At 43.2% G+C, this 114,158-nt stretch overlaps 2 protein-coding genes across 3 annotated transcripts; one reads left to right on the top strand and one right to left on the bottom strand.

The window, feature by feature from the left end:
- Positions 1-12,449: 12,449 nt before the first annotated feature.
- Positions 12,450-62,670, top strand: COL17A1 (collagen type XVII alpha 1 chain). Its single transcript, XM_090278551.1, has 50 exons — positions 12,450-12,646; positions 19,815-19,877; positions 21,769-21,813; positions 22,796-22,900; positions 23,857-23,988; positions 26,363-26,410; positions 27,267-27,302; positions 28,343-28,390; positions 29,829-29,972; positions 31,258-31,416; positions 31,997-32,068; positions 33,278-33,349; positions 34,152-34,220; positions 35,214-35,375; positions 35,763-35,843; positions 37,345-37,389; positions 38,377-38,589; positions 39,120-39,341; positions 39,614-39,643; positions 39,985-40,011; positions 41,462-41,488; positions 41,591-41,644; positions 42,659-42,763; positions 43,496-43,558; positions 44,147-44,182; positions 44,794-44,847; positions 45,076-45,111; positions 45,597-45,632; positions 46,286-46,348; positions 47,455-47,490; positions 47,748-47,819; positions 48,609-48,635; positions 49,544-49,579; positions 51,469-51,504; positions 51,763-51,843; positions 53,215-53,250; positions 53,767-53,841; positions 54,789-54,842; positions 56,629-56,754; positions 57,326-57,463; positions 57,965-58,036; positions 58,401-58,541; positions 59,197-59,286; positions 59,389-59,499; positions 60,039-60,185; positions 60,412-60,753; positions 61,320-61,457; positions 61,716-61,778; positions 61,925-62,005; positions 62,357-62,670. Exons 2-50 carry the CDS (start codon positions 19,826-19,828, stop codon positions 62,407-62,409), a joined length of 4,191 nt encoding a protein of 1,396 aa, XP_090134677.1. The 5' UTR covers positions 12,450-12,646; positions 19,815-19,825; the 3' UTR covers positions 62,410-62,670.
- Positions 62,671-67,465: 4,795 nt separating this feature from the next.
- SLK (STE20 like kinase) lies at positions 67,466-112,498 on the bottom strand. 2 transcript variants are annotated; one of them, XM_090278548.1, is made up of 19 exons: positions 111,749-112,498; positions 98,836-99,000; positions 96,857-96,905; positions 96,378-96,527; positions 93,404-93,476; positions 93,071-93,265; positions 92,451-92,532; positions 90,884-91,012; positions 89,157-90,524; positions 86,610-86,740; positions 86,238-86,361; positions 84,214-84,393; positions 81,485-81,577; positions 74,338-74,467; positions 73,520-73,644; positions 72,821-73,009; positions 72,146-72,271; positions 71,392-71,505; positions 67,466-68,452 (listed from the first exon to the last, which is right to left on the bottom strand). In XM_090278548.1, the coding sequence occupies exons 1-19, from the start codon at positions 111,896-111,898 to the stop codon at positions 68,306-68,308; spliced, it is 3,720 nt and encodes a 1,239-aa protein (XP_090134674.1). In that variant the 5' UTR covers positions 111,899-112,498; the 3' UTR covers positions 67,466-68,305. The 2 variants fall into 2 exon arrangements, with proteins under 2 accessions (XP_090134674.1, XP_090134676.1); XM_090278550.1 differs by lacking the exon at positions 81,485-81,577.
- Positions 112,499-114,158: the final 1,660 nt, after the last annotated feature.

Here is a 114,158-nt window from a genome sequence, read left to right as displayed (position 1 = left end):
TCCCCACACTATTGTGAGATTTACCTCCAAGAGGTTAACCACATTCTTACAGAAAATATTGGGAAAAAATCCTCTCTTGCTCCTGGCAGGAGGAAGAGAAAAAGGAGTCATGCTGAAATACAATAGAGCACTTTGTTCTTTACAAGGCCTGTCCTTAGGGACCATGTGTTGACTGGAGTCTAGTGGCTGGAGCATTATTATGAGCCTAACTGACTTGTGGGAAGGGAAGACCCAATTCTGGCTATCCTTTCCCACCCGAGGAGGGGAGAGGAAAACTGAGAGCATTTGTGGCGTTCACAGTGCAGAGGCACGGGCCCTCTAAAAGACTGAGATGTAAGCACAAGTCTGTAGAAGGCTTCCCTCTGCCCACATCTTACCACCCACTGGCAGCAGTTCCTTTTAGCCAGTAAGTCATGTCCGACTATCAAGAAAAATTACAAGGCATACTAAAAGGTCAGAAAACACAATGTGAATAATCAGACAAGCATCAGAACCAGAGATACTGGTATTCTCAACTAGAAATTTAAAACAACTACATAAGTATAGTAGATAAGAACAGAATTTAAAACAACTCTTAATAGATAAAGTAGACAGTATATAAAAAGAGATGGGCCATATGGGCTGAGAGATGAAAATCCTAAGAAAGAACTAAAAAGAAATTCTAAAGATTTTTTTTTTAATGGAACATAAATGAAGAATGCCTTTGACGGGTTTTTTAGGAAAGTGGACCCAGATAAAGAAAAAGTCTCTGAGCTAGAGGATATGTCAATATATTCCTCAAAAATTGTAAAGCAGACCAATATCTCTCATGAACATAGATGCAAAAATTCTTAACAAATACTAGCAAATCAAATTCAGTAATGTTCAACAAAAAGAATTGTACATCATCACCAGGTGGGATTTATCATAGGTATGCAAGGCTGGCACAACATTGAAAATAATTAATGTAATCCATCACATCAATAAGCCAAAAAAGGAAAACCAGGTGATCATATCAATAAATGCAGACTCATAGACCAATAGAACATATTAGAGAGCTCAGAAATGGACCCATACTTTTGTGAGTAGTTGATTTTTGACAAATTTGCAAAGGTAATTCAATGAAGAAAGGATAGTCTTTTTAACAAATGATGTTGGAACAACTGAACATCCTTATGTTAAAAAGTGAACCTTAATCCACACCTTTTACCTTACAAAAAAATTAACTCAAAATGTTTCATAGGTATAAATATAAAGATGAAAAATAATAAAACATCTAGAAAAAATACATGAGAAAATCTTTGTGAGCTTGAATTAGGCAAATATTTTAAAAATTTTATTGATTTTTAGAGAGATGCAGTAAAGGGAGAAAGATCAATCTATTTTTCCACTTACTTATGAATTTATTGGTTGATTCTTGTATGTGATTCACAGCCTTGGTGTATCAAGATGATTCTCTAACTAACTGAGCAATCCAGCCAGGGCTAGGCAATGATTTCTTAGACAGGGCTCAATTATATGTTTCATAATGGGGAAAAAATGATAAATTGGGCTTCCTCTCAAAAAGACTGTGTTAAGAAAATAGCAAGTCTAGCCTCACATTGATAATGAAATATTTGAAATACCATCTATCTGATAAAGGAGTTGTGCCCAGAATATATAAAGAATTATGAAAATTCAATAATAGGAAACAACCCAACTTGAAAATGAGCAAATATGACACTTCACCAAAGAAGATAAGTGAATGGCAAACAAACACATGAAAAGATGATCTTTTCATTAGTCACCAGAGAAATGAAAATTAAAACCATAATGTAACACCACTCCACACTCAATAGAATGGCTAAAATCAAACAAATGGACAATGCCAATAGCTGATGAGGATGCAGAATAATACAAACTCTCACATATTGCTGGTGGGAATGCAAAATGGTATAAATATTTTTTAAAATAATTTTCCAGGTTTTTTATCAAGTTAAATGTATGTTTATTAGGCCAGCATTCCACTCCTAGGTATTTACCCAAGAGAAATAAAAACTTACATTCATACAAAATTTGTACATGATGTTCATAGCAACTTTATTTATAATTGACCAAAAAATGGACACAATCCAAATGTTCATCAATATATGAATGCACAAAATTGTATATCCAAACAATGGAATATTACTTAGTAATGAAAAGAGACAAACTAATGATGCACATTATGAAATGGCTGAATCTCAAATGCTAAGTCAGAGAAGCCAAATTCAAAAGACTATCCACTGTATAATTCCATTATATGAAATTCAGGAAAAGGAAAACTACAGGGATAGAATACAGATTAGGAGCTGCCTGGGCTGGAGATGGGGGTGGATGAAAATTGAGCACAAGGGAATTTGGGGATATGATGGAACTGTTATAGATCTTGAAAGTGGTGGTGACTTGACTATATGCATTTGTCAAAACTCAGAGGATACTAAAAATGGCAAATTTTATGGAATTTAAGCTGGTTTACATGTGATTCTGGCAAATGGCTAAAACTCCAGGGTCTCCAAAACACAAATTGGAAATCATGGGCACAGCAACCGTTCAGAAATTCTTAGATGAGTTATCTCAATGGAATGTTGAGTCAGTGAGGATGTCAGGCAAGAAGACCTGATTTTCAGCATGAGTCTAGGTCCCAGAGATACACTTGCGAGGAAAACAGTGCTAACCACAAACCATATAATAGGGTGCGGTCTTCATCTTAATGAAGACAGTCCTTGTGTGGACATGTTTTGTGAGAACTAAGCCTGTCTTCTGAATCATGGCCTACAGTGCAAGAGAATGCTCATCACCTGACATAGACTTTTCAGATCTTTGGGTTAAATACCATTAAAGTCCAGTAACAAAACTATCTGTCATGTGGCTTCCTATTGTTGTATTGAATTGTTTTTCCTTGCTCACTGGTAGGGATCAAGCTTCACATACATTTTAAACAATGGGTCTATTTATATTAAATAATACACTTTTGAGAGCATATCTTTTTTCTATGAGCAATATTTAACTTTTCATCTCTTTGATGCTTCTGACATCCTTCCCATGTCATTTCTAAGCAAATGCAATAAAGGGCAAATAACTTGGCTTGCCCCAATTCTTAGAGAGGCTTACCACTGCCAGGGTGGGCAAGTAAACATTGCCAAACATAAGGCTAGAAATGACTTCTCACCCAGACAAGAGGTTTTTCATTTCACCCATGAATGGGGAATCTTTTGGAATCCAAGGGATATTTTTTCTCTGATTATGAAAGAGTAGAAACTGGTAAGATGAGCACTTCACATATTTTTCTTTGGCTTATTGCTGTCTTTTGATAAAACTAATCTATAAATGTTAAGTTGTTAGAAACACGTTACAGATGATTTAGTAGGGCATGTGTTAGAAAAACGGTGGTTTTAAGCTAATAAATGTATCAACTACAGATGATATATTGTCCTATTGTCTTCACATCTAAATTCTTCAAGAAATAAAATAAACCATTTTTTTTAACCTCAGATTTGTAGTATGTTAGGTAATAAACACAAGACAATGTGAAGGTGGGGAATATTGGTGGCGAGATGGCACCAGGTGTTAGACCAGTGGCGTCAGACCAGACCTAAGCTCAACAACCTTGGTACCTGAGTTCTGGCTAAGGAAGAACTCAGAAGCAAGACTGAAACTATAAGAGAAAGTTTATTCATCAAGCAAAGTGAAAGTACACGCAAAAGAAGATTTTGAGTGGGCAGTCCAGAGAGCTGCTTGGAGGGTTGGCAAGGCCTACTTTGAACCCCTGGAGTGTGTTAACTAGTTCCTTCTCTAAGCTGACCTATTGTGGCCTGTTCTGCCATCTCTTGTCCTTATATGGAAATCCTGTGGGGCTTTTCTCCAGCCCTTTGTTTCTTCTCTAAGGGGGTTCACCACATGACTAGCTACATACCAGAAGAGAAAAAATCAGGAGGACTTCCAGCCAAGATGGAGGCCTAGATAGACATGCTGTGTTTCTCTCCACAACTAAGAAGGAATACAACTACCTCAAAACTGGAGACAACTAGAAGTTCCAGAACATCGAGCTGCATGTAAGTCCAACAAAGACATAAGGAAGAAATACTCATCCAGAGGTAAGAAGGGCAGAACCAGGGTGGAGAGGACGCGGTGTGGAGGTGGTGGCAGTGACAGCAGAAGAGGCAGTGACAGTGGCTGTGGCTGGCCAATGGAAAGCACAGCCGCAGATTTTTTAAAAGTAGAGAGGGACACCTGGGGAGCGCTCCCAGCACCAGGCAAGACTGATTAGCTCATGGTTCCAACGCTGGGGAAAATAAAGCCTTATTGCTTCTAGCTGTGAAAACCAGTGGAGGTTGAGGCAGAGGAAAAAACTGCTGGTCTCTCAGCAGAGTCCGTTTGTTTAGAGGGCCCCCATGGTCCTATGACATCTGCAAACCTACCCACTCTGGAAACCTCATCCAAACCGACAGCTGGAGAGGCGCCAGTCCCATACGAGAAGTGGGAGAAGTGCCTGGAAAAGCGACAAGTGCTGAGCAAGCGGCATTGTTCCTTCTCAGGCCTCTCCCCCACATACAGCACCACAATGTGGTGAAATGGGTTGCCTGTACTGATGAATACCTAAGGCTCCGCCCCTTAGAACATAACAGGAGCGACAGCTCTACCTAAGACACAGAGGCTAACACAGGAGCCTGTCAAGTTGAGGAGACAGAGAAGTATGGCCCAAAAGAGGGAATAGATCGAGGTTCCAGTGGGAGAACTAAGCAATGAGCATATAGCCAACCTAACAGATGAATAATTCAAAACACTGGTGATAAAGATGCTCATAGATTTGACAGATATGCTTAAGTATGGCAAACACAGAAGGGAAGAAGGGAAGGCTATGCTAAGTGAAACGAGGGAAAATCCACACAAAGCCAATGGTAAAGAGAAGGAAACTGGGGTTCAAATTAATGATTTGAAACCTAAGGAAGAAATAAACAGACAATCAGTACAGAATAAAGAAACAAGAATTGAAAAAAAAATGAAGAGAGGCTTAGCTGCCTCTGAGACACTTTAAACATGCCAACATACAAATCATAGGGGTGCCAGGAGGAGAAGAAAAAGAACAAGAAATTGAAAACTTATGTGAAAAAATAATGACGGAAAAATTCCCAAATTTGGCAAAAAAAAATAGACATACAAGTCCAGGAAGCACAGAAAGTTCCAAACAAGCTAGACCCAAAGAGGACCACATCAAGGCACATTATAATTAGTGCCATTAAAAATAAAGAGAGTGTTGGCCTGCAAGCCAAATGTCGCTGGTTCGATTCCCAGTCAGGGCACATTACTAGGTTGCACGTCAGATCCCCAGTTGGGGCCGCAAGTGAGAGGCAACCACACAGGGATGTTTCTCTCCCTCTCTTTCTCCTTTCCCCTCTCTCTAAAAATAAAATAAATAGATAAACAAACAACAACAAAAAAAAGACAAAGAAAGAATCTTAAAAGCAGCAAGAGAAAAGAAGAGAGTTACCTACAAGAGTTCCTATAAGACTATCAGCTGATTTCTCAAAAGAAACTGCAGGCGAGAAGGGGCTGGCAAGAAGTATTCAAAGTGATGAACAGCAAGAACCTACAACCAAGATTACTCTATCCAGCAAGGCTATCATTTAGAATGGAAGGGCAGGTAAAGTTCTTCCCAGACAGGGTAAAACTAAAGGAGTTCATCATCACCAAGCCCTTATTATATAAAATGTTAAAGGGACTCACTTAATAAAAAGAGGTTAAAACTATGAAAATTAAAATGACAAACTCACAACTACCAACAGAACCTAAAAATAAAAATAAAATAAAATAAAAAATTAAGAAAACAACCAGGATAGGAATAGAATCGTAGGTGTGGGGATCATTTGGAAGGTTATCAGCTGGGAGGGGAAAGGGAAGAAATGGGGAAATGATGCAGGGACTAAGAAGCATAACTGGTAGGTACAAAATAGACAGGGGGAGTTAAGAACAGCACAGGAAAGGGTGAAGCCAAAGAACGTATATGCACGACCCATGGACATGAACTAAGGGGGGTGGGATTGCTGGAGGGAAAGGGGTACATTGGGCAGAGGAGAGCAAAAGGGAAAGAAATTGGGATAACTGTAACACCATAATCAGTAAAATAAACTTTAAAAAAGAAAAGAAAAGGTCAGGAGAGGGTCTGACCCATATGACCAGTGACTCAGGGGCAAGGTCCTAACTTACAATACTTATTTCCAATTCTTGCTCTCCCAGTTCTTCCCATTACTAGGGTACCTTGGACTTTCTTCCCTGGTGATACCCCATACCTGACTTTGGTCCTGCTCTGCTCATACCTGTCTCACTGCCTACCACAGGAAAGAGTTCAAACTAAGGGTTTTTTTTTTTTAATCCTCCACTGAAATGTAAGCTGTAACAGGTGGACCTTTGAGGAAGCTAACTTGGCAGAAAAGAGGAGGGAAGTTGTAGTCAGTGGTTGGCTCAGAAGATCTCAGCATCATCCGAGGGCCCTGCCCTCTCTCTCACCCTAACAGCAATCACTGAAGGCCTGTCTCTGCCCAGCCTCATGGGTATTGCCCCCCTTGGTTCCTTCCCTTTTTCATTCTTGCCTTGCTGAACTGCGGACCTGTATTACCTTGTCCCCAAACTATCATCATTGTGTCCTGATCAGTCTCACTATCTTATTTCTTCTTTTCTGGTCCACTATCTACATTGTCACCAAATTAATCTTTGTCCAACCCAGCTCTCATCATTTCATTGCATTTTTGTCTTCCCGTAATTCCCTCTCACCCACAGAACGACACAGACACTCCTCAGGCCGGCATTTCATATTCCCACAATCCCGCTGGCACATTCTACACTTCCAACCTCTCCCCATCTACTCTTGTTGACTATGTTTCGCCCTCTCCACCTGAGCCTTACTTTCTCCTGTGTCTCTGCCTCTCGTGCTAGACTCCCTGCTTGAAATTCCAGCTCCACTCTTGGCTTCTTACTACCACCCACGTTTTAAAGTACAGTGCAAATGACACCTCTTCCATGAAACATTGGCTGGAAGTGGATTTCCATGGTTCCTAAATCTCTAATGGCTCACATTTTTCTTTGTGTTGTAATTATTTGTATATGTGGTGAATACACCCAGATATCATTGTTTACATTGTTAATCCCTTGAAGGCAGGTTTTACATCCCATCCTCACTTGTATCTATACAACCAGTGCCTTGTTCATGGTAGACCCTCAATGGGTATTTGTTTACTCATTCAACAAATATGTATGAGTTTTGAATGGATAAATGAATAGATCTGAAACTGGAAATGGAAGAAAGGAAACCAGAGTGCTTTGTTATTATAATAAAGGCAGCAAAAACAATTCGAGAACCATTATAGACAAGAAAAGCTAGTGAGGACCTTAGGCCCGTCTATGAAGTGTAGGATTCAGTACTGTTTCTCAGCTTCAGCCTTCCAAAAGCCAAATGCTTCATAAACTGTGACATTTCCTGTTGTCAGAGTTACTTACAGGGAAATCTTATTATCCAGGAGTACATGCTAACCAAAGAGAAAGCTACTCAGAAATATGGTCTTCAAGTCTTTCAAAGGTAGCAGCAGTCTGCAACAAATAATCATATTATCTTTATTTTAACATATAGAAATTTAATTTTTAAAAAAATCAGTGGATTTACTGTTCAACAAAGAAGCTGAATCAATGATTACAAATAGTGGAATTATCTCACTAAATATAAAACTATTTTCTCCTTTAGTGAACTTCATTCTTATCATCTCTAAAGAATGCAAAGCAAATGTGTCTCAAAGCTTTAGTACCCCTTGATGAAAATAAGATAAAACATATCATTATCATGTGATCGTCTTACGGTAGGAGGGTCACAAAACAGGTAGAAATCCATCTATAGGGTACATTCCTTTAAACCAAATAAACCCAAAACTCTGGGTTCACAACAGTTAATGTGTTCATCACATCCACCCTTGTCACCAAAAACTGGATTTACACATCACTTTCCAGAAACTCATCAGCCACAGAAAATGGGGTACACCTGTACTCGTGTTGCTCAGCAAGTAATGAGTCTGATCACCAGGTGCCAGTCTGGGCTACACATAAACAGACATCTTTTCTCTCCAAAGTAGTTAAAAGTCAGTAGAAAATTTCAAGAGGATGAATATTTTTCTGGTTGCCTCTTAAGGAAATTTTCTTTCTGGTTCATCAAAAATTGATTAAATGTGACTCATTAAACATAACTCTAAATGGACCAGGGAACAAGAAACACCTTTCCGGTGTCTTAGTCACTGCTATCTCCTAAATCTGACTTCATTCCTTAATTTTAGCAAGAATTTTGTTGCTTTCTGGCTAATTTGAAACATTTAAAAGACAATTCTATTAGTACCAGGATATGGTAGGAAGTTAGCATATGAATGTTGAATGAACACAAGGTTTCTTTCACTCTGTGTACCAAGACAAATTACATTATTATAATTTTGCCAAGCGCAATAAACTATGCACCTTGAGTAACTAGAATATAAATTCTTAGATTCTTTTCTTTTCATTTTCTTCTTCCCCAAAGGGCCTACCTAATACAGGACATGGTAAACAGCACTCACATGCAATATAAACATATAAGAGTATGTGCACACACACAGACTTATTAGCTATTGAATTAACTTAGGGGATCCTGGATAAATTACTTTGGGGTTTATTTATTTTGAGTCTGAGTTTTCTGTTGTCCCTGGAGAATGTCAGCTATTACAGGACCCTAACAGGAGGAAAAAAACAGCCACGAAGATCCCAATGGTTGGTTACCATGCTTGGTTTTATGTAGTAGATCTATATAAAATAAATAATTGATTGATCTATGGTTGCCAACTCCTAACACAGATTTTTATCTAAAATCACCAATAAATTATACCAACACCGTAATGCTGTTGACTGAAAATATTCCCACTGTTCAGATGGTTTTTGTTCTTATTTAAGTTGTCTTTTGCCTTCAGCCTGTTCTGTTTTGATATTGCCTATTTCCCTTCAGTTCAAAGCTATGGACATACTGAAATCTTAATAATACACAGGCAGTGGCAAACGAGGGTTCAAGCGTCACGTGAAATATAGACTCTGCACTGTATAGAAAAACATCTTCGGTCCTCCTTCTGTGTCTTCCTTTACTCTCACATTACTACCACACTCACAACATTTCTGACACCAGATATGGGGGAGGGGGTTCCACAATGTGACAATGTGACACCAAGCAATTCTCTGTGACACTAGCTAGGCATCCTTTAATTTAATTCTGACACTCTCTACCTGGAGATAGCGCCAGAACTCACAGGTTCAGGGCTCAGTCCCATGAGACTGCCCCCTCCCCCTACTTCAGGGACCAATCACAGTGGTAGGTCCCCAGGTTACCCACAGCTTATGTCTAATGTGACTATAAAGTGGGGTTCCCATGACCTTATATCCCTTGAATTCAATTATTTGCTAGAACAGCTCATAGAACTTAGGGAAACACTTCTTACATTTAGCAATTTATTAAAGGGTATGATGAAACATACAGACGAACAGCCAGAAGAAAAGATACAGAGGCTGAGGTCTGGAAGGGTCCTGAGTGCAGAGTTTCAGTCCTCATGGAGTGGGGGGCAGAGGGAGAGTGTCACCACCCTAGTATGTGGATGTGTTCAACAACCTGGGAGCTCCCAGAATCCCATACTACTGGGATTTTTATAGAGGCTTCGTCATGTAGGAATGATCAATCATGTCACTCCTTCCCAGTCTCTCTCCCTTCTCTGGAGCCATTTATTAGATGTCAGATCTTCAGTTTCTCTGAATTCCACTTTTCTCAGCGATAAAATAAAGATAATACACACCTCTTAGAGTTGCTGTAGGGATTAAATAAGATAATGTATTATGTAAAATATCTGACACATGATAGACTTTAGAAAACATTAGTTTCAGTTTCTCTTCTTTTTTAATAATCCAAACATTTATACAATGCCTATATAGAGTTGTTCCCAAATGTCAGTTTAAGAACATTTGTCAGGTACCCCAAAGCACCTCCTTACCATGGCCTATGAGACCTTGTGTGAGCCAGCCCCTGCCTACCTCCAGCTTCTCTTCCAATGCCATCCCACTTCACTTGGTGCACTTCAGTGAATGGGCATCACCATTCTTAAAAGTCACCATGCTTCTCTGCCACTTCAGAACCTTCTCAAATATTCTTTTCTCTGTCTAGATTCTGGAACGCTCTCACCCCCTCTTTTCACCTGTGTAATCTTTGTTCAACTTTCCTCTATCTCTTTAAATGTCACTTTCTTAACACGACTTTTCCTTGCTTGCTTTCTTAAGATTATGTCTCCTCTTCTGCTCTCTCACAGTATCCAGAATGTATTCTTCATAATAGTTATCACATCTTTCATGTATATTGGTAACATAATTATTCATGGCGTACATAATTTGTTATAAATTGTGTCCACCCCCCCTCAAATTCAAATGTTGAAGCCCAATCCCAAGTACCTTAGAATGTGACAGTATTTGGAGATACGGTCCTTAAAGAAGTAATTAAGTTACTCAGAGGCTGTTAAAATGGGACCTAATCCAATCTTACTGGTGTCTTTATAAGAAGAGGAGATTAGGATACATACAGAGCAAGACATTAGGGGTGCACACACACACAGAAAAGGCCATGTGAGGCCCCGCCAGCATGGCTCAGTTGGTTGGGCATCATTCTGCAAAGTGAAGATCACTGGTTCGATTCCCAATCAGAGCACATGCTTGGGTTGCAGACCAGATCCCCGGATGGGGGCGTGCGAGAGGCAACCAATTGATGTTCCTCTACAACATTGATGTTTCTCTCTCTTTCTCCTTCTCCTTCCCTTCTCCTTGCTCTAAAAATAAATAAATAAAATCTTTTTTCAAAAAAGAAAGAAAGAAGAGGCCATGTGAGGATTCAGTAAGAAGATAGCCATCTGCAAGCTGAGGAGAGAGCCCTCGAAAGAAACCAACCCTGCTGACACCTTGCCCATGCCTTCCAGCCTCCAGAACTATGAGAAAAGTAATTTCTGTTGTATAAGCCACCAGAATTTTGTTAAGGCAGTCCTGGCAGAGTATTACACTGTTTAAGGCCTATCTTACTCCACTAGACTGTGAACTCCCTACGGATGGGGGTGGGGGGTATGTCTGTATTTCACCACTGAACTCTCAGCATATAGTTTAATGTTTGCCTCCAAGCAGGAGCTAATATATTTTCATTTAATTTGTGAATGAATGATGCACAGTTGGGTCAATTTCATGCTGTCCATCTTCCAGATTTTTCAATGCTCTTCTAAGAGATTGACAGCAGACATGTTGATAAGTATTTATTTGGGGAAAGCAGGAGCATCCCAGAAAGCAAGAATCCAACAATGTCACATTCTGGGACAGTGGCGGGGTTCTGAAATGTGTGACTCCAATCAGGGAAGCTTTGGCGTTAGAACCCCACAGGTGGTGCTCAGACCCTTCTATGCAGTTTGAGTGCCCACAATAGCAGCATGAAGACATTGGTAGTCTGATGAAGGAGTTCCAGGGCTCCTTCCAGGGTCTTGGAATGATGCCTCAGAACTGGGAACCCAAAGCTGGCAATGGCTCCAGAAAACCACCTGAGTGAGTTCTAAGTTCAGACTGCCCATATCACCTACACCAAGAGTCTCAGAGTAGTCTTTAGGGATCCTGGAAAGCCCATTGCTCCCCAGGTATCCCTAAGAATTATCTAGATGGGTGCAAATTCAACCTCTAGGGAAGTCCAATGGTCCTATGGATGCACCTGGAGTCACAGGGCCTCTGGGAGTCTACATGTATGTGGAGACTATGTGGTTGCTGATTTGAGGGGCAAGAAGATTCTTAATCCTCCCCAACAATATCTCTCTCCATGTTTTAGGTGGGCTGCATGCCTAAAATCCTGCCACCAACATGTCACTTTTGGAAATCAGCACTAATATATCTGGTTACCTCATTTAAAAAATGAATCCCTATCCCACCAGTCATTAGCATCTTATTCTGAATCTAGTTCATCCACTGTTTCTTCCAGGTGAATTTGAGCTGGCTTGGGTCAGAAGGGGAGAAAGAGGGCACCATCACAGTTTTTCCAGGGCTCAGACTACTTGACCACAGGCGCCCACATGCCGAGCTGCACCGCAAATCATGCCCATTGGGACTGGAGCTGTTCCATGGCAGCAAGGAAGGGGAATACCAAGCTGTGGCCGTTCTCTGGCTATAGAAGGTAGAAAGTAATAAAAGAGAACTTCTTTCACACCGACCTTTGTTCCATTTTCCCCATGGACCCAGAAATGGTTAATCCTCCTCAACAGGTAGGAGAAAAATCTCTGCCTCCTGTAAAGTTTGATTCCTAGAGGCAGATTTTTTTTTTAAATCCAGCAAGTGTCAGATAATTGGAAGGGTGGAGTAGCGCCGTAAACCACAACACACCTTTGTCAGGACTTGTTGGGAAGCAAAGAACTGAAAGAAACAAGGGGGAGAGAAGAAGTGAACATTTTTGAAAGATCACTCAGCTTTAACACACCTTGGCTGGGTCTGGATAAAAAAAAGTAGCAACTGCAAACGTCTAGAAGAAAACATCAGAGGAAGAGAGAGGGGAGATTTATCCAAAGGTATTTCCCATTCCTTCGAAATCTCAAACAAGGTAAGTAAGAGGAAGAACTTGACCTTTCTCCCTTCTCCTGAGACTTTGATTTGAGACTTGCCATTTAGAACTGAAGTGTTTGTTGGAGAAAATAAGATAAACGTATTGAATTTCAAGTGTTCTGGTGAAGTGGTTAATTGATCATAAATGATTACTCTGGCTTATGCATTCTGCTTAGGATAGGTCTTTTAAAGGGATAACAGGAAAGATGCATCAATTGGAAAGAGAAGAAAAAGGTTAGTTAAGATAAACTAAGCTCTAGTGGCCAGAATTTTTGTATTATTTTCAGTGTTATAAAATGGCTTGTGTGAAGTTGTTTCATTTAGAATATGATAAGAGTTTATGATGCCTTCTCTCTCCCTCCCTTTCTCTCTCCCATTCCCCTCATTCCCTCTACTTCCCTCTCTCCTCGTGATGGCAGAGGTGAAGAGTAGGTAAGGGGAGGCCTTCTAGAAGCAGCCCCTGAGCACTAAGAGTTGATATGCCAGCCAGACCTCAGTCCTGGCAGGTTCTGATTCAGCTCAAGAGGCTGGGTGAACATTGTTGTTTATCACACTCTAAAATTACTACTTCCCTAATCTAAAGTAATGTGAAATATCTGGAATGATATAATTAATTCAGGAATTTCCTGGAGTCAAATGTAGAACAGAAAGAAAAAAAGAAGAAATTTTGCATGCGTCCACGCTTTAACTTGCCAAATTTGGCCCCCCAAAATCATTTGGGGGTGAGAATTGGCAGCTTAGGCGTCTTACTGGACCATATTAACAACTGAGTGACAAATTACCACTTCACTTTTGAAGTAGAGGCAAAGCCTATAAGCACAGTACTTCTTTTAAGAAGCAGTTCATTGGTAGCCTAAAAGCTGGATTCGTTATGCCCATAAAATGTAGTGAGAGTTTATAAAGACTTTCGTCTGAGAAGCACAATTGTTCCTTCCACCTGTGTGTGCTCTCCTAGTGCTAAGGTGCCGAGGGCTGACTCAGAACTTAACCAAAGCAGTGTCAGCCCCTTCTGAGCGTCAGAGGAGCCTGCTGTACGTGCAGCCCCTTCATAGTACTTGGGAAACTCTGAGCATAGAAAAAGCTAAAGTGAACGGTTCTGACTTAAGCTGACATAGAAGCTCCTTATTTTAGTGAAACTGATCAGACCCTAAGAACTGATCATCTTAGATGATGCCTGACCAAAAGAAAGCTGTGCCTGTGTGATTTGGCTCATGTGCTGTTACTAACAGCAGTAGGATTTAACCAAACAAACATGGCTGCAAACAAGAAGCATAATCCCAAAGGTGGCGCCCAAGCTCCCCCACTCCCAAGTTATGAAAATTGAGGATGCCAAATATTGCAGGTGGGCAAGGCCGTTCCTGCAGTGAAGACAAAAGCTTCTGAGAAGATCAACCCCAGGGCTTTGGTCTTCTTTGCTGTCAAACTGTTTGTCCCTCCTGTGCTTACGGATCAATACTAGTGGACGGTTTTCTTACAGTTGGGCCATTTTTTTGTTATTTTGTTTTAAAGTTTAAAGTATGCAAAGATTGTAGTAATAGGAGCTGTAAAAATAGTTGAGATACCTTAGAAAACATTTATTTTTAAATAGGGATATTTCTTTTTAAAATAGAAAATAGAGAGAAAAAACACTTAGCTTCTCCACTCCCTTCTTTGTATCAAAGACCAAGTGTTTAATAAGTCATTAGAATATGATCAGGTCTATGCCATGGTTTACTCCCAGTGTCCTTGCTGGGGTGTCTGTTACACCCCATCACCACTGGATCAGTTTTAGGTGGACGTGACATCATTTAAATGAAGTGGAAAGAAAAGAACTCATAAAAGTAGAAAAATGATTTTGAACTGCATTTTCTTACATCAGAAAATGACACATGGGATCATTTTTAACATTTTCAACAGAGCATTAACTATGATGGAAATTAGCATACTTTTGGAATTGAGAACTTGAGTGATCTGCTCATCCTTAGCTCTAGTAAACTGGCCCAAACATCCAAGAAGCTAAAAATTATTCTACGTGGCTGTGCTTCCATTAAGTACTGTTTGTGGGGGAGAACACACTGGTGATCACCGCTGGGAAAGACAGGATCAGGCTTGTGCCTGGGCATGTAATTTCTTTTCACTAATGTTAGTTACACTTTTTAAAACTATCGGCACTTAAAATGTTTAAAAAGGAAGTCTTGTAGGAATACTGTAGATCCCACGGGATGATCCCAGTCTAGGTTTGTGCCTCAACCCCACATTTTCCATTTGATAACCCAATTACAGAAAGTTTCCTTTCACATTTGGTATAAAGGAATCCATCTCCCAACACATTCCTGCCTCTTCAGACTATCAATCTGGGAGAGAACTCGGGCAAAGTCAACAGAGCTCCATCCTGTACATGTCAGGCCCAAGAAATCATCCTGTTTGGTCATGGGACACAGATTGGAGGGGCTCCAGGCTGAGAGAGTGAGGCCACCGGCTGTCTCCTTGCACCACCTATGGCATGTTCTATCCTAGGGTACCTGCCCGTAAGGAGCCCCCAGTCCCTGGACAAGGACATCGGATTTCTTAGCAAGTTGTCCTCTCTCTGTGCCCTCTGGAAGTTGGGAAACCCTTGGCTTTTTGCTGCAGATCTCAAGGCTCCATAATTAGGACTTAAGAAAAAGACAGAGGGGCCAAGAAATGTCTGTTATTTTTCTGGGTATAGAAAGAACAAGAAAACACTTGCCAGTTTTGCTGCTTGGACACTTCAACTCTTACCAAAAGGAGACATCATCGGCCTGCCTTGATGGCCACAAGTGGAATAAACTCATCCAATCCCAAATATATAGCTGCCAGCAGCAACTTTTATTAAAGGGTCACAATAAGCAATGATTTTGGGGAAGTAAAAGTTTCCATTTATTGTTATAAACAGTTCCTTCCAGAATACTATTTCATAACAATTCAGGTGCCATCCTAGGTGCACCTACTGGCAACCAAGTGCATTTGAATGTTTAATCTCCAAGATGCCTCCTGGTTCACAGTTAATGACCAATTAAAAAAAAAAAAAGTGGAGAGGGGCTTCAGAGGTACCAAGGCAATTAATGCTTAAACAAAGAATTTCAAAGAGGGTGTCGTATGTAGGTTGGCATGACATTCATCATACAGGTTGTTGCTAGAATGCAGACAGTCCCAGGCCAGGTGTAGCCTTCCAATGAGGCTGGACTCCCTTGTTAAACTGTTTACAGAAGCCCTCCTCTTGGCTCTGAGACACACACCTGCAAAAAGACCTTCTGTGGCTTTTCAGATCCACCTGGGAGTTTTTCCATGATGCCTCATTCCTTGCCTAGAGCTGGGTTTTAAAAACTTCATTGAGCAAGAAGTTTATATATTCAACCAGGCTCTGAAGCTAACTGTGCCAATCTTGCCTAATTCTACTGGGTAGTTGACCAGCTGGTCTTATGTAGTCTCACTTTTCAAGTGGGGAAGTTACTCAGGACTATATTATGACTTTCAAGGGCCCTAGATACTTTTGCCTTTGGGACCCCTTTCTCTATTAGAGAGAGAGAGAGAGAAAAACTTTAAAAAATCGTATTTATTTTATAACTGCATTGGAAGAAGGAAAGCTAGGTTGGATTGTGCTCATTTTTCCTTCTGATTTTAAAGAAAAATTAAATACTTTTGGGGGCACCTAAAGGTATGATGGGATTAGGCACTAAAGTCACCAGGCAAGCAACAAATCTTGAAAGAAAAGATCTAAAATTAAGGGGTGTCCTGAGCAGAAGTAGCCTGCCCCAGAATTCTGGAACCCAAGTCGAACTTCATCTAAAAAAATAACCTTGGAGAAAGGGAAGGCTGGCGAGGGGGTGCATGGTGGGAGGAAGAGGAGCAAAGGGAAATCAGATTTCAAGTCCTTCCAGAACCTGAAAACTTGGGCCTATCTACAAAAGAGCCCAGTTGGGCTCTATAATTCTGTGTGTTTAGGCCTGAACCCCAGCCCAGGTCACCCCTTGATGTCAATCCTACCTCATCCCATCCACACTCCAGGACACAATGGACAAGATCTCAGTGGTTTTCCTTCCCAGAAGCACAGTAAGCATGAGGGGAGAACATAGCTAACATCTACAAATATGTATTTTCCTACATATTTCAATAGATTTCACACACATTTTCTTCATATATTTTTTCTAGTTATGTCTGCAAAAAAGCACACTAGGTCTGGTTTGTTATGAAGAGAAAGTTTTGTATTGCTAGAAATGTAAAGTTCCGTACACGTGTGACCATTTTAATGATTTTTATCTTGATTTCAATCCACTAAACACCATTCTCACACCCGAACTCTAAATAATAAAATATAAATGTCTTACATTCAGAGTTCCATATAGAACACTGAACATTATGAGATAATCAAAATGAGTTAGCTATAAGAACTAAGTCTTTGGCAGGTAGATATCCTTTGTTACTTAGGCAAAGAATGGAGGTTTTATAGCTAAAGCAAAGGTCAGGGCACCACATCTTCTATGTAATCCCATTAACACCCAGCAGGGGGCAGGCAGCCTGATCAATTACTGTATTTTTTGCACTATGAGACTCACCTGACCATAAGACACACCTAGGTTTAGAAGAGGAAAAGAAGAAAAAAATATTCTGAACCAAATGATGTACTAAAATATTTAATAAAATATAACAGAATAATATTTCAACCATGTAAAGTGAACAGCAGTCAACAGCGGTATGAAGAACCACCATCACTGTCATTAACACATGAGGAGAGACTTTAAGGTTCAAGTACTCTTCTAGTTTTCTGGGAAACCCAAGAACTCATCATCGCTAGTGTCAGAATTTATGAAGCTCAGTTGCTCACAATCATTGATGTCACTTTCTTCACTATCTTCATACTGACCAGACACCCTGAGGTTCAGCAATAAAGTGGGACATTTAAGTGTCCCCAGGGGTTTCACGTGGGCCCACTGCTTCCTCTTCTAACAGCTGTCACCACCGCTGACAGGTCAGGTAATACACATCAGGGTCTGTGACGCAATATTCGCTCCATAAGACGCACAGACATCCCACACACACACTTTTGGGGGGAAAAAAGTGCATCTTATGAAGTGAAAAATACAGTAGGTCCTGAAGAAAGATCTCAGTACAAGGAATAGAATCTAAATTGAAACTATTAAATTACTCTCTATTTTTTTTTTGATTTAATGTGTTTTATTGATTAAATTATTACATTTGTGCCAATTTCCCTTCCCTCTGCTCCCCCCCACCCGGTGGCCCCCCTCCCTCCAGTTGTCCCCCCCTTTTAGATTATGTCCATTAGTTGTGCATACAGTTCCTCCCAACCTCTCTCCGTCTATTCCATTCCCTCCTACCTTGATCCCCAATTCCTATATCATCTCCCTCCCTTTCCCCATTCCCCCTCCCTGTTGACCTCCCCCCAATATGCTTCCCGTACCCACAGTTCCTCTTTCCCTCTCGTTGCCTATTTAGTTTGCCTTTGTTTCATCTCCCTAGCTTCTGTTGTTTTTTTTTTTAAACCAGTCCCTTTAACATCTCATATAACAGTGGTTTGGATCTAATGAACTCTTTCAGTTTTATTTTGTCCTGGAAACACTTTCTCTGTCCTTCTATTCTGAATGACAATTTCGCTGGATAGAGTATTCGTGGTTGTAGGTTTTGGATTTTCATTACTTTGAATATTTCTTGCCAGTCTCTTCTTGCTTGTAGGGTTTCCCTTGAGAAGTCAGCTGATAGTCTAATTGGGACCCCTTTGTACATAATTCTTTTCTTCTCTCTTGCTGCTTTTAAGATTCTCTCTTTATCTTTAATTTTTGACATTTTGATTATAATGTGTCTTGGAGTGGTTCTCCCTGGGTCCAGTCTCTTGGGAACTCTCCTTGCTTCCTGGACCTGCAGGTCTATTCCCTTTCCCAAGTCTGGGAAGTTCTCCTTTATTATATTTTCACTCAATTTTTCAAGTTCTAGTTCATCTTCCTCGCTCTCTGGCAAACCAATGATTCTTATGTTGGGCCTTTTATAGCTGTCCCAGAGGTTTCTGATCCTCTCATTGTTGCTTGCCATTTCCTCTCTCTGCATTGGTTGACTGCTTGTTCCTTCTCCAAATTCTAGTTTGTTGAAATGAACTCTGGATTTTATTTCCTTTCCTTCTATCTCGTATGCGGTTTTGTTCCTTTCGTTATGAAAGTTTTTCGCTTCTTTCATATCTTTTTCCTGCTCTTTTGTGAATTCTGTAAGCCACCTGATAACAATGGCCCAGAACTGAGCCTCTGACAGGTTTCTTATCTGTTCATCTGTCAGGTTCTCTATCTGCTGCCTGGTGAGTTGTGTTACCGGTATTTCTAAAGTTGCCTGCCTCATTTTGACAGATGCTTTTTGTTTTCTTGGGCTGGCTGTGGGGGCAGTGCTTGCGTACGCGTCACAAATTAGCGACCGGCCGGCGCCTGCCTGTCCGCGACCTATTTTGCAGCCCTGTGGTGCTTTCTTTGGGGGCGGGGGTCCAAGATGGATTCACACAGTTATTCAGCTAGGAGACCGGGATCCGTCCTCCCGCCCCCCTGGGCCTCACTGTTCAAGGCGATGCGGCGGCCGCTCTCCCCAGCTCCGGAGTCGCGCACCGCCAGGGACTTGGCCACCGGGACTCCTCGCCGGGGTCGCGCACCGCCAGGGACTTGGCCACCGGGACTCCTCGCCGGGGTCGCGCACCGCCAGGGACTTGGCCACCGGGACTCCTCGCCGGGGTCGCGCACCGCCAGGGGCTTGGCCACCGGGACTCCTCGCCGCCCGCCGCTCCGGGTGCGACCGCAAACAGCACTGCCCACTTTAACTCTTACCTGCCCAAATGGCACCGTTGGTTTATAACTTCATATGTTGGACTTCCGTGTAGTTTTATTTTCTGGAATTTCTAGTTATCCTTTGTTTTGAAGTAGTTGTATTCCTGTATAGTTGTAGAGGGAGACCTAGCGTGTCCGTCTAAGCCTCCATCTTGGCCGGAAGTCCAAATTACTCTCTATTTTAACTGATACAAGAAGTGGGATGACTCTTATAAAAAATATGCACAGGAAAGAATTATGCTTTGAATTCCAGGAATCAAGTTTTAGGTTCTCAGCTTGAATAGTAGGAATCTATGCATTTGAAAAGTGATGGTAAGAGGCGTGGTTGTTTATGGTTTCTGGATTTTTCCACAGGTGGCTATGGGATGGATGTGACCAGCAAAAACAAGCGAGAAGGCACTGAAGTCACTGAAAGAAGTAAGAGTATGGTTTACAAAGTAATAAAAATTTGGAAAGAATAAATAATTCATCCCTAATTCCACCATAACTACTATATCATTTTTTTCTGTTTTTAATTTTTTGTTTTTGTTTTTAGGGCTTTTCTGGCTTTAAGAAAAACTGTATAGTTTTAAAGACTTTATTCCTTCCCATGAGATGCCTTTTGTTGGCTTTTATTTTAACATACTTGTCATCAAAATGTGTTCTGCTTTTTCTTCAAAGATGAACACTGCCACTTTGATACATAGTTTTTACAACCAGCATTTTTAATGGTTGCACAAACATTATGTTGCATGAATTTGCTATTTTGTATTTAACCATTTCCTTATTTAGGGATACAGGGCAACAGAAAACAAAAAATAATAATAATGTCCCCATTATTGAAGGGACAAAGTTGGAACAACACTAGTGTCATGGTTACAATCTACACTGCAAATTGAAAACAGACCCATTTCTTTCATGAAACTGCCTAAATGATAACTTCAAAGACATTTAAACTGTCTCCTTAGCAGTTCTGGCTCCTTCACTCATCCTGTGACTTGCATATACTTCCAAGAAAAGATTCTGGCTCCACAGACTTGGAACTTTAGGTTAAGAAATAATTTCTTTTTATGTGTCTAAGAATCCCAGAGGTCTATGCGCTGAGGGTTTTAGTGAAAGCTCAAAGCTATTTTTCAAATCAAGCTGCCACATTAGTCGGAAAAGCCATTTCCTTTTATGCATGGAGTGCTGTTTCTGCTGTGTGCCTTACCCATGGTCCTGCTGGGACAACCAAACTGGTCCGGGAAATGCAGCGTGGAGAAGGAAGGGGTGAGGGGCTGGCAGTGGGACCGGCATGGGGTCCAGCAGTGGTGAGCGGCACAGCTCCAAGGGGCACAGACAGATCCCTCACCACCTTCTTCCATCCTTGTCTCCTCCCTCCCCCCACCCCATAGCCACATGCATGTGTGCATATGCATACCACGCATACACATGTACCTGGGCATGCACACGCTGTGCAGTATGCACACATGAAAAGCTGGATAGGTGGTCTTTTATGTCCCAAACAGAAGCAGGGAGTGGTGTGAGGATTCTATCCCCTTTCACATGCTGCTGCAGGCGAGAAGATGACTGGGAAGGCATAAGGTTTTTCTTCTAACTATTGTTAAAAAAAAAAAAAAAAAAAAGCTTCTATGACCTCTGTAGACTCACCATCACCTGGAGTCTTGAGCAGCTCAGTTTCAGGAGGCAAAGCGCTGGTTTCTCCAAGTCTGTCTTTGGTATTCATCTATCCCTGATTTCACCAAACATCAAATGTGACTTCGCAACCTCCTTCCTTCCTACACCTCCTCGCACCCAGGGATGGCCCTGCAGACTTTAAAATGAATTATGACGTCCTTGAGACACCCCCAAATTCATTTTAACAAGTCAAGGTCATTATCCACTTCACAGTGAAATCAGCCAGAATGATGCACTGGCCCCAGCTGGACCGGGTGACCATTTGGAAGGGGCAGTGCAGAGAAAGAGTGTGACATGAGACACTTGAGAGTGACTTGAGGTCCTGGCCTGTCAAAGGCAAGTCCAGGCCTGGACTGGATCTAAAGGTTAAACAGGGGACATTAACGCCAAGACAACTTACTTTTCAAATCAATGAGTAACTCCCTCCTCTGTGTTCCAAAGGGACATAAACTTATTTTCCAGGTACTTTAAACTCCATTGTTAACGGCACATATTTTCGTGTATAGTGAGGCAGATGACGTACCTTACCGCACAGTCTACAGAAATCTCTGTTGAAGCTAATTTAGCGCCTAGGACAGATATGAGACTTTGCCAAAATACAGAGCTTTCAGTGCATGCCGTGAGATCTCATCTTTTCCTTGTCTTCTTTTAGTTATCACCGAGACAGTAACTAAAAGACTTACATCCTTACCACCAAGTAAGTGAAATCTCAACTGCTTTCTTCTCAGGGAGTCACGTGTGAAGGACTCCACATGTCACCTTCCCCAGGGGCCCTCACGCACCAGGAGAGCAAATCCAAGATAACCTGAAATCTCCTTTTTCTTGCCAGTTATAGTGACATCAATTTATATACCATAAAACCCACCAGTTTGACATGTATAATTCAATGGTGGCTAGTATAGTTACAGAGTTTGGCAGTCTTTGCAACAAATCTAATTTTAAAACATTTTCATCATGCCAAAAAGAAACCTCGTAGCCATTAGTAGTCACTCCCCATTCTCCCCTCCTCCCCAGCTCCTGAAAGCCTCAAATCTACTTTCAGCCTATAGATTTGCCCAGTCTGGACACTAAAATATTGAAAATCTTATCCAACCTGAGCATGGGGTGGGAGCAGGGAACTGCCAGTGAGGGAGGCTTCTGTTTGAGTTCACTTGTTCCTCAGAGGTCCTTATGTCTAGTGGGTTCTAAACAGAGATCTGAGCCCTAAAGTAAGCTCCCAGGAAGCCTGGCCCACGGAGGAGGGGTATATGTGGAAATTGCACCCATCAGCACTCCAGGTTGGGGCATGATGAGCTGCTGGACAGAACACCAGCAGCACAGAGCTGTTCCTCGTCCCGCTAGCACACCAGGGGCGCTGACCAGGCCTTCGAAAAAAGCAAGCCTTTAACCCAGGCTCTGGCCTCCAGCAGCTTTTCATCACTCTCTACCTTTTCTATTATTTAAATTTGCCTAACAAACACCCTACTATATATACTTCCCCCAGAAGACATTCCTTTTAAATTGGGTGGAATATTTGCTCTAGACATTTGCATCAGAAGCAAATGAAACGAGAGCCTGGCTGCCCAAACAGAGAGGGTCATGGTTGAGGAGCCAGGGAAGGCTTCCATGGGGACAAGGGATGAGGGGACCCTCCGAGCTGACTCCACCCATAAATTGTCACCTGCTTTTCATTTCTGCAGAAGGAGGGACCAGCAATGGCTATGCGAAGACAGGCTCTCTCAGTGGAGGGAGCCGGCTGGAGAAACAGAGCCTGACCCATGGCAGCAGCGGCTACTTAAACTCAGGTAAGTGCCTGCTGGTGGGGGGGGGGGGGGCTGGGGAAGAGCAGACACGGAGAGGGAGTCCAGTAAGGAGAGGGGCGAAGCTGTCATCCACCCGGATGGCCCGAAGAGCTGCGTAAATGACACAGAGCCCAGGAAAGGCGAAACTTCCAAATCATCTGCATTTGATGATTAAATGGGATCAATTTAAAATGGGATCAATTATTCATTATTTCCCCAATATAAATAACAAGAATTAATTAAGGAGGCTTCATGCGGAGGTGCCTCCTTTCCCACCAAACCGCTCGCTTTAAGCCATCTCTCTTAGAGAAGGGCGTGCCCGTCTGAGGGTTTACAGTCTGAATTAACCTCAACTGAAGAACCTGAACGATTGGGTCACGGTGCGAAGGGAATCTGATCCCACGCTGCGTGCGTTTCCGCCGGGCAAGCATCGAGCACAGGGCCACTGTTCCCGGTGAAACGCCCTTCCATGTGAGCTTTCCCACTGAAATAACGCAAAACGAGGCAAGGGGAAAAACAAGCACCCACATAACCCATGAAACCATTTAAAAAGGAAAAAAAGAAGACCCAAGACGGGCCAATGCCCAGTTTGACCAAGAGAAGCAACTGCCCTCATCTTTGAGGAACCTCCCACACCGCATTATGTTCTAGCCTCCCCAGCAGCGCTCTCTGGTTAAACGCCAGGTCCTCGAGAACAGACCTACCGGAGCACCTCCCTTCCCGTACACTGCAGCCATGGGCTCTAAGGACCCCTGCCTCCCAGGGGACAGGTTAGGGAGGAAGGGCAGGAACGGCCCAGGGAATGCCCCGGGGGCAGGCAGGTAGGTGTCTCAGTGCTGGTGTCCCCTGGCCCCTCCATGGGCCCCCTTTCATCATGAGCAGCCTGGAGTACTTAGTTAATATAAGAGATGTCAATCTGCTCAGGTTCTGTGAGGACCACTGCTTTTCTCCCCTTGCAGGTGGAAGCACCCGGGGCACTGCCTCCACCTCCAGTTACAGGAGGGCTCATTCACCTGCCTCCACTCTGCCCAACTCACCAGGCTCAACCTTTGAACGGAAAACTCACATCACCCGCCATGGAACATACGAAGGTATCAGTCCCACGGACTTTGTCTGATCCCTCACTTTCTCTCCACTCTTCCTTCATTTCTTTCAAGGACTCGCGTTACTGGGAGATTTAGATGACTTACCCACCCCTTCGTTCATTCATTCACTCATTTAGTCACTTTCTCTTGTGGTATTTTATAAAAAACCTACCATGTGTTTGACACCACGCAGAATGCCTTGAAGGACGCTTAAATGAATCAGACTTGGAGTTTGTCTTCAAGGAGCTTACAGTGTAAAAAGACAAGTTAAAACAACAGATAAAAACTCTAATGCGCAGTATAAGGGGACTGTCATCTCTGGCTGAATCTCCACGCAAAAGCCTAGCAGGGAGGCGACCTCTGAGCTTGGCCTTCATGGAGGGTATGATTCTGACACCCAGAGGTGGAGAGATGGGGCGCTCCAGGCTGCAGAAGCAGCAGCGCAGTATTGACAGGCCTGAGAGGCAGTGCCTGAGCAGTGAGCCACAGCAGCGGTGCTTAGCTACGAGGGCTTGAGAGACTCAATGTCAGGGCTAGGCTAAGATGTTTGGACTTGACCCAGCACATAGTGAGAAGCCGCAGAGATTTTTGATCAAAAGAGTCGATCATATTTGAGGTCCAGGCCTAGCACTCTGGAAAGCCATGTGCAGGGAGAATAGGGAGGAAAGAGGCTGAACTTAATGACGAGTTACACCGTGCTCAACCGTCCAGCGAAGGGAAAACTTGGCTGGACCCGGGGCGGTGGCAGAGGGACAGGACTGGAGGAGCTGGAGGAGAGAGGTGTTGCAGAGGGGGAAGTGGGCAGGTTTGGCAATTGATTGCATGTTGGGTAAAAGGGCAGTGTCAAAAGTTCACAAATAACAGAAGTAAAACCAATGAATCACTAACAGTACTTAGTAAGTTTGTTGTGTGCATGCCAAAAAGACAGTTTGCAGACTGGGAGCACCCAAACGAAGCACAGAATGAGGCTCCAGGGTATATTGTTACAAAGCAGCTCCTGTAGTTGATTCTTCATACTGACTGGTTATACTATTAGAATTTCCTTCAGTGATAGGGAACTGGCCAGTGGTTACCTCATATTAACCTTAGGAAACAGTTTAAGTTGTGCTTATGATTTTCAGAGGCATAAGCAAGAAGCAACTCAGGTTAAGTTAGTCTTACAAAATCAGCTAAATTAAGCTTTGCTTGAATGATTAAACTGATTTTGTCTGCTCAGGGACTTTTTAAGGCTGGTCTCCATTTGTTTTTTATTTTAACAGGAGCAAAAGGAGTTAGTGATTTTGCTGAGATTTGAAATGCAGGTGATTGGGTGTATGTTGGTGCCAACAACTGCAGCAGGGAGCCCTCGTGGATGAGCTCAGTTATTTGGTCCTTAAATACACCTGCTGACATGGTTCTCAGGTGGGAGAACCAAGGGGGTAGTGGGACTCAGGACCTGAGCTCAGGGAAGAAGTCAAGGCCAGGTCCTCCATTTGGAGTCATTCGTAGGAGGTGGGAAACGGGAGGAGCTGGCTGAAGAAGAGAGTATAAAGAGCAGGAGAGAACAAAGGGAGATGAATTGAGGGAAGAAGGAGAAATTGAGCTGGAGGACACAGAGGAAAAAGAGTCTCTGAGGGGAATGAGAGACCAGGAACGGGCTGTGTCATTGAAATCAGAGCAAGAAAGTGTTCAGGGTCAAGAAGGATAAGGCAGGGGGTAGGACACTGGAGCTCCTGGTGATCTGAAAAGGAGGCATTTTTAGTGGAAAACAGACTAGCCAGGCAGCAAATGGGTCCAAAAGTGACCGGAGAAGCAGGATGAGGACTGGGTACCCCCAGTCAATGATTTAAGATACAGAACTGCCAGGGGGTCTTGAGGAACCCCAAATCCAGGTGAGGAGGATGGTATCACCACAGTGCTTTCTGATATTAGGCTTGTGCAGGGACTGCTACCTTTATTTTAACAGGACCCACACTTGGGACGACCTTTACAAGGTCAGTTGAGGAAGTTAAAAAAGAAAGAAAGAAAGAAAGAAAGAAAACCCCCTGCCTTCCTTTGTTCAAACCTTGCCCCACTGAAGTTAGATCAGGAACCAGATTCAAGTGCCACAACCATGTCCAATAGGCAAAGTCGGTTTAAATCAGGAGCCTGCTGAAGAGCACCCTCATCCTCAAAAAGGAGGGACCCAGCACACCCTCTTGGAAGCAGTTTTGGCACAAGTGCTCATCGGTACAGGCAGACCTCAAAGATACTGCAGATTCAGTCCTCGGCCACTGCAATAAAGCAAGTCGTAATCTTTTCATTGGGGGAGGGTCTTGACTTCTATTTGTAGAAAACGTAACACCTGTGGAGCACAATAAAGACACATGTGTCTATACTGAGTGTTTTATCCTCTTTCCAGGGAGCTCCAGCGGCAACTCTTCTCCGGAGTACCCTCGAAAGGAATTCGGTATGTCCTGTCCTTATTTTCTGAAGAAATGGTCAAAGGAGGCACCAGGAAAGGGCCTGGGGTGCAGCGGGGAGGGAATGTTGTGAGTTAAATGGATTTTTCTAAAAGAGTCTGACCTCTGCTGACCTGTTTTTCTTTTGCTTTTTATCCTGAAACCTTCAAGGGGACTGTCAACCACATTAATTTGCTGTCCTAGCCTTTGCTCATGAGGCTACTAAAATAGCAAGCTATTTGTACAAGGCTCACAGGTGGACAGATAAGCCCCCAAGACTAAGCAACTTCCGCCACAATGGCTTCAAAGGGGCATATGTTATGCCAAGTGAAACCCAAGTCTCTTCCGTTGGCCTTAAGACTTTCGTCCATGTTCTCAGATTCTCACTGTGCCTATGAATTGATGACTTGATCATTGATTGTACAGTGATTATAATTTTATTTATTTGCTTTCAGTGGGAAAACCAAGACAACCTCTAACAAAAAACAAAACAAACCACTAATGTAAAGATCTGGCTGTCTTTTGATACATTTGATCAGTGTATAGTCAGCCAGTCCAAATGAATCATGCTCCCAAGTGCATTACCTCAGCTAACTTTAAACTCTTAAGTGTGAGCTAACTTAACATTTATTTAGCTACCTTAGCACACCCTACATGCACTGGAGCCTTGCAAAACTTTCTCTGCCTTTTGGCTATGTGGTCCTCATTTATTAAGCATCCACCATCCATAAAGACTCATATCTGGGGAAAACACACTGTAGAAACAGCCTCCTCCCCCCAGCTAAGTAGATCTACCCCCATGTCAAAAATGTTTAGTATGCCACCTCTTATGTGTGCTTAAGATAACTTTTCTTTGTTTCTCAGCATCTTCTTCAACCAGAGGACGGAGCCAAACACGAGGTGAGCTCTTTCTCTGGGTTCAATTCAGTTTGTTCAACAAGTATTTTCTGAGCAACTAATGTGTGCCCAGCCTTGAGCCAGGAAATGGGAGGAGTGCAGAAGAATAAATAAGGCCCTCGAGGAGCCTGCAGCATCCTGGGAGTCTTTTGCTGGCACTACCAGGATGGGAAGGGTAGATTTGAGGACAATCTAACCAGCACATGGAGGCAGGAATGAAAACACATGGTAACCACCTGGGCAGCAGTTGGTTCTGCTGCGGATTGTCAGAAGATGCTGGCGCTAGATAGATCTTGCTTCACTTCTAATCTCCTGGCTGACTCCAACAAGATGTGCTATGATTGCCTTTATGGCTCAAAACTGAGCAAAAGCCCCTCTCTTTCCAATTATTCCAGGGGCCGAAGGTCTCTGTGACAGTTTTGCACTCTCCACATTAGCCTATGGCTAAGGCTATAGGAGGGAGACATGGTCCCCGGGAAAGCTGTCCTTGATAAATCCAGTGAGCAGCAGGTGTCAGGGCCATGTGGAAGGCAGAATCCTTCCCAGGCTTTGGGAGTTCTCGGTGACCAGCCTAGACATCCTACAGGCCTTATTGCACCAGTGACTTGAAAAGTTAGGAATGTACCAACCACCCACAACTTCCAGCTGATAGTTGAAAGGTGCCAGGCTTCCACCTGAAACTTAACATTAAACCACTCACTTTCTGCCCTTTTCATTTCTGAAGAGGCCAAAGAGACCCTGGAGGTGGGAGAGCAGCTTCATTGTGGCAATTGGGAAATGGGTGATTGGAAAGGGTTAGTCATTGATGATTGCAATGGAGCCACCCTGTTCAGCTGGGGGCTTCATCGGAGCGTCTCCAGGTGGCTGGAGATGTGCAGTGGGCAGGTGCAGGTGGAGGGATAGGACATCTCTTTCTGAGCAGCACTCATCCTGGGTATACCTAGGGTTCCTGTTCCTGAACCACAGAGATCTCAGAGCTCAGTGTCAGGCACTGTGACCCAAGTTCCTTCATTCACAGCCTTCTCCTGTCTTCCCTTGTACAGAGAGTGAAATCCGAGTTCGACTGCAGAGTGCATCCCCATCTACCCGATGTAAGTGGTCACTGTCCTGCTGAAAAGAAAGGATCCAGGAATCCAGGGCTCTGTGTGTGCGTGTGTGTGTGTGTGTGTGTGTGTGTGTGTGTGTGTGTGTGTAGGCAGTCACAATCATTAAAGGTCTCTAAGGGCCATTGGTGAGAGGCCCCCAGTGTGGGTCGTAAGGAGCTAAGTAAGTCAGTCCCTGCTGTTTCACAGACTAATGGGGAGAGAGTCAACAACCAACCATGAGAGCTCAGGCAGCAGAGGGAGCAGTGGTCCAGGGCAGTCTTCCTGGGTTAGTGTCACTTGAAGGGAGACTGAAGGGTAGATTGATCAGGCTCTTTGGGATGAGACCCAGGAGAAATGTTCGAGTGTGGCTGAAAGAAAAGCAGCAGGAGGAGACCTAATGGGATAGTTAAGATTGGGGAAGGTCAGAAGTAGATCTCAAATGTCAGGGATTCCCCAACTTCTGTCTGCTGACTGTGTTAGATTTCTGTTGTTCTTGTTAAAGGTTCCTTGACATTTTGAAATGAGCCCAACTGTTAGGATGGAAGCCACGTACAAAGAGTAGGAGGAGAAAGAGCTTGGTGCGTGGCTCAGGAAGCAGAGACAGGTACCTGCCCAAAGGGCTCACTCAGTGCCTGGAGTCGTGGGGTCTCACCTTAGGCCCCAGGATGCTGTCTTACCTGAGGCCTTCCAGGCTTAGTTGGGGTTGCTGAGTCCAAAGGATAGGAATCTCAGGGGAAGGGCTCCCAGGCAGTCCTCCAGCACTTGCTGTCTACAAATCTCTGTCTCCTCTTACGCATTGCCCTTGCACCATGCTTCCCTCCCCGCTCCTGCCCCCTCCCTCCCCCCTTCTCCCTCATCCCTCCTCTTCTGTTTGCCAGGTGGGAGACGCAAGGAGTCTATTCCACTGTATCACTTCACTACAAATAATATCAGCCAGACAGACTTGAAATTAACTCACACAAAGCAGCATAATGTTTAGGAGTTACGGGCCACAAATTCCTTAGCACATACAAGGTCAGGGACCCGACCCCTGAAGCACCCTGTGCCGGGGTTGAAATCACTATTGAACCACTTGTTTCAAGGGGCCTGGTTCTCTAACTGCCCTGGGTGTAAATTGCCCTTGATCCAGGAAGACAGTGTCTTCTAGCCACAGAATCGTCTCTGTGGTGTCTGATGAGGTATAATTATAAAATATCTACTGACGGTTTTGACCTCCTTGTAGAGGCCCTATATTTATGAGGCCATTAATATTACAAAGTGCCAGGTTAATAAGTGCTATAAATTGACAAAATGCAAAAGTTATAAGGCTAAGCATAAATGTCCCAGCATGTGAGGCAGATGCCATCCTCCCTCATATTCAGAATGCCATAAATGTAACTCCCACTGCACTGGGACTCTGGAAAGCATCCTGGGCCTGATGGAAAATGTGGGAATTCTTTTACAGGGACGGAACTGGATGAAGTTAAACGCCTGCTCAAGGGGAGCCGATCAGCTAGTGTGAGCCCCACCCGGAATTCCTCCAACACACTCCCCATCCCCAAGAAAGGCACTGTGGAGACCAAAACCGTGACAGCAAGCTCCCATTCAGGTAAGCCCTGCAGCCCAGGGCCGCCATGGAGGGAAGGGAACAAGGTGGCATATTTGTCCTGGCCCAGGAATTCAACTGTACCCTGGCAGGCCTCCCTGGCTGTGGCAAAGAACTGCCCTTTATGCAGCATGGAAATGTGGGCTCTGCCCTCCTTACTCCCCTCTGGTCAGCCTTCCCATGTCCACGCCGTAGTCAGGTTCTACATCCCAGAGATTCCCTCCAGGAGATTCTTCACATTTCCTGGGAATGTGCTGGCCAGGTTCCCCAAATGAAGACTATTGGGAAAAGTTGGTGTGTTTCCTTTCATTCATTCATTCATTCATTCATTCATTCAGTGAATGTTTATTATGTGTCTCCTCTATGCCAAGCACCAGGCACTGAGGAAAGTCAGTGAACAAGGTAGGCACAGTCACTGCCCTCGTGGAGGTGAGGGCCTCTGGGGGGAGTCACACAACCAAGGGATCGCAGCGAGGTCTGATGAGTGTTGCTCAACGCTCATGTATCATGTGCCTACCAGGTGTAAGGTAGATTCTGTGGGAGGCACAAAGAGGGATGAGAAGATCCTTGGAGGGAGATGGGGAAAGAAGCTTTCCTGTCATTGGCTACTTGGAAGGGGGGACACCCTGAGATTGTGATCTTCCTTTTGTTTTCGAATACAAAACCAAAACCTCAGAGCACTTCATGACCTGTGAGGCTAGCTCCATCTCATATAAGGAATAGGCAGAATTGGCCTCAGATTTGAAAAAGCACCAAAACCCCCTCTTTGGGGCAGTGTCCCTTGGGCCTCATTGGCAAGGAGAATTTAAGCACAGAAGACTGCCATCTGTGGGCTGTGGCTCCGGGAGTGATGGCTCCCTACCAGTGCTGGCTGTGTGCCTGGAATGCTGCGGTGGGCATTCACTGCTCCCTGGTACCTTTGAAGGTGGAGACAGGAACAAATAGAGAGTGAGAACATTGGTGAGGACAGCACACCAGGAGGTGGGGAGGGGGGCTTAGAGGGAGAAATGGGGGACCCCAGAGCACAAGTCACCTACTTCAGATTTTATCAAGAGCCAGCAAGAATTTCTAAACCAAGAGATCATGTTTGCACCAGCTCCAGGGTTTCAGACAAAAGTGGGATGACTGATGGCCCTGGTTTACCCCAGACTTAGAGGTTGCTGGGCTGTGGGAACTTCAGGGCTAAACCAGGAAAGTCCCAGCAAACTGAGCCAGCGGGGTCACGCCAGCACAGGGTGCTGGTTTGTCTCTCATTAGGGTGTATGTGTGTCTGTCTGTCTGTTTCCAGTGTCTGGCACCTATGACACAACCATTCTGGATGCCAACCTTCCCTCCCACCTGTGGTCCTCCACCTTGCCGGCGGGGTCCTCCATGGGGACCTATCACAACAACATGACAACCCACAGCTCGTCCCTCCTCAACACCAATGCCTATTCCACAGGATCAGGTATGTGACACACAGCGCACAGCCCCTCCCACCCCCAAGCCCACCACGCTTGTACCAGGAGCTGAATGACCCCGCTGGCATTCTCCATCCACGCAGCTTCCTAGAGGGGCTTTCCGTGGCCACACAGCCCAAGGTTTTCCCACTGGAATCTCAGTTCAGTTCAGACCCTAAGGTGTTTCTCTTGGTGGGTTCCCTCTAAAAAGGACGATATTACACAGTGCATCAGAAAATGGGGAAGAACATGAAGACAAAGCAAGGAACCTAGTTTTGCTTCATGTGGATTAACTGTGTGATCTTAAGCAAGTTATTTAACTTCTCTGGGATTCAAGTTCCTTTTCTCCAAAATGGTCACTAACAAGTGGGGCTGTGGCCAGAGCTAGTGTCCACACGAGACCTGACCAACCTATGACCACTCCTTGGCTGTGATCTAAAGTACACCAGAAAGAGCCCAGGATTTTCATAATACATAACAAATTTAACAAAATATACAAATGCAACCTGGGTGTTTCTTCTGGAGCTTCTATGGTAGCCCCTGTTCTGGGCTGGCCATCCCCTCACCCACCTTCCTCCTCCCCTGCAGTCTTTGGGGTTCCCAACAACATGGCATCCTGCTCTGCTACTCTGCACCCCGGAATCAGCACCAGCTCCTCAGGTCAGTGCTCACCCGCTTTAGGCACCTTTTCCCAGTAGTTTGCTTTAAAAAATAACAATAATAGGGCCCTGGCTGGTGTGGCTCAGTGGATTGAGTGCTGACTTGTGAACCAAAGGGTTGCCAGCTTGATCCCCAGTCAGGGCACCTGCCTGAGTTGTGGACCAGGTCCCCAGTTGGGGGAGTGTAAGAGGCAACCACACACTGATGTTTCTCTCCCTCTCTTTCTCCCTCCCTTCCCTTTTCTCTAAAAATAAATAAGTTCTTTAAAAAATAACAATGTTTCTTCCTGATGAGGAAAATCTAATGGTTTCTACAGAAGATATCCTTTCTACCCAGGAGCATGAGGACAGTCCTGCATGTCCTGTGCCCCAGGCAGTGGCCAAGGGGCTGCAGTAGAAGGCACAGAGCCCACCTTCCATCAGAGAGACAGCTCTGTCCCCAAGGGATTGATTTGGCTGCCATATCTCCAAATGCAAATTTAGCATTCTGATTTTCAACACCTCCAATTGACTAGCATCCCACCAAACCCAGAAGACACCTGGTTCATCTTCATTTCTTCTGCCTTTGCTATTCTGCTTTGCAAAGTCCTGACTGAGGACCTTGGATCACGATCTTGTACCCCAAACACTAGAGAGGAGAGAAGAAGAGAAGCCATGAACTGAGGAGGAGTGAGCTCCTGCACCTTGTTACAAAGCAACTAGCCTTTGAAATCAGAATGGGGGGGAGGCGAGCGTGGTGTGTTTGAGCCAGAAGGAAAAGTTCAAGGGAAAACGCAGGCTCTGCCAAGTCTGGGCCTCTTGACCCACGTGTGTCTGCATCCTATGCCCACAGTTTCCATGCTGGACACCCAGGCACTCTGGGGTGCCGTAGGGAACGGGGAAACCCTGTGCTACTTTTAAATTTCAAGGGTAGTTTTTAAATACAGTGAAATCTGTTGGACCCTATGCAAATTACTACTATAAGTTGTATGGGCCTAACTATTCAAAAAATGGAACTGTTTGTAACTTTTGTCCTGGGGTGGCGGTAGGGGGGTATAAAAAAAATTGCTGTTTCACTTAGAATGTGAGAACAGAGAAAGTCTGGGAATCTGTCGTATGCAAAGGCATTTATCATGAAAGTGGTGTTGGGGATGGGTGGGGTCGGGGGGTGCCTTAGGTGAGGACACTCCTCTCTGCACCTACGCTCAGCCATCTTCAATTCCTCTCACAGTGTTTGGCATGCAGAACAATCTGGCCCCCAGCTCGTCTGCCCTGTCCCATGGCACGGCTGCCACCTCCACAGGTCAGTGGCTGAGGTTTGGCACTTGGGGCTGGGAAGTAACACCTCTGTGCAGCTATAACTCACAATATCCCTTTTTCAACAACTGAATCAGAGGACTGAGATGTCCCTAAAGATCAATCGACCTCTTCCACCAAAGAAACAGCCCCCACCCTCGACCCTCAACCGAGACATGCCAACCTCGACCATTCTCTGGCCTAGACGTACGAAACCACAGGGGAGCATTGCTGTGGGTGTCAGCTGCATGTCCCCATGACTCACCACTGTCCTTGGCAGCACACTGTCACTGCAAATCAACCATCTGGCTGGTTTTATGGTTTACTCCCTGTGCAAAGCTCAGGGAGGGTGGACAGAAGAGGCATGAGCGTCGGGCCTGGCCCTCCGCTTGCTTACCATTTAGTTGGAGCAGAAAGTACAATAAACGTGGAACAGTTGGGGGATACTATTGACAACGTGAATGCAATTGTGCGGAGCGGCTGTTAGGGTTGCAGGAGTCAGAAGGGAAGGTGATATGGGAGGGTCTAGATTTCGTGGAGGAGGTGACCTTTAGACCTGCCCTAGAAGGATGAGAATTATACCAAAGAAAGTTCCATCTAAATTCTCGTTGCTGCCCCCATAGCTCAAGAGAGTTTAGCTCATCATTCATTATTCTACATTTCATTATTCACTCCCTGTCATTGTTCATTATTATTGTCTTGCTCTCGCAAGGGGAGGCTGTCTGTCTGCCAGGCCAGCCAGGCTGCTTCTAAGTTGTGTGGAGCTGCCCTCCCACCGCTCCCCTGGCTCAGTGGTTCCTCTCTTGCAGCATATGGTGTGAAGAAAAACGTGCCCCAGGGCCCTGCCACTGTGAGCACTGGCGTGTCCACCTCTGCCGGTGAGTGCGGTCCCCAGCTGCCAGGGAGAACTGCTCTGTGGTGGCAAGGCCTATGGGACAAGGGAATATAACCCGTTGGTGGTCTAAGGCCTGCAAATGGGCTTCTCAGTTATTTCCAGAAGTGAGCAGAGATGAGCATCTCCCTGACCTGACCTTGACCTTTCTGTACAAGGTGGGCAAGAAGCTCCACACACCTGCCTAGAGTCAGACACTTAACCCTGGCTCCCCACTTTGTTTGGAAGCCCCTGTCCTCTCCTGTTCTTACATGTCACCCACCACAAGAACCAGGGAGCCAGTCAAAGCTGCGACCCCCTCCCTACTTTGTGTAGAGTCTTTAGCAACTTGGGCTCACTGCACAGGGATGGTGATTTCCTCCAGCACTCTGACCCTCGTGTGCTTCCTTTCAGGCACTGTTCTAAGTGCATAAGCCACAGATGTGAACAGGGCAGGCTAGGTTCCTGCCCTAACCAGGCTGACAGCTGCAGTGGTGACAGATAAACAAGTAGACAGAGGACACAAGATAATTTGAAGAAAAGAAATAAGTGAAGTAGTAGAAAAGGTGATGTGTGTATATCAGACAGGATAGTCAGGAACCACCCCACCCCCACCCCCCGGATGCTAACACTTGAGACCTGAAGGACAGAAATGAACCCATAAAGTTAAAGAAGGACCTGCCTGGGAAGGGGACTTTCGTCCATTTGCTTAAGATCCTGTAATGTCCAGGTGGGAGGCAGCCATACGCCAGCCACCCAGGACCTCTCACGTGAACCCAACCTCCTCATCACCAGGCCCAGCCAAGCAGGGGGGTGTCTTTGGTCCCCAAGATGCTTCTCAGCAGCCACTGTCAGGGAGACCAAGACCCTTGGCCACACCCACTGATCTCTCTCTCCTCCCCCCTCTTCTCTTCCTTCTCCTTCGTCTTCCTGTCATTTCTCCCCTCTGCCTTCTCCTGGCACCTTTTCCTTCCTCCCCACCCACTTCTTCCCTCTCTAGCCTGTACCACAAGTGTCCAGAATGATGAGCTCTTGCACAAGGACTGTAAATTCCTGATCCTCGAGAAAGACAACGCGCCAGCCAAGAAGGAGGTGGAGCTGCTGATCATGAACAAGGACAGCGGGAAGGTCTTTACTGCCTCCCCCGCCAGCATCGCTGCGAGTATGTAGGAGCCCAAGGATTCAGGTTCAGAAGAAAGGCAGACAGTGCAGGGGACCGAATGTCCTAGCAAGGTAGCTTGAGAGGTTTTAATAGTGAAAGCACAGTCATCCAATTTAAAGAAAAAAATACCTGCCTTAATAGGGTGCTCCCAGATCCGCCTTGAATGCAGACAAGCCAGGAAAATTCTGGAGAAGAGATCCCCACGGGGTCTCTGGGCAACAACAGTGAGGCTCCCAATCACAAACACAGATGGGGGAATTAGCCCCGGGAAAGCTGGGTCCCCTTCCTACCAGGCTAACCGCTACCTCCCCAGCGGGATAGGGTGTGGAGTGTGGCTGAGAGTGGGGAGACTACCCCAGATGGTCACAGCCTGTGTGCTCTGCACAGCTTCTTTTTCAGATGACACCCTGAAAAAGGAAAAGCAAGCTGCCTACACTGCTGACACCAAGCTGATCTCAGAAACTAATGGTAAGATCATAGCTGATCACTGTCAACCTTGCCTCTGGCTGATCCACACTTCATTAACTTACCTGTCTCCTGAGACCTCCCTACTCAGAGTGTGGTCCCTGGACTTGCACCCATGGCAATGCCTGGGAGCGTGTTAGAGATGCAGACTCCCAGGCCCTGGCCCAGGCCTGCTGAGCCAGAGGCTGCATTGTGACAAGCTTCCGGTCAATTTGTACATGCCCAGTATTGAATCAAAAGCTTTGCCATGGCACGTGTAAGGTCTACAGTGGTGTTTTTTCCTCACCTTACCCATCCTCCCATAATTTTCAGAATTAATAGAAACATGCTTTGCAAAACACTTGTAGCTTTATTTTTGTTCTTCCCAAATATCTGGATCCTCTCCTAATTTAACACGTTGTTTCACTGCTCTGCATCCTGAACAATCTCTCCAAATCCCTGAGTTCAGGGCAGTTAGTAAAGGAAGGGAAAAGGACATCATAGAACATTTTTAGATAAATGCAAATGAAATCAGCTACAGTCCTGACCATGCCTAAGTCTGAGTCTTCTAAGTTAGCAGTTCCTTACATTTTAGGGGTGAAAATGGGGCAGTGGAGCCAAAAGGCCCTTTCAGAATCTGATGAAAGCCGTAAACAATTTTCCCAGAAAATTCCACACATGCCCACAACACCCGATGGTCAAATAACATCAGGAACTCATGAACAGCCATCCTCCGAGCCATCTTTGCTGTGAGGTTCCCTCCACTGCAGGTTAGGAACTTGTGTTCAAAGTCCCTTAACAAAAAAAAAAAAAAAAAAAAAAAAAAAAAACTGAGTCATTTCTCACAAGCACATTTATTGTTTGAAAGCAAAGGTCACCTAACATGATCTTCTGAAAATGTCCCAGGCTTTAAAGGTTTCAGGTCACAAGAGGGTTATGGCACTGCTTTTTTCCACTATTAATTATCTGCATCAGTGTACCGTATTTTTCTCACTATAAGATGCACTTGACCATAAGACACACCTAGGATTAGAGGAGGAAAACAAGAAAAAAATATTCTGAACCAAATGTTGTATGAAATATTTAATAAAATAAAACAGAATAATATTTCAACCATGTAAAGTGAACAGCAGTCAACAGCAGTATTAAGAACCATCATCACTATCATTCACAAATGAGGAGAGACTTTAAGGTTCAAGTACTCTTCTAGTTTTCTGGGAACCCCAGGTCAGGTAATACACATCACAGTCTGTGACACAATATTTGCTCCATAAGATGCACAGATGTTTCCCCCCACTTTTGGGGGGGGGGGGGAATGGCGTCTTATGGAGCAAAAAATATTCAAGGTGCCTGAGGTGGGGGCGGGGGCCTATCTCCCTAAAGCCCTGCCCAAAATCTATAGCTAGCTGTCTTGTGGGCCCCTCACATTGAAAAACTCAGACCAGATCGTTAAGGCCGAAAAGAAAAAAAAAAAGAAAAAGAAAAACTCAGACCAAAACCTCTGCTCTCGGCGCTTGTCTTGCAGGAGACTTGAAGACTGTGTCCACCAAGGGCAAGGCGGCCTCTGCAGGTAGGTGACACCGGAGAGTCCTGCAGTAACAGAAGCCCATGGGGCTGGTTATGGTGAATGGAACAGATAAGGCCCCCCAGCCTGGAGCCATGCATGCCTGAGTCACTCAGCTCTAAACAGTGTCCCTGAAGGCTGGAGGCGGAGGGAGGGAGCAAAGTGGAGGGTGGCGGGGGGAGCAGGCTGCAGAAGCTTAGTTCAGGGGCTGTTCCTCACAGCACGCACCCCCACACACACCTCCAGGCCCCTGTTACCTGCCCTCAGGTCCAGGGTCTCTGCACAGGACAGGAGCAACACAGCAGGGCTGCTGTAGTCTCAGCCAGCCCCACCCCTACCACACACACAGGCTTCACGGTGACACTAATTCTCGCCTTTCTTCCTCCTGTAGCCGTGTAAGAGAGACCGAGCGAGGCTTAGCACCACATTTGAGAAACTAAAAACAAAAACAGTTTTGTAAAAAGACAAAAAAATAAATTTTACTGGGCACCGCTTAAGTGCTGAGTGTAAGTCTAGGCACTTGGGAATTACAAAGAAAAAGTTGTGAATACTGAGACATGGACTTGGGAACGCTTCCTCGGTTTGGGCCTAATTAAATGCGGGAGGTTGTGGCCCATCCAAGTTCCTAATCCAGATTTTAAAATCTGGTTCTCTGTGCTACATCCTCTGCTAATTACCTGCCATGCCTCTCATTTCATCCAACAACCATCCTATGAAGTAAGCGATCTTTTAACCTTATTTTACGTAAAAAAAGGAAAGAGTGGTTCAGGGTCACACACTCAAGCCCGGCCTCGTCAGACTTCTGCTTGTCCCCAGCCAGGGCCCTGTGTGTGCTCCTGGGGCCAGCCCGTCCCTCACCGAGCTGCACAGGAGCCTGAAAGGCCCACTCACGTTCACTCTGGCCCGCAGGAAGTCACCCAAAGCCAGGGAATACAGCGGGAATAGAGCAAGAGCCACCTGCGTTCACCTTCCCCGTCCCCGTCTCTCCCCCAGAAACCCATGGCTATGACTGGCAGAATAGTATCAGTGGCACCAAAGGTGGCGGCGGCAGAGGTGGCGGCGGCAGAGGCGTTGGCGGAGGTCCGTGGGGGGCAGCGCCCGCCTGGTGCCCCTGCCGCTCCTGCTGCAGTTGGTGGAAGTGGCTGCTGGGCCTGCTGCTCACCTGGCTGCTGCTCCTGGGGCTGCTTTTCGGCCTCATTGCTCTGGGTATGTGGCCCCATTGCCCATTCAAACAGCAAAAACCAGGGTCAAGGTAGAGACATTGTCAATGCAGATGAGGAAACTGAGGCTCCAGCAGGCACCTGGCCGAGGTCCCATAGCCACCTGTGGCAGAGCTGGGATTCTAATGCAGCCCCACCCCTACCCCCTGACCCAGGCCTCTGTCCCTGCAGCTAGCACCTGGCTGCCCTGCGTAGTCAGGCCATGCCTTCTCCTAGCATTTCTGCCCTCCAAGCTCTGCGGGGCTCACACCAGCTCCCAAGGAGCACGAGGGCCAGCACTGTCCCCATCTCAGATGAGAAGACTGACACCCTGGCCAGGTTCCTCTAAGGCTCTGTGACAGTTTTGAGTAGCTAATCCAGCTGGTAGCCATAAGCATTCCAGCAAAATGCCCCAGCAGCAGCGTGAAGAAGCTGCCACAGACCCCAGAGAAGCCGGTTGCAGCTCCCAGTGGGGAGTGAGGGTGCCCTGGGAGGGCACTGGCTGTCCCCTGGCTGACGCTGCCTGTCACGGTTCAGCGGAGGAGGTGAGGAAGCTAAAAGCGCGAGTGGACGAGCTGGAGCGGATCCGGAGCAAGATGCAGCTGTACGAGGAGAGGGTGGAACGAGGCAACAAGGACTGGCTGCAGGGCGAGGCGCCCGGGGCCGGCACAGGCATTGACAAGTCCGGGCTGGACGGCTACAACCAGGAGGCGCTGTGGCTGTTCGTGAGGAACAAGCTGATGATGGAGCAGGAAAATGGTGAGCGCTCTGGAACTCCTCTCCATCGTCCTGGGAGGGAGGGAGGACCAGTACCGTGAACCCATTTTACTATTGGGAAAACTGAGACCAGGAGAGAATGTGTAAGGTCACACAACCAGCACATTTTAGAATCCGGTTGTTCGTCTTGGCCTTGGTTTCTTCCCCCTATACCACAAAGACCCCTTTCGTGTGTGTGTGTGTGTGTGTGTGTGTGTGTGTGTGTGTGTGACACAGACAACGTGCGGCTAAGTCAGGGTTTATGTCTCTTGCAGGCAAACTCCGAGGAAATCCTGGCCCTAAAGGTATGGCAGTGAATTGAGCCCTTTCCCTCTCATTTCCTGAACTTGGAGATGTGTTTTCTGGGTGGATTGGGAAAGACTTTTTCCAAATCTTACGGCATCTATTGGGAGGACTGAGAATTGACTTTACTGTCAGACTGTCTCAGAATGGGAAGGGACCTTGGCATCCTCTAAAGGGGCCCAATGATGTGCCAAGTGACCCAGACAGAGACCGAGAGGAACCCATGCCCCACGCCAGCTCACCTCGAAATGCGGCTCACCTGCTGGCAGCTGGTCTTAAATAGGAGAGAAAGGCCTCCTGGGTTCTCATCACACTCACAGTCTTCTCCTCTTTCTTATTTTAGGTGACATGGGAAGTCAAGGCCCTAAAGGTAATTTTTACTGTAAATATCAGTGAGGGTTGATGCTGTAAAACAACCAGCAAGTGTCAGAGGATCCACCTCTCACTCTCCCAGCCACCCACCCCCACCCCTGGAGCCCCACCCTGGCCCCACGTGGTAAGACGTGAATTGCCTTGCTGAGCAGCTAGCACACCCTTGAGTTCTCCGGGGCAGGGGCTTCATGACAGAGCAGGGGTCTACATCACTGTCCTTTGCCCCTTCTCAGGGCTCAGAGACCCCCAGAACAAGGACCCTCAGGCAGCCTGTGTCAAGGGCTTGCATCTCCCCCAGCTCCAAAGGGCAGCCTGAGGGGAGATGCAAGAACCCGCCCCCCCCCCCCAGACCCCCTGGATATTCTATAAACACAGATTCCTGGGCCCTGCAGAGAATCACATGTTCCTGAAGCAGAGCTCTGGGGCTAAACACACCCTCCCCCCAGGTTTTAATTCTGATGAGTCAGGTCAGGAGCCACCATTCCAAGGGAGCAACCTGCTCCCTGGGTCTTACACGAGAAAGGCTGGGAACAAGAGCCAGCCATCAGGAACTGAGCTCCTGGTGGGGGTCGGGGAGACCCAGGAGGAGCAACACCACCTGCCTTCAGGGGGTGTGCAGGACATAGTCGTGGGTGTAGGAACCTCACAGCTGGGGGACAATCTCGTGCTAACATATGTGGCACACACTTATGTGCTGTAAGAAATGGATGTATTTCCTCTGAAAAGTGGTTTCACAATCACTGGGACAGGTCTGTGAGTGAGAGGAAGAAGTCTCCGGTATCCTTGATCTAGCTGAGTGGGGGTCACAAACTTAAGTGCGTATGAGAATTGACAGAGATTCTGGGCCCCACTTCCAGAGCTTCTGATTCAGCATCAGCTATAGGTGGGTGGGGCCAGGGGTCTGCAGTCTTGATCACCCCAGGGGGTTCTGAGGCCAGGGAAGCACAGTTTTTTCTGAGAGTCACCGTTTAAGGTGACAGGGTCACCTCTCCGAGCTCCACCTCCCTTCTCAAGAGATCCTTGTGCAGGAATTGGGGTTCCTCTACTTGGTGGTCCTCCTTTCTTCAGGATTCCCTGTCCCCACCCACACACCCTGGGTCACTGCCCCAGCCCCCATTCCCCACACCCCTCATGACCATGCTGGGAATGGGGACTGATAGGCCTGGGGTCCCTGAGCCTGCAGGTGCCATAAGATACAGGATTGCCCAGTTAAATTCAAGTTACAGGTAAACAACAAATAATATTTTGCTGTAGGTATGTCCCAACTATTACATTTAACATACTTATACTAAAAATGTAGCCAATGGTTATCTATAATTCAGACATAACTGAGCACCCTGTATTTCTATTTGCTACCTTTGGCAATCCTGCTTGAATCCCACCTGGTGGCTCCTTTAGGTAACGGCCCAAGTCTTCTAGCTGACCTCTCTCTCCTCTCTGTTCCACAGGAGATCGCGGCCTCCCTGGGACTCCAGGTGCGTAACCCCCGCTGGCATGGCTGGCACCGCGGGCGCCTCGGTCCTGGCCCCCGGGCTCTGGGAGGAAAACAGGGCTGATGGATTTTCATGTTTCCACAGGTGTCCCTGGGCTCTTGGGCCCAGAAGGACCAAAGGGACAAAAAGGCAGCATAGGTAAGAACCACTTCCTTCCTTCCTTCCTTCCTTCCTTCCTTCCTTCCTTCCTTCCATCCTTCCTTCTTTCCTTCCTTCCTTCCTTCCTTCCTTCCTTCTTTCCTTCCATCCTTCCTTCCTTCCTTCCTTCCATCCTTCCTTCCATCCTTCCTTCCTTCCTTCCATCCTTCCTTCCTTCCTTCCTTCCTTCCATCCTTCCTTCCATCCTTCCTTCCTTCCTTCCATCCTTCCTTCCTTCCTTCTTTCCTTCCATCCTTCCTTCCATTCTTCCTTCCTTCCTTCCTTCCTTCCTTCCTTCCTTCCTTTCTTCCTTCCATAAATATGTATTAAGTGCCTGCTGCATGCCAGGCCATTTTAGGTGCTGGGGAGACATCAGTAAACAAAACAGAGAAACCCCTGCTTACATTTGGGTGGGGGAGAAAAACAACAGACATATTAAGTAAATAGGAGGTGGTTCAGCAATAGGAAAGACAGAGGCTGGCAGGACACTGGGGTTCCTGAGGGGTCTATTAGGAAAGCCCTCACTGAGAAGGAGCAAAGACTTGAAGGGGGTGCGGGAGCCTGGCATGAGGTGAGGGAGCAACCACAGGCCCCGGGGCCAGGGTGTGCCCACTGGTCTAGGAGCAAGGAGGAGGAAGAGGAGGAGGAGGAGGAGGAGGAGGAGGAGGAGGTGGTGGAGGCCTCAGCTGGAACCCAGGAGGGAGGTGGAGGGTCCAGAGGGAGGGCACGGAGCGAGGCTGACCCTGTGGGGTCCTGGAGTCCCTTGTAAAGACTCTTCCTCCAAGTGAGGTGAGAAGCCACTTGCTGGTTTGGGGCAGGGATGGGATATGATCTTCTTGCATTTTCAAAGGGTTGCTCTGGCTTCTGGGGTGAGCCCGGACTCCAGGGGGCAAGGGCAGGTGCAGATGACCAGTGCAGAGACTCCAGGCCGGTGTCCTGCCAGCGAGATGCTTCCGGGGAGCCCTCAGCTACGGCTCAGGGTCCTAATTCTGAGATGGCCACTTCTGTTTTTAGGAGAGCCTGGCTTGGAGGGACCTGTGGGCCAGAGAGGGCGTGAAGGCTCCATGGGACCTCGTGGTGAACCAGGGCCACCTGGGTTTGGAGAGAAAGGGGAGAGAGGTAAGATGCAACCCCTTCGCCTGGAGGGTTAGCTACATCCATGCTTCCTTCTTCCATCCCCCTCCCTCCCTCCTTCTGCCAGCATTTGCCGGGCTGCTTGAGCCAAGGTCTGCCAGGCCTGATGGAGACAGAGGGGCAGAGGGGTGCGGGCCAGGCTGCAGGGCCAGGCCTCAGACTAAGAGCTTGCAGTACTCGGAAAGCACAGAGAACATGGTCATGGGGAGGAAGGGGTCTCCCCGTGGGGGGCAGGGAGGTGTCTTGGTTGAGGAAGAGCTGTGGTGGGGCCTGACAGAAGGCAGAGTGGGGCTCAGGCCCTTGAGCCTCCCTTGGCTGGAACTGGTCAGGGAAGGAAGCATGGGAAGCCCCAGACACAGACCCAGCCCTGGAGGGTCCTGGGAAGATTTTGCAATTAGATTTTTAACCATGATACAAACACCAGAAATCCTCTAGATGCCAACAGACCATGGGCAAGCTTTATTTTTAGCTTCCCTTTCTCTTAAAAATATTACTCAAGAAGGCAACAAATGTTTATTGAGTGCTTCAGGTGCCAGCCATGGAGCAGAAAGGCTCTGAGGGTAGAAACTGAAGGTGTTTTGCTGACTCATGGTCTCAGGGAGGCACCAAATGGATCAGAGGTCACTGGCTGGGTGGGGACCACCCCCCAAATGACACTACCAGGCTGGGCAGGCAGACAACTGGGGGAACCCTCTCAGAGTGTTCATTTCTCCGCAGGTCCTGCTGGTGAGCCAGGTACCCATGGCCCACCTGGTGTCCCAGGTTCTGTGGGTCCCAAAGGTAAGTCAAGTGCCCAGGATGGTACCCAAGTTGACCATGTCCAGGATGGGCCACAGAGGTCGAGGCGCTGGGACCCCAGACAGCCCTCACCCCTGTCCCAGGCCTGTGCAGGGGTGCGGGGCCCTGAGAGGGTCCCCCACAAAGGAGTCCCTGTGGGTCAGGATCAGGGCTAGGTTTGGCTATGCTCCCATCTGTTTTCAGTGGCCTCATTCTGTGGCCCCTTAGTGGGTGGATGGATCAGGAACTCAGAAGTCAGACAATGTCCCCACTTGACTGGGACCCAGATGCCTGCATTCAGAAGCAGCCTGTCTGAGCAGCCTGGAAGAATAGGCCTTCTCCATCTGAAGCCTACCCTCTCACCTCGTCTCCTTCCCCCACCCCAGCCCCAGTGTTTTACTCCGAGGGAACTATCAGGAGCCTCGTGATCCCTCCAGCTTCTGCATCCTCCCTGAGGATGACTTGGCACTGGACTTGGGTCCTCTTGGACCCACAGGCTCTGGAGTCCTGGCAAGAACCCATAGCGTGTGGGGTGAGACGCCCCCAGCCTCTTCCCAACCCTTCTGATCATTGTTCTGTCGTCCTTCCCAGGTTCCAGCGGCTCTCCTGGCCCACGGGGTCCCCCAGGTCAGTGTGCTGTTTCTTCCAATAGAGGTTATTTCTGGGGAAAAGAAAGGGATGCTACAAGGAAAAACAAACTTTTTTTTAAGCAAAAGAAGCAATTATAAAGAGAGCTTGGAGGCACAGGATTCACATCCTCACTGTGTCCTCTGCGGCTGAGGTGGGGGTGCCAGGGGGCCCGGGGGAGTCATTCTGACCTGGCTTGGGCCCTGCAGCCCTATGGCAGCTCAGCCACAGGCAGCTCCCATCCTGCCCTCACCTGAGCAAGTCCTGCCTCTACCTCATCCCTGGGCCCAGGGCTCGACCTGCTGCCGTGGGAATCTTGAGCTACAGCTCACATCATAATGAAGGCCAATGTCTCTGCCAGCGTCCCAAAGGTGTCCTTCTGATCAGGACCTGGTAATCACAGGGGCAAAGGACCTGGACCAGGATGATGTAGAGGAGATGTGGGGAGGAGTCTGCAGAGAGCAGCCTTTAATTTTTACTCCTGGGTGTGTGTGCATGTGTGTGTGCCTGAGTATGTACCTGTGTGCGTGCATGTGTGTGTCTGTCTGTGCATGTCTGTCCCTTCCGAAGCTGCAGGCACTCACCGCCTGTGTGGTTTCCTCTGCCTGCAGGCGCTGCAGGTCCCCAAGGGCTCCGAGGTGAAGTGGGACTCCCTGGTATCAAAGGTGAGCTGGTGGGGAGGAGCGGGGTGTGGGGACATGTCGCCCTGTAGGTGCAGATCACTGAAGAAGAAGGTCTTGGGGGGACAGAGAGGGTCTGTGCAGGCTGACAGAAACGTGAGAAGGGGAAGTCAGGATGGTGGGGTGGGGGTGCTTGTCTTCAGACACAGACACTGCCCTTCTTGCTCTTCCTCACCAAGGCTCTTTATACCAACTTCTCCATTACTGTTTCAGGTGACAGAGGACCTCTTGGACCACCAGGACCCAAAGGTATGTTGCTCCTGCTCCTGCTCAGACATCACCAGAGCCTGCCTGACTCCTGGGAACCCAAATGTTACTCATGCCCCAGTGTCCAGGAACACAGATGACTGAGGTTCCTGGACCCTGGGGCTGGGAAGGAGCTGCCTGCCAGATAGGGAAACTGAGGCACAAGGGGGGTCACAAAGCACCAGCATCATAGTACTGTGATTGGGTAGTCCTCAGGGTGTTGAGGATGCAGTACCGAGGACCTCCTGCTCTGGGTCTCCTGTGCCCCCAGCACCCATTGTATGACAGCAGGGGCCAGGGTCAGTTTGTGGTGGAATCCAAGTGCCCCTTTAGCTTCATAGATGACAAGTTCTCTGCAAAGATTCTGCTGACAGTAGCTTCCAGGTACAGCAGGAACTATTGTACGGCCAGGGTCCTTCTACCTAAATGAGAAAGGTTTCCCTGCTACTCACCGATGCTTCCTGTCCCCACCCCACCCCATGTTTTAGGTGACCAGGGTGAGAAAGGATCCCGAGGCCTCACAGGTCAGTCCTACATGGGAACCCACTTGGATTATTTAAAGACTTTTGTAAATCTTGTCAAGCACTGGAGGTGGTAAGAAACCTACAGAAGCATGAGACAGAGTCTCTGCCTACTTCAGAGAGCTGGCAATCTAGCAAAACCGAAGGCGAGATGAAGCCCTAACTGCAGTGCAGGCCAGCAGCAGGTGCAGAGTGCAGACAGTATATGTTTGGGGCAGAAAGGGGGGTTACGATGACCTCTGATGCTTTTGGGGAATCAGCTGAGAAAATTAAGCTCTTTCCAAAGGACCAGGAAGTTGGTGCTACTTGTCCTCCTTTATCCACTTCCCTCCTGCCGACTTGCATGATTAAAAATGAGATTAATGGAAATGGTCCTTTGGCTACAAGAGGCAGCTCTCTGTTGCCAAGGAAATAAGACTCATACACATGCAGTGTCAGCCCAGGCGTGGCCCTGGGCCAGTCCGTGACTGCTGCCCAGGTGGCCCCAACCATAGAATCTGAGCAGACACTGTGTCCCCAGCCTTTGGTCGGCTCCGCAAGGTCATCTGGTTGGGAAGTGCCAGGCCTGGGGGTGGGCAGGGAGGGTGTAGCGTTCTACCGCCATCAGGAAGACGAAGCATGAAAGCCCTCAGCCAACTAGCTCATTTCCTTTGCAGGCGAGCCTGGTGGCAGAGGTCTGCCTGGCACTGTGGGTGAGCCTGGAGCTAAAGGAGCGATGGGTGAGTGTCCCAGGGGTGCGAATGCAGCAGGTCTGCCCCACTCTGAGGTGCGGTCCTTCTAGAGCTGCCTCTCCTGTTCTCTGACCTGGAGAGGCTCTACTCATAGGCCATTTCTGGGGCTCACTGAGCAGCAGCCGACTCTGGGGGGGAGACTTGGCAAGGCATGGTCTCCAACCTGGCTCTTGTCCCCAGGCTGCTCGGGCCCCTGGGAAGGACAGGCAGTGTTGGGGTCCTCTGGTACCCACAGTATTCCAGACAGACCCAGGGTTCATCCTTGTGCTGACCCTCACTGAGGGGCCAGTCAGCCAGGCTGTGAAGCTGGTCAAGGAGCCTCAGAGGGGCAGGCCTGTAGTGCTGAGTCCTAGAAGGGGTTAAGCCCTGCCAATGGGGGATGTGATTTAGTCACTTTCTCGTTCATTTAACAAATTGTTAGGAAGTGCTCACACTATGTCGGGCAGGTAAGATGCTTCACCTCCCTCAAGGGGAGATAAAGCCCGTATGAAGTGACAAGGGCCGTGAAAGGTACAGAGTGCAAGGAGGGGACAGTGGAGAGAGAGGTTTCTTCCAGCCAGGAAGGAGAAGGAGGTGGCATTTCAGATTGTCCTAAACAGGAAGGAAGGTTTTGATCATGATCGGTTTGGAAAACTCCATGCAGAAACAACAACATAAGTAAGAAAGGCAGAGAGGTGGGGAAAAGCAAGACATGGTCGCAGAAGGACCTCAGAGAAGTTGGGATAATTGCAGCAGAAGGGACAAGAACTTGAAGGACCCTTACTTCCGGGACCTGGAGCAAATGAGGCCTGCATTTATTGAGCAACTGGTGTGTGCTGAGTCCTGCCGAGGGCAATGGAGACGCAACAGGGAGTCCTTGAACAGTTCTTAACAGGAAAACAGACAGTTACTGGTTCAGGAGAAGAGAACAGGGAGCAAGCTGCAGCCAGAGGATATAATGGGGACTGAGCTTCTTCTGCATTTGCCGGCCACGGGAAGGACCCAAGGGCTCCCCACCTGGTCGACAATGTGATGTGAGCCTGACAGGCAGTTGAGGGAGGGCGTCCCAGAACAGTTCCCGGAGTCACTGATGAGCTGTGGTTCTGTTTTCCTAGGACCCGCAGGCCCTGATGGACACCAAGGCCCGAGAGGTTGGTCGCTGATAGGCTCTCCTCACTCTTACCGCCTCCCCTGCCTACCACGCCCTGTCCTGCCCACATCCCCAATTCACAACGCCAGAGGGGCATGGGTCATGTAGAAACATGCAAAGCTGGTCATATGAGCCTTCTCCTGCCCACCTGCCTGCATGTTACTCAGTAACACCCCAAGAAAGCATCAGCTCAGATGTGCTGGCTGGCTCAGCTTTCCCAGAGGGGAGGCATTGGCTCACTGGTCATACTCTCTCTAGGCGAACAAGGTCTCAGGGGGATGCCTGGGACCCGAGGCCCACCAGGACCTTCTGGAGGCCCAGGAAAGCCAGGTAACAGGGCGGGAGGAGGGAGCCATGTCCCTGTTCTGTGTGCGTATATGTGTGTGTGCGTGCATGTGTGTGTGTGCCTTTAGCCCAAGTTCCTCCAGCAGCTCAGCAGGGAGCTACACCTGCCGGTTTGTGCTGTGTGTGGTGTCTGTGTGTCCTGATACCTCAGAGTCACCAAGTCCGGCCACAGGGAAGAAAGAGATTAATGGTTGAAAGCAAGGGGCTGTAGAAAGGGGCATGGAGTCTTCCTTAAAATTGCAGAGTTTAACGCCACCTCAGCACCCTGGTCCTCTGAGCCTTCCCCTCTGGTCCACCTCCCCTTGGGCCATACCTGGACCCTCACTAATTCCCACCAGTCTGAAGAGAGAAGCCATTGTTAGCATGTCCACTGAAGGCCCAACAGGAGCGAGATCCTCAGGCTGCAGGGGAGACAAATCAGAGCTGGGGGTGCCGAGGCGGCCGTCAGAGGGCTGGCTTCTTTGTTGGGTGCACAATGGGGAGCACCAAGGAGGGAGTCTGGGGACAGCATGAGGGGGCAACAGGGGTGTGAGTTTTCTGGGTTCATGGCTCTCAGGTGTCCTCAACGGCCTAGGAGCCATGGCCCGGTGCAGCAGTGGGTCACTTCACTGCAAAGCCCAGGAACCGCTCTTGGTCCAGTGCTGGGAGGACCCTGGAGTCTGGCTGCCCAGACTCAGTTTGTCCCTCTGCCCCACCAATCCCATCTGCTCCTACAGCCGAGGGTGTGGCTCCTCAGCCCTCCAACTCTCCCCTCCTGTGTTTTATTCCCTGTAGGCCTCACAGGACCCCAAGGACCCCAGGGTGAGTTGCTGGGTCACTCCCTGCCCCGAACACCACCCCAAGCCTCCCACTCCAGACTCCCAGCATTGAGCAAATGCGTCTCCTCCAATCGCCTTGAGTTTCCTCAGCTCCTCCCCTGACTCTCGCAGGGAACGTGGGTTTAGGTCCTTTCCCTGTGACTCAGGAGAAGTGCCTTAGGAAGGAGACATGGGACAGAACCATCCAGAAAGCCACTCTGGTAGAAATGAAGTGAGCACACGTGCCAGTTGTGTCTGCCTGTGCGCTGCTCCTCTTGGCGCGGGGCCAGGAGTTGTGTGGGCCCCGCCGTGGCCCATGTCCCCATCCGCGTGGTGGGAGGGGAGCTCACCTCCTGCAGAGGGGCCCCGTTTCTCTGGGGCAGCCTAGGTATCACAGCCTGTCCTCTAGCTGGGCCCATGTGCCCTGTCACCACACCCAGCCCCAACTCCTGAAGGAAATGAAGCAAAGGTGTAAAATGAAATCAAGTGGTAGGTCCCCCAAAGCTGAGCACATAGGGACAACCTCCAGCTGCTCCCTGGCGGAGTTCAGCAGGCAGGAACATCCGTGCAGGAAGCCTAGCGCCCACTCCCTGACCCTGCAGGGACAGGGCTCGTAGCAGACCCTTTGCAGGCTACAGGGGACTGGGATCCCCTAAAGCTGAGTCCATGGGCCTCTGTGTCCCTCAAGCCCCACTGTTGCCCCATTTCCCAGAGAAGAAAAAGGGCTCAGAGCAAGAGGCTCCTCTAGGGGCTGCCTCAGCTAGAGCAGCAGGCAAGGCCGGATAGGTCTCCAGGACGCCATCAGTGATGGTGGCTCTGCCGAGGGACAGAGCGGAGCGCTAGTCACTACCAGAGGTGTCTGGAATTGCTGGACCTCCGCTGTCCTGACTGACTTGTTTTCAACCACGTCAGGACTTCCCGGAACCCCTGGCCGGCCAGGGGTTAAAGGTAAGTGATTTTCCAAGTTACATTTTCTTTCTTTTCACTCATGTTTTTGCAAGAAGGGAAGGACAGGGGAGGGGAGCCCCTCTCTGGCAAAGCCTGGATCAACAGTGGCATCTAGTGGCTTCGGGGGAAGGCTGTGAGGCTGGGGAGCAGGGCATCCGTTCTGGTCAACTAAGCCCTGAACCTGCCCCACACCTCCCTGCCCCACGAGCAGGAGCCTCGCTGTACAGCACGTGGGTGTCTCCAGGCCACTGCTAGAGGAGGGTCTGGAGGCTGCTGCTCCCACCCCCAAAGCTAGTCCATCCCCTGACCTCCCACTGGTGCTCAATGCCCCTCGCTTAGGCTTGGTCCCCTGAGACACGACTCTCCTGGGCCAGGAACCACCTTCGTTTTCTCAGTCACACGGGGGCTTTAATGCAGCCGGTGAGGGGTGTGTAAGATGCAGCCGGGAGGGGAAGTCATTCTCAGGGGGTTGACCAGGGCCAACCGAGTGACCTCTATGCACAGAGCGGACTCTTGTCCAGTTCTCCACCATTAGACCCCCTCCCTGAGCCAGTCCAGGGACACATGGTGCTCAGGGACAGTCTTCCTCCTGTCCCTGTGATCTCACATTCCAGGACCCGGATGGTCTCTGCACTGTGCTCTATCTATCATGACCAGTCACTGTCACCTTGCAGGGACATGAGGAACAAAATAAATACTTTACGGAAACTTATTTTCAATGACTGGTCAAGCCAAGGAGTTCTTTTAGGACAAAAAAATGTCATTCAGAATAACAACAACTGAGTTCACACATCCCAGACAGACCTCTGGGTCCACAGATGCATTCATGGATCGATGGCATCTTTAGTAAGACACATAGGTTTGGAGATTCCCACGAATGCCAGGCACCCTGCCCTTCCAGGGCCCATGAATTCCTGTCCACAGGGGACTTCAGACACCCCCTGGACAACATGCACAAAAGGTGGACATTTTACCTAGTACTGGACTTGAACCAAGGAAATGAGCTCAAGTGCTTTTGCCTCTCTTGGCTTTGACCCCCAGGGGCTTTTGGATGACCAGCCCTCCACTTCCCCTGAGAGGGACATCAATGGCAGCTTCATGGGCCAGTGACTGAAATGCTCACAGACCAGGGGAAATGACAAAAGAGGACCATGAAAGTCCCTGGTGGAGGCTTGTCCAGCCTCTGCTTCCCTCGCTTGGTTCCCAGAGTCCGTGTGCACTTCCACTCCCCACAGATTCTTCACCGAGAGGGCATCGGTGGTAGAGACAATGGGAGAGTGTGAATCTGACACCCCCTCCTGGAAGTCCGCCGTGCACATGTGCATTTCAGTCCTCTAAGACACTGTAGCGTTCCTCACTTACCTGCCACAGAACCCCATGCTAACTGCATGGCCCTACTACTATCCCAGGAAACCAACATCTCTCGGGGCACCCTGGAGCCAGGCTCTACCCAGAAGGCTCATGCCTCTGTCCTTTGACCTCTCAGGGCTTTTCCCACCCAAGCCCATCCCCAGGAAGATCCTGTGACACCCACTGTGGAAGAAGAGAATGTGGGAGTGGGGCTGGGAGTGACTCGGGTCAGCCTCGCTCTGGCTTCCCTGAAAGGCAAACTCTTCAACATCCACCCACAAAGCCCCTTCGGGGAGTCACAGCTTCTTCTAAAAGCTAATGTGAGCCAGGAAGATTGATACACCAGCCTCCAGGGTCTCTAGTGCAGAGACTGGTGCTTAATGCATCCCGAACGCTCCCCTCAGTTCATTAAAATGCCGTTAGCCTGCGGGTTAGAGGCCCAGGAGTGGGTCTCAAAGGCAATCAGCAGCCTTGGGAGTGATTTATCGGGCCACTAATTGACCCTGGGAACAACCACTCTCCTCCTTCTCCCCTCCCAGGTGAGCCAGGAGCTCCAGGCAGGATCGTCACTGCAGGTAGGCAGGCCCTGCACTGGGTGTTCTCCCGTCCCGGGCGTCTGCTCTGGCTCTGCCTCTGCACCCTCCAAGAAGCACCAGTCTGTGCACTGGGTGCTCTGGGCAGGATGCGGGGCTGGGCTCCTTGGGATGGCAGCAAGGCTGTGGGGGCAGCTGTGAAGTAATGAGAGCAAGAGGCGCTGACTCAGCCCACCCTGGGTCCCAGCACCTCTGAGCCAGAAGAGTGGGCTCAGTGTTCCATGTGTCTTCTGTTTCCAGAGGGATCATCGACTCTCACTGTCCCAGGTCCCCCAGGACCTCCCGGACCCATGGGACCCACAGGACCGCCAGGTGTCCCAGGTCAGTCCGTTTTCTTACTTTGCTCCCAAATCAGCAGCACGTCTAGATTGCATTCGACTATAACAATATTTGCTCAAATCCTGAAGCGCAGGGGATGAGAGTAAGGGGGAGCTGAGAAATCCCACTCCCAGACAGCCTACGGAGCCCTCCTCCCACACCAGCAAGTGTCCCATGCCCTGCAAAGGCTTTGCTTCTAGAGTGTCCGTGGCATTGTCGGAGGCTCCAGCTTGTGAATGACTTGCCCAAGGTCTCTCAGCTAAGAAGTAGCAAAATCAGGGTTTGGCCCAGGTCCTGCCTCCAGAGCCAGTGTGTGACCAGTTAGAGCACTTGGTCTTCAGATTGTTTCCCCTTGGAAAACAATTTGATAATATGCATTAAGGACAACAAAAATGCCAGGGATCTATTTGAAGAAAATGTCCCCAAATAGTCCAGCAAAAATGGAATCACTACAAAAATATGAGCACTTAAAAGGAAGGTGTTAGGAGAAAATAGTGTTATTTAAAAGAGCAGAATGTTCTATGACGTGTGCTCTGAGGTTGCAACAGTATTTTTACAAGATGCAAAAACATGCTGGAAAGAAATAAAATGTTACAAGTTAAAGAACTATAGGTGATACTTTTTTTCTTATTTTTCCAAAATACCTGTTATTTTGCTATAGAGATGGGTTTGAACTGTACAGGTTCACTTATACACAAATGTTTTCCAATAAATATATTGGAAAAAAAATTTTTGGAGATTTGTGACAACTTGCGAAAAAACTCTCAAACTTTATGATTTTCTTAATAATAATCTCTTTTCTCTAGTTTACTTTATTGTACAAATATAGCATAGAATACATATAACATATAAAATATGTATATAAATGGTAAAGCTTCCAGTCAACAGCAGGCTATTAGAAGTTATAGTTTCTGCAAAGTCAAAAGTTACACGCAAATTTCCAACTACACAGAGGGTCAGGGTCCCTAACCCCTAGGTTGGTCAAGGGTTGGCTGTATCTGTTCTTTAATTATTTTAATGTTCACATGTAAATGATGTACATGATTTAACATGACCAATGCAAGTATAGACCAACCTTCCCTCCTGATAAGTTCCAGCAAGAGAGGGGACGATGGGGGCATTTAGAAGTCCCTGATTCTTGAAGGACAGTGTCCGAAAGGGCGGTCCTGCCCGTCCAGGGGCCCAGTGCCTGGCAGAGAGAGGAATTCTCATTGGGATGGATGACAGGGCTGGTCTCTGATGGTTTACTGCTCTCCAGTGAGCAAGCTGATCTCCATGCCGTGTGAGGAGCCACGGGTGTACTCAGGACTTGCCTTCTCTTCAGCTCTTTCTAGAACTCTGACAAAGCCCTTTCTTCCCCAACCCCATCTCCAGGCCCCGTTGGCCCTGCTGGTCTCCCAGGACAGCAAGGTATGTCATACCTGAAAGAACACGTGACCGTGGCCTCTATTGGGGGGCCTTCCTTCCCAGGCTGGACTTGGGCCCGATCTGTAAACAAAGCTAGAGACATGCATCGGGGCAGTGGGGCAGGGGTGGGGGGCGTGTGACATGAAGCCTCAGCTGCAAGGGGAGACACCTGCTCTCAGCCCCTTCCATGTCTCTGAGGAGTCAGGGGTCCTCTGGACAGGGAACTGAAGCTCTGCAGCCACCCAGTCAAGGTCAAGCTCAGCTATTTTCACAGGCCTTGGGCCTCTTGTGACCAGGCCCCTGTTAATCGCACCACCGTTTATAGAGATTTATTCAAATACCGAAAAGACAGCCAGGCTCAGTAAAAGCCAATGCACTGCTCCCGGGCTGTTTCTTGGCTGGCAAGACAGTTTGTAGTCACCCCTCTGACCTGCCATGGCCCAGGCGCCGGGCCGCTGCCATCCTTCTCCAGGGGACCGCTGCCCGCGGCGTCCTCCATGACTCTGTGTCTCCCCGCAGGCCCGCGAGGGGAGCAAGGGCTTGCTGGGGAGTCGTTCACCAGCAGCAGCTCCATCTCCGAGGTCCTCTCTGCTCGTGAGTGCCCCATGTTCTCCAGGGCAGGTGTCTTGGGGGCGGGGCAGGGGGAGTCGGCACACTGGGGCCTGTGGCTGCCACACCAGTGAGTACCTGGAGCCCCAGCTGTGCGTGAGGATGACGGTTCCTCCAGAATGCTGTGCCAACCCAGAGGGAAAAGCCGCAGCTCTGTCAGCTGTGGGGGGAGCGGGGGTGGGGGTCGGTCATCCACTGGGGCTGGGAAGCTGTCAGGTTCTCGGACCCCACAAGGACCCAGGTCATGCAGGGCCCCCGAGGGAGCCAGACACTGTTAGTGTCGCTGCCAGGCGGACTGCACCCCTACGCACTGGGACACATGACAAGGGTCTGTGGGTTCTCAACCTCAGGCCTGATCTGGGAGAGTGGACTCCTAGGTCCTCCTGCTCCCAAAGTCCTTGAAAGAGCCCAGGCGGAGATGCTGCTGGGCCCCCAGCTCAGCACCTGGGCATCAGGACAGCTGAACAGCAAAGATGACAGCCAGCCCTGGCCCAGGGGCCGCATGTGATGACATTGAGCCCTGGCATCCCGCTGAGTCTTCACAAGGCTCCTGGGGCGTAGGCCGTACACCTCTGGTTTACAGAGGAGGAAGCTGTTGCTGAAAAGGGTTGAGAACTTGCCCAAAGTCATCAGCTAGAAGTGGTGGAGCGGGGATTTGAGCTCGGGGTCTCTGACACTGCTGCCCTGTTCTCACCCAGCACTCGACAGGCCCGTAGCAGCTCTCGGGGAGTTTCAGCGCAGCCGGCCCTGCCTCTGAGCAAGGGCACACCCGGCAGAGGGGGTGCTGGAGGGCTGCGTGCCATGGCCCAGGGCCTGCGGTGTGGGCTGTGAGGATAGCCCGGGTGCTTTGCACCGATGATCTCGCTGAGGGGAGAAGCTGGCGGACAGCAGCCCGTGTCAGCTTTTGCTCATTTGTTTCCTTCTCTCTACAGAGGGTCTGGATTTACGAGGTCCCCCAGGCCCACCCGGACCACCTGGGCCACCAGGTGAGCATCTCAGGGCTCTTTGAAAGGAGGGGAATCATGGAGCACAGGGGACTCGGGGTACTAAATAAGGAAGCCAGGGGCTGCTCCTACGTTCCGCATTGCCTCTTCCTCGCTGTCTTCTGCAGAACCTTCTGTCCCAGGCCCACGGGGACCCTGAGGCCCAGCAGGGGGGAGGCACAAGACAATGGCACCCAGAGTCCAGGCTTCTCCTGGGCTGGCTGTTGGGCAAGGGCCTCCCTGCCACTTTCTCTCCTCCAGATCCACCTCTGGCATTAATTAATCTTGAGGGTCTTCTTCTCTAGCGCAAGGCTTACCAGGTCCTCCAGGCCCACCAGGGTCTCTCCTTTCTAGCTCAGGTAATGTAGTGGAGTAAAGTCACACAGGCTCTCCACCTGAGCCCTAAGCAGTCCACACCCACCCCGCGGCCACGGGCATTGGGTCTTCCTGACCCGCACGCCATGCTTCCTCCTGACTCTCTACCGGGGTGTGTGCACATAAATTCCATGTCACCTGCCACATGTACAGGGGGTAAATGATGATAAGTCAGCCACCCTGGTAGCCTGAGGAGGGAACCAGTCCTGCCCCTGAGGAGCCCGGAACCCAGGTCTGATAAAGTTAGCAGGACATGAAATGAGAAATGCTGCTAGTACAACACAGAAACAAACTTCAATAACTTCATAGAGCAGGTAGCCCAGAGCTCCCTGGTAGGAAATCCATCCACCCACCCATCCATCAATCTGTCCACCTCTATCTATTCATCCATCCATCCACCCATCCAACTATCCATTTGATGAACATTGATTGAGAATCTACAGTACGATGAACACTGTGTTAGGTCCTGCTCCCTCACAAAGTCACGGTGTCCACAGTCACAGCTATTTCTTTCCTCTGCAAAGATCTTCTCTGGCCCACCTGGTCCCCGAGGCCCCAAAGGTGACAAAGGTCAGTAAGGGAGCGGCCAAAAAGGCAGTGAGGAGCAGGAGTAAGGCTGGCTCCCGAAGCCAGGCGAGTGAGCAGCATGTACTTGTTGCTGCTGAAACCTTGTGGGGGAAAGAGGATGAAGAAAGCAGCAGCTGGAGGAGGAAGCACCGGGGCGGTGGGGACACACAGCCTCTGCCCAAAGGGAGACTGTGGTGTCGCTGCAGAAACAGGCATGAAACAGCTAACTGTTGAGCCACATGCTGATAAGGGAAGGTGATGCAAACAGGGCTTCTTGTTTGGGATTCCAAGTGATCACGGATTCCCAGGGCCTGGTGGTCCCCCTGGAGGTAAGTGCCACAGGGGACCGAAGTTTGGCTCCCCTTCTTCCAGCGAGGCTGGCCAGGTGAATGAGAACACGGACTCATCATGCATTCATTTGTCCCCTTATCCCTGACTCGGGGTTGATTAGGCACTTTCCCCATGCTGGGGTCTTGGAGCTACCTTAAGGAGGTGACCTGTTAGTGAGGGCAGGAGGGAAGAGCCCTGCTTGTAAAGATGACTAAAAGCACCAATGATGAAAGTCGAAAGTCAGAGCCAGGGCTGGCTGTGGGAGCTGGTGCTCAGAGAGAGAGAGATTCTGGGTCAGAGAGCGGGCTGCCAAAGGAGGGGGGCAAGGGTTCGGCCTGGAGCGCTCCCAGCTCTTGCAGACAGTGGCTGCTGCAGGCACTCCCTTCCTCTCTTTTTGGGGGGCCCTTCTCTTTGACACTGTCCTCTCTCCTACTGAGGCCCTCCCCACCGCAGACTGTGGGAGCGGTGCCTGACCCGAGCGTGCGGAAACCAGCTCAGGAGGCTTGCTTTCTTCCAGGGGAGTCATCATCCAGCACCATGTCCATGGCAGGCCCGCCAGGCCCACCCGGGCCCCCTGGGCCCCCGGGCTCCCTCAGCAGCTCCGGCCTGGAGGTCCAACAATACATCTCTGAGTACCTGCAGAGTGAGTGCTGGGGTCAGCGTTGGGGTGTGTGTGCGTGTGCATTTGCGTGTGCGTGCACACATGCGCATGTATATCTGTGTGGGCGGGAGGTGAGCAATCTGTACAGCCAGGCCCAGGTCTTCCACCCCTGAAGCTGAGACAGCAGATCCATGACCTCCTGCCTTCTAGCTGCCCACACATATGCCCTCAGCCGCACCCCCGTGGAGACTCACATGTGCACATGCTGTCCACATGCATGCACAGCTACATGCTTACACTTTCACATGTGCACTCCCCGGACCCCATCCCTGTGCTCCTCATGGACATGTGTGATTTTCGCAGATGTGAGCACCAGAGCTTTGTCAGGTGGGGGACTGACTCATCTTGTTGGTCCACAGCCCTCGAGTACTTCCTGACCCAGCACAGGTCTCAGTTTCTCCATCTGTAACGAGACATTAGGCTCCCAGCTGGCCCTACCTTGGGCCTGTGTGTGGGGTGGGGGAGGCATTTCCTCAAGTGCTTCAGGTCACCTCCATGGGGAGGACATGCCCACTCGGGGACAGGTTTGACCTTGCTTTTTCTTTCTTGGCAGGTGACAGTCTTAGGTCTCATCTCTCTGGAGTTCAGGGTCCCCCAGGCCCTCCTGGTCCTCCCGGGCCTGTCACCACCATCAGGGGTGAGACTTTCGACTACGCGGAGCTGGCAAGCCTGGTCGTGAGCTACTTACAGAGTAAGCCTCTCCCGCCCCTGAAATGTCCCTTCCCCCCAGGGCCCACTTTTGTTCCTGGAACCTTGTCTCTTCATTTGCTGTTGGCTTTGCCTGTCTTCTGAGCATGACATTCAAGTCTGAACTCATGGTAATCGGGCCACGGGAAGCTAGCTTCTGAAAGGGTTTGCTCAGAGGAGGAAACACTGCAGAGCTACATTTGGCGAGCCTTCCTGTGGTGGGTGACGGATGTGTCCTAAATAGGTGAATGGGATCCCTTGGGCTGGCAGGATCTCGTAGGTCTTAGGCTAAAGCATATCCTTGACATCAAACTGCATTTCTTATTAAACAAAAGCAAAAATAATGCTTGACCTTTTCATGATTTAAAAATAGCCTCCTAATGCCCCTCTTGGTTCATCTCCCCTGAATGGAAACAGCCAGTTGACCGGGTCTTTGTGATTTGGGAGTGATGGGGTGTTGCTTCAGTCCAGATACACAGGTAACCCCAGATTTCCCTCCTGACAGCTTCAGGGCACAGCATCAGCTCATTGTCATCTGTCTCCATCACCTCGGAAGATATCTTGGCTGCGCTACAGCGTGAGTCTCCTGCCACGGACTGGAGGGGAGGGGTGCCCATTTGCCTTCTCCTGACCACCCCTGTCAGTCACATCGTGTCCCTCTGAGCCTTGTGGGGGCTGTAAAGGGGAGGCGGTCCTTCAGGACAATGAACCACCCCCTCGCTGCTCCCAACCACCGACTGGAATGCGGGCAGCAAATCTCCCCTCCCAATGCCAGCCAACCAGGCAGGTGCCCCCTCAGATACCTGTCATCTTGCTGAGTCCCCTGTGGGTCTGAGAACCAAAGCCACACATGTTACTCGGCAGCCAGTCTGTATGGGAGACCAGGCTGCGGCTGTCCCGCAGCCTCGGTGGGCCCACGCTAATGCACCCTTTCCTTTCAGGGGATGACGTGCGTCAGTATCTACGCCAGTACTTGGTGGGCCCTCGAGGCCCCCCCGGTCCCCCCGGAGCCAGTGGAGACTGGTCCCTCCAGTCTCTGGACTACGCAGAGCTGAGCAGTCGCATCCTCAGCTACATGTCGAGTGAGTGTCTGTCCTTTGCAGGCAAGGGTGGTCAGGACGGCCTGGGATGAGGACATGGGGCTGAGCGTCCCTGAAACGGCCCACTGAACCTCTCCTGCTAGGCTCCACCAAACCCAGAGGGAATGAAAGGCATTCAAACCCGTGGGCCCAGAGCAGATCAAGGAGCCTGGCAAAGGAAGCCAAAACCAGTGTCTTAGGCACCATCCTACACAGAATTTGCATACAACTCACACACATTTCCCTATACACACACACCCACTCTACATGTACACACAACTCACACATACATACTTCTTTATGCACACACTATACACATCTCTATACACACAACCCACACTTCTCTGTACACACACTCACTACACACACACGCACATACACTGCTCTTTAGTTGCAAACACACCCAGCAGGATGAAGGATATGGGCCCTTTTCTGACCTATGCTTTCCCCAGGACCCGACACCCCTCCTTGGTGTCCTTACCTGGGATTTTATCTCCGCGTTCCTCTTTCTGCCTGTCCCCTCCTGCTGCCTTTTCCCTTTCTGGCCCCCCACTTCCGTTTACATTGCTTTTTTCTGGCTTGCCCTGTTACAGGGTCTTTCCATCTGCCTTTCCCTATCTGCTCTAAATCCATCACACCTTGGGATTTTGTGTCTCAGATACTGGAATCAGCATTGGGCGTCCTGGCCCCCCAGGGCCCCCTGGCTTGCCGGGAACATCCTACGAGGAGCTCCTCTCCATGCTGCAAGGTAAGGCTAAGCAGGGGACAGCTGTCCAAGTGGTTCAAGATGGAAGGCAAAGCCCCTTGGCCCAGGCCATGATCAAATCCTTGCTTGTCCTTGGCATCTCAGGGTCTGAATTCAGAGGTATCGTTGGGCCCCCTGGGCCCCCCGGGCCCCCAGGGCTCCCAGGCAACGCATGGTCCAGCATCAGCATGGAGGATCTCTCCTCCTACCTGCACAGTAAGTCGTGGGGAGCAGGGTGAGGAGGGCAGAGGCTGCGGCCTGGGCGTGGGGCTCCATGGGCTTTCGTACGGGCCGCTGTGGGGTTGGGCCCCTTCGCCTGTTATCAAGTCCTCCTGCAGCGTGCGCGGGGCTGGGCCCCGGGCCCTGGAGAGGGACATACGAGCTGGGAGGTGCTTTCGGCCCAGCAGCATGGCAGCACACAACGTGGGGAGAGACAGGGCTCCCAGGTGCAGCCCTTAGACAGCTGGGGAGCCAGCGAGTGTGTCCTCAGTGCGACCAGGAGTCAAGGCAGGGCTCCCCCTCTCAACGGCAGAAGGGCAGAAGCGGAGGGGATAGGAGCTGGGCTGAACACGGCTCCGAACTGGGAGTGGGGGGCCACTGGGGGGGCAGTCATTCCCTGGTGGTGCTCTGGGTGTCAGCTGTGCCCTCTTCGTCCCCTCCCTTCCAAGAGAGAACCACATGGGGCCCTGAGCCGGAAATTCAGCATTCCTGAGAGGGCGGCCACTTACCTTTCTCCTCTCTTGCCTCCTGCTCAGCTGCTGGCTTGTCCTCCGTCCCAGGCCCCCCAGGCCCTCCGGGTCCCCCAGGCCCTCGAGGACCCCCAGGTGTCTCAGGAGCACTGACGACCTACGCAGCTGAAAACACCGACAGCTTCCGGAGTGAACTGATTAGCTACCTGACAAGTAGGTGCCACTAACATTGCTGTCCCTCGTAGGCCCCCTTTCCAGCCCATGCTTCTCCCTGGCAGGGGAGCAGAAGGTAAAGGAACTAGTCAGGGAGAGCCCAGTTTCTTCCCAGATGGTGCAATCCTGCTTAGAAGTGTTGAGACCCTGAGAGAGACCCCTTAACTCCCACTTCTTTCTTCCAACCCAGACCTGAGCTCCCACTAATGCGGCTTCCTCCCCACAGGTCCTGACGTGCGCAGCTTCATCGTGGGTCCCCCAGGCCCTCCTGGGCCCCAGGGACCCCCTGGGGACAGCCGCCTGGGGTCCATGGATGGCTCCTACAGTCGGAGTAGCAGCTCCTTGGTCAGCCGGGACACCTCCTACAGCTCTTCCTCGGGCACAGGAGGAACTAGCGGAGGCTCCCTGGGAGAAGGGGGAGCCTTTGGCTCGGATGGAGGCCTGGGCCGAGGCTATGGGGCAGCAGCAGGTGGCATGTATGGTGTTGACAGCGGATTGTTCGGGAACGGTTTTGCTGGAGTTCTCGATTACAACGAGCTGGCTGTCCGGGTGTCCGAGAGCTTACAGCGTAAGCTGGGAGATTTAGGCCTCAGTGTTGGGGTTGGGGGAAGCGGGAGCACATGAGCACCTCCACATCTAGGCTCCAGAAACCCACCCTCTCATTTTCGGAGCACCTAGGCTGTGAGCCCCACAATTCTGCCATCATATGGACAGGGACTAAAGACAGGAGGCCCCAACTGAATTCTCACCCGGCTTATTAGTTCAAGGGGCCCAGTTGGGACTGGAACCTCTGCCGCAAGGGAGAGAGAACACTGGAGTCTTCGTACTTGGCTTTCCGACTAACTTGTGTGGGTCTCAGAAGTCTTGATGACAAGGACAGTTTCTGCTGGGGCTGAGGGAAGGCGTTGACTTTTTAAAAAGCCCTTTCTCCCTGTAGCTTTTATGGGTGCAGTGATGCAGGCAAAAGCTTCTGATGAAAGCCCACTGCAGCAGAGACCAGCACCACTTAACAGGGGGTGACAAGGGAGCTGCAGACCTCCCCCTGACCCCCACCCCGCACGTAACCTAGGCTAACAGCATTGGGAGCTGTACTCCCCACAGTGAAGGGTGTGCCCACATTTCCGTGTTCCACAGGTCAAGGCCTGCTGCAAGGAATGGCATACACAGTCCAGGGCCCGCCAGGCCGGCCCGGGCCCCAGGGGCCGCCCGGTGTCAGCAAGGTCTTCTCTGCCTACAGCAATGTGACTGCGGACCTCATGGACTTCTTCCGAAGTAAGAGCCTCCCCGGGTTGCTTTCCCAACACGCAGCTTGCTGCATAGCCTCATACAGAGCCTGCTCCATAGAAACCAGTCTCCTGGAACACCTCATTACTAACACTTGAGAAGCTAAAACTCTGACAGATTCTAAACTTTGTTTTCCTCTTACACACCCAGACTCTACCACTACCTATGTGTGTCACTTTGAGCAAATCGCTTTATCTCCCAGCTTCGGGGTGACTACTAGTCTAAGGCCAGTTTTTCCCCTTGCAGCTTATGGAGCCATTTCAGGACCCCCTGGGCAGAAGGGAGAAATGGGCATCCCAGGACCCAAAGGTAAGCAGGGGCAGGAAACAGCCACCAGGAGCCTGCGTGACAACCTCGTGCTCAAAAGCAGCTCCCTCACTGGTGCTATACTGGGCTCTGTGCCCCTCCTCCAGGCCCCGGCTCCTGGCTTATGCTGCACCCATCTCTCCTCCTAGGTGAGAGGGGCCCTGTGGGGCCACCTGGCCGGCCTGGGCCACCTGGCCCTCAAGGACACAAGGGAGAAAAAGGAGACAGAGGTAAGCTGCTGCTGCTACAGTTTCTGGAGTACTGAGAGGCAGATTTGTTCCACAGCAAGCCTGAAAAATTAAGGCAAATGCCAATGACTAATGGCAGACCCTGCCAACAACATAATCTGCATAACAATCAGACAGCGGGGGAGAAAGGAAAGAGACTGCCAGTGCAGGGGGGAAAAGGAGAACCAATGTGGTGATGAAGTAGGGTAAACAATTTAAATAAAGTGATCCTCTTACAAGAGTTTATTTTTCAAGCCAGTTTTGCAAGTAGCCACAGTTGCCATCATTGCCCAAGTTAAAGGCCCCACAGGCCACAAGGTATTTTTTAACTTCCTTTCATTTTCTAATCTTCAGGTGACCAAGTCTATGTTGGGCGGAGAAAGAGAAGTCTCGCCACCAAGCCATGAGCCGGCTGCCCTTGGCAGAACAGCCCCTGACCAGTTCCCCCGATGGCTTATGGGGTTCTCAGGTCAAAATTTCTCCAAAGGGTGAAAGCTGGAGTCTCAATGTCCCACAGACAACAGCACAGCCAGACAGTCAACTAGAACACTCGTTTTAGTCTGAAGCAATATATACATGTATAAATAATTCAGACACACAATGGGAAACAGCTTTGCTGGGCAGACTTGAGCAGTTGCGGTGTTGGAGCAGCAGACAGACTCCTCCACTACCTAGACCAGAGCGCCTGGCTTAACACTCAGTTCAAGCCCCAGCCCAGCAAAGCCAGGTACACAGGAGTTGGCTCAGGAGTCCCTGAGCTTTGTCTAAAGATGAGCCCAGAAAAAGGGTAGATGGGGGTGGGGGTGGGGCGCCTTCCTGGGGTGACGCTTGATGGCGGTGCGTCCAGCTAATGCTTTACAGCTGTGCTATCAGCTCCTTCCTCGACCCTGCTCACTCTGCATTCTCTCGTCACAGAAGAGTTGGCTAAAAAAGCAACTCTTGCAACTGAAAAAGTTAAGAAATCCCCTTCCCCTGAAGGTGGCGACAGGGTTTCTAATAGTTATTTCTCACTACATGTCATGTTCCCACTTGCTTAGAAGGTCTGTTTGATTGTAGCTATGATCTGCAGGGAACAGGAAAAGAGGGTGAGGGGCAGGAGGAGGAGGAGGGAAAACAGACCTGCTGCTGGGAGAAGTGTCACCTCTGTTCTGCACTTAGGACATGGCACTGGGGACTGGGTGCAGCTGGTTTTTAAAGCCCTTTTCAATGTTTAAAAACATTAATGTGGTCTATTAGATGAAAAGTTATTTCAAATGTAAAATTTCCAATTAAAGGATTTTTTTCCCTTTTTTAATATTATGTGCAATGTGATTCATCTAACCCAAGTTAAGAAGAAGGAAAGAAAATATTTTAGGTTTGACTCTGACACTATTACAAACACAATATTCTGGGACACGGTTTCTGGCATTCTGTTTAATCATGGAGACCTTTATCTGTAACAGAAGAATTCAATTTGGGAAATTACGATCCCTAAGCATAAGTTACTTGAAATAAGCACATACACAATGGATGAGCGACAAAATTACTTTCAATTCATGTAGTGATTTACCCCCTGGGCAAAGTACTTATAATTGCAGAGCAAGTAATAGGGAATACCAAAGTGCCTATGAAGGAAAAACAAACATCAAATGCCCCACAGAAATGCACAGTAAAATCAGACATGCAAATTTAAGAGACTACCCTTGGGCCAACTTTTGAATTTGTTACAAACTCTCTCAATTGCTGGATAATTCAAAGTGGAGTTAAATGAAATCTATGCCTCTATTCTTCTAAAAGACTGGACTGTTTATTTCTCACATGGCCTCTCCTGAGTATCTCACATGTTTTCCTGGGAAAACACAACGCTAATTCCACCGTATCAAACAAGTACTAGCAGCAGCCACCAGTCAAGCACCCAGCATTCCACACGGTCTGCTGGCCTCCTTTAGCACATCTCGTTAGTTACCTGCTCTCAATACAGGCATTCTTTAAAAATGAGTTCAAAAGGCCTTCAGAATTTCAAACAACTTCTTACTTTCTAATGAAAACTTATTGTATATAATAAATGACGTGCCTTTTTAATGTTTTAGTTTTACCTCAAGTCTGAGTCTATTTAGTTTTATAATAGCTTCAAGGGCTCAAGTATTATATCCCCTTTAATGATTCTTATCTTCATTAATCAGACATACGAGTTTTTCCCCTACTTACCTTTCTAAGCTTTCCAAGTCTCCACAGAGTTCTAAGGCCACGTGAAATACGTAGAAGTCCAAACCTGCTTACCTTCTCCAGACAGAACCCAGGAAAAACATGGGCAGATGTGTGTCCTCAGCTGGATGGCAAGGACTCTGAGCCTCTTTTATTTCTATTAAAAAAAAAAGGGGGGGGGGGTTAAAAACAAGCTCAATAGTGTACAATGGTCCTGGATTAGAAAGTGACATGCTTTGCTTTGTCTCCCTCCAGCCAAGCCGAACACTTGCCTGATGACGCTGCTTAGTGTCTGCTGAAACTTGTATGAACATTATCAATGACAAAAAGAGGTTATTTTTAGCAAAAGCGAGGTCATATGGCTTGTGAAATGTTTGGTGAGAAAAATAATCCTTCCCAAGGGGAAAAAAAGGAAATACAAAACATGTACATATACATAGGTTAGTGGAAATATTTCAAGCACCACTGATAAATCTGAGAGGGTCAGGTGATGGGGAGGACTACGACTGTTAAAATATAACCAGGACCAGACAAAGCCGTGAAATGTTCTCATGTGTGACAACTCAGTTTCAATGGTTCTCAATAAAAGACAGCTTCTCAACATAGATTAAGAAATCTTTTATTTTTCATTTGTCAATCCCATGATTGAAAGGACACATTGCTCCCAAGTAGACAAGAGGCATAATCTGAAACAAAATGCTTTCTGAAAATTTAGCTTGTGAAGTTATTACACTGCAAATCAGAGGATCACAAAAAGCTGCAGCCAACATTTAAAACTGGTATAACATTCTATCCAAAGCTTAGCAGACATTTTAAAGCTATATCAAAACCTGTCAGCCACAGAAAAGCAACAATAGAGGCATTAAATCTTGTGCCTTCAACTTAAGAAAAGCATTTAAAATATCCCATTTCCTATAAAAGATCATTTCCCCGAAAAGAATTGATTTATTTAATGAGAAGACTATTAGGACTAGAACTAACTCTCCTCTTTCACCTCAGTTCTAGGTTTTCCTCTAATCAACACTATCTCTAGCTAATCATTTGACAAAATTTGGCTTCTCAGAAGAGACTTTGTCATTTAAGCACAGTGTGGAATGGGAAAAAGTGTGTAGTTACAAAGGAACCTAAAAGAGTACAAAAGACAGTCACTTCTGAAACTCGCTGATGCTCAAGAAATCAGAGACCCTCCATTAGCGTGGGTCTCATATGCCTGAGAGCTTTGTGCTTGAGGAAACACTACTTAGAGGTAGCTCTGGTTCTGGTTTATATTTAATTACTATTTGCTGTATCCTGTCAGAGGAAAGTTCTAATATTTTCAGCCAAGTATAAGCACTCCGTTTCTTCCTTACCCACCCTACGGCTTCCCCATAGAAAAGGGTAAGAAAAAGCTTAATTGTGACTCTGTACAGAATAGCAACTAATTCAGCAATTCACACCCAACTGCGGATTGACAGGACTAGGAAAGGCAACCTGGTGCAACAAACTCACAAGCCAGACCTGCAGAAGAGTGGCGGTCTGGTGTATTCACAGCACGCAGGGAGAAGAGGGGAGGGTGAGTAATTGGGGTACACATACAAAGAATTTCTTTTATGCGTTTCATAGCACATTCTGCCACAGCAACAAAAACCAAATCAGGAATGGATCTGACTGTATTCTTTGATTTCAAAGACATCTGGACCCCTCCCCCACTCCCCATCTACGCTTCATGCAAGAAAGAGCACTATTATCTATTTGAATACAGGGTCTAAAAAGTAGGCAGGGATGGGTACAAACAGCATATTCTATAACAAAACACTTTTTGAAAATATTTATGTAACTTTAAGCATTAAAATGAATGTTTCACCTCTGTATATGCAATCATTTTGTAGTCCTACGCCCACAAGAATATGGTCATATTTGATACAGGGCTCAAGCTAAATGCTGAATCCACGGGGCAGTGTGAAGGGAGATGCAGCAGTTGAAAATAAACTTACCAGGGTGTCACCCATTCTACTCTGAGCCTCTTTCCTTTACTCAATACTCTGAATGTCAAGTTGAAAGAAATAAAAAGAATCAAAGATTCAAATCAAATGAAATTGTGCCACAAATGATTCAGCACACAGAACATCACTTAAATGATACTGAAAAAATGTCACTGCCTAAAGTATTAACTTTTTAAAAGCCAATAACCTGAAAATTTCAAAGAGGAAAGTGGTTTGAGAACCTTCCTCTTCTCTCCCTCTTAAAATAAATCATTAAATACACTAAGTAACTTTATACTGTCATTTTTATCATAATATAAACAATTTCCATCATCATCCTGAATATTACTTTATAAAGATATATATTTTTAAAAGGCTTTCAAAACATTTTTCAACCCAGCATTTGAGAATAAAGCATTGAAGGAGTTCTGTATACAGTAACACATTCATGTGATAAGTGTATGAATTTACAACCATATATAATATGTGTGTGTGTATATATATACATGTATATACATATATATTTATATAAAAAACAAACTTGGCCAGAAGTTAAGGCTACCTACAATGTTGTCCAAGTAAATAATGCTTGTCAAAACAATTACAAAATGAAAATCACACATGCATTTAAATCATCTAAACCACTGACAAAATAAGGTTCAGTATTCAAAGTTTTCAAATTAACTGCAAGAAAGTGCTACAGATGTTTACATTTTCTTAATATGATAAGAGTTCCCACAGTTACATTTAAATTTCTCATCGACATCAAATGTAATAACAAAAACTGAAACTTGTACAATTTGGTACCTAGTACTCTTAAAAGAGAATAGGTTGCAAATGGCAGGCAGCAAGCATCACTTACAAATGTGCTGTCTCACACGCCACAGTACAGTTCATAATACTGTTCGACCTGACACGTGCTTGAAATTCTAAGCCTCAAGAGGGACTGTGAGTGAGCATTTCATTAATAATTACACATAACAGCAACCACACGATAAAGGTTTCAGGCTTTTCCCACTCAAATCAAAGTAAATAATTTAAACATGGAACAAAATAAAACCAAAATATAAATGACTTTATTTCAAAGCAACCAAGTCACTTCCAACATTTGCCTAAATATTTCATTTAATTGTTTTTAATAAAGTATTCAGAACAAATGCCTCTTTTTAAGGTCAATTTCAGAAAATACATTTATAAATATAACTCAGAGCTAGCAAGCTTCTGACAGAGTTTTTGCATGAAAAGAATTTGCTAAGATGGAAGAAGTCATTTAATCAGCTCATGTACTATTTTAAAAAATAAGATGGGACAGCTATTTCTTTTAATTTGTTGAGTTTTACATTTCCAATTAGGATATCTAAAAGCTACCTTTTTTTTCATTGTTCCCAATTTTGTACAACATATGTTTTAGGATGAAAATTTCTATCAAATGGTAATAGAGGAAAGATTTAAAAAACAATAATGCTTAATGCTAAGGATGTTTTGTCCCTGTTGATTCAAACAAGGAAATCCTATTTTAGACTCAATTGAAGTTTAGTGTTTTAGGCACTATCTCAATAAAACTAGCACCCTTGAGTATTAGCTCATGCCTAAACAGGCAATTGTTTTAGACAGATTATTGAAATAATCTTTCTTTTTTAAGAGTTTGTTGCTATTTAAAGATAAAATAGATGTATTTAACAAATCAGTATCATATTTTGAGCAACTCCTAGCTTTTTCATGAGAGCTGATTTACCAAAAGAAAGTTATTCCAACTCTCTACAGCAGAGTTTCAATTATAGAATTCAGGCATCATTGAGAAAAAACAATATTTACTAATACTCAGTGACATAACAGGGTTTTTTTTAAATAACTTTAAACATTGTATCTCTAAGAATATTTTTAGGTAACAGTGTCTAAAGAACACAATTTTTAAGATTAATATACAAAACCACCTTAGGGAGTCACTGCAAGACGCTAGTAAGCCAGCATGGCCCAGCGTTTGTCTCGGTTCCTTTCCCTTTCCCTTTGCTAAACAAACAAGGCAAACAAAAAACACTTAAAAGGTGAGGCAGATGATTGTCTTCGTGCACTCTCCAATGTAGACTGTGGCAGAAGATGAAGAGAACAAAATGACATATTTTAAAAGCCAAACCAGACCACAGGGTGCTTCCCATTGTTATGATCCAGTGGAATGCAAGCTAGGAATAGGATAGAATTTGGAAATTCGGCTTTGTGTTGACGGGTTAAGGCATTCAGACTCCCCGGTCATTTTAAAGAACACTTCCTGTTCCTGCAGCTTCCTGGCAAATTCTTCTTCCAGTGTCTTAAAAAGGAAGGAAAAAGAAAATCATGTACTGGTATTACAAATAGAATTTATTCTGACAGCCAAGATAAAACTATTTTCCTGAAACACTTCTCTGGACATTATCCCACAGAAGACCAGATCGCTCAGTAGTTAGGATCAAAGGCACAGCCCTAGGTTCAAGTCTTGGCTCACTTAACTTTTCCATCCTACAGAATCATTTCATTCTTCTGCTATAAATAGGTAGGATAACATCACCTACCTCACTGGGTTGCTATGAGAGGTTAAATGTGATAATGATGTACTTAACACATACTACCTACTCAATAGATAGCACCTACTATTAACTGTTATCTGTCACTCCCACATGGAATTTACCACTTTCTGTACTTGATTTGATTATTGATGTGCATGTCTTTTCTCCCACAATGGACTACAAGTTTCTTGAAGGTAAAACCTAAACCAGATTCATCTTTACATCCCCATAATACAGAAAATTATAACTGCTTGATAAATACCTGAAGTACCAATGACTCTGTGGACAAGAGATTCAGGGATAAGTGCTGTGTAGAGGTACAAGAAAAATAAGAAGATGGAAGAATACAAGGTTTCTCAGAAGAAATGAAGCACAAGCTTAGTTTTGAAGGTTTTCCTTCAGGGGTCATGCCATTTTGGATCAAAAACTGCTGAACACTCAGCACAGTGTGGGCAGGTGTACTCATAAATCATCCATCAGGAAATAGGCAAATACACTTAAAGTCTTCAAAAAAAAAATCCTACTATTTACGACAGCATGACTAGAACTGGAGACTATTATGCTAAGTGAAATAAGCCAGTCGGTGAAAGACAAATAGCATATGATCTCACTTACAAGAGGGATCTAATGAACAAAATAAATTAATGAGCAAAAGAGAACCAGAGGCCCAGAGTCATGGAACAGACTGACAGCTGTAAGAGCAGAAGGGAAGGTGGGGACTGAGTGAAGGAAGCTGAAGGGATTAGTCAAAGAACATGTATGAAGGACCCATGGACATGGACAACAGTGGGGGGCCGATTATGAAGTGGGGGGTGGGTTGGGTAGACAGTGGCAAAGAGGGAGAAAGTGGCACAATTGTATTAGCATAAACAACAAAATATTTTTTAAAAAAAGAAAAAATTCACTGAAGCTGAATGCAGCCTCTCACACCACTACCAGCTGGCACACTGATACAGATGGGCTCCTAGAACACTCACCTAGCAGGGGAAGCCTGTGCTACAAGGGGCCCACCCTCCAGAAGATAACTGTGGTTTTTGGTGTTTTTTTGGGGGGTGGGGGGTCCTCCCCTTGTATACCACCATATCAGTACCAGAGATGTTCTTGAGGATATATTTTCTGGTGATGGCAGGCAAGTGGGAAGAAAGGAGAGAGAACTAGAGACCAGAACAGAAGGCCCATTAGGACAGTACTGAATGATTTTAAGCAAGTAGTAGTATGACAATAAGGAAAAGAGAAATATTATGATTAAATGTGGGGTATCATACGGAAATGACAAATAATTTAAGTTTCTAGCCTAGACGTCAGTTAAGCAAACAGGAGCACATCTGTTGGTGGATGGGACGGGAGAGAGAGGAAGAGGTGAGATGGAGATGAAGGACAGAGCTGAGGATGTAAAACTGGGAGACGTCTACGTTGCAGGTGACTCGAAGACAAAGAAAAGATAAAGAGCACAAAGACGACAGTATGTCACCAAAGTCAGGTAAGAAGAGAATTTTAAGAAACAAGATTTTTACTAAGACCAATTAGATAATGCCACAGGATCTGGTTATTAGCAACTCACTTGTGACCCATTAAAGTTCAACTTGGGAGTTTGAGGTGAAAGCTAAATTGCAAAGAGTTCAAAGAAACTAGAGCAGGGAATGCTCACTGGTTGCCCTTCCATACCTCTGGAATTGTGAACCACATGAATGTATTATCTATTCAAGAATTTAACAATAATTAAAGTTTAAGTTAAAAGGCCACACTATCAACTAACTCAGTCATTTCACCTCCTTTAGAAACCTTTAACACATAGTAGGTGCTAAATACTTTTTTCTGTAATTTGTGGATTGGGTGAATAGAAGAAAGAAATGGTTGAAATGTATAACAGGCAAGAAGCCCAAGAGAAAAATAAAGGTTTAAGTTTGAGGGTTAACAAACAGAGAGGATCATACAGTGATACCAAAAACTGAAATGCCTGACCAGTCAAACCAGGCTAGCAGGGAATTAAGTGCAAATAACAAATATGGCTAGCTGGTTAGATAAAGAAGGGGAAGTCATTCCTTTTTTATTAGGCTGTCAATTCATATAGTACACAATGGCCTTGCCATCCTGCTTCGGACAACCTTCTGGACCAAGCTGTCAGTACTTCCTTCCCCCTCTCCCTCCCTAATGCCCACACAGAGGCACACACTGCCTCTAAAGCTCCATGATGGAGAGCTACTTACAATTCCTATACAGTTACTCTCTCTGCTGACTTAAATTGCCTCACCCCACCCCATCTGTCCATCTACCTAGCAAGCTCTTACTTACTCACCCTTCAAGCCTCACTTGTCTTACAAGGCACGTTCTGTCTAAAGCTTCTCCGACTCGCCCAGGCAGATTTCAGCACTCCTTCTCCTTTGCTTGCAAATTGTGCTCCATTTCCCTCTTTTTCTTTTTATTATATTTTTTCCATTACCATTTAACCCCCTTAACCCCTGTATCTTGAACTTAACTCTTTCCAAGCAATAATCCTACTTATCTATAATTGCTTATCATTCAATTCTGAACCTTTGGGGTGCAGGGACTTTGTCTCCTCACCTCAGGTACTGTATCTCCTGTACCTGATACATACTAGCTAAAGAGCCAATAGCTGGAAGGATGGGTGGATGAATAGATGGATGGATGAATGGATGGACACACAGACGAACACAAACATTTTAATTAAAGCTTTTAAAATTACCTTTTTCCTAGGTCTCAATTTCTCTCTCCATTCCTTTAATTCCTGGCTGTGTTCTTCATCTAACTCCTTTAGTTTCTGAGTCTCGTGCTCCACCAATAGGTGACATTTTTCATTCTGAAAATAGTTTGGGTTAAAAAACTTCAGATCAATACAGCAATTTTTCAGATACAGTTATCTTCCAAAATAATAAATTACTCATCAAAGCCTAGGCTATTACTGAGGTTCAAATTATATGAAATGAGTCATAGCCTCATTTTTTTTAAATTGATTAAGAGAGAGAGGAAGGGAGGGGGGCAGGGGAGAAAGGGGGAGAAACATCAATCTGAGAAACATTAGCCTCCCATACGTGCCCCAACTGGTGATAGAACCCACAACATAGGTATGTGCCCTGACCAGGAACTGAACCCATGACGTCTTGGTTTATGGCATGATGTTCTAACCAATTAAACCACACTGGTCAGGGCTGTCTACACCATTTTGAAAACTCTGTTCATCTTCTTTGAAAATATACTAAAAATACTCAATACTGCTTTTGAAAGATTCAACTTCTTAAGCTGTAATTTAGCTTCATATTATATTAACCATAGTTATATGAAATCCAAACAAGTGCCTATGATACTTCATTTGGGTCTACACAGGAAATAAACACCAGCATCTTCATGAGTAAAGTGCATTCACTTTGGTTAACTATTATTTTCTCCAATTTGTGCTGCCCATCGACCACCAGTTTTGCTTTTGAGCTTCCAGGTCTCACCTGCAGCTGATGCAACTCTCGGACGTTGGCTTCACACTGCAGCTGAAGGTCCCGCATTTGATTTTCATGCTTCTGATGCTGAGCCATTCTCTCGTTTTTCTGCCTCCTTTCTTCTTGAGCAGCAAACTATAAATGAGAAAAACAAAAGTATGGTTAACAAGCAATGTAACTTCTGCATCTTCCAACAGTATAATTAAGCAATTCAAGAAAACAAAGTACAATAAATTAAAGCTGCAAGTAATAATATGCTGTGACTCAAAGATGAAGTGTATGTCATGGGGAAGGGAGGACTTCTGATTAAAACCTTGTCCTTCCTATCTGCTAACCTCAATTAATTTGTATTTGGTGCCTGTGATTATAGAAATACAGTGAGACCATCTGTTGTTACTTAAAAAGCTGCCCAAGTCATCCCATTCCAAGGGCTGGTATTAGGACCAGTCTAGCCCAGGAACTGGGGTGGGTGGGTCATGGGAGGGAGGGCTCTTCTGCCCTCTGTGGCCACCGCCCTAGGAAGGCAAGTTGGTGTGCATGCCATGTATATAGCCCCAACCCACTGAGCCAAAGTGAGCAACAACAGGTGCAAGGTGGCTCTAAATGTTTCCATCACAATTATGTGGCACTCCAAAAGGTCATCCAAATTTGTTTAACCTAAAAGAGAATAACTTGCTTACTTACCTGTTTAATTTTTTCACGGTCCTGCTCTGGGGTGGCTGTTGAGTTGATTCTCAAACTTTTCTTAAACATGGCCATTCGAGTCTTGGCTTCACCGCGCTGAATCTTAGGCAATCTTGCTCTTTCTTGAGCCTGTCTGTTCTTCAATTCCTCAATAAGTCGTTGATTATAACGCTGCATTTGTTCTGTTTCCTAAGAAAGTTTAAAACAGAATTCAGTGATGCAGATATAATACTCAGGACCCACACATATGCTCAGACATGCCATTTTATTGTTGCTTCCCAAAATTACTCTCTCCCTGTGGCATACAAACCAGCAAAATATTAGGCAAAAAAAAAAAATTATAAGAAAAAGAGAAAGCTATAAGTAATAACTTGTGTTGAAACTCTCTTTTACTAAGCAGAGGGAGTCCACATTTTTGATATATTTGAACAATAGAGCCACAACAACCACCTTTAAGAGGCCACGATGAACATTATCAGGGGCCATTAAGCATTAGAGTTACCTTCCTTGAAATTTGTAAAAAAAGACGTCTGCAATCATGATCAACATACAATTAATTACTCCAAACTTCATCAAAGGCATTTTAGGACCAAATAAAATAATCTAAAATGCATTCTCTAAGACATATAATTTCCAAAAGTGAAATCCTCACTCTGCAAACTTTAAAATGAACAAAAGAGAAAGTAAGTTTTCATTAACCTTCTCATGGCGCTTAAGTAACTGATGTCTTTGCATGAAATACTGATCTTTAAGTTGCTGTTTGAGCAGCTGGTGTTTTTCCTGTAAGTGTCGTTCTTCAAGCTCCCAAATTGCAGCTTCTCGAGCTAAAAGAAAAAAGCAATTTTCAAAATGTCACTTTGATCTTTTTACTAATGTACATTGGTCTTCATTTTAAATTTACATAAATTTACATGAAAGTGTTCTATATACACTAACTTTTACAAACTCTGACATTTGGAGTTATAAATGAAATATTACCAATTTAAAGATAATATCTATTACTACTTTCAGTTCTGTTCTAATGTCCTGTAACAGAGAATGCTCCACCTCCAATAGCAATTTCACGTAATCATCTTCGTGAGAATTTTTTTAAAAATCTAAGCTACTTCTTAAGGCAAATAAGCGCTTAAAACCCCATTGTATCATGTTGCCATTAAATATACCACCAATTATAAAAAATAATGAGTTTATAAAATTATTCAGGTATATTTCTAGCATCATCTGGACAAGAAGTTTTTTTTTTTTTTTTTTTTTAATTTTGATTTTTCAATTACAGTTGTCCCCTTTTCCCCTAATTTCTCTCCCCCATATGTCTATGTTCACTTCTGTCAAAAAGGAATTCTATCTCACCAATATTTCTTAATTTTATAATTTTTTCCCTCTTATTTGCCTCAACTTTGTCTTTCCCTCTACCACTCTAGCAAAGTAAAGCATTCCCATAACTTTCAAGGTGGATCTCAGCAATGTTTTTGAGATATCATTTTCCATATTCACATATGCCACACGATTTCATATACCTCTCATGAGCTGTTGTTTGTTATTCAGGCACTCTCTTTCAATGTTTGCTAACTCTGCCTTCTGTTGCTGGATGATCTTTTTCAGAGAGCCATCTAATTCTTGTTGTTGCTTCTGAACAAAGTCTTGTTCCTATCAGACATAGTTTACCATCAGTTAATAAGTATTTACTGAGCAAAACATCCACTTATTAGTGGTTAACAAGATTTGTAAATCAAATTTCTAAAGTTAGTGAAATTAAAAAATACCAAAATTATATATATATAGTGTGTGTGTGTATATAAATGTATTAGTCATCCAATGCAAGCCCAGAAAAATGTACTAGGATACATATTATTCTAAACTCATTATTAAGAATATACAAAAATATATATTATTCATTCATAATAAAAATGCCTTGTTCCACTGTCATCTTTGGGAAAATAATAAATTTACATCTTCTAAAACTGACTATCCATTCCACTATACTGCGGACAAAACAAGAACAAGAAATGCCTTTTAGAAAGAAAGGCAGTAAAGAGAAAATAAAACAGATACCAGAATTTTATACTGTTTCTCTAAGAAATAAAGAGTTAGGAAGAAATACTATGCCTACACTAACAGAGAAAGATAGTTTCTGTATCGACAGCCTGTGCCTAAAAAAGAACAACAGTTTGAGGACTGAAGAAATAGTACATTGCTAGAGAAACATGAACTATGAATAGGAAATGACCTACATTTTATAAGTCTGTAAAAATTCCTATAATCAGAGAACTCTACTAACATGTTTGGAATTTACTCATTCAACAAATATTTATTAAGCACATACTATTTGCCTAAATGGCAAATTTGTTTTAAAAATATCCTTCAAAAGGAAAAGTTAGAGTGACTTATGATCTTCATGCTATTAACTTTACAGAAGAAAGAAAAGCAATAACCAAACTGAAGAAATGTCTCTTTTCCCAGGAAATGCTTGGATCGCCATCCCTCTCTTGTCAGTTATTGTAGTTTCTAATAGTTTAAGGGATATTATGATCAATTTGAGTGTGGATTTAAAAATTTAGTGTTGAAGTAACACTTCACCTATAATTCCTCTTCTTGTGCATGCTAGAGAAGATGAAGCCCCAAGATCCTTTGTGGAACTGTATTTAGGCCTTGGACAGTCTTGGAGGATCTAGACCACTGCCAGCCTGACCTTCAATGCAGTGTTCCTTCAGATGCTTGCTTTACTACTGTCTCTGGAGGTAAGGATCAAATCTTACCATTCACGATGTCCTTTTCAAGCTAATTCAGAGTCACAACTGCTACTGTCTCTTCTGCATCGTAATTTGTATTTTAGCATAAATATAAATATACAGTAGCAAAAAGACTAATGAATTGCCTCTATAAAATACGATTGCCAACTTGATTACAGACACTATCACAGCAAAGAGTAACTAAAACTAAATGAATATTTAAATTCAACTCTATAGACTAAAGCCTTTTAAGTTTTATTTAAAGAGATGAAAAATCTCCATGTCTATCTTTTAAGCAGTTACAACAAAGTAGGTAAGTTGTTCTAGCTTTTCTTTGTCTTACAGTAAGTATCAATTATAATAAAAATTGTTTTTCTAACTTCATCATAAAATTTCTATATGCAAATTTGTTACATAAACTTACTATAACCTCCAAATATATCAAAGGGTTTTCTTTTGTTCAACATTTTTACCACTGGTTTGCATACAACTTTTTAAAAATCTGTGTGGACAGAAACAATGGGTCCAAATTAACTAGCATAAATATAAATATTACATTTAGGCTCAAAGAAATCAAGTGTAAAAGTATAAGATTAAATGAATATTTATGTGAAAATTAAGAAGGTAAATCTAAGCCAGTGCCACTAAAAAAGAGAATGTAATTTCTCATCAGTGTAATTTTTGGTCACATTACTATAATATATTTACATATAGATAAACAATAAAAGAATTCAATTCAGCCCTGGCTGGCGTGGCTCAGCGGATTGAGTGCCAGCCTGTGAACCAAAGGGTCACTAGTTCAATTCCCAGTCAGGGCACATGACTGGATTGTGAGCCAGGTCCCCAGTTGGGGGCACACAAGAGGCAACCACACACTGATGTTTCTCTCCTCTCTCTCCCTCCCTTCCCCTCTCTCTAAAAATAAATAAGTATTTTAAAAAAGAAAGAATTAAATTCAAAGAAAACCTTTATTAAGCACTTAAGTCAATGGTGGGCACTGTACTAGTTACAGGGTTATTAAGTCTATTAAAAGACAATACTGCCTTCAAAGAGCTTCTCCTCTGTTGGTCCCAAATTGGTTTTCAGTTCACATAAAGAGTAGTGGGCCTCTCTCATCAGTATTGCACTTTCAAAAGTTCTAAAGTAAACCACAGAAAACTCAAAGCTGGGAATAAAGGGTCCAGAAAACATGCTACACAGTGAATGACTGAAAGAACTACAGCATGCCCTGAAGTAGCTAATAATAAATGAGGGGAAAAGAAGAGCTAAGACTGTTTATAGACGCAGGCAGAACTAGCATTGCTCTGCTCCAGGGGGTGGTGAAATGTAAATCAACAGGTAAGAGTCAAGGCAGGCAACATACCGAAGTGCTTCCTAACAATCAGAGTTGGCAAAGACGCCAGCTACCTTATAGACCTATGGATTCAAAAGGTCCCTGACACACTAAATAATATATTTTATTACCTCAAAAGAAATGAAATTTTAATATTATTGCGCTTCCATTAAATTTCCTAACTTCAAAAGACAAGTACAATAAATATGTTCATGATGTTAAGTTTTTAATTAGAAATTATTCTTAGGATCTAAATAAAAAGTGATGTTACATTCCAAAAAAGATTGTACAAGTTATAGTCGTCCTAAAAAACTAACAGATTAATCTGATCACTAAGAGTGACAAATAATTTAAAAATGAACATATAAGTTGTAAAATGAGTGTCCTTTAAATGTGTAAGTGAATTCTGATAAGTAATTTTATCATATAATCAGAGAACTAAGAATATGAAAAATACGTTGGGTTCTAGAACACTATAAGGAAGGGTTATGATATCTTGGGCTAGTTGTACAGTATTTTATCATTTTAACTCAAAAGAAAAGCTAAAAATGGTAATGATCAGAAAAGTGATCGTAATTCATGATTTCTTCTCCCTCTCGTTAAAAATTAATGTTTTGCTTACTTTTTTTAGAAAACTATAGAGCCCAACAGCTGCCAATAATAAAAAAAATAAGTCTAATTTCAGGAGAGGGGAAAGAAGAGGTTGAAATCAAGCTGTATTCTATCTACTCCAGTTATGTATATCAAACATCACAAACAAAAATTATAGTGTTACATGAGCTAGTCGCTTTCCCATAGAAACTGTGAGAAAGAATACAGCCTGGAATGACAGACTCAATTTAAAACTACAACAAGAAGAATAGCAACTCACTATTCATTACGGGCAATTTGAATAGTGAAAACTAGTTAAATGGAACTAAAATCACCACTTTTAATATGGCTTTTCTGACCATACCCATAATTAAAGCATCTACATAAACATATGTGCAATCAAAATGTCACTTCACACAAAGATAAAAATCTAATCACAGCATTCAATTTCTCACATGTGCAAAGCTCATAAAATACTACTGGGAAGATACTTCTTGAAAAATATGAAAATCTCAAATTAAAATTTGTGGTAGAGTCGACAGAAAAAGAACACTGAATTAGAAGTGTTCTAATTCCACCTCTACCATTAATGTGTTTGTGACTTTAGGCAGATCACTTAGACTTCTGTGCCTTGATCTCTTCACTTGTAAAATGAATACACTCCATCCCTATATAAGGATGGTGGCAGTGAGAATCAAATGTGAAAACTCTGAAGGATACTGTACTATGAAGGTCATGTCAGGTTATCACTGTTATTGTCATTAATAACATTATCATCTACCAATCTTCTAAGATTTTAACAAATAAAGCTAACAATGAAAAGGCACATGTGAGCCAAAGAAAAAGCAAGTAAAACAGGAGAAGGCAACCTCCTACAGGCACCGGGACTTACGTCCTGCATTGGGGCGTTGAAGACTGCACAAGATGACAACTGAAAAGACTGAATCATGACCTGAGCAAGACCCTGTGGATCAGAATACAATGCACCTCCCAGGTGAGAATACAGCTGAATGACTTTTGTAAATGGAAAAAATAATCATATAAATGTTGAGTTTCTTGAGGCCTGAAACAGATGGGCCTCTTTCTGCTCTGTAAAATGAAGGATTTGAACTACATCAATGGTTTCCAAACTCTAGTTTGCTGGCATTATTTTTAAACCAGTCAAACCCTCTTTTAAAAAAAACTCACCAAAAATATGAGATCTGTTTGGAAAAAGTCCAGCCATTGTTAATATAACAAGAACAGTTTGCACAACATCAATGTAACCTGGCAGCCAAGGAGAGTAGGGCTGGAATGCACATACATGAACAATGATGACTTCACTGTATTAGTCAATGGGGGCATATACACAACTGAGTGAGCATGTGTACTGTGCAGCTGTCACATTCAAAATGACTGAGCGCACAGAGCAGCAAATCTCCATCAAATTTTGCATTAGGCTTGAACATTCCTCTGTGGAAACTATCTGGATGACTCAGAAGGCCGCAGCTATGGGCAACTGGTGACTGGCAGCTTCATCACGACAACATGCCAACTCATGCATCATGTCTCATGCAGAGTTTTTTGGCAAAACACCAAATCACCCAGCTGACTCAGGCCCCTACAGCCCAGATTTGACAGCCCATGACTTCTGGTTTTTCCTAAAACTAAAATCACTTTTGAAAGGGAAGAGATTTCAGACCTTTGATGAGATTCAGAAAAATACAACGGGGCAGCTGACAGCAATTCCAACAAAGGATTTTGCAGAGTATTTTGAATAGTTGAGATACTATAAAAACTGTGTGAGGTCTCAAGGTACCTACTTTGAAGGGGACTGAGGCATCATTGTTCTGTGTACAATGTTTCTTATACCTTCGATCAATGTCTCTATTTTTCATAACACATGGCTGGATACTTTCTGGACAGGCCTCATATATAAAATTTATAAAACAAATAAAAAATAGTGCTGCTTGAGCTGAAGTGGAAGCAGGAGCCCAGAGCCCCACAGTCCTTGCTTTCTGAAGTATCCTCGAGGTGCTTCTTCCAAACTCAAGAGCTCCTGGAAGCACAGTTTGAAAACCACTGGACCAGATGACCAAATAACATTCTAGCTTTATGACTATATGGTTATTATTCATAAACTCTCAAAAATGTTTAAAATAGATTCTGTAAAGTTATCAAGTTTTAGCATCTTCATTGAAAGCAGTAGCTAAAGAGGAATACTTTTCAAATTCGTTAATTACTAAATTCTTCATTAAATTTACAAAAAGAAATTATTGCTTTCAGCTCTCATTAGAAAATAAAGGCTAGCAAAATTATTTGAATAATCACCAACAGTTTTATTAAAGCATAGGATTACCTAATTTATTCAACAATAAATTCTTAATTTCAACTCTACAGTCCGATATAATTACCTTTTGGAATTTAAAAAGTTTATATTTCTTTACAAAGCAAAAGCGTATTATTATTAGGTGGTTTAAAATCCACATTATCCAAAAATATATGTACAACCATCAAGGACTTCCTTTTCATCTAGTAAAAACACACAGGCAATAATTGAGAAGCTAAGCTGGTGAGAGTTTAGATTTGGCACAGAAAGGGGAGCTTTGATATGGGAGGGAGAGTGGTACGGTGGTTCAGTGCACGAAATGTGGAACCAAACTTGCCTGGACACAAATTCTGGTTCTACTGTTAACTAGATGTGTGACCCTGGGAAAGTCACTCAACTGTCCTGTGCTTTAGAGTTGTTCCCTCACTGTAGGATGCAGGTCATAAGAGTAACTACACCTCATGCGTTGTGAGGTTAGATGAGTTTATACAGGTAAAGCATTTAGAGCGGTGTATGACACAGAGCAAACACTGTGTTTCCTGTTTAGTGACCTCCACAATGGCCAAGACAAAATTTTTCACTGGCTCACAGCAAAAACTAAATTTATCCAAATAGACTAGTTTTTTATTAAAATTTTAAATACTGACATAGTTTTCCTATTTTTCATGGTGTTAAAAGAGCCTCTCCTTTGAAATGATGGTGACAAGTAAACAGCAGTTTTTAAACCATCTTTACTTGGTAAAAACAAAAAAAATTTTAATGGCAATCCATTTATCAATGGAGTTTTTGTTATTTTTATGTTTCTTTTCATAGGTCTATAAAATTTAAAAGTCTGAGAACCACTTTTTAAATTATATAAAACCACATTGAAAAGATAATATAAAGCAACAGTTAATATATAATCCATGTCTCTTCTGCCACTGACATATGTAACTACAAACCGAACTCACTTTTCTTTGCTTCTAGTCTGAGTGCAAACTTAATTTTAAAAAAGATGATTCCTAGCATAAAAAAAACCTCTGTAGAGTCATGTGAAATAATTCTAGAAGAATATGTTGAAAATACTTATCTAGTTTTATAAAGAATTCACCCATCATAATTGGCTCAGCCTTATTATCCAGACTCAAACTTAATATAAATAAAAGTAAGTATTTTTTTAACTGCTAGATTCTGAATCAAAAAGAAAAACAACAGACTTAATGTTTACAATCAGGTTTTAAGCTGATTATGTTGTTGAGTTTAACAGTAATAAATGTCTGACCTACCATTTAATATCACCAGTGACCATTTTTCTTTTAACTGAACTTTTTAGAAATAACAGCCTTTTATAGGCATTCTTTTCATACTCACCCTCTATATTTTTCTGTCCTGAATGTCTTTTACCAAACACTGTTATTACTACATAAAAATATAAGCTTCCATCATGATTAAAATAAGAATACAGTGGATTATACATTAACATACTTGTTTATTTCATCTGGTGTCAATTTCCCAAACATTCCACTTAAGTTCATGTTAGCAACTTAAATGTCACCATTAGTGTGCATTTTATTACTACATAAAGAATGCTCTGGGAACGTTTGTGCAAGGAAAAGTCAGTATCATATAAGTACAGTTGAAATTTGCCCTTTCAACCATGGTTTATTGAGGTGTGAGTATAATGCTGCTTTCTGTTTTTAGTAGCATTAAGCTGCTGCTGTTACCTGAGCATGCTGGCTTTGTGCAAGCTCCTCTTTCCTGCGTTTCATGAGCTCTTTTCTCAGCTCTTTGGGTGCTTTCTCCACTTCATTTATAACCTACAGTGTATAAGCATGCAGGAGGTGGGGAAATAATACTTTCTCTACAGCAAGCATTTATGTGAGCAGATAAGCTACAAGTCAAATATTAAAGCTGTTAAAAAGTTTAACATGCATTAGCATAGGTGTTAGTTTGGTGAAAAAGAATGAAAGGACAGAACATGCTTAATCTCAGCGCAGAAAAGGGACATCACACCATGTAGAAGTTAATTAGTTGCTTAATTATCCCTACATATCATTCCCTCTTAAAGATCCAAAGACAACCAGTAAAGGATTATTTAAAGCACTGATGCTGAACTAACGGTAATAAACTCAAGTAACCTTGAAAGTTCATAAAATTATAAACTATCTATTGACACTTTGAAATAATGGACATAAGGAAAGCTAATGCCATTTTTAAAAGTAAAACATTTCATAATTTTATCGATAAAATCAAAAAATAATTTTAGCCCTGGCTGGGGGCTCAGTTGGTTGGAGCGTCATCCCATGCACCAAACGGCTCTGGGTTCAATTCCCGGTCAGAGCACATACCTAGGTTATGTGTTTGATCCCTGGTCGGGCAGCATATGGGTGGGAGGCAACTGATCGATGTTTCTTACATCGATGTTTCTACCATCCCTCTCAAAAATCAATAAAAATATCCTCAGTTGAAGATTTTTAAAAAAAGTTTTTAATAATTTCTATTAAATGAGACAAAAAAGAAAAACAAAAGGGAAAGTAAGCCTCAGGAAACACAGAGGAGAAGTAAATGGATACTACATTTTCTTTTTTCTTAAAACACACCATTTTACACACAGTGTGACAAAAATGAACATATTTGATGATTCTGTGTTGGATTAGAATAACATTATCCTTTGCTGACAATTTAAGCCGAATCTAACTGTCAAGTTTAAAATCAGTAATATAAGCACTCATAAAATAACACTTTAATATGCTATGATTTATTATACCAGATAAAACAAAAGTATTTTTTAGAGCCCCTTCTTTTAAATCATTTCAAAATTCTAGATATGTATTCCACCTAAAAATAGACCAACTTTGAAAAAAAGATCATGTGTTTACAAGTAGAAGCACCAAAAGCAACCAGATTCCAAATCACCACATGCTATTGATGGTCTGTGAAAGAGACTGATTTTGATTTAACATAGTATATTTAAAATTTCCCATCAGTAATTTCTCATGAAACCAATCACCATTAAAAGGAAGACTCCCCAAATGCAAGAAGTTTAGTGATAAGGGAAAAAATACATAATATAATTATTTAAAATATGCATACCATGATGTCAAACATATCCACTGTCTAAAATTCTCCTATCCAAAACAGTAATAACTGGAGACTTTTATATACTTGGGATTAAATTATATATTTACCTGTAAAATTTGTTTTAGTTAAACTGTTATTAAAAATAACCTCTCAATGAAAACTACCCATGGTTTCAAGAGAATTAACATGTAGCCTCACTAAAAGTTATACATCATGATATACAGAGCCATTCTATATAAAATATAATAATGTGACAAAACTTGATTTTTAGATATGGGAGCCACCTCAAATAAAATTATATACCATTTTGTTCATCTTTACCTAAAGAAATCATAGAACACACTACATTAATGTATAATTGTATCCTTCTTAAAGTAGATCTTTAAGTTCAACAATATGATGTTCAATTTTATGCATAATTTAAATATTAAAGACAGTGAATCTGGGTATTTAAAACATATAAAAGTAAAAATATATATTCACTGGTTTGGTTGAGAAATTTTGGTTCATATCTAATAGAAGTAATCATAATTATTATCCCTGAGATCTTTTATAATCATGAAAAGGTAAATTCTCCTCCTACACTAAAGGTACAGAAAAAATCATAAGATTATCTCTGAAAACTGCTAGTATATAAAGCTCTCTTAGTTTTATTTAACTTGAGGGAAAAAAAGACACCCTAATACAATATGTAAATCTTCTTTCTCAGTCAATGACAATTTTTCATACCACATGTATAGATTCTACCACAGTACAGAACAGTGTCAGGAACAATGAAAAATTTCATTCTACTCAAATGACTCTACAGATATTTTCTACCTGTGATTATTCAAAGTACCTCACATTTTGATGAATTTATAGATAATATTTCAAATTTCAGGTTACTCAGATTTTGTTTTGGCACAATGACCAAGAAAGGCAATCAAGCTATTCAAAAAAAATTTAAGTATAAATTAAATATTACAATTAATAATAAGATGAATTACTATTGCCACCTGCGAACACAATATTTTAAGTTTTCTTGAAAAAATATTTCTGTCACAGGCCTTAAATGTTGCATTAATGAAAGAGAAATGATAGTCTGGAAGAAAAATGAATACTTGGTGCAACATTTAGCTGAATATTTAATGGTAGTTCATGAACATAAACAGGTCATTAAAATCTCTTCTACTCGAGTCTCCTTGGCAGTAAAATAAGGTAACACCTGACCTTACTACTACCCCACGTGAATGCTGGGAAGAACCTCCACCAAAAAAAAGAATTAGTGCTATTTAACTAGTATTATTATCAAGTATTATTTCTAATCCCTTAGACAGTCTTATATGTGCATTAAAAAAAGAGCTTTAATAATTAAAACGGTAGTTACACTTACCTCCTTTTTTCGGTTCTTCAAAATACTCTGAAATTTGGACAACTCTTTTTCCTGCTCTCCTTTAATGCGTTTTGCTTCATCTCGCAAGCGATTTGTGTGTTCTTGTTCTAGACGTTCAATAGTCTGCTTCTGCTGTTTTTCTAGATTCTCAATTTCTTGGTCATATTGTCTCTTTTTGCTCTGAAAAACAATGTGGCTCAAGATCAACTTAAATTTTCTATCACTCATATTAACTCATTATAATGAAGATGTTTATTTACTAAGAGCACATAACTAAGTATTTTAATTTAGTGACATAATATATATATAATCTTTGTAGTACTGAACAAGTCAAATGAACTAAAATATGATAAGCATTTCATTTATTCTAACATGGAAAATAAATACACTGACCCCTGAACAGATCTGAACTGCACAGGTCCACTTACATAGATTTTTTTCAATAAATACACAGGCTGATTCACATACACAGATTCAACCAACCAAAAATTGAAAACAGTACTTTTGATCTATGGTTTGGAATCCGTGGATGCAGAGGGCCTATTTATTGTATGCACTGTTCTACACCATTTTATATAAGGGACTTCAAATCTGCAGATGTTCGTATCCATGGGGAGTCCTAAAAACCAATCCCATGTCTATGTGGATACAGAGGGACAACAGTAGTTAAGTTTTAGGGATTTTCGACTGCACGAGGGCAGGGTGGGGGGTACGGGAGACAGACATGGGTCAGTGCCTCTAACCCCCTGCATTGTTCAATAGTCACCTGTACATTTTTCTATTATAAAAGAGAATGTTCAAAATTTTTAGACAATCCAAAAGAGTATACAATTCCTATGACGTACTAAAGTAAGAAAAATTTCAACATTTATTCAATAAAATGTTTGATAAGTCAAAGCTCTTATCTGGTCTATTTTAATTATGACCCATTGTCATTTTCACATTTACTCTTCTTCATTAAGATTCTTAAAAATCCTATTTCATTAAAACAAGTCTTTTAGAATTATAAATCTATGCTTTCAACAAAAGATTGCTACTTACATAAAGCTTGAATAACATTGCAATTTGGGGGAAAGATAAGAGTTAAATATTTGTAAAGGGTATTTTCTTTAAACAAATTAAAAAGCAAAACATTCTGAAAAATATTTGGTGGGGGGAAGAAAGCCAGCTTTTATAAGCTTCTGGAAAATAAAATATCAGTACCATAAAAATACTTGGTGAGAAAAAGAAGTTCATTATTTTCTTAGGAATTCTCAGTTATGATTGAACAGAGTAATCAACAATACACACTTCACATAAAAGAATTCTTAGCACTTAAAATTACAAGAACAGCAAAAGAACTATGATCAAAGCATAAACATTGTAACATTTCAAAGTATCTTTTTTCTAACCTACATTAAGCTACATGTTCAACATAAAACATCAAACTGTTACATCACATCACTAATTCCTTTTCTAACTTTGGACACAAGGTAAAAAACAAAAGACTCAGTTACAATTGCCCTTAACTAGTCAGCACTAATTTCTCTAGCAGCTGTGAATAGGGATGTGGAAGCTTAACTGGAGAAGCCAGAGAATTAACTGTGTTTTGAAAAAGCCCCCAATAAGTTCTAACACTCAGCAAGGTTGAAAGACAACTGCTTTAGACTGGCCTAAAATCTTCGGTCAACAAATCTGAGAGGTCAAATCATAACACTGAAAAATTATCCAACAATAGGCACATCAAAGAACTTTGTAAACCAGCGACTACCTTCAAGATTTCAGGTTTTCATGACAGATTCTAATCAAAGAAAATTGAAGACAACCATCACACTATAAGTCGGTGATAGGAAGACTGGGATGGAAGACCCTTTCAGGCAAAGGGGTAAAAAAAGGCATCAAGAACACCAAAGAGATAAAGGCCATCACATCAAAAGCCAGAAAAATCTAGTCACCAGAGAACAAGTTCTAAAACTGCTAGTGGGTTTTTCATAAAGCACCAAATTTCATAATTAACAAAATGGGACAAATATCTAAGACTTTACCATCATTTCTTGCTCAAAGCGCCGGAAAATTTGTTCTCGTTGCTGCTGCAGTTTGCTATTGAGCTGTTGTTGGGCTCTCTGCTCTTCTTTCTGAAGAAATCTTAATTCCCGAAGTTCCTGGCGTCTGATAAAATGTAATAGCAATGACAGAGGAAGGTAACAAAAATTAAGTAATTACACCTTTAAAGCATCATTTTGAAGTAATGCTTTAAAAAATATTTTAAATATTTTAAAAATGTTTTTCAAATGTAAAAGTAATAAAAGAATAATCCAAAATTAGCCAAGACTTTATTCATTTCTCTAGTCTTCAGACTTTGCACAGACTGAAAAGAGTCACAAAACCAGTCTTAATTATGTTGTTTCTCTACTCACCTAAGAAATCTCAATTCTTCAGTTTTGGAATCACTATCTGTAACGATCTTTGATGTTGTTACACTCACTTCTACACCATCAACAATAAATTTGCGTGTTTTCTTCAATGTTTTCTTTTGTCTTCTTGTTTCCTGAGTGAGATTTTATTTTAGTTAGGCTTTATATAGGCAATATTAGAAATAGAAAATATTTTCTTCTTTAAAAAAAAATCTGAACAGCCATGAAGACTACACACACAAAGTAAGACTACAAAGGAGTAAGACGCACCTATGGAACCAGTTATATCATCTTATACCTCATTTGACTTTCACATGACTTTACAGATAAAATTTTTTCAAATGAAATCATTCTTTTTGATGATGTGCATGTATACTTTTTATGATATCACATCATAATCAGGCACAACAGTATGGAGCAATTCACATAAATGACTAATTAGTAAAAGTTTTCCATGTTAACCATTTTTTTCTTCCTCTTTTCACCTTGTAGGTTCTCAGATATCTCTGCTTTTCAGTTTTAGAACCACTGACAAAATAAAAATGAATTCTTGGGAGTCATCCCATAAAGAATCTAAATCAATAGGGCTGAGGGTAGCTACAAATTTATATTTTGAAAAGGGTCCCCAGCTAATTTTTAAACACTGCCAGGACTGAGAATCAAAATCTATTTCATTAGGAACAACAGCAACAGCTCTCCTCCATCTCAAGGTCAGAGATGAATGTGTGATTTTAGAGTTACTAGAAAGACGGCATCTCTACTTGTATCTCAAAAAAATCCTATTTATTTCCTAGCTATTGCCTACAATTCTTTATTAAGACCAGACTCTTCATTTCCCTGACCAGTATCCATGATTTTAGAGTTACTAGAAAGACGGCATCTCTACTTGTATCTCAAAAAAATCCTATTTATTTCCTAGCTATTGCCTACAATTCTTTATTAAGACCAGACTCTTCATTTCCCTGACCAGTATCCAAATGCTTTTTAAATGTAAATTAAAAAAAACAGAAGTATAACACTCCTACAAATACATTTGGTAAACATAAGTATTGAGGGCAGATAACTACTTGGTTTTGATATGAAAAAAGGTTAGAAAGCAAAGGGAGCATAAGTGGAATGTAAAAATACTAAATTCAAAATGCATTAGAGTTTTAAAGTTTGTCTTCAGCACTTTCTAGTCACCTTTCTGCACTCTCTTATTGTTCTATTCTCCAGGCTTCCTGTATCCTTACACTTCTTTGCCTAAGCCCTGGACTATGGCATCCTATCCAGGCTTCTCCTAAAATCTAAAGTGGGCATGCCCCCAAGCTATGTCTACCTCCCTGTAACCTCCAAACTTTCCATTTCTTCAGTTCCTACTAAAATGTCCGTAATTAACATGATCTTAATTCTCATGAAGTATTTGTACTTTAAAAAAGTATTAGGCCCTGACTGGTGAGATTCAGTTGGTTGAGCATCATCCCACAAAGTGAAGGTCACCGGTTCAATTTCCAGTCAGGGCATATTCCTGAGTTGCAGGCTAGGGCCCGGTTGGGGGCATGTAAGATGCAACTGATCAATATCAATGTTTCTTTCCCTCTCTTTCTCCCTCCTTTACCCTCTCTCTAAAAATAAACAAGATCTTTTAAAAAACCAGTGTATTTTTATAGTGTAACTTTAAAGTTAATATACATAGTTACACTACCTATTAAGTGAATGGACTGTAACAGAATTTCAATTTCAGTCAGTGAAACAAAATAAAATGAAGACAATCAAGGCAAAACATACAATAATTTGGGGCACACAGGCAGGCTGATCAGTCGTGCCCTAGTCCTGTCCCTAAGGTCAGTTTCTATAAGTTGTTTCCACTTTTCACAGTTTTCTCATCTGCTACCTGTCAACCCCAACTCTTTATTTAGTCCATGGCTCATCTACATCAGAATTCCATGGAATCTTTTGTTACAAATACTGATTCTTGGGGTCCATCCCATACTTCTCCATAGCTCCACTTGCTAACTCTTAAGTGCGCTAATATTGGAGAATTATTCTCTGGAAACTGCAAGTGTTCTAGGTTTTAGTTTTTGGTTTTGTTTGTTTTCCCACAATGGTTCTCATGGCAGTAGTGATAGCTATGACTAAGGAAGCAGAAGTGGTCATCTGCATGGGCTCATGGTAAATCAAGGGCTGTTTAGACCCTAAATGTGCTTTAAAAAATTCATTCTTCCAATTTCTCAATTCTCTCATATATTACTGATTCTTGATAAAATAGTATCTAGATATGTGTAATAAGAGAACCCAAATCACACTAAGCAACTATATTACTGTTTATATCAAGTTGGCAAAAATAAGCAGGTACTACCAAAAAATTTAAAGGTCACAGCCAGAACCTTGGTTCTTTTTAATTGATTGCCTTCACAGGTCTTAAGGATTTTATAGGGGAAAAAAACAATTTTATGTGGGTAATACTACATTGATTTAGTGCTGTTTTGTTTTCAATACATCAGTTTCACATAAATTCTGAATTTCCAAAATGACAAAGAAAACCCCAAAGAAGGACCCATGTACACTTACTTGTAAAGACATTGATCCACTCTCTTTAGTTTTGCTTAGGAAGCTGGAGATGGATAAATTCAAGTCAATGCTGCTATTATCAGCAGTGGAACCAGTGCCTGAATCAGTATCATTTTCCTTTTGATTCTCAGATTCTGGTAGCAACACGGTTTCAGTTTTTGATAAAGCACCTATTTCCCCTTTATTTTCTGCATCTTCGGAGTTGATGTTAATACTAGGTATTGGAACAGGCTGAGGTTCACTTGGCTGTGAAGCAGCAATAACTTCAGGTTCTGTTTTAATTGGCACTTCACATGGAATTTCTTTTAGTTCTGTATCTGTCTGAGTGGTGGCCTCATGAACATCCTGCTTTTCACTTCCTGAAGCCTTTTGGTCAATATGAATCACTGCACTTCTGAACTCTATTTCTTCAGTGCTATTTGACTCAGTAATTTCCTCAACTTCACTTGTCCTGGTCTCCACTATGTTCTCGGAACTGTTGATTAACTGTTTTTCACCTTTACCTTCCACAGATTTTTGATCCATTTCATTAGTGTCAACTACTTCTCTAACAGAAACTTCCTCAGTACCACCAATCTCAGGACCCTCCGTGGGTTGACTTGCTAATTCCTGGCCTCTTTCAACCATTTCTTTCCCATCATTACTCTGGGCAGCATCCTTAGCATCATTTTCCACAGCCTTCTGAGCAACATCTGCTGCCTCATTTGTTCCTATCATGTTGCCTGCAGCACTGATCACATCTTCCTGAATTTTCTCATCTTCTTCCAAATTCTCTTGGGTGTCTTCCTTTGTAAGCTCAACTTCATTGTCAATTGCCTGAATATCTGCCTCTTTTTCTCCAGTCTCTTGAGAAACTAAATCCACTGTTTGAATAGTAGTATCTTCAATTTCTTCTTCAGATTTTATAACCTTATTTTCAAATACCTTTTGCTTTTCCTGATCTTGTTCTTCCTCAGGTTTCATATTCTGTTCAATATTTGTTGTTAAAGTCATCCTACTATTCTCTTTGCCTTCACTGACTGAATTCATGCCTGCTGTTTCTTGGTCTTCTGTGTCAGGCAGATTTTCAAGCTTGGGTCTCTTCCCCTCTCTCCCATTATCCTCGATTACTCTCCTTCTATTATGGAGGTCAGCCACAGCTTCTAAATGAGTATCATTAATATGTCCATCAATACCCTCCACAGCTTTTTCGAGCTCATCAGTAGTGGGTTTTTCATTAATAATCCTGCTGTTAAATTTATCTTCAGGAGTATTACATTCTGTTTTTTCTGAGACAGATCCCAAAATGCAAGCATTTTGTGAAAGTTTATCTTCTTCAGAGCTGGCAATACTAAGGTCAGAGGAGGCACGCTTACTTGCAGGTATTGGCTAAAAAAGATTTTATACATTTTTAGTGTTAAGATGGTGACCAAAACAACATTTTATTTATTTACTAATTTATTTATATTTAAAAATTACTTAATTCATATATAATGATTTAATCTTTTTTCAGTAAATCTAATGAAGTTATAAAGATAATTTAAAGAATTAACAAGTCTTCACATAATAAATATGACAAAAATGGATAGCAAGAGTAAACTTGCTATTAATTTTCACCTCTAAAATTAAAGGTTTTGTACTGCTACCACTGCTAACCTTCAATTAATCCTTAGACACAGGTGTAATCATACCTCAAAATCAACTCTAAAAATTACCTAAATACAATTTCCTTTCTATTAAATACTGACCAGAGAATTTTCTGTTTCTTCATCATCATCATCCTCTTTTCCATCTTCCACTTCTTCTGTTACTTCAGCCTTTGCCTCTGCAATCAGCTCTCGGATTGGTTTGTTGGAATCCACAGTAACAAAGGGATGCTGTTGGATCATTAAAAAGAGCACACTCAATAACACCTATAATGCTTGCTTGTAAAGTAGTTTCAAAAACATAAAAATTATTATTTGGTAAAAATATGAATACATAAGTAGGAAAAATACAATGTCAAATAATGTTACACTTGGGAAAGGAAGGAGATAAAGGACATGGATGGAGTAGGGTCTGCCTGCAATCTCTATTCTACCTTTTTTTAAGAATCTGTAGGAAATATGTCAAAAATAATAACACATTATTTCTGGATAGTCAGTACATGTACTTTTGTGTATGTTTTAAATTTCATAATCTAAAATTTAAAGTAAAGCCCTGGCCAGTGTGGCTCAGTTGGTTGGAGCATTATCCCATGGACCAAAGGATCAAGGGTTTGATTCCTGGTCCACGACATACCCAGGTTGCGGGTTCAAACCCCAGTTAGGGCACATACAAGAAGGCCACCGATCAATGTTTCCCTCTCATATCAATATTTCTTTGTCTCTCTCTCGCTCTCTTTCTCTGAAAACAATGAAAAAATGTCCTCAGGTGAGGACTCAAAAAAAAAATTTTAAGTTAGTTTCAAGTTAGTTGTACATGTACCAGTTTGTAAAAAATAATAAAACACATAAACCCAGTATAAAGCCTCAACAGAAGAATAATAAAAAGCTTTAAAGTTCTGTTAGATGTGTCTACAAACATCTTCTTTTTTGACAAGGTTCTAATGTTCTTTAGAGTAAGAGGACACTTTATCTATCTCTGTATATACAGCACTTAATAGTGTCTGTCACAGACTAAGCCTTCAAATGTGGGGTAGTAAAATAATAAAGGTGTGCCCCAAGGATATACTAGTTGCACAGAACAAGGCAATTTTCCCTGCTTTTCCCCACATAAATACATCAACCTAAAACACTACAATGCAGGAGTTAAACAGTAACTCGGCCTAACAGTAAGTGCCTCAAGATTTGTCTTTCTTTTTGTTCACCTGTAATATTAATTATTTGACAACATTTCATTTCAAATATTATAAACAGGTCGTGCTATAAAACAAAATTATCCAATCACTTCAACACTATTTGTTAAAATCAGCAGCATTTACTGAAAATTTACCCTCAAGAGACATAAAAATTCATTAGCTCATGCCCCTGCCCCCAAGTTGCTTGCTTTCCAGTAACTGGAGAGATAAAATGGAAGCAACTAACAAAATGGAAATAACTAACAAAATGAAAAGAACACAAACTGAAACAAAAAAGCACAGGAGGAATGACTTATAAGTTAAATGCAATGGCAGCACATATGTTTGTAAAGCAAATGTTAACGACTGCAATGTATTTTGAGTTTCCACAGGGAAATTCAGGTGGAAAGAGAGCACAATGTCTGAAATTATATTCTTCTTTAAAAGATGTTAAAACAATTATATGGTTTACTGTTGTCATACTACTCTTATCTTACCTGCAGTAGCTGAGATGTTGTCCATCTAGAATCCACATTTTTTTCCAAGCATTTCTTTAGAAAGTCCTTAAAATTTGAAGACCTTCAAAATAAAATTTTAACAATAATATTCTATTTTATTTTCTTATTACTAAAATCAAACAAAACTCTGATAAATTATGCTTAAGTTCATTATGTATGCAACAGTATCAATGCAACATAAGAAAACTAATTAATGAGAATATTAAGCTTTTGTAAGTTACTCATTTATAAATACAAGTTAGACATATATGTAGGTTGGTTCAAAGTTTTAACCATTGAGATATAACAATATATTCACAAGTATACCAAAAAAAAAAATCACAAAAATCCTCTATATTAATTTCCACAAATAAGATCAAACAAATACATGCCTTACTTTCTCATGGTACAGAAAATATCTTTTTCAGGTGGAACTCCAATCTCTAGTATTTTCAAATTTATGGGAAAAGTTAGTTATAAGAATTTATATTGTCCTTAAATCTGGAAAATATACCAAAAACTAGTTTTCTACTTATAAGAGTACCATAAATATCCTTAAAAGTTGGAAGAATAAAGCATCAAGTTTTGCTTTTTAAAAAGCTTTGTTTATAATATTTTACCATTTTGATGGCTGTGCTAATGTAGGAGGCTCAGATTTTGCGATTTTTAGCAACACTCGCATTGGATTTAATTCATGATGAGGTGGTTCTATCTCAGCCATTTCTATTAAAGTGATACCCAGGGACCAAACATCAGCTTTGTAGTCATAGGGTCTGTCCTTCGATGTTTCACACATGACTACCTCAGGAGCCATCCTATGAAAACAGAGAACTGAACATTAAGATGCTTAAGAAAACCACATAAAAGAGTGTCACCAATTAATGTCACAAATTAATGAGTATAGTAACTGCTGACATAACTAACACTGTAAATCCATTAAAATGAATACATACCAATAGGGTGTGCCAATGAAGGAATCTCTTCTTTGAATTGTCCTTGTGTTTTTAGCTGATACTCCAAAATCCGCTTGAGATAAATAATCATACAGAAGTGTTAGTTATTGTTTTAAGCAAAGTTCGCTGTAGTCAACAAAGGGGAAAGCATATCAAATCTTTCATAAGGTCATTCTTATTGAAGTATAAGAAAAATAACTCCTGTACCACCCTAATTTTGACCACCCTCTTTCTACCACACCCACCCCAAAAAAATTGCCACAGAAAAGTCCATCATTAACACACTTAATACCACCATCTTTATATACCTTCAGATCACAAATTCTCCAGAACAAAGAAAAAATACTAACTTTAAAACAGACCAGTCCATTCACTTCAAAACAAATGCCAACCAGTACTGTTACAATTAAATCAACACACATAAACTTTTTTTGTACAGTGTGAAAAACAGAAATTATACCAAAGCAGCCTTATGACAGCAAATGGTTGCTAACTTCCTCATAAAATTATATTACAAAGAAATAAGTTAAAAAAACATGTTTTCCAACTTAAATTATAGAAAAAGCAACAATATGGTCTAATCAGTTGTTAAACCCCACCTTTTAAGCTTACGGCTCAGACAACCATTAATAGCAACATAAAACTGCTATTGTTGCGTAAATTACCTAATATCATACATACATATATCTATCAGTTTCATGTCTGACATGCTACAATTCCCAAAATTAAATAAATACCAAAATGCAGCATTTAGTGCTCATGCCCTAAGGCCTGGCACAGAATACGTACTCAACAAATGGTAGCTACTATTTTTAACCATATCTATAATTCTGACTTTGGTGATATTTTGATGGCAGAACTCTTAAAACTCATTAAATCCTGTCTTACATTCTAATTGTGTTTATTATATGGTTCTCTTGTTTTTTGACCATGCAGTTCTTCTGCTTAAATATAAATAAGCAGCTACCTATTGCCTGTGGAATAAGTTCAAGCTTCCTAATATAGTGTACAAAGTCCTTCATTACATTAATTAATGTTTTATAATTAAATTAATAAATTAATAAGCAAACAGAACATATTATACTTGGAATATATTATTTTCAGAAGATACAACATAAATAGATTTATTCAGGACTCCTTAACCTATTACCCACCCCTACCTCCTCTACTTACAAGCTTTGTATATTCTGGAGGAAGGAGCTGAGATCACAATATAATATTCCTGCCAGAAGGGATTCTGTACTCAGGTAAAGCCACCTCAGTACTTATTCTAGTATTTTCCTAGAACATATTAACACTACTCAAAAACTTTCTCCCCTCAGAACATGACTGGAGAAGGAGGTCCAGAAACAGGCCTACACAACTGTCTACTGTCAACACTAATACTTCTCTAAGCACTCTAATAAACAGGAGGTAAATTAAATAAGCCTGAAACATCACAACCTAACAAATAACAAGGAAGCCATCCAAGATCAGACTCATGTCAAAAAAGATTAACAAGCCAATGTGACCAAAAATGGTACAATGTGAGCTTCAATAAGGATAAAAATTGTGATAGATTTGAAACCTATAAATAAAATTAAGTTCATGAATTAGTAATGGTATATATTTTATCTTCACCTGAAGAGGGAGTGAGAGGGAGAGTGGGAGGGAGAGAGGTGGACAGAAAGAGGGAGAGACAGAAAGATATCAACTGGTTGCCTCTCATACGTGTCCCAACCAGGGACTGAACCCACAACTTTCTTACATGCCCTGAGTGGGAACTAAACTGCAACCTTTCAACCAGCTGAGCCACACCAGCCAGTAATGGTATTTTTAAAAATACTGGTTACCAACTGAGGATGAGAGAGAACCAATTCACTGCCTTAAGTTAAATTGTTTGTGTGGTTTTCCATACCTTTTTATTTCAAAATAAAAAGGTTAAAATTTAGCATATTAAATTATACCTGTTTAAATATCATAACAATGTAAAGTGAAATGACTGTGATCACTGGTATCAATATGGTTTTTAATATATTTTGTTCTTTCGATGTCCTTCCAAAATACACAAATTCAGACATTATCAGATTTTTTAAAAATTATTATCTTGGGAATACTTAAAGAAGTATCTTCCATTTGTGTGTGTGTGTGAAATTAATTAATTTCCCATTTAAATCTACATCTGTTTCTCTTATGAAGTTTTATTTATTCTCTCACTGTAAAAAAGGAAAGTAAAAACTGTAGTCCTTATACTTATTTTAGGCATCCTTTTCAGATCTAATATTTAGTTACTTTGTTATTTTAGCCAAGATACCACATGTATAGAATAGAAAACTAAACATTAGACCTGAGTTTAGAATTGAAGATGAAGTTAGCAGTTTTACATACTACAATATATCATATTCTATATGTATTATAAGTATTAAGTCTACATGCAAAAATTTAAGGGAAAAAAAGAACTAACCAGTTTTAAAGGTTTGCCTTTCTGAAAAATAAACATCCATCCTTTCTTACTTTCTTTTTAAAGTGTGTTTATATCACATAACGACACTTAGGAATTCTGGAAGATAATGAATTATTATTTATCCAAGGAAGTACTTAAAAAATTAATATGGATCCCTGACCAGCGTGGCTCAGTTGGTTGAGTGTCATCCCACAAAGCGAAAGATCGCCGGTTCAATTTCTAGTCAGAGAACATGCCTGGGTTGAGGTTTTGGTCCCCCACTGGGGTGCATGTGAGAGGCAAGTGATCAATGTTTCATTCACACACTGATGTTTCTTTTCCTCTCTTTCTCCCTCCCTTCTCCTCTCCCTAAAAATAAATAAATAAAATCTTAAACAATAAAATAAAAATTAAATTAGAAAATTAAAAATATGGAGTAATTCTCCATGTTTCACATATTTGAGTCATAACAAAACTATATTAAGTCACATACATACAGAGGGGAATGTCAGAACACAAATACAAATGTTTTATTTAAGAGAATAAACTTACCCAACTTAATATCTCCATCTAGGGTTAAAAGAATGTTGCCAGCCTTTAGATCTCTGTGGATGATTTTATTATCATGTAAGTAGCTCAATGCCTCTAAGGTCTGTTTACAAACTACTTGTATTTGGGACTCAGTTAATGGTCTCTCAAGTTCTATAAGGGAAAAGTAAGCAAATACGCACTTTTACACAGTGAAAATATGCCAGCAGGCTCTGTATTTTACCGTCTTTGTCAAGGATCATATGCAGTGAATTTATTTTAAAAGAATTAAATAGCTAAAAGATTACTTTCCTCACATATTATATTCAACATTTAATTTTAAAATTTTATTACAATTATCCAAGACTATAAAACTATAATTAAGGTGAGTTCTTAACTGACTGAAGTTCACTTAACAATAAGGTATATGTATAAATATTTGAAATCCATTGATTTGTTAAGTGTTATTTAAGACATAAACATAAAGAAAGAAAGTTATTTACCAAGCATCACGGCATCCACGGCCCCACCTGCACAAAATTCAATGAGGATCTGCGGGCAAATAAAAAAAGCATGTGTCTAACACAACACAACATTGTGTTTGAGCATTTTTTTCTTCAATTTAGCAAAAAAGATAAAGAACAGCTATCAAATAACCTAGGCTATGGAAACAATATTATGCTAACCATAAAGATTTTCTTTGTCAAACGTCAGGAGTCTTAATGATACGCATGTGAGAAAACACACAGAGAACACATCATGGAAGTACATACATGTTGGTTAACCACCATTTTCAGTGCCCCCGCTTCTCTAAAATAACCAAGCACAGAATTCTTATTCAGGGCAGTATTATATATACATTTCATTACTCTCATTTTCAAGGTAACTATTGTGATTTAAGTGATCAAATGTAATTTTTAGCTTTACTAATAGAAATAAATCCTGAAAAAATAGACTTCGAGTTAAAAAAAAAAAAATACACAAAAACTTCAGATCCTAGCTCAATTACCTCTTCCTGATGGATTCCTTCCCAGACCTCCCGATAAATACATACCACGTACCTTTCCTTCTTAACCATTATCACAGTTGTAACTTTATATTTACTATGATTCTTTTGTTAATATTTCTCTCCCACCAGACCATTCCTCCACAGTTGTCTAACTTTTTATTCTATAATGGTCTCAAGTAAAGATCTTATCTTTTTATTAAATCATCTAGGAATTCATCTGCATTATAATCATTAAAAATGTTTTGCTAGAAACCTGAACAACTATATTAGAAGATACCAGAATAATAACTATAGGTAATTTTTTTAAATAACAAATTGTATAGCTTCCTGTTTTGTTTTCCCTCTATATAACATTTTATTTTTTACAGATGATTGCCAATTACAAATTGTTTTCAAATGCATTACATCATTTGAAAAATAATTTGGAAGGTAGGTCATTATTCATCCTATGAGTACACAGACTTATAAAGGTTAATTGATTTATTTAAGCTCCTACCTAGCAACAACAGGACAAAAAAATATAGAGCTTTTAATTCCCAGTCAGGTATTACTTGTACTACCTACTCTTCTCTCATAACACTTTGCTTCTTCCTTCAAGGAGAAAAATAAAAACTCTATTTCAAAAAGCCCTCTTGATTAAATTAGTGCTGGTGCAGACCAACTGACTATTAAAATGAATATTAATATTTTATTTCTATATGTATTTCTACCCAATATTTTCTAAAAATAAACATAATTTATACATACAGCCCATGCCACTTATATACTAAAGCTGGTCCTAATTATATAAGTATTAAACATTTCTAAGGTGATTCCTATGGGTCCTTGTGGGTGACTGGGAGTCTCCAATCCCCCTTTCTTCCCCCTGCCCCTTCTCCCCTCCCCATTTTCCCCTTCCCCCTTCTCCTTTTTCTTCCCCTTCCCTTGAAAGAAAAAGAAAAAAAAAACATTTTTAGTAAGCAGTTTATAATTTATTACATGATTTAGAAAAAGTTTTGGGTAAGAAAATTATAAACTATTTCTGGTAAAACAAAAGAAACTTAAAAAAAATTTTAGTACTTAAATTTAAATTACAAATAAGAAGATCATCTGATTACATACTTTAGGAAATTTAATATTCATAACCAAGTTTCTCCATTTGGGTCCAATGACAAACAATCATGAAATATGGTACAGTCTGAAATACAGATCTGAATACAAGGACCGGCAAAAGTAGGTTTACAGTTGTGAGTACACGAAACACACAAAGCTATTGCAATAGTCATAACCTGCATGTCTTTTTCCATATGAACAACTGTAAACCGTCCTTTGCCCACCCTGTATCTGTTGAAGCTAAGGGTACTTATGGTATTAATGACTCCTCTTATCAGCAGATCAACTTCCAACACAAGGAACTAAACAAAGACGTTACACATAAAATAGGTTTTCACAACTTATAAACCTATTAAGCACAATTTAGTCATTTTGACTTACCCAAAGATTGTTCTCATAATAGAAGGCATCTAGAAGCTTGACTATGTTTGGGTGATCACAAGATGCTAAAATATCAATTTCAACCATGTAATCTTCAAGTTCCTCTTCAGATTTGGTGTCAATCACCTTTGCAGCAGCTAAAACATTGGTCTCTTTATTCTGGGCCTAAAAATATAAGTATCAAAAAAATCCCAATGCATACTTGTTTTTTAAATTTTTTTTTCTGTTTTTTAATAGACTTCAGTTTTTTAAATTGGTTTTAGGTTCACAGCAAAGTTGAGCAGAAAATACAGAGTTCCCATATACCTACTCCCTGTTTCTACACATGCACAGCCTCCCCCACTATCAAGATCCTGCACCAGAATGGTACATTTGTTACAACTGATGGCCTATGCTGACACAGTATCATCACCCACGGACCGTATTTAGATTTGGATTCACTCTTGTACGTTCTACAGGTTTTGACAAATGTATGGCATGAATCCACCATTACATTATACATAACAGTTTCACTGTCCTAAAAATCCTCTATGCTCTACCTATTCATCCCTCCCTTCTTCATAATCCCTGGCAACTACTGATCTTTTACTCCATAGTTTTGCTTTTCCATGTCATATAGTTGGAATTATATAGTGTATAGCATTTTCAGATTGGCTTCTTTCACACAGTAACACACATTTAAGATTCCTCCATGTCTTTTCATGGTTGGCCCTCAATTCTTTTTAGCACTGAATAATAGTTCATTATATAGATGTGCCAGTTTATGTATCCATTCACCTACTGAAGGCATCTTGGTTGTTTTTCCAAGTTTCAGCAATTATGAATAAAGCTGTTATAAACATAAAATCTGCAGGTTTTTCTGTGGACATAAATTTTCAATTCCTTTGGGTAAATACCAAGGAGCACAATCACTGGATCATATGGTTAAGAATATGTTTAGTTTTGTAAGAAACTGCCAAACTGTCTCTCAAAGTGGCTGTACCATTTTGCATTCCCACCAGCAATGAATGAGAGTTCCTGTTGCGCCACATCCTTGACAGCATTTGGTGTTATCAGCGTTGTGGGTTTTCACCATCCTAACATAGGTGTATAGTGCTATTCCCCTGTTTTAATTTGCAATTCTCTTAATGACATATGATGTTGAGCATTTTTTCATATACTCACTGACCATCTGTAAATCTTTGATGTCTGCCCAGATCTTTTGCCCATTTTATTTATTTATTTATTTTTAGAGAGAGGGGGAAAAGAGAGGTAAGGAGGAAGGGAGAGAAACATCGATGTGAGAGAAACACAGATCAGCTGCCTCTGGCACACCGTTAACTGGGGACCTGGCCTGCAACCCAGGCATGTGCTCCGACAAGGAATCAAACTGGCAACCTTTCGATTGGCAGACCAGTACTCAATCCACTGAGCCACACCAGCCATGATCAAATCCCACTTTTAAGAATTTATCATAAGAAGTTAATTTTACAAAAGAAAAAATATGCATATATAAAATATTCATCAAAGCACTATTTAAAGTAAGGAACACTGAATCAGCCTAAATGTCCATTTACAAGAACCTGCTTAAATCATTCAATATAATTCTATAATGAAACATTATGCAGCCTTAAAATTAATTGACTAGTCAATTAATATTTCCTAAGATGGAACAGTAGCCATAACACATCAGTGAATGGGAAAAAAAGACAACTCATTAAACATAAGAGGTATGTAATTTTACATAAACTACACATCATTTTCACATCTGGAGAGCTGCACAAGAAGTCTCTGGAAAGACATCATTAGTGAGGATGGTGGAATTTCAGGTGCTTTTTACTTTTTTTGTATTTCATATAACATTGCTTGAACTTTTAAAAATGGACATGTATTATTATTATAGAAGCAATGAAGTATTTTTAAAAATCAGTATATGGGAGATTTCTTAGTGATCTCTTTATCTAACCTTGGCAGTGATGAAGAATAAACAAAAGCAGGTATCAGCCTGTATATGGGAATTATTTTGCCAAGAGAAAATTTGATATGCCTAAATTAAATTATAATGGACAGAAGAGTGAGAGAAAGAGACTGGAATAATTAACCAGTTAATAGCTGTGGGCCAACTAACAAAAGACTGCTCACATTCCTGCATGTATGTCAGAACTTTGAATCAACCTCCAGGGTCTACTAGCCAATCACTAGACAACATATGCATGAATTTTCAGGACTGCTGACTATAACCAATAAAAGCAAGTAACTATTTCTTCCTTACAAATTGTGTAACCATCACAAAACTGCCCCCATTTCACCTTTTCCCACTCCCTCTCCTTTATCTGTTGCCAATATAAATTCTTTTAAAACAACTTAAATCTTCCCCAAAGCAGAATATATGAAAGCGCCATCAACACCAACATCACACACGCTCATCTTTTCCATCTATCTGTGATGCTGGTGGTTTAAGACTTCATGCCCCAGAACTGGTCCTTTTCTGACTAACACTTGGCTCAATAAAAGCTTTCTTTCAAAATACTTGTGGCTGTGAAGTCTTTTGTTTAACATTTTCTAAGTATATTATTGCTTTATTTACTTCCCTAGAGAAAAATAGGGGCAAAAATACTATTTATTAATTAAGTAACACTAATGTTTAGGGTTCAGAACATAAGGTTTGCACAAAAGATAACGTCATATTGATGATCACTACTACTCTAGAAGAATATTCTAAACTACCACATTTTAACAAATCTACAATGCTTTTAAGATATGCCATTATCTTATATTCCACTAAGGAAGAAAAACTTCCAGTTAAACTATGTCGACACTTTACCATTTAGAATTTTTGGCATATATTTTTTAAGAACTCCTTTGGACATATTTAGACAAAAAGTTTATGTATTATCCTTGTTCATACATAAAATTTTAAATATTTCCGTTTTACTCTTCTGAATCATTTTTTCACTCAGTTACCTAATGTATGTGTTTTCCACACAATATCATTCTCTGGCCATTAAAAGCTTTGGTGGCCCTGGCCAGGTGGCTCAGTTGGTTAGAGTGTCATCCCAATATGCCAAGGTTGCAGGTTCGATCCCCAGTCAGAGCACATACATGGATCAACAAGTGAATGCATAAATAACTGGAACAAATCAATGTTTATCTCTCTACCTTCCTCTCTAAAAATCAATCAAGTTAAAAAAGAAAAAAACTTTGTTGATACAGGACTGCTCCTTAACTACTGTCTCCAAAATTTTCTTTGAAGCCACTGTATCCCACTTTACAATTATAATGATGACACTACTTTCTTAATCTTACCACAGGGGCTAAGAGACGTTTAGGTCACAACCAAGACTCCCATTCTTTCTTCAGAAGGTTCTTAAATTTATTAATTGAAACATCAAGGGACTTGAACTGTATGACACTGGGGATACAACGAAGTTTAATGACGGCTATATTATGACCTCTACCTGGCCAAAAATAATATAAAGGCATTAATCAATAAAGGACATATCCCAATTTCATAGACATTAAAAAGCAAAAAGCCTATTATAACTGGTGAAAAATACAGCATTATATTTCTAAGAAAGATACTGCAGTTGAGCCAAACTAATTAAAACTCACCCTCCCCTAAGTCAGAAGAAATAAGCCAGTGAGAGGTAAGTCCTTCTCTCATCAGTTTAGCTTAACACTTTGGAAAGAAAGAGAGGAGAGGAGCTGTCTTTGAAGAGGAACACTATAAAATAAAAGCCTTTGGAGGAGACCAAGGATATTGTTGAGTAGTTAAAAGTCATCCTACTTTTGCATGCTTCTACTAATATCCTGAGAGATCTTAAACATGTATCTTTTATTTGTGAATGGAATAACATGCATGGAGACGGGGTAGGAAATAACACTAGATAATCTCTAAAGTTCTTTATAGTAACAAATTCCATTATTGCATTCCCCTAGACATATTGATTAAACCCACAATGGTACCACTTGGCTTAAAATAAAAAATAAAAGTTACATTAGAAAGTATAGTGCCTCCTACGCTACTGCTTGAAAATAACTTCATTATTCATAAGGATCTGGTGCTAGAAAACTCTGAAAATCAAATCTACTAACACTGATAAGCATGTGATACTTTATTTTAAACAAATATAATAAATATTAGTGTTAAAAAGAAATAGTCTCATCTAACTACTATCTAAAACCATTAAAATTCTTCACATAAAGCCTTAATAACTAAACATATGTTAATAAAAACAGGAATGGAATAACACATATTGAGATATTACTTTAAAATGATAAACTGTTTTCAAAGATCAGGCATGATCTCTCAAAAATCAGTGTTGCCCTGGCCAATGTGGCTCATGTGGTTGGGTGTCATCCTGCAAACTAAAAGGTGGCCAGTTGCTTCCCAGTCAGTGCACACACCTGGGTTGCAGATTTAGTCCCCAGTTGGGGCGTGAGCAAGAGGCAACCAATATATGTTTCTCTCCCTCTTTTTCTCCTTCCCTTCTCCTCTCTCTAGAATCAGTAAAAGAAAAAAAATTGTAATAAAAATAAAAACCACTGTTTTCACTTCCATAAATCATGAATACAGTTTACATAAACAAATAGAGGCCTACAGAGAAACATAACTTATTAAGTTTCCTGTACTGGTTTCACGTTCTAAATGAAGTAGAGTAAAAATTATATCCTCTTATGTTACTCATTTCGACAAGTGTTAAACATTCTGGGTGGTGAGAACACAAGTAATTTTTACAATTCCATTTAATTTCTTTCTACGTTTCATAATGGGAAATATTTTTTTAATTTAATTTATCAGGATAACATTGATTTGCAAAACCATAACGGTTTCAATAAAACATCATCTGCACACTGCATTATGCAATAGGAAATATATTTTAATAAAATTCTCAGTTGGAGGACTTCTAGTCAAGACAGAGGCATAAGTAAACATGCTGCATTCTCCCTCCACAACTACAGAATACAACTACCTCAAAACTGGAGACAACCAGAAGTTCCAGAAAATCGAGCTGCATGGAAGTCCAACAAACAAGATATAAAAAAGAAATACTCATCCAGACAGGTAGGAGGGGCAGAGCCAGGGCAGAGAGGAAGCAGTGTGGTGGCAAGAGAGGCTCCAGTGGAAGGTACAGTCACACATTATAAAAGCCAAGAAGGCCACCTGGGGAGCGATCCTAGCCTCAGACCATACCATGCAGCTCACGGTTCTAATGCCAGGGAAAATAAAGCCCCATTGCTTCTGACTGTGAAAATCAGTTGCGGGCTGGAGAGGAGAAGAAAGTGCCCATCTCTCAGTAGAGTCTATTTGTTTAGGGCCCCCACACTCCTAGAATGTCCACAGACCCAGCCACTCTGGGAACCATGGCCACGGCAACAGCTAGAGAGGCACCAGTCCCATACGGGAAGTGGGAGAAGTGTCTGGAAAAGGGGTGAGTGCTGAGCAAGCGGCATTGTTCCCTCTCAGACTCCTCCCCCACATATAGTGTCACAACCTGGTAAAATGGGTCACCCCACATTGTTGAATACCTAAGGCTCCGCCCCTTACAACCTACAGTTGTGACAGCTCTACCTAGGACACAGATGCAAACATAGGAGCCTGTCAAGTTGAGGAAACAGAGAAGTATGGCCCCAAAGAGAGGACGGATCAAGGTTCCAGTAGATGAGCTAAGTGATGAGGAGATAGACAACCTAACAGACACAGAGTTCAAAACACTGGTGATAACGATGCTCACAGGCTTAACAGATATGCTTGAGTATGACAAACACCTAAGGGAAGAAGTGAAGGTTAGGCTAAGTGAAATAAAGGAAAATCCGCATGAAACCAATGGTGAAGGGAAGGAAACTGGGGTTCAAATCAATGATCTGGAACATAAATAAGAAATAAACAGTCAACCAGTACAGAATGAGGAAACAAGAATTGAAAAAAATGAGGAGAGGCTTAGGAACCTCTGGGACAACTTTAAACATGCCAACATCCGAATCATAGGGGTGCCAGAAGGCGAAGAGGAGGAGCAAGAAAGCAAAAACTTATGTGAAAAAACAATGAAGGAAAACTTCCCAAATTTGGCAAAGAAAATAGACATACAAGTCCAGGAAGCACAGAGAGTCCCGAACAAGCTAGACCCAAAGAGGACCACATCAACATACATCATAATTAAAATGCCAAAGGTTAAAGATAAAGAATCTTAAAAAGCTGCAAGAGAAAAGAAGAGAGTTACCTACAAGAGTTCCTATAAGACCATCAGCTGATTTCTCAAAAGAAACTTTGCAGGCAAGAAGGAACTGGCAGGAAGTATTCTAAGTGATGAAAAGCAGGGACCTACAACCAAGATTACTCTATCCAGCAAGGCTATCATTTGGAATGCAAGGGCAGATAAAGTGCTTTCCAGACAAGGTAAAGCTAAAGGAGTTCATCATCACCAAGCCATTAGTATATGAAATGTTAAAGAGACTTATTTAAGAAAGAGAGTCAAAACTATGAACATTAAAATGACAACAAACTCACAATTATCAACAACAAAACCTAAAAAAAAAAAAAAAAACAACTAAGCAAACAACCAGAATAGGAACAGAATCATAGGTATGGGGATAATTTGGAGGGTCATCAGCTGGGAGGGGGAAGAGGGAGAAATGGTGCAGGGATTAAGAAGCATAATTGGTAGGGTATAAAATAGACAGGAGGGAGTTAATAATAATATAAGAAAGGATGAAGCCAAAGAACTACATGCACAACCCATGGCCATGAATTAACTGGGGTGGGATTGCTGGAAGAAAGGGAGGTACTGGGCGGAGGGGAGCAAAGGGAAAAGAAATCGGGACAACTGTAACAGCATAATCAATAAAATACGCTTTAAAAGAAAAGAAAAAAGAAAATTCTCAGCTGGAAACTGAAAGACTAGCACACAAAATATAAAGGTCTTTAGTAGCCTAGAGGTGTTAGTCAATCAAAAGGGGAAGGAGAAAAACAGGATAAATACAGAAAGAATCTAGAAGACAAAGAATAAAAGAAAAGAGATGAATTCAATAACTTCAATAATCACTGGGATTGATTGTATTTATGTGGACGATTTATTTGAGCCCAAAGGTATTCCTCCTCCCACCAAGACAAGAGGTCCCTACTGTCCAGTGTATAAATTCACCCAGAATATAAAAATTAAACAAACCAAGTCACAGTTCATGAACATCTACTACATGCAAGGCATCTGTTCTCAGAAAGAAAACAATATAAATGTCTATTAAAGTAAGCTCGCCCTGACTGGCACAGCTGTTGGTTGAGCATCATTCCACAAAGAGAAAGGTCGCCAGTTCAATTCCTGGCCAGGGCACATATCTAGGTTGCAGGCCTGGTCTCTGTGGCACATATGAGAAGCAACAGATCAATGTTTCTCTGCTTCTCTTTCTCCCTCCCTTCCCTCTCTCTAAAAACAAAATAAATCCTTTCTTTAAAAAAAGTATGCTCAAGAATTGGTCTGCTAAAATTAATTTATTCTTTCGAGAAATACTTACTGAGTACCTTCTATATATGTTAGGCACTGTTTCAGATGATGGTGGTATAAAAAATATACAAAATACCTCTGTCCTCATGACACTTTTATTGTGGGCAGAAGACAGTCGTTAGGCAAAATTTAATAAGAGTATATTAGTGATTAGTACTGCAGAAAAAAAATAAAGGTAATAAAGAAAGATGAGGAAATGGGGGTGGGGAGTGATGGTTACACAGGAAAGAAGTTACAATTTAAATAGGGTAGTTAAGTTAGACTTCACTGAGAAGTTGATATTTGAGTATATCAGTATCAATAAAGTTCAATGATTATTTGTGTTTTTCTGAACTATGTAAATTGGAAATTGTAGTATTTTGCAAAGAAATGGAGTATAAAAATCTCAAATTTCAAGTATGTTATTCTATATAATTGTATCCATTATGCTATTAGATGATGTTATTCACTGAACAATTACCTTGTGCCAAGCATTGTTCTCTGCATTCTCCATTTATGAGTTTATTCAATCTTTGTACCAATCAGGGTCCAGCCAAGAGAAAGAAATCATATTGATTATTTTAATAGAGAAAATTTGCCCTGGCTGGCGTGGCTCAGTGTATTGAGTGCCGGCCTGCAAACCAAAGGGTCATCAGTTCGATTCCCAGTCAGGGCACACACCTGGGTTGCGGGCCAGGTCCCCAGTTGGAGGACGGCAAGAGGCAACCACACACTGATGTTTCTCTCCTGCTTTTCTCTCCCTTACCTTCTCTCTAAAAATAAATAAATAAAATCTTTTTTTTTTTAAATAGAGAAAATGTAATATAAATAATTATTGACTCTGTTGTTACCTAGGTAACTAAAAAGATAAAGAGAGAAGGTAAAGGAAGTTGTTACCTTTCTGGGAGGTAACAACTGCAGGAAAAAGCTACTTACCCCAGGACCAGAGGAGCCAAAGGAAGGGAATTGAACTATCAAAACTTAGAAGCTTGGAAGAAAGTTTCCACAGAGCTGAAACTCAGATGTCTGAGGAGAGTGCTGCTGGCATATCCGAAATTGTAAGAGGGGTCTTACGGGACTAGGGTAAGTTTTGAGGAAGAGACGAGAGGCCAACTGGAGCTGGTGTTATGAAGGGTTATAATGAGGCTAGCTCGTGAGTGTTGCAAAAACTACAAACTGGATTCAACTCCTGTGGCTGGGGGTAAAGAATCTCCACTAGGATGATGGTCACAGCAACAGGAAAGCAGACAAGAAGCCACAGGAAACAAAGAATAAGATGCAAGCCCTTTATTCCTCCTCCTCCTTGCAGCCTCCCTCTAGTGCTCCATAACTGTGAAAACTAAAATAAAAGTGAGCAGCTGGCAAGGTAGAAAACTGATTTGCAAAATGGTTAAAATCAAAAGATAGGCAAGACAAAGACACTCAATAGGAACATGAACAAGAGACTAAAACATAGAAGAAATCCAATTTGCCAATAAAACTATGAAAAGAATTACTTATTAGCAGTCAAAGATGAATTAAAACCACAATAAAAAATATAACAATAGCAGATTGTCAAAACTGAAAAATTCTGACAATATCAAATGCTGGCAAGGATGGAGAGCAAGTAAATTCTCATATGCTGCTGGTAGGAGTGTAAATTGGTATAGTTTGGCATCATCTAGTAAAATTAAAGATACACCACCCTATAACCCAGCAATTCTACTCCTGAGTTAAGTCTTAGCGAAACTCATGCATATATGCATCAGTATTGTGTATAAAAGCCAAAAACTGGAAACAACTGATATACCCATTAACAGTATAATGGTAAATAATTTGTGATATAACTATACAATGAAATTCTCTGCAATAACAAAAATGAAGTTAACTACAGCTCTAGGTGATAACACAGAATGAACCTCACAAACATAATGCTGATTTTGAAAGAGGTAAGAGACACTCAATATGATTCTATTCATATAAAGTTCAGCTGCATTCAAAACTAAATTCTAATATTTAGGGGCACATACCTAAATGGTAAGCTATAAAGAAAAGCAAAGAAATGAATAACTTAAAGATAAGACAGTGGTGTTCTTTAGGGGGAGATAGGGATCAATTTCAGAAGGGAGATGGAAGGGATTCTAGGGTTCTGGCAGAAGTCCTTGACTGATGATTAACATGAGTTCACTTTTTATTATTTCGTAAATGTACAAGTATATTTTTATACTTTTTAAAACAAAGATAACATATTTCACTATTTTTTTAAAAGATGCACACTCATCAATGCCATAAAAAGAATCACTTTCATCCAGCACAGTCAGGAGGTCAGCTTCAACTCAATACATAATTTTATGTCACTCCTTTTTTTTCCTGTTAAAAACAACAGGAATCCAAATGTAAAAATAAAAAGATTGCGAGGGATATTACACATCTTCATTTACATGTCAAATAAAATTTAAAAATAAAAATAAATAGATAAAACAGAGACTTAAAAAAGAAAACAGATTAAAACTAGGGACGATTTTTCAGGCATCAAAGTAACTGTTAAGAGTTGTATAATGCCAAACTGAGTGGAAAGAAGACAACTATATGATGGAAAAATTTCAAATAAGTACACAAGCTGATTGCCTATTTATAATTTAATCTTTTAACAGTTACTACTTTTCACATGTAAAGGACAGTTAGAATCAATTTTAGAAATAGTTTTCTACTGCATACGATATTAAGGTTTAATAGCTTTTTTCCCCACGCTAAAAGAAGTTTATAAATTTAAAATTTCTAGAGTATCTTGGAAACAAAAACTTTCAGGAAAAAAGGGAAAACAGGTCATATAAATTTAAGTTTTCTTTTAAAGAAATCTCAGAGCCTTGGAGCCTCGAGAGCACAGAATAGTGGAATGAAAAGAGGCAAAGAATTCATGCTCTTCAAATATCACAATGAAATAGTCATCAAGCCCACAAAAATTATCCTTGACACAATTTCATAGTGTTCAACTACAACGTAAATCTCTTATTTTTCAGAAATTTTTCAATTGAGGTCTCACTATAGAAAGATGTGTTACACTTTTCAGTCATTAAAGAATTAAATCACAGAGCATTAACATGTCCACACAATCATCCTGTGCCATGGGAAAATAAGAAAATGGTTCACTATTGCCCTAGCCAAGTGGTTCAGTTGATTAGAGCGTAGTCCTGATACGCCAAGGTTGCATGGGTCAGGGCACATACAAGAATACATAAATAAGTGGAACAACAAACTGATATTTCTGTCTCCTCCACCCCCCTGCCACTTCCCAAAACTTAAAAAAGAAAATTTTTTTTAACATTTTCTAAAAGAAAATAGTTCGCTATTTTTGTAGGTCCCTTTTCCTGTCCCATCCTATATTTTGCTTCTGAGTTCTAAATATAGAACAGTAATTTCTACCATTTACTGAGTTTTTTTTATGTGCCTTTTATTTACCATCTCCTTAAATTTTAACACACTGAGGAGCAGATCTTACTGATGAGGAAAGTGAGACACAGAACGATTAAGTAATTTGCCCAAGTTCACAACTGCTATTGAGGGAGCCAAGATATAGTACAATCCAGAACCAGTGTCTTAATACTACAGCGTACCTATTCCATAAAACATCTGCACCATGAAAACTGCCCATAATTACCTACTGCCTTCCAACCAAGGGACTCCAGATGCCTTGAGGATTTGTTCCTGCCTTTACTAGATAACTGCATCCTAACAGAAGTTTAATGGGTTAAGAAACCTAAACAAACATTTGGGGAAATCAATGTTCTTTTCAGATTTAAAAAAAAAAAATGGAGGTGCAGAGAAGTTATGTGTTCTGTTCAAGACCACAGAACTGGTTTGTGACAGCCAGTTCCCAAGAGCTGGCTGTCATGCTGCAGGAAAGCCCCCATCACCACCAGACACCTAGTTATTCTCCACACAAGCACTACCATTCACCACCACCAGACACCTAGTTATTCTCCACACAAGCACTACCATTCACCACCACCAGACACCTAGTTATTCTCCACACAAGCACTACCATTCACTTTGCCAACTTTCACAGCATACAATTAACTTCAATGGACTCACATGTAGGTAACACCTTCTTCCATTTCAACAAATGGAAGATGCACCATGTGCTAAGGCAACTGATGAACCCAAATGTGTATCTTAATTTTGGCCCCTGGTTTTCTCATAAAATCACAAACATTAACTATAATATGCAAGAGTGCCATCATAGCCATGGGAACAATGTGTTCTGAAGGCACACAGAGAGGAGTGGCTATGTCAGCCTGAGTCAAGAATGAGACAGGCAAGGGGCTGTGAGAGGCATCTGAGGCAGCGCAAAGGCAGCAGTGGGCTGGTGTTCAGAGAAGAGGAAAACACCCTATCATTTTTTACCAATGGATACTGAAGGAAAAAGCAACAACAAATATGGGTTCAGAAGACCTGAGTTCAGATCTAGACTGTGACGGGTGTGACTCTGCACAATTTCAGGGTCTCAGTGTCCTCATCTGTGAAATGCAGGTACTACTGGCCTGTCTGCCTCACAGGACTTGCACGGGGGCAAATTACGTGAAAGTGCTTTAAAAACTGCGAAGTCCTGTATGAACATTATTTATGTTTCCACTTCTAGGCAACCCTGAGGCTCTTTCCCCCTAACCTGTGTGTCATACAAACCTCACCCTTCAGGATGAAAATATTCCAATGACATCATTCATACATCCTTACGAGGTAGTAAACAGTTACCATCAATGCCTTCAGGTTAAAACATCAAGCCTCTTTCTGCTGAAATAAATAAAGTATATTAAAAAATATGTGTTTTTAATTTCTTAAGCACTGGTATTGATTTATAGTCACTGCTTGCTCTGAAACCAATACCAGATGCAGGTCTTCCCCTAAAATTTTTCTATCAGAAATTCCACTCCCTTTTATAGCATGTTGTCAAGCAACCCACTGAAGCATAGTCTGCAAGTGGCCATCACTGTGCTCGCATCCCCAGAGACCGGTGCTGTATCAGCTCTACACACAACCAGGTACACGCCCTGGTCCCTAAAAAAGAAACGGTTTTAAGTGCAATCATACAAAACGATTGCAAACAGCTAGAACACAAATCCGCTGAAAATTAACTCATAATAAGTACAATGATTCTTAAATACTTGAAGGCCACCACCGGACCCCTGCTTTCAGTTCAAGAACGCCCCCATTTCCTTTCAGGGCGGACAGAGAAGCCTGTAGAACCTGGCCTCCCTTTAGCAATCGCCCTTTAAAAGGCCCCATTTTGTCCAGCCTTCAACCTTACTGTCTTAGCTGCTCCTTGGATGGCAGCCTAAGTAAAGTTCCAAGGCGCGTTCACGAAATCAAAAGACGGGGCAAGACACAGGCAAGAGACAAGGGGCGAGAAATCCTCGTGCCACTCCAGGTCAGTGGCTGTTTTATCTCCCAAGTGCAACTTCCCGTTTCCTCCCTCTTACCTTGTACACTTTCCCAAAGGCTCCGTCACCCAATTCTCCTATAATTTCCCAAAACTCCTCAGGGTTCAGGTCCCTCTTCACATGTTCGTACTGCTTCTTCTTCCTCTCGCTCCCCAACTTGAAGATCTTACGGAAATTGAAGAAGGACATTTTTCCTCCTAATAGAGTTCCTGGCACTTAAGGACTAAAACAACAAAAGGCAAAGTTTTTGCTCCCTTTTCTCCTGCCTGAGCCCGGCGGGCGGCGGCGACCGCGGCGGGCGCGGGATCTCCTGGCTCCCGCTGCTCCGGCCGGGCGTCCTCGAGGAAGGCGGGGCACGACTCCGGGCTCGGACCCACCGGGTGTGGGGGGGAGGCGGCGCGGGCGGTCCCTCCACCGAGCCCGGCCCCCGGGCCGCGCGGTGGGCGCCGGGCCCCCAGTCGGCCCTAGGGGTCTGCACTCGTCCGGATTTTTGCCCCAATCCGGCCCGGCCCGACGGGTCCCAGCGGTCCGGACGCCCGCGGTCGCCGCGGCTTAGGCCCGTGTCAAGACGAATCTCCAGGGGCGGCGGCCACTCCGGGCAAGGGACGAAGGCGGCGACCTCTGAGGCCGGCAGTCGACAGGCTGAGCTCTCCCGCCTCTAACCAAGACCCCGGGGTCCCCTCCACAGCTGTCTCCTCCCCCGGCGCGGGACCCGCGCGTCCCCTCGGCTCTGGGGCGCCGCCGCTGCCTCCTCGCTCCCGCCCCAGCCCACACAGCCTCGCTCTGGAGCGCGCGCCGACGCCGACGCCAATGCCGCAGCGCGCCCGCGCGCTCCCCCGGCCGCGCGCCTCCTCTCCGCGCGCTAGCGCGGGGGCGTGCCCTCTGGCTCCACGCACGCGCGTTGAGCTCCCCGCGTTGAACTCAGCATGCTGATGGCGTTGAGGGACTCACGGGCGTCCAGCGGTGGATAGGAGGGGACGCTTGCGTTTGTCACTATGCTGATTGCTCCCCATTTGCCCGCTAAACCCTAAAATTCTATCAGCCCAGAGCTTTGGTGGAGTTGCTCCAGTGGGGACGACCCTGTTGGTTTTGCTAGAGGATGTTGCCTCCATTCTGGATCTGGGAAAATTGGTAAAGACTGAAAGATGAGCTGTCCCAATTGGGGCCCGAAAGTGTATTTTTTCACTCTCAAATGGGTCCAAGAGGACAGTGAGAGAGGAGCATGTGTGGTGGCTGGGAGCTTTGGAGCCGGAAATTACCAGCTCTGTGACCTTGGGCGGTTACCTTTCCCAGACTCAGTTTCTTCATTATGGAGAGTAAATGAGGCAATGGATTTAAGCTCTTTGCGTGATACCTGCAGCGGCAAACGCTCGATTTTCGTTCTTGCTGTTGTTACAAATGTTTAGGTAAGATAGACACAGATATATAAAAATCATTAAGCCCTGGCCAGGTAGCTCGGATGATTTGGGTGCCTTCCCATATGCCAAGGTTGTGGGTTAGATCTCCGTCAGGGCACATACAAGAAGCAACCAATAAGTGCATCAGTAAGTGGGACAATAAGCCTCTGTGTGTGCGTGTGTGTGTGTGTGCGTGTCTCCCCCCACGCCCTGTCTCCAATAAATTTTTTTTAATTTGTTTTTAATCATTTAAGCCCACTTCTTCAGCGATGACCACAGCACTACTTGAGGGTAATCTACCTCTTCCTAGCCACTTCCACAGCCGTATTCCCGTACCACCATTCGCGACTCCATCCAACCCCCTTACTAAGAGTTTGGCTTCCTGATCTGTCTCCAGGCCCCTGGACACCAGTGGGCGTAGGCTGGAATCTAGAAGGGAGCATTTTCAGAGAAGTGGTTGCTGCTCATCATTGTATCTAACCACCTGATAACATTCCTGGCATGAATGGAGGTTATCTGGAGCAGAACCCAGTGATTATCTGTATAACGTCTAACAAAACCCTTCTTCCAGTAAGAGGGTTAGAATGATTTTGTTTCTCAAGATCCCTCTATTTTTTAATAGTTTCATTGAGGCATAATTGGTATACAATAAGCCTACATATTTAAAATATACACTTGTATGTTTTGGCAGATGTATACATCTGTGAAAGCAATAATCTATCTTTATTATCATTTATGTAGGTAACACTAAATGTAAAGGTAATACATACTCATTGTGGAATATTAGAAAATTCACAAAGAATAAAATAAAAAATGTTTTAATTCTACCATCCAGATTTTACCATTGGTAAGATTGTATTATATTTCCAAACAGGACTTTTTGGTTGTGGATTAACTTTTTTTTACATGGACTAAGTGATACTACATATAAAGGTTTGCATCATACCATTAGTAATTGTCTTCTTCAAATCTGAGGTATTTTGATTATTTTAGATAAAGCACTGATAAATATCTCTGTTTACAAATCCTTTTCCACATATTTGATTTATTTC

Source organism: Furipterus horrens, unplaced genomic scaffold (assembly GCF_987537825.1).
Source record: "Furipterus horrens unplaced genomic scaffold, mFurHor1.1.pri manual_scaffold_5, whole genome shotgun sequence".
In the NCBI taxonomy this organism is placed as follows: domain Eukaryota; kingdom Metazoa; phylum Chordata; class Mammalia; order Chiroptera; family Furipteridae; genus Furipterus; species Furipterus horrens.
This window is presented reverse-complemented; position numbering and strand designations above follow the sequence as displayed.

Coding starts and splice junctions, on each gene's coding strand:
- COL17A1 (XM_090278551.1), top strand. CDS start 19,826: ATGGATGTGACCAGCAAAAACAAGCGAGAAGGCACTGAAGTCACTGAA. Junction 41,645..42,658: donor GGGACAAAAAGGCAGCATAG/GTAAGAACCACT, acceptor TTCTGTTTTTAG/GAGAGCCTGGCTTGGAGGGA. Junction 57,464..57,964: donor GGTCGTGAGCTACTTACAGA/GTAAGCCTCTCC, acceptor CCCTCCTGACAG/CTTCAGGGCACAGCATCAGC.
- SLK (XM_090278548.1), bottom strand. CDS start 111,898: ATGTCCTTCTTCAATTTCCGTAAGATCTTCAAGTTGGGGAGCGAGAGG. Junction 91,013..92,450: donor CAACATCTCAGCTACTGCAG/GTAAGATAAGAG, acceptor ATGATCCAACAG/CATCCCTTTGTTACTGTGGA. Junction 86,741..89,156: donor GTGGATCAATGTCTTTACAA/GTAAGTGTACAT, acceptor AATCTCACTCAG/GAAACAAGAAGACAAAAGAA.